Source organism: Oncorhynchus kisutch, linkage group LG28 (genome assembly GCF_002021735.2).
Source record: "Oncorhynchus kisutch isolate 150728-3 linkage group LG28, Okis_V2, whole genome shotgun sequence".
In the NCBI taxonomy this organism is placed as follows: Eukaryota; Metazoa; Chordata; class Actinopteri; order Salmoniformes; family Salmonidae; genus Oncorhynchus; species Oncorhynchus kisutch.
The window spans coordinates 26,117,691-26,257,209 of record NC_034201.2 but is presented as its reverse complement, the minus strand read 5'-3'; the positions used below and the strand labels follow the sequence as shown (position 1 = coordinate 26,257,209).

Genomic DNA, 139,519 nt, shown 5'->3' with positions numbered 1-139,519 from the left:
ATACTTTTGTATATATAGTGTATACTCAACCTTCACATAAGTTCAGTAGGGGAAAAAAGTAAGTTATCCTATTCAGGTCAAACACTTACTGTAGGACTTGATACAGAGATTAAACGGTTTAGGATGTTTTTTTCAAATCAGGACAAAACCTGATTCCTCATCTATGTAAAACTGTAGAGATAGGTCACTGGAGGACCCTTGACAATAGCCACCGAACCGGTCTGGCAGGTGTGAAAAGTGAGTAACTGGGTGATAGTCCTTGGCAACCAACAATACACATATTTGAGGAAGGAAAATAAAGCATTACACCAATCTTGTTGTACAATGGAACCGCCAATAGCCGATTTGCAAGTCAAGGTCAAGAGGTATGCCATACCAGCAAACTAGTTCAACACTCATTCCATTAAAGACTACAAATACTAGTACTAGACTACTCTTGTTACAAATACTAGACCAATTCTATTATCCTTCCCCAAATTAATTTCACATGGAGAGTGGAATGAGTGGAGTGACCCCTATGAGTATTATGTCCTGCTCAGCATTGTGGAAATAGCTTGAAAGTGCTACCTAAAGTAATTGTATATCTAGTGAAATTGGGTTATCATTTAGTAATACATCCCAGAAGATTCTATTGGGGTAAAATACAGCAAATACAGGCCCAATTCTTCCCAGATGTTTATGAAAATATATACACAAGCATAGTATAAAATAAAATGTGAGAAATGACGCTACCACACAAGTTTCAAAGTAGAGACATGCATGAAATTAACACCTTGATAATCATATTCATCAGGGCACACTGTAGCAAAAGGTTTTTGCAACGAAAAACAAAAACGAGCAAGTCTTATTTCAAGTTCAGGTAGTCCCTCCCTGTTACAGACCATTTGGTGCCTAATGAATACAACCCAGCTTTGTCATCCTCAATTCAAAGAATCTAACTACAACCACAAGTTGGGAAGAACAGCAGTTACCTAACAGAGGCTTATCTCCCTTGGTTCGCTCAGATAATGTCTCAAATCCATGACATTGATCAAAGCTAGGCTGTGTTGCTTGGCCGTGTTGACTTCTGAACTGGTATTAGATGTTGTCCCACCGTTCAATTTCGTCTTGGAGCATGTCTCATGACCCGGAGCCATGCATTCATCTCTTCCCCATGACGAAACTGGGCGCCTCTGCATCATCCTCAGCCTCCCTCTCCTGGTCGTCCTCTTCACTGCTGGAGGAGGACTTCTCAGAATCTAAAGAGGGGACACCAAAAATAGTCAAAATCAGTCTCTTCTGCCATAACTTTTTACCATGACCATTTTCCACTAAGAAACTGTACTGGAAACGTTAACATCTCTGATCGTTTTCCCAAAACCATCGTTAATAACATTGCACTTGTAATCTAACAAATGCATCAGACCACTCGTAGAACAGCCAAGTGTGTCATTACATTATATTTTGCATTCCCAAGTCACTTGACAACATGAGGTAGAAAGTGGACTCTAGATGGCTGGAACTCCTTTTAGCATAGAGATTGCCATTGATGGCTTCCGCCATTTAAATAGTAGTCAAGAGGGTGGTGATTTCTCTGGGTTGGGAGCGATCAGGCAATGATCGGCACTAGGGCTGGCATTTCAGTAGTGTAAATTGATAATGGTTTTGCTCCCTGAATGCATTTATATCAAACTGTCTCCATCTCCTCCCAACGCACACACTGTCCTTCAAAATGCCTCCATTATCTGTACTACAGTGAGCATAACTCTGCACGTTCTCTGGTTTGTAAAGATGGTAAAATACACCCTTAAAAATCACCACTATGCTGAAATGAGTTACCAAATATCATCTTGGTGAGTGTGGACATTTATAAGCTAAAGTCATCAATGACGTTATAAAAACCAAGTCGAGAGCCATGCTAGGCTAGCAAACATCATGTGAGCAACGTGTATAAAAAATAAAAATAAACTTTAACTAGGCAAATCAGTTAAGAACAAATTCTTATTTTGAATGACGGCCAGGAACAGTGGGTTAACTGCCTTGTTCAGTTGCAGAACGACAGATTTGTTCCTTGCAAGTTCAAATCCCTGAGCTGACAACCTTTCAGTTACTAATCCAACACTCTAACCACTAGGCTACGCTGCCGCCCCGTAGTGGGAGAGTAGACTCCAAAAATAAATACAATTTGCCTAGGCAGCTAGGCTGACGTAGGCTACCAATTAGCCTTGTATATTTAGGTTAGTATACATTGTCAGACGGCTCCATATGCATTCATAATCAATCACCCAGTTAATTAGTGTATGCGCACATCTGACATTGCAGCTGTAGCACTTGTGCTAATTTGTCCGTTTTGTCAAATCAGTCAGAGCAGGAGCCGGAGTCATTCACCACTACCTGCTAGTGGAGAGTCGACTCCAAAATAATTGATTCCTCGACTCCTTGCCCTTTGACTCCCGGTGTCGACTCCCATTTCTGGGTGTAAAGCTTAGATTTCACTAAGAATCGACTCCTAGTCAGCATTTTTGCAACGGAGGAGACCGAATAGTGTCCGTAGGCTACTTCAAACAGAAACTCTTGCATCTTGCACGAGCGAAAGCGAGAGGCAGAGTCAGGCATAGGCAGGTCGGCAACCAGACACTGCACTTGACACATTTATGAAATTGCTTATCCCAGTTACTAATAAGCATGCACCCATTAAGAAAAATACTGTAAAAACTTAAATCCACATTTTAATTGAAAATTTGTTTGTCTGAGCGGGATGAGGAAAAAGGAATAGCAAATAAGTGTCTGCACAACTGATTGGAAACTGCAATTTGAGAAATCATGTGATTAAACCAAATAAAAATAAATCTACACTATGAAATAAAGATAAATGGCAAATGATAGTAAAAAGCTTTGGAGCACCTTAAAATGACATTTTGGGCAAAAAGCTCCATCATTCATTGAATTAGCTGGCTCGTTCATCACAAACCCCACTGATATTACCAACTACTTTAAATTGTTTTTTTCCATTGGTAAGATTAGCAACTTAGGCATCACATGCCAGCAACTACAGGGCTCTATTCAATAGAGCACACCACAGCAAAATGCTCTGCAACAAATTGGGTGGGTGTTTGTTATTGGACAATTTTTTACTGTATCTAATTGGTAGTTAGTCTTTTCCCATCGCTGCAACTCCTGTACGGACTCAGAAGAGGCGAAGTTTGAGAGCCATGTGACCTCCGAAACACAACCCTGCCAAGCCAACCGAAAGGATGCAAGTTCGAATCCCCGAGCTGACAAGGTACAAATCTGTCGTTCTGCCCCTGAACAGGCAGTTAACCCACTGTTCCTAGGCAGTCATTGAAAATAAGAATTTGTTCTTAACTGTCTTGCCTAGTTAAATAAAGGTTGAATTTTTTTTTTTTTACCCGAAAGCCAGCCTCACCAATGCGTCGGCGGAAACACCGTACAACTGGCGACCGAAGTCAGCATGCATGCGCCCGGCCGCCAGGGTTGCTAGAGCGCGATCGGACAAGGACATCGCGGCCGGCCAAACCCTCCGCTAAGCCGGACGATGCTGGGCCAATTGTGCGCTGCCTCATGGGTCTCTCGGTCGCGGCCGGCTGTGACACAGCCTGGGATCGAACCCAGGTCTGTAGTGACGCCTCTAGCACTGCGATGCAGCGCCTTAGACCGCAACGACACTCGGGAGGCCCAGTCCCTCCATGTTTTAGTTTGTTTTTACCCCGGTTGGTGCCTAATGAATACAACCCATGTTCATAGGGCAGGTCTCTCACCTTTAACATTTGCTACTGGGGCTACTGTTTAATTAATAAATACCTTATTATCACTTTAATGTTAGCTCCCTACTTTGTTTTTCACGTATCTCCAGAAACAGTCAACACGTTTGGCTTTTTCTCCTTGGTTTTGTGTACGATTAAAAGTGTAGTTGGCTGTACAGGCTTCGCCGAAGGACTTTGTCTCAATATCATGGTTTAAATGACATTAAGCCATCCCTTTTTAATGTTTGTTCAAATAGGTAAACTGTCATGGTCAAAACATATTGATACAACAGTAGCTACGATGGGGAGAAGTCTGTCCATAATAAAGCATTGCTCTGCATTCTTAACAGCACTATCAACAAGGCAGGTCCTACAGGCCCTAGTTATGTTTCCCCTGGACTACTGTTCAGTCGTGTGGTCAGGTGCCACAAAGAGGGAATTAGGATAATTGCAATTTGCCCAGAACAGGGCAGCACAGCTGGCCCTTGGATATACATAGAGAGTTAACATTAATAATATGCATGTCAATCTGTAAATATGCAGTGGTGGAAATTATGAAATGTAGTGCGATGTAGTATTTTAAACTGTATGTAACTGTCTTATGTTGCTGGACACCAGAAAAAAAAAATGGGGATGCATAATAAATACAACCGAAGAAAATGTACTGCTTTAAAATTGAGATGGCCTCAATGGTGCTATCCATGCTGTCACAGATACCATAATGGCAGATACAAAGAGGAGTTCACTTTCTATATAGCTTTACACACAAGATCTCAGCCAAACACAGATCAAATTGTGTATCTGTCTCTTTGTGACCGTCGATAACGTCATAGTTTAATACAAATATGAAGATGGCAATGTTATAAACAAGCGAATCAAGGTCAAAATAAATAAGGATCTAATGAAAACCAATGACTGCATTAATGTTACAAGATAATTAGGAACACTTATTTCCATGACAGACTGACCAGGTGAACGCTATGATTCCTTATTGATTACACCTGTTAAATTCACTTCAATCAGGGTAGATGAAGGGGAAGAGACAGGTTAAAGAAGGATTTTTAAGCTTTGAGACATGGATTGTATATGGGTGCCATTCAGAGGGTGAACAGAAAGACAATAGATTTAAGCACCTTTGAACGGGGCATGGTAGGTGCCAGTCGCACCAGTTTGAGTGTCAAGAACTGCAACGCTGCTGGGTTTATCATGCTCAACAGTTTTAAGGGCAAAAGGGGATGCAGTGCAACTCAATATTAGGAAGGTGTTCCTAATGTTTTGTTCACTCTGTATACAACAACACACTTAAACCTTGTTCACACTGCAGGCCTTAATGCTCAAAACAGTTTTGTTTTTCAAATCCCTTTTGGAATACTGACTGTCCGAACAGAAAAGACATTGGATTTGTGTGTTCAGACAGTAGTCATTTGCGGACATTGCTACGCTAGTTGTCATGGTAACAGCAGGTATGTATGCAGTGGCATAGGGTAATTGGTGGTGGTGCTTCCTCTCACTCAAAAGTTGTGTGGTAAGCTAAGATGTCATTGCCTGCCATTGGAAGTATCCCAGTTGCTTTGAACATTCAAAAAAATCAGTGTAAGAACACTTTTAGAGCCTCAAAGAATAAGATGTTTTGAATCAAGTCCTTTTTGGCTTACCACAACAGTCAACTAGCTAGCTAGCTGGTTGGTTAGCTTGCTAGCACATCAAATCAAATGTTATTGGTCACATACACATGGTTAGCAGATGTTAATGCGAGTGTAGCAAAATGCTTGTGCTTCTAGTTCCGACAGTGCAGTAATATTAACAAGTAATCTAACAATTGCCCAACAACTACCTTTTACACACAAATCTAAAGGGATGGAGGAGAATATGTACATGTAAGTATATAGATGAGTGTTGGCCGGGCAGCATAGGCAAGGTGCAATAGATGGTATAAAATATGATATGAGTAATGTAAGACATGTAAACATTATTAAAGTGGCATTGTTTAAAGTGACTAGTGATCCATTCATTAAAAAGTGTCCAGTGATTGGGTCTCAATGTAGGCAGCAGCATCTCTGAGTTAGTGATTCCTGTTTAGCAGATTGATGGCCTTGAGATAGAAGCTGTTTCAGTCTCTCGGTCCAAGCTTTGATGCACCTGTACTAACCTCGCTTTCTGGATGGTAGCTGTGTGAACAGGCGGTGGTTGTTGTCCTTGGTGATCTTTTTGGCATTCCTGTGACAATGGGTGCTGTAGGGGTCATGGAGGGCAGGTAGTTTGCCCCCAGTGATACGTTGTGCAGACCTCACTACCCTCTGGAGAGCCTTGCGGTTGAGGGCAGTGCAGTTGCCGTACCAAGCTGTGATACAGCCCGACAGGATGCTCTCGATTGTGCATCTAAAAGTTTGTCAGACTTTTGGGTGATAAGCCAGATTTCTTTAGCCTCCTGAGGTTGAAGAGGCGCTGTTAAGCTTTCTTCACCACACTGTGTGGGTGGACCATTTCAGTTTGTCCGTGGTGTGTATCTCCAATGCACTTCTTTATAAAACTCACTCACTGAGTCAGCGTATAGATCAATGTTATCTGAGGCTGACCGGAACATATCGCGGTCCACGTGATCAAAATAATCTTGAAGCGTGGATTCCAATTGGTCAGACCAGCGTTGAATGGTGCTAGTCACTGGTACATCATATTTGAGTTTCTGCCTATAAGACAGTAGGAGCAAGATGGAGTCGTGTTCGGATTTGCCGAAGGGAGGGCGGGGGAGGGCTTTGTATGCATCGCGGAAGTTAGAGTAGCAATGAATAAGTGTATTACACCCAAGCATAGTGCAATCAATATGCTGATAGAATTTAGGTAGCCTTGTCCTCAAATTTGTTAAAATCCCCAGCTACAAAATCCCCAGCTACAATGAATGCAGCCTCAGGATATATGGTTTCCAGTTTACATCGAGTCCAGTGAAGTTCCTTGAGGGCCGTCTTGGTGTCTGCTTGAGGGGGAATGTACACAGCTGTGACGATAACTGACGAGAAATCACTCATTTGTTTGTAAAGTTTTAACAACCTAGTTGACTGTTCAGAAGACTTGCATGGCCAGGAATCAGATTTATTTATGAGTGGTTTGAAATTTGGCTGGAAATATCTGATTCCAAGTGCTCTTTGGCTATTCAGACTATAGGAAAAAAGATCAGATTTAAATGTGCAAAAATAGAATTTGAGTCACTTCAAACTGCCAGTGTGAACAAGGCTTTAGTGAGCATTCTCTACGTGCTAGCCTAGCAGTTAAGAGCATTGGGCCAGTAACCAAAAGGCCGACACATCTGTCAATGCGCCCTTGAGCAAGGCACTTAACCCTAATTGCTCCTGTAAGTCACTCTGGATAAGAGCTTCTGCTAAATTACTAAAATGAAAATATGTTTTGGGAAACGCATGTTACATTTGTCTGTTAAAAAAAAACTATGCATTATTAAAACACTCATAGGCTTAAGTTCCATGCTATTGGGAAACCTAGCCCTGTTCTGTAGCACAATATGCAAGTACAATTTGGCTCTTGCACTGCCCTTATGAAAAATATTGCAGTCAGAGTGTAGTATAACTGCAGTGCAGTATGCTGCAAATACCGCATCCAAAATACGTTTTTTACTACCGTGATTCTGCAATTACTGTGTCCAAAATACCACAGTCGACAGCAGTTACTGCACTTTTACAGTAGTTTCAAAACTATTATCTTTTTTTGTATGTGTGGCCATAGCAACACGAGTTGTGGACTTGCTCTTTGTCACACTTCTGAACATCTGAGGGGAACATGTTTCAATAAAATCCATCACTTAAATGTCATTTTTTCCTTTTACCTTCACCTTTGTTGGCATCCTGCTTGGCTTTTTTTGCCATAAGCTTCTTCTGCTTCAGCTTTTCCCTGAAATACACATACATATGTGTAACATAAACCATCATCAAGTATACAAATTACAGCAGAGATTCAAAGAATAAAGGCCATGTATGCTCTATACATTTTTATTTTATTTAGCGGGTCCATGATTACTGCACCAACCTTTTCTTCCTGCGTTTGGCTGTTCTTACATCAGCTGCCTGTTGGTTATCTGACACCTTGTCAAGATAGTCCAAATCCATCTTTTGCTGCAAGAACATTTTATTATTATTAAAATCTTATTGGTTACCCCCACCGCTTGAAAGAAATTGGTTCCCATGAGAAACAATGTAGTCGGGCGTCCTTGGGGAGCCCGTAATAAAAAATGCCCACCTTCTCAGTCATCTTGTCCAGGAAGTCCTGTCTCTGATACTCTCGCCTGCGAAGGTGTCTGTACACATGGAATTCTCCACTGCCAGCTCCTGCACTGGAGCCTGGAGAAGATTCATTACATATCTCATCAGTGGGTTTAAAACATATTGCTTAGGCTTTAGTGTTTTTGAAAAATGCGTCCATACGCCTCTCTTGCAAGGGCTCGCTCTACTCTTGGACAGCAAAACAAGGGAATCGTACATGCCCTTGCCGCTACCTGAGAATTCGCAAATTCATCCGCCAAATTGCAGGCTTACCCATCACATCCCGCACAAACTCCGGAGGAGCCCGGGGGTTCCATTCTTTCGGTCGGTCTGGGATAGGAGCAGGTTTATCCTGCAAACATACGTGAGTATTCAGAGATTTTTACGATAAATTAACTAAATACTTGCTATAGTCACACACTGTTCTATCTACCGTAACGTTAAGCACATATTCGCTAGTGCTAACGTCGTTAGTTAGCCTGGCTAGCTGTGGAGATAAACATGTGCCATTTGAAAATATCCTCAAAGGCCCGAACCTCCCCAGCCACTTACAGGGTTTCTCATCAATCTCTCCAATTTCAGGCGTTGCTCCTCTGCTGGAGTTTTGGCTATAATCAAAGGCTGAGATTCCTTTCCTGGCTGTTTCCCTGGTCTCCCATCTTTTTCCTTGATCACCGCCATCTTTCGAATATGATGTTTGTCTTCTTCTACATTGATTTGTAAGTACAAGGTTTAGCACCGCCTAGCGTACTGGTGGGTGCATTCCTGGAAACGATACATTAGTATTGTGCTAAATTGGTTATTATTTTACTGGTATATTAGGCAGGCACTCATAGAAAAACACAATGAACGATGTTCTTTCAAAGTAAGGTAGTTGATTTACCTTGCAGCATGTTATTCTAAAGTAGCACCTCCTTGAGAAAGTTGTAATTCAGAAGTCTTGATAGGCCAACAGGGGGCACTCCTCCCCCTAGTTCAGGGATCATCAAATACATTCATGTGGGCCGATTTTTTTTATTGAGCGGATGGTCAAGGGGCCGGAACATAATTACAAATAATTTGTAGACTGCAAATTGACCGCATGAAGCCCAAACAGATAGAACGTTTGATTAAAACATAGTAATTTCAGACGTTGCTTATATTTGTATACAATCACATATTTTTATTTAACCTATGCAAGTCAATTAGTGCCTGCCTAATATACCAACAGGAACAGTGGGTTAGCTGCCTGTTCAGGGGCAGAACGAGAGATTTGTATCTTGTCAGCTCAGGGATTCGAACTTGCAACCTTTGGGTTACTAGTCCAACACTTTAACCACTGGACGACCCCGTTGCCCCATATATCTCTTGATTATGCATGTGAATACTTTGGAACAGATTTCCAAAATTAAAATCACTTGGAGCTGGTGTTTTTAGAGTATTTTATGTCCAACAATTTACAAAAATGTAATTAAAAATAAATGTCAGCTCAGAAAACTTGGGGACCAAGTAAAATGACCCACAGACCAAATTAGGCACGCGGGCCGCCAGTTGGGGAACCCTGCCCTAGTTTAATCGGCCAATCTTCAGTTTCTACTACCATTTGTGGACGTAAATTAATGATATGTACCCACTGATTTTTGAAGAATATCTAGTTGCGGCCATATATATTGGCACCCTTGCACTTAAAAAAAAAAAAAGATTTATTCTAAAATAAATTGAAATTGATTATTGGATTTTCTTGTTATTGGATTTTTAACATTACAGAAATAAATATATTTTTGTAAAACATTTATTGAAATTCTCAAACAATCAAACATGGGGAGTTTTGATAATGTTGTGGGGTTGCTTTGCTGCCTCTGGTACTGGGGAACTTAAACATGCGTGCGCAAGGCATCATGAAGTCAGCAGATTATCTACGGTGAGATATTAAAACAGCAGTTGATGGAGAGCACCCCTCAAACATTGAAGAATTAAAACAGTTTGCTGGTAAAAAAAAAAGGGGGCCAAATCACAAAGGTGTAGCAAGCTCATTGATGGCTACAATAAGTGTTTGTTTGCAGTTATCATGGGAAAAGGCTGTGTAATCAAGTACTAGCTCCGGGGTGCCAATAATTATAATTTTGTCCATGTCATTTGTCTCCATTATAACTTAAGTTTACAAAAAATCCAATTTGTTCTGCAATGTAGAAACTCTAATAACAAGGTGTTATTCATTATTATTTCAACTCATTTTTTTTAGAAGAAATTGGGAATTATTTAAGAAAGGTGCAAGGATGGCAATTTATTTCACATCAATTTTAACTTATAAATGCCTCATGAGCTTTAGTTCAACAGTCATACCCAATCAGAACCCAAAATATAGCCTAAGCTTGTTTTATTCCAATGTTTGTGAACAAAATAAATGTAAACAGATTCTGTATAGACTCAAAACAAGCTTAAAACTATAATTTTGATATAATGGTCAGTACTTACATCCATAGCTCTGTCTATGAATTTGAGTGGTTGCATTACTCCAGCCCCATCCCTCAGCTTTTTACGGAAACAGTGGTGGGGGAAACACTTTGTTATTGTTTCAACAGTGGTTTTGCCCCTTTAATTAAAGGCAAAAGCTAGGGATACTTGGCTTGATCCTGCCTTGAAAAACATATTCCACAACCCTTTCACCTTAAAAATGACATCCCATTTATTGTGACAATGTAACCAACTCCCCTACTTGACGCATGATTTCTTTGTTGGCCATTGCTCAACAACTAATGCTTGTTGGGCATGTTGGCATAAGATGATGCATTAGCATCACCCAGGATAGGAGCGAGTGTAAGGTTAGCCTTAAAAAAATAACTCCATTCCTTTCCATAATAGCAATATTTTCTTATATTTAGTGTAGTTTTCCTAGTCAGACTTTGAATATCAACATCATGCACGTTGTTCAGTACAGAGCACCCTAACCTCACCTATCGATACCAAAGCCAACAAACAATCGATGGTCTCTGTTATGACAATAAGCATATAACAACTCTTATGCAACATACTCTGAATGGTCAAAGCCACAGTGTTACAGAGTTTCAATTAGACTTACTTTCAGTCCCTCCGAGAGCGGCAATTACGCAAGACAAATATGATACACACTCAAAATGCATCAACTCGTTGCATCTGAATTAATTAGACTGGTTACATCCTAAACAGAGAGCAATAGGGATATTTCCCCCCTTTACACATCAACCGTAGGGATAATGTTTATGTCGAGTCAACCAGGCAGATATAAACACAATTGAACTCCCAATAGGCACACATACACCATACACACTTACTGTGTGTGTGTTTGTTCATTCCTGCGTTTGTGCATACAAGTATGCTTAACAGGTTGAGGGAGGTCCGGAAGCAACAGGGATGGTTTCTCCCAGTAAACTCTGTCTGAGCTGGTTTGTGAATGCACTCGAAGACTCCCTCAATTAATGTCAGCCCATATTTTAATAGGCTGTGGCAGCTCTCACAACAGCTCCCTGACTAAAGTGGACACTGTACTCACCCCTTGCTTGGTTACCCCTCAGTCCCCCCAACCTCCCATAGAGTTTCTCTCTAGGGTACAGGACTTGTTTATGCCACTCGCTCTGCGTGGCATTCTCTGGAGGCGTTGTGTGGGCTCTAGTCAAAATGATTTCATTTTCCCTATTACGCCCACAGCATCTTAATGTCAGCAGGGATGTGCCAGCTACGTAACATGTAGCACACTCACGATGGGATGTTTAAAACATGCAGATGGGTGCCAAATTGGGGATTAGCAACCAAGAGAACATCAGCCAGAGAAAGGGAGACTGAGTGAGATGGACTATATGCTGTGCTACAGCCCCCTGTCTTTGGGGCACAGGGGCTTATGTTAATTTGATACGGCTCTCGTGAATTTGACATTGATCGGCCCTGCCCCTGCCCCTTCCTCTCCTTAAATTCAGTTCTAACTCAAACCACTCACCAGATAGACCCTGCTAAAATATCAAAGGCGGATAACTGTCTGGACAGAACATCACAGCTTCTCCCTGTGTTGCCTGTCAACTGGCCCTGTCTTTCGTTGGGCCTTCACTTGACTGAACTCCCCTCCCCCAACAACCCCTACAGGGGCATTTGATAGGGCTAATAAGCAGCATAAACAATCACACGCGAACACATTGTTTTCACCTGATCCCATACTGTGAATAGTTGAAGGGAAAATAAATATTTCTGCCTTCATTAAACATCAAACATTCACCAGACTTAAATCTCTATACTGTACATAGGAAAAAGGCAAATCTGCTTTCATAGATAAAATGTATCATTCAACTATGAAATATAGCTGATGATTTTTATGGTGTGTATGCAAAGGATTGGAGCTGGAGATAAGCTTCAAGGAAATTGAAGGCCCACCTAATCACTGTGCCAAAACATTTAATTTGCATTGACTGGGTTACTATGGTGAAAATGGTAATTATTCCACACATGACCACATTTTATAAGATCACATCAATGTTAGGGTGTGGTAGGTTAAGACTAGAGCAAAATGCTGCATTCATTGTGCTCTAATGTAAGTGAATACCTCAAACCTGAAGTATTTGCTGTTCCTGATCAGTCCATATTTCTAACATTATCAATGCTGCTTTCATGAATTCAAAAATACTATTTCTTCCTAATAAACTTAGCAAAAAAATTAAAAATCCCTTTTTCAGGACCCTGTCTTTCAAAGATAATTTGTAAAAATCCAAATAACTTCACAGATATTCATTGTAAAGGGTTTGAACACTGTTTCCCATGCTTGTTCAATGAACCATAAACAATTAATGAACATGGACCTGTGACGGTCGTTAAGACACTAACAGCTTACAGACGGTAGGCAATTAAGGTCACAGTTATGAAAACTTAGGACACAAAAGCCTTTCTACTGACTCTGAAAAACACCAAAAGAAAGATGCCCAGGGTCCCTGCTCATCTGCGTGGACGTGCTTTAGGCATGCTGCAAGGAGGCATGCGGACTGCAGATGTAGCCAGTGCAATAAATTGCAATGTCTGTACTGTGAGACGCCTAAGACAGTGCTACAGGGAGACAGGACGGACAGCTGATCGTCCTCGCAGTGGCAGACCACTTGTAACAACACCTGCACAGGATCGGTACATCTGAAAATCACTATGATCACTTGGCTACATAGCTGATGCCTGCTGGACTGTTCATTTAATCACGGTACTCCATTTAGTTTATTTTATATATCTGTCGGCCCCAGCCTCGAACTCAGGCCCTGTGTGTAGTTAACTGACCCTCTCTGCCCATTCATTGCCATTTTACCTGTTGTTGTTGTCTTAGCTGATTAGCTGTTGTTGTCTTACCCGTTGTCTTAGTTAGCTCTGCCAATCAACATCTGTGATTGCTTTATGCCTCGCTTTATGTCTCTCTAATGTCAATATGCCTTGTATACTGTTATTTAGGGTAGTTATCATTGTTTCGTTTTACTGCGGAGCCCCAAGTCCCACTCAACATGCCTCGGATACCTCTTTTGTCCTATCTCCCACACATACGGTGACCTCATTTAGCATAACTAGTGCCTCCAGAGATGCAACCTCTCAATGTCACTCAATGCCTAGGTTTACCTCCACTGTACCCGCACCCTACCATACCCCTGTCTGTACATTATGCTTTGAATCTATACTACCACGCCCAGAAATCTGCTCCTTTTATTCTCTATCCATATTGCACTAGACAACCAGTTTTAATAGCCTTTAGGTGTACCCTCATCCTACTCCTCCTTTGTTCCTCGGGTGATGTAATGGCTAACCCAGGCCCTGTGTCCCCCCAGGCGCTCTCATTTGTTGACTTCTGTAACCATAAACGCCTTGGTTTCATACATGTTAACATCAGAAGCCTCCTGCCTAAGTTTGTTTTACTCACTGCTTTAGTGCACTCCGCCAACCCGGATGTCCTTGCCGTGTCTGAATCCTGGCTTAGGAAGGCCACCAAAAATTCTGAGATTTCCATCCCCAACTACAACATTTTCTGTCAAGATAGAACTGCCAAAGGAGGAGGAGTTAGCCTGAAAAGTTCTGTCATACTTTCCAGGTCTATGCCCAAACAGTTCGAGCTTCTAATTTAAAAAATGAATCTCTCCAGAAATAAGTCTCTCACTGTTGCCGCCTGTTATAGACCCCCCTCAGCTCCCAGCTGTGCCCTGGACACCATATGTTAATTGATTTCCCCCAATCTTTCTTCAGAGATCATTCTGTTAGGTGACCTAAACTGGGATATGCTTAACCGTCCTACAATCTAAGCTAGATTCCCTCAATTTCACACAAATCATCAAGGAACCCACCAGGTACAACCCTAAATCCGTAAACATGGGCACCCTCATAGATATTATACTGACCAACTTACCCTCCAAATACATCTCTGCTGTTTTCAATCAGGATCTCAGCGATCACTGCCTCATTGTCTGCATCCGTTATGGGTCCGCGGTCAAACGACCACCCCTCATCACTGTCAAACGCTCCCTAAAACACTTTTGCGAGCAGGCTTTTCTAATCGACCTGGCCCAGGTATCCTGGAAGGATATTGACCTCATCCCATCAGTAGAGGATGCCTGGTTGTTCCATAAAAGTAATTTCCTCACCATCTTAAATAAGCATGCCCCATTCAAAAAATGTAGAACTAAGAACAGATATAGCCCTTGGTTCACGCCAGACCTGACTGCCCTCGACCAGCACAAAAGCATCCTGTGGCGTACTGCACTAGCATCCAATAGTCCCCACGATATGCAACTTTTCAGGGAAGTCAGGAACCAATACACACAGTCAGTTAGGAAAGCTAAGGCTAGCTTTTTCAAACAGAAATTGGCATCCTGTAGCACTAATTCCAAAAATTTAAGTCCATGGAGAATAAGAGCACCTCCTCCCAGCTGGCCACTGCACTGAGGCTACGAAACTGTGTCACCACCGATAAATCCACTACAGCTGGCCATGCTTTCCTCCTGGCTACCCCAAACCCGGCCAACAGCTATGCAACCCCCGCAGCTACTTGCCCAAGCCTCCCCAGCTTCTCCTTCACCCAAATCCAGATAGCAGGTGTTCTGAAAGAGCTAAAAAACCTGGACCCGTACAAATCAGCTGGGCTACACAATCTTGACCCTCTCTTTCTGGAATTATCTGCCGCCATTGTTGCAATCCCTATCACTAGTCTGTACAACCTTTCTTTCATATCGTCCGATATTCCTAAATATGGGAATGCTGCCGTGGTCATCCCCCTCTTCAAAGGGGGTGACACTCTAGACCCAAACTGTTAAAGACCTACAGTTGAAGTCGGAAGTTTACATATGCCTTAGCCAAATACATTTAAACTCAGTTTTTCACAACATTTAATCCTAGTAAAAATTCCCTGTTTTAGGTCGATCAGCACTTTTATTTTAAGAATGTGAAATCTCAGAATAATAGTAGAGCTAATGATTTATTTCAGCTTTAATGTCTTTCATCACATTCCCAGTGGGTCAGAGGTTTACATACACTCAATTAGTATTTGATAGCATTGCCTCTAAATTGTTTAACTTGAGTCAAACATTTCGGGTAGGCTTCCACAAGCTTCCCACAATAAGTTGGGTGAATTTTGGCCCATTCCTCCTGACAGAGCTGGTGTAACTGAGTCAGATTTGTAGGCCTCCTTGCTCGCACATGCCTTTTCAGTTCTGCCGACACATTTTCTATAGGATTGAGGTCAGGGCTTTGTGATGGCCTCTCTAATACCTTGATTTTGTTGTCCTTAAGCCATTTTGCTTTGGAAGCATGTTGGGGTCATTGTCCGTTTGGAAGACCCATTTGCGAAGCAAGCTTTAACTTCCTGACTGATGTCTTGAGATGTTGCTTCAATATATCCACGTAATTTTCCTACCTCATGATGCCATCTATTTTGTGAAGTGCACCAGTCCCTCATGCAGCAAAGCACCACCACAACATGATGCTGCCACCACAACATGATGCTGCCACCCCGGTGCTTCACGATTGGGATGGTGTTCTTCGGCTTGCAAGTGTCCCTCCTTGTCCTCCAAACGTAACAATGGTCATTATGGCCAAACAGTTATATTTCTCCAAAAAGTATTATCTTTGTCCCCATGTGCAGTTGCAAACCGTAGTCTGGCTTTTTTATGACAGTTTTGGAGCAGTGGCTTCTTCCTTGCTGAGCGGGCTTTCAGGTTATGTCGATATAGGACTCATTTACTGTGAATATAGATACTTTTGTACCAACTTGCCAAAACTATAGTTTGTTAACAAGAAATTTGTGGAGTGGTTGAAAAACGAGTTTTACTGACTCCAGCCTGTGTATATAAACTTCCGACTTCAACTGTATATCCATCCTGACCTGCCTTTCTTAAATGTCTTCAAAAGCCAATTTAACAAACAGATCACTGACCATTTCGAATCCCACCTTCTCCGCTGTGCAATCCGGTTTCTGAGCTGGTCATGGGTTTACCTCAGCCACGCTCAAGGTACTAAACGATATCATAACCACCATCGATAAAAGACAGTACTGTGCAGCCGTCTTCATCGACCTAGCCAAGGCTTTCAACTCTGTCAATCACAGTATTCTTTTCGGCAGACTTGGTTTCTCAAGTGACTGCCTCGCCTGGTTCACCAACTATTTCTCAGAGTTCAGTGTGCCAAATTGGAGGGTCTGTTGTCCGGACCTCTGGCAGTCTCTATGGGGGTACCACAGGGTTAAATTCTCAGGCAGACTCTTTGCTCTGTATATATCAATGATGTTGCTCTTGCTGCGGGTGATTCCTTGATCCACCTCTACGCAGACGACACCATTCTGTATACATCTGGCCCTTCTTTGGACACTGTGTTAACAAACCTCCAAACGAGCTTAAATGCAATTACAACACTCCTTCCGTGGCCTCCAACTGCTCTTTAACGCTAGTAAAACTAAATGCATGCTCTTCAACTGATCGCTGCCAGCACCCGCCTGCACGACTTACAATATGTGGACAACTATAAATACCTAGGTGTCTGGCTAGACTGCAAACTCTCCTTCCAGACTCATATTAAGCATCTCCAATCCAAAAATAAATATAGAATCGGCATCCTATTTCGCAACAATGCGTCCTTCACTCACGCTGCCAAACGTACTCTTGTAAAACTGACTATCCTACCGATCCTCGACTTCAGCGATGTCATTTACAGAATAGCCTCCAACACTCTACTCAGCAATTTGGATGCAGTCTATCACAGTGCCATCCGTTTTGTCACCAAAGCCCCATATACCACCCACCACTGCGACATGTATGCTCTCATTAGCTGGCCCTCACTACATATTCGTCACCAGACCCACTGGCTCCAGGTCATCTACAAGTCTTTGCTAGATAAAGCTCTTTCTTATCTCAGCTCACTGGTCACTATAACAACACCCACCCGTAGCACGCGCTCCAGCAGGTATATCTCACTGGTCATCCCCAAAGCCAACACCCCCTTTGGCTGCATTTCCGTCCAATGCTCTGCTGCCAATGACTGGAACGAATTGAAAAAATCACTGAAGCTGGAAACTTATCTCCCTCACTAACTTTAAGTATCAGCTATCTGAGCAGCTTACCGATCGCTTCAGCTGTACAAAGGACAACCGGTAAATAGCCCATCCAACTACCTACCTTGTTGTTGCTCTTTTGCACACCAGTATTTCTACTTGCCCATCATCATCTGCACATCTATCACTCCAGTGTTAATTTGCTGAATTGTAAATACTTCGCACTATGGCCTATTTATTACCTTACCTCCTTACTCCATTTGCACACATTGTATATAGATTTTTCTATTGTGTTATTGACTGTACGCTTGTTTATCCCACTTGTGTTGTTTATTGTCGCACTGCTTTGCTTTATCTTGGCCAGGTCGCAGTTGTAAATGAGAACTTGTACTCAACTGGCCTACCTGGTTAAATAAATGTGAAATAAAATGTAAAAAATCTGCGGGACCGGTACAGGATGGCAACAACTGCCCAAGTTACACCAGGAATGCACAATCCCTCCATCAGTGCTCAGACTGTCCACAATATGCTGAGAGAGGCTGGACTGAGGGCTTGTTGGCCTGTTGTAAGGCAGGTCCTCACCAGACATCACCAGCAACAACGTCGCCTATGGGCACAAACCCACAGTCGCTGGACCAGACAGTACTGGCAGAAAGTGCTCTTCACTGACGAGTCGCGGTTTTGTCTCACCAGGGGAGATGGTCAGATTCTCTTTTATCGTCGAAGGACTGACCGTTACACCGAGGCCTGTACTCTGGAGCGGGATTGATTTGGAGGTGGAGGGTCCGTCATCGTCTGGGGCGGTGTGTCACAGCATCGTCGGCCTGAGCTTGTTGTCATTGCAGGCAATCTCAATGCTGTGCATTACAGGGAAGACATCCTCCTCCCTCAAGTGCTACCCTTCCTGCAGGCTCATCTTGGCATTACCCTCCAGCATGACAATGCCAAACTGCTCGTTCTGTGCATGATTTCCTGCAAGACCGGAATCTCACTGTTCTGCCATGGCCAGCGATGAGCCCGGATCTCAATCCCATTGAGCACCTCTGGGACCTGTTGGCTCGGAGGGTGAGGGCTAGGGCCATTCCCCCCAGAAATGTCAGGGAACTTACCCTTGATGGAAGAGTGGTGTAACAGTAACAGTAAAACTGGCAAATCTGGTGCAGTCCATGAGGAGATGCACTGCAGTAGCCACACCAGATACTGACTATTACTTTTGATATTGACATGTCTGTGGAACTTGTTCAGTTTATGTCTTAGTTGTTGAATCCTGTTATGTTCATACAAATATTTTCACGTTATGTTTGCTGAAAATAAACGCAGTTGACAGTGAGAGGACGTTTCTTTTTTTGCTGAGTTTAGATGAAATTGGCAGGGACAAAAAACACTGGGAGAAAGTGAGCATGGGTACTTATTTTTTTTAATGTTATTATTTTTACCCCGTTTTCTCCTCTAGTGGTAGTTACAGTCTTGTCCCATCGCTGCAACTCCTGTACAGACTTGGGAGAGGCAAATGTTGCGTCCCGCCAAGCCGCAGTGCTTCTTGACACACTGCTCTTTTAACACAGAAGCTAGCCACACCATTGTGTCAGAGGAAACACCGTACAGCTGCCAACCAATGTCAGCGTGCATGCGCCCTGCTGCCACAAGGAGTCGCTAGAGCACGATGGTACAAGGACATCTTAGCCGGCCAAACCCTCCCCTAACCCGGACAATGCTGGCCCAATTGAGCGCCGATTCTCCCGGTCGTGACCCATCCTGGGATTGCACACGGATCTGTAGTGACGTCCCTAGCACTGCGATGCCTTAGACTGCTGTGCCACTCAGGACGCCCAGCGCATGGGTACTTCTAAAATAAAACTCCTTGCCCAAAGACATAGAGCTAAAGGTTAGAAATGAGCTATTGACAGAGGGCAATTCCGTCAGATAAACCACCAGTGACAAAAGCTGTTCTTGACATAAAATGTTGCTGAAGAGCGCAGGAAACATTCCTTTTTTTGACAAGGCCTGTGGTTCTACTACCCATTGTCAAGCCTTGCCCACTCTGTCCAGCCACTGTGTTGCCCCTGGGGCCTGTTAGAGAGAGCACAGGAGGCTGATGAGACTCCAGATGACCCATGGGGGGGATGAGTCAACCGAAAGATGGCCAGGCTTTCTGCGTGTCGCCTGCAGGGAATACAAGTAAGGCCAACGTCTTTAATTTACGATATACTGTAGGCTTAGCATTGTGTGTATTTCTACTTTGTGTTAAAATTGTATCATGTTGAATGATGTAGGCCAAGCTTAAATAATGAGATCAAGTGATGTAAGTATTGTAACGAATCATTGTTGTCTCTCATTTAGTTTGCTTTGCCACACAGAGCGCCGACTCTGTTTTTTTCTCCTCACGCAATCAGGTCACTGGCAGTTCAGTGTCCAGACATCCATACAAGTAGACATTTACCTACTGAGACGCCATAATCTTATTCGGAGCGGCCTGCCCCACTCATATTTTCATACGCCACACGCATTCATACTGAGACATTGTAGTGAAATACACAACAGGCAGAAAGGAGAAATTGACTTGACTTGAGTGTTATATAGTGCTCATTTTCAATGGAATACACACGGATACATTTTGACATACACTGGGTATTTTGTAGAAGTGCTTGCCACCACAATCCACTGATATGAAAAGCTGTAGGCTGTTCATGTCAATAGTATTGTTTTTGGCTAGTGAATAACCACCACATTCAATTTGATGTACTGTAATTCACATTCCCATCCATTTTCAGGAAAGATGCATGAGTATTCAGTTACCTTGGAGGGAAGAGAAGGATACTATACTGGACAAAATGCTAAAAGCTTTAGTTGTGATCCTGAAACAGAATGGAAACCCCACATTGATATGTACACCATTCCCTTTCACAAAGACTTTCTGTGATAGCTTCTGTTTATTATCATTAGGCCTATCTGGGTTAGAATTCAAATCCACACTGTCACAAGTGTTAAAACACGAGTAACTTCAGTACTCCCAACATGAGCTGAAAGGCCTGGTAAACAATTAATGTGGGCTAAATAAAGTCCTCTAATTCTAGGCCCTTAAGTCACTTATGAGCTCCGTACAATCGTATTGCCATAATAACATATTGAGGACATAGGGGAAGACTTGTTCGTGACCACAGTGAAGACATGGTGGTTTCGCTCTGGCTTGCCCTGGCAGGCTTCTCCTATGAGAGGGCACAAGATCTGAGCTATAAAGTTCACCCTCACCTTGGAGCCTTAAGCAATAAGACCCGATGGGGTGTGGTATATGGCCAATATACCACGGCTAAGGGCTGTATCCAGGCACTCAGCGTTGTGTCGTGAATAAGAACAGCCCTTAGCCGTGGTATATTGGCCATACACCCTCCCTCATCTGGCCTTATTGCTTAATTATCCTATTTTCCCCAAAGTGCACTTACAGTATATGCTGGACTGGTAGTAAGGAAATAAATTGTTTCATATTAAATCATAACAGTATGTGCTGTCTAAGATCAGCCTGCAGAAGGTTGGCTTTCTCACTGAGATAAAATGTACATGCTCTCCTACTCAGTTGGGAGGAGAAAAAAACATCCTGAATGATCCTGTGTGGCTCAGTTGGTAGAGCATGGTGCTTACAACACCAGGGTTGTGGGTTCAATTCCCATGGAAAAAGTACAAAAAAATGTCTGTACACACTCTGGATAAAAACATCTGCTAAATTACTAAAATGTAAATGCAGTTTCTCATTTATCCGAATAAATAAACAGCCTTTGTTGCTGGTCATTTCAAATAGTAAATCATTTGCCGATGTGAATGCTTCAACACTGTTTGTGAAATAACACAGAGTTTGGTGCTCTTCAATGTTTATTTGTGACGGTAATCAACTTCGGCTGAGAATCTTGGTGACCTTTTAGAAAATGTAGCCTTATTTGGGAGCCGGGCCAAAGATAACAATGACTGTGTTTCCCCATATCCACTCCACTCTAATAATAAAAAATCCATGTGACAACACCATTTTTTGAAGACCATCTACACTAAATGTGCATTTGAAAAGGGAAGCTGCATAAACACTGCCACATATCGTGTTCATGGTTAAGCTTTGTGTTGCAATTTCAGAAAGATGGCTTGGAAATGGTTCCAAAGATGCATAAATATGACTGTATATTGCTTGGATCGCACTATAAAACAAGTAACAACAACGATTTAGGTTAATAATAAAAAACATGATTTGGACTTTATTGATCATCAGCAAAACGACACCAGGCCATTTCATAGAAGCCTTGCAATTCTCAGTCGGATGGATGGACAATGGGGTCCTTTATGACAAGATGGAGACACTAGTCCATTTGTGACATTTCCTTATCATAGCTGTGCTTTACAACCGTGATGCCCTGGAAGTGTAGCATTCAAATAAAAATGAAAAACATGCCCTGTTTCTCCTTCATTTACTCCCTTGCTTTCAACTAAACTTATTCCGTGCTTTATGGCTTCTAGTTATATCCCATTTTAGGTATGTTTACGTTTTGTGTCATGGATGGCGAACATATGTTTCAGATCAATTCCACAAAAGCTTCAAAAGCCATCTTTGCGTGCATGAGTCTGGTAGCCACTGTTTGGTTCCATGTCTAGAGACCTCTAGGGCCCATGCCTCAGTTATCGGTATGGAGGCTCAGGCTGGTGAGGGGCGGGCCTATAGAGCTGCTGTAACCGCATCGGTCTGGTTGACCAACCTCCGGGTAACTGTCCAATGACCCGTAGGTTCACAGGATGCCCATGTCCAGAGAGCGGGGCACTGGGGCTCAGGATTTGGGTCTGGCCCGGCTGGGAGTCCAGCGGAGGTAGACTGGTGTGGGTCAGGGCAGATGGGGGGGTGGTGGAGGAGGATGGCAGGGGGAAGTGGGGAAGCAGGATGGCGGGAGTGAGGCCGTAGCGGAGCTGGAAGACCCGGGGCGGGCCCTGGGCCATGAAGCCGTTGGTCCGCTGGGGTTCCGGCTTCTCGTCCCGCATCTTGTCCTCTGGCTTTTTGGGTTTGCTGGAATTCCGTTTGGCTCGGTTGAGCTCCTGGATTTTCTCGGCCTGAGCACGGCGAATGTGGTAGCTCTTCCTGGAGCTTTGGAAGGAGTCCAGAAACCCCTCCAGGGGCACGTTCCCCTCCATGAACTTCTCCAGGAGGTCCTGCAAAGCAGAGGCCCACAAATAAATGGGTATCAGGAGACAGGAATTCAAAACAAAAGGATTCCCAACCCCTGGGAACAGTTCAAACACAGCCCCACATGTAAAAGTAGATTTCACATTAACTTATGTTTTTCCATTAATACAGTGTCCACCACACTTCCACTGGCACAGCCCTAGAATGATTGTAATCAGTCTGTAATCAGTCTGACTGGCAACTGTGCCCCCAGTCATGGGGAGCAGATGGAAGACCTGTCTAGCCCAGTATGGGGGGAGTGAATAATTCATGACAGTCTAGTCTGCACAGCCCACCTCCCCAAACACCTCTGTCTGAGCACAGCCAATGGAAATTACTAAATTAACAGGCTACGAACTACGCACACAAAAAAGGCTTGGGTCATTACTGTGTCTCTTCCATATCGGAGCAGCGCAAATGGTCCCCACAGTACCCCCATAATTGCCCTGGACACTGTTTCTTTCTTCACATTTGCCAGCTGTAGAGGGCTTGACATAATCAACACTATGATATTACCTTCAGCCTCTGGGGCTGAAATCTGGCGTCTTCAACAGGGAGCCGCTAAAGATAGTGTGGCGATACATAAAACCAAATGGTGTCAGAAGGCTGGAACACACAAAAGGACCCACCCTTAATGACATACGTTAGAGAAATAGATTGTGTGAAATCCATCTAATAAACAAATGGCCTGAGGGTCGTCTATTTTTGAGAGACCCATGTTTTTTCAGTGCTGGCTAAGAGCCATCACTCAACACAGTCCTATTATGATGAGGGTCACCCAATCAATCAGGCTGACTGCTGACCTAACAACTTTTAGTAATGGAGCCATCAATCGGGGTTGTGTGAGGTGGAGGAAGCACAGTTTATTTAAGTCTTTGTGCTGGACGGCCTTGCATGGATAAATCAAAACCTGAAGGAAGGATTGTGTGTGGGGGGTAGTCTCTGGAAGTAAGCCTTTCTCTTGATGGGAACGTGCTGTATAGGACTGTAGTCTGTTCACAGTTATGCATTCGGTCACCTACTTAAAGGGTTTGTGAAATGAAGGATTATAAGGACCACTTGCTAATGGATCAAGCTCAATAAATGTGTTGCGCCATGTGTTCTTCGCCAAATAAACATGTTTTATCACCTAGGACAGTGTCGAGGTTGCACAAATTGTCTGGTAAAAAATAACCTCTCTCACAAGGGTAAAAACATACCGATATGTGCCCAGGAAACTTGACCCCATGACTCTATTTCCATTGGCCCTGTGTGGTTGGCAAGGTGTGCACAGGCTAGCCCACACCAAGCCCAATATGGGCTAGCCCACACCAAGCCTAGCTACTTCATAATATAGAGGCAGAGGCTCATTAGAATATTTTGGGGTGTGGTTTGCACACAGTTCTTTTTGTGCAGCCATTACTGAGAGTGTTCTGTTGTGTGACCCCAAAAATATTTGATCTTGTACACTGTCAACATTGAAGTCTTTCCCCCTACTGGAATCCGCAGTAGGGGGAAATTGTGTCACTGGCCGCCCCACCTCCGTAATTGTTTTTTTGTTGTTGTCAAGCTGAGGAGCGTCATGCAGCATGGTAAAAAAAAATACAGCACATATTGTGCTCTTCTAGCACACGTGCAATGATGTCCGAGGTGGAGAAAGTGTTGTTTGCAGTAACTTTCTTTGTTGTTGTAATATCGCAAATGGATGTGGCAGTTTCACCATTTAAGGATTCCAGCTTTAAGTACATGTGACATATTAGACTTAACATTTTCTCTAATAAAATGTATGAATGAAAGCAACAACTTAGTCATCTTTGCTAAATACCTTAAAGCTGGAAACATTAATGGATGGGCTAGCCACATCTGTGTGATATTACAACAACAAATAAGTTACTGAAAACAACATTGGCCATATCTGAATACCCATACTAGCGTACTACATACTTAAACTGCATAATATGTACTCATTTTCGCATACTATTTAGCACGTACCATTTAGTAAAAAGTATGCAGTATGCCACGGCTGCAGCCAACGCAGTAGTGGCTCCTGACTGGCTGAGTAGGTGTGTGGCGGAGTGCGGGTGGATTTGTCAGAATTCCAGACGTGCATCGCATTAACCAGCCTGATAATAGCTAATTTTCAATTCAATTAATTTATCTAAACTCTGAATAGAATAGGAATGTAGTTATAGGCCCTACTCAGGCTGGTTATAGGCAGACTATCACATTCAACATAAACCGTAGCCCATCTATCCTATTTAAAATGGACTGACGACAGAAACAGAATTTGGTTCAATTTCAATATTTATTAGTGAAACCATAGTTCTGTAACATACAGTACCAGTCAAATGTTTGGACACCAACTCATTCCAAGGTTTTTCTTTATGTTTTACTATATTCTAGTGGACATCAAAACTATGAAATAACACATATGGAATCATGTAATGAGAAAAATGATTTTAGATTCTTCAAAGTAGCCACCCTTTGTCTTGATGACAGCTTTGCACACTCTTGTCTTTATCTCAATAGTAAAAAAAATAAAGAAAACCCCTGGAATGAGTAGGTGTCCAAACTTTTGACTGGTACTGTATATAAATTAAATCAAATATCCTAGTACACATAAAACATTTTAATGTTAAAATCGAAAGGCTATTGCACAGAAAAACGTAGACAGTCGGCTGCATCGCAAATTCAGAAACGCCAGACAGCAACATAAAACTTTGTCCCCCTACACCAAACGCGATCACGACACACAGGTTAAAATATCAAAACAAACTCTGAACCAATTACATTCATTTGGGGACAGGTCGAAAAGCATTAAACATGTATGGCAATTTAGCTAGTTAGCTTGCACTTGCTAGCTAATTTGTCCTATTTAACTAGCTTGCTGTTGCTAGCTAATTTGTCCTGGGATATAAACATTGAGTTATTTTACCTGAAATGCACAAGGTCCTCTACTCCGACAATTAATCCACACATAAAACGGCCAACCGAATCGTTTCTAGTCATCTCTCCTCCTTCCAGGCATTTTCATCTTTGAACTTATATGGTGATCGCATCTAAACTTTCATAGTTTAGATGCGACCACTGGCAACACAGGTTCGTCTTTCAATCACCCACGTGGTTATAACCATTGAGGAGATGGTACCTGCTTCAATAAACCAATTAGGAGATGGGAGAGGCAGGACCTTCAGCTCGATCTGCATCAGAAATAGAAAGGAGTTCTATCTTAACCCTTGGCATCGCAGATGCTCGTTGGCACGCGCAAGCAGTGTGGGTGCAATAATTGAATAACATGGATTTCTACATTCATTTTGCGGCGCCTGCGCACCCGACGTGTCCGGTCTGGTCAGCATGTAAAGCACTGATAATTGGGAACGAGATCAGACTGACTGCTGAAGCTTGATCCATTCTTAAATAATTAAATAGGTAGCCTAGCCTACAAAACTAAAACAAACAATATCAAAATCATGGTGTATGTTATATTTTTATATTGATTAACATCAATAACGCAGCCACACCCCGAGTCCCCGCTGCTGACACATTCAGAAATCAAAAGATGGTTGATTATTTAGTTTTAAAGCTCTGACAAAGGCCAAGCTAACAAGAAACACTTTTCAATGAGAAAACAAAAAACATACGATGCAATCATCCTGTTAATTTGAAGGAGAACAAAAACTAATTGGCCTACCATTTAAGTAGCCCAGTTGTATTGTTTGGCTACTTGGCTATTGTTTGGCTACTTGAAGAGAACTAGGGACTATTACTCGCAGCCCACCTCTTCCAATGGGGATATGCCAGATGAAGAGCGGAAATTAGCATTAACATCCTGGCATTTAAGCATACTCGTTTTTAGAAAATTCACATACTATGCAACATTTTTTTTTTCGCATACTGAAAATACGTCATGCACGATGGCGTTGTTTCCTGCTATTCGTTCATTTCGGTACCGCATCCCCATATCTAATTGATCAGCTGTTATCAAAGCCAAAAGTATTATGACATCCGTGCATTTTAAAGTATACTAGATTTTCGAAATGTCACCCACAATTAAACTTTATTTTCCCACATACTCAAACGGCCTCCTATTTAGGATGCAAATATGGGTATTCAGACATTGCCATCGTTTTTCCCCTTGGACATCATTGCAATGCACGCGCATTGGAGCCAATGTGGAACCGATAAGCAAATTTGCCTCAGCCAAATGTAGCCAGCCTATACATTTCAGACCGCATTGGGCCCACATCCTGCCAATGTGGGCATGTTTGCTGGGTAGTGTATAGGTTGTAGTATCGAGCTGAAAGTACACTGAACAAAAATATAAACGCAACATGCAACAATTAAAAATATTTTACTGAGTTACAGTCATATAAGGAAATCAGTCAATTGAAATCAATTCATTCATCTATGGCCTGGGCAGGGTCGCAGCCATGGGTGGGCATAGGCCCCTACACTTGAGAGACAGATCCACCCATTCATTAGTCCCTAATCTATGGATTTCACATGAATGGGAATACAGATATGCATCTATTGGTCACAGCTACCTTCTTTTTTTTTAAAGGTAGAGGCGTGGATCAGAAAACCAGTTAGTATCTGGTGTGACCACCATTTGCCTCATGCAGCGTGACACATCTCCTTCACATAGACTTGATCAGGCTGTTGATTGTGTCCTGTGGAATGTTGTCTGACTCCTCTTTCAATGGCTGTGCGAAGTTGCTGGATATTGTTGGAAACTGGAACATGGTGTCATACACGTTGATCCAGAGCATCCCAAACATGTGACATGTCTGGTGAATATGCAGGCCATGGAAGAACAGGGACATTTTCAGCTTCCAGGAATTGTGTACAGATCCTTCCGACATGGGGCCATGCATTATCATGCTGAAACACAAGGTGATGGCGGCAGATGAATGGTATGACAATGGGCCTCAGGATCTCATAACGGTATCTCTGTGCATTCAAATTGCCATCTATAAATTGTGTTCCTTGTCCGTAGCTTATGCCTGGCCATACCATAACCCCACCTCCACCATGGGGCATTCTGTTCACAACCTTGATCAGCAAACCGCTCACCCACATGATGCCATACACGCTACTCTGTCTGAGAGACTCTATCGGAGTCGCTGCAGCCAGCTGGTTTCTTCACGCATCGCGCCAACAGAAACAACCATCTTTCTGGTAAGAAGAGGGGTAAAGAAGGGGTAAGAAAAGGGGCGGTGGGTGTATGCCTTATGATTAACTAGACGTGGTGTGATCATAACAACATACAGGAACTCAAGTCCTTCTGTTCACCTGAATTCCTCACAATCAAATGTCGACCGCATTATCTACCAAGGGAATTCTCTTCGATTATAATCACAGCAGTATATATTCCCCCCCAAGCAGATACATCGATGGCCCTGAACAAACTTTATTTGACTCTATGCAAACTGGAAACCACATATCCTGAGGCTGCATTCATTGCAGCAGGGGATTTTAACAAGGCTAATCTGAAAACAAGACCCCCTAAATTGTATCAGCATATTGATTGCGCAACCAGGGCTGGTAAAACCCTAGATCATTGTTATTCTAACTTCCGTGACGCAGATAAGGCCCTCCCCATCCCTCCTTTCGGAAAAGCTGACCACGACTCCATTTTGTTGCTCCCAGCCTACAGACAGAAACTAAAACAAGAAGCTCCCGTGCTCAGGTCTGTTCAACGCTGGTCCGACCAATCTGATTCCACGCTTCAAGACTGCTTCGATCACGTGGATTGGGATATGTCCCGCTTTGCGCCCAACAACAACATTGACGAATACGCTGATTCGGTGAGCGAGTTCATTAGAAAGTGCATTGACGATGTCGTACCCATAGCAACGATTAAAACATTCCCAAACCAGAAACCGTGGATTGATGGCAGCATTCGCGTGAAACTGAAAGAGCGAACCACTGCTTTTAACCAGGGCAAGGTGACCGGAAACATGACCGAATACAAACAGTGTAGCTATTCCCTCCGCAGGGCAATCAAACAAGCTAAGTGTCAGTATAGAGACAAAGTAGAGTCGCAATTCAACGGCTCAGACACAAGAGGTATGTGGCAGGGTCTACAGTCAATCACGGATTACAAAAAGAAAACCAGTCCCGTCGGGGACCAGGATGTCTTTCTCCCAGACAGACTCAATTATTTTTTGCCCGCTTTGAGGACAATACAGTGCCACTGACACGGCCCGCAACCAAAACCTGCGGACTCTCCTTCATTGCAGCCGACGTGAGTAAAACATTTAAACGTGTTAACCCTCGCAAGTCTGCAGGCCCAGACAGCATCCCCAGCCGCGTCCTCAGAGCATGCGCAGACCAGCTGGCTGGTGTGTTTACGGACATATTCAATCAAGCCTTATCCCAGTCTGCTGTTCCCACATGCTTCAAGAGGGCCACCATTGTCCCTGTTCCCAAGAAAGCTAAGGTAACTGAGATAAACGACTACCGCCCCGTAGCACTCACTTCCGTCATCATGAAGTGCTTTGAGAGAGTAGTCAAGGACCATATCACCTCCACCCTACCTGACACCCTAGACCCACTCCAATTTGCTTACTGCCCAAATAGGTCCACAGACGACGCAATCGCAACCACACTGCACACTGCCCTAACCCATCTGGACAAGAGGAATACCTATGCAAGAATATTGTTCATCGACTACAGCTCAGCATTTAACACCATAGTACCCTCCAAACTCGTCACCAAGCTCGAGACCCTGGGTCTCGACCCTGCCCTGTGCAACTGGGTACTGGACTTCCTGACGGGCCGCCCTCAGGTGGTGAGGGTAGGTAACAACATCTCCACCCCGCTGATCCTCAACACTGGGGCCCCTCAAGGGTGCATTCTGAGCCCTCTCCTGTACTCCCTGTTCACCCACGATTGCGTGGTCATCCAACTCAATCATCAAGTTTGCGGACGACACTACAGTGGTAGGCTTGATTACCAACAACGACGAGACGGCCTACAGGGAGGAGGAGAGGGCCCTCGGAGTGTGGTGTCAACAAAACAAAGGAGATGATTGTGGACTTCAGGAAACAGCTGAGGGAGCATCCCCCCTATCCACATCGACGGGACAGTAGTGGAGAGCGTAGTAAGTTTTAAGTTCCTCGGCGTACACATCACAGACAAACTGAATTGGTCCACCCACACAGACAGTGTCATGAAGAAGGCGCCGCAGCGCCTCTTCAACCTCAGGAGGCTGAAGAAATTTGGCTTGTCACCAAAAGCACTCACAAACTTCTACAGATGCACAATCGAGAGCATCCTGTCGGGCTGTATCACCGCCTGATACGGCAACTGCTCTGCCCACAACCGTAAGGCTCTCCAGAGGGTAGTGAGGTCTGCACAACGCATCACCGGGGGCAAACTACCTGCCCTCCAGGACACCTACACCACCCGATGTCACAGGAAGGCCATAAAGATCATCAAGGACAACAACCACCCGAGCCACTGCCTGTTCACCCCGCTATCATCCAGAAGGCGATGTCGGTACAGGTGCATCAAAGCAGGGACCGAGAGACTGAAAAACAGCTTCTATCTCAAGGCCATCAGACTGTTAAACAGCCACCACTCCAGCCACTTTAATAATGGAAATTGATGGAAAAATTATATCACTAGCCACTTTAAACAATGCTACTTAATATTATGTTTACATACCCTACATTACTCATCTCATATGTATATGTATGTACTGTACTCATCTACTGCATCTTTATGTAATACATGTATCACTAGCCACTTTAAACTATGCCACTTTGTTTACATACCCTACATTACTCATCTCAGATGTATATACTATACTCGATACCATCTACTGCATCTTGCCTATGCCGTTCTGTACCATCACTCATTCATATATCTTTATGTACATATTCTTTAACTAAAAGCACAAGCATTTTGCTACACTCGCATTAACATCTGCTAACCATGTGGATGTGTGTCACGTTCTGACCATAGTTCTTTTGTGTTTTCCTTGTTTTAGTGTTGGTCAGGACGTAAGCTGGGTGGGCATTCTATGTTTTGTGTGTCTAGGTTGTTTTTCTGTGTTCGGCCTAGTATGGTTCTCAATCAGAGGCAGGTGTCGTTAGTTGTCTCTGATTGAGAATCGTACTTAGGTAGCCTGTGTTTCACTGTGTGTTTGTGGGTGGTTGTTTCCGTGTCTGTGTTTTACACCACACGGTACTGTTTTCGGTTTTCACATTTGTTGTTTTTGAAAATTGAAGTGTTCAGTTTGGATTTATTATTAAATAAGATGAACACTAACCACGCTGCGCTTTGGTCCTCTCCTTCAACGGAAGAAAACTGTTACAATGTGACAAATCAAACATTTGATTTGATTTGATGACAATGGGCCACAGGATCTCATCACGGTATCTCTGTGCATTCAAATTGCCATCTATAAATTGTGTTCGTTGTCCGTAGCTTATGCCTGGCCATACCATAACCCCACCTCCACAGTGGGGCATTCTGTTCACAACCTTGACATCAGCAAACCGCTCACCCACATGATGCCATACACGCTACGCTGTCTGCCATCTGCCCGGTACAGTTGAATCTGGGTTTAATCTGGGAAGAGCACCTTTCTCAAGTGTGCCAGGGGCCATCGAAGGTGGGCATTTGCCCACTGAAGTTGGTTACGACGCCGAACTGCAGTCAGGTCAAGGCCCTGGTGAGGACGACAAGCACGCAGATGAGCTTCCCTGAGACGGTTTATGGACTTGATCTGCGGTTGTGAGGCCGGTTGGACGTACTGCCAAATTCTCTAAAACGACATTGGAGGTGGTTTATGGTAGAGAAATTAACATTCAATTCTCTGGCAAGTTCTGGTGAATGTTCCAGCAGTCAGCATGCCAATTGCACGCTCCCTTAAAACTTGAGACATCTGTGGCACTGTGTTGTGTGACAAAACCGCACATGTTAGAGTAGTGCTTTATTGTCCCCAGCACAAGGTGCATCTATGTAATGATCATGCTGTTTAATCAGATTCTTGATATGCCACACCTGTCAAGTGAATGGATTATCTTGGTAAAGGAGAAAAGCTCTCTAACAGGGATGTAAACAACTTAGTGCACAAAATTTGAGAGAAATAAGCTTTTAGTGAATATTTCTGGGGTCTGTTATTTTAGCTTGTGAAACATGGGACCAACACTTTACATATTGCATTTATATTTTTGTTAAGTGTAGTTATATTAAATTGAAGCTTTAGGTTACTGAGGTATTTACATTTTTCAGTAAACCGTGACGGTTAACCTGCAGTACGTATTAAAAATTAGCTGAATATACATATACACATCTATGTAAATGTAGGCACATGCTATAATTCATCAAAGGTAGGCCTATATCTGTAAATCCACTCAACCATGTCAGTGTTTGAGTGTTACATTTCCCAGCACTGCAAACATGATCAATATTCCGTGTCTTGCTTCACGCACAGGTATTTGCGGAATATCACACGTACTAAGATGAAGTGTTAGGGGGGGGGGGTTCTGTGCTATGGCTCATGGTAAAGACCCTTGAGCAGGCTGTGTGGAATACAGAGTGCTATTAATGAAATGTGATGTGGACATACAGTATAGGCTAGGCTATGGGGGTTGGGGGAGGCCTTTCATTCTGGAGAGAGACAACTGAGGGCTGTCACATGACTCCTTCTCCATTGTGGCTACCCGGTTTCTCTTGGGATGCATGGGCTGTCGATTGATTTGAACAGTGATTACACTATTGCGCAGTCTAGGTGGACATTTTTGGAAATGGAGCGTATGGATTTCTGTTAACTGTCTGGTTGTCAATAACATTGTGTGTTTAATGCGCAAATTAACATTTGAAAGAACCTGTTCTTTTGAAATATAAAGATCTAGGCAAATGCTCTCTTTCAAACTGTAGACATTTCTATTGAAATCGTGACCAGATAGATGTAGTATAGTGCACAGAAAACACTTCTTTTTTAAAAATCGCACTTGAAAAAGGCAACCAGTACAGTGTGGATCATAACTCCTGCATTCTTGAATACTCAAGTGTGCATGAGTTTCATGGACTATTCCTAGAACAAGCAGTAATCTGTCCGTCTTTACCGGAGTGCAGAATGAACAAAAGTGGCCTGGCTGTTGACTGGCATGGAGGCTTTTCAATTATACTACACTAGTGCTGACAATGCAAAGAACACACTCAGTGGTTTATGCTAAGACTAAACATTAGAGTTCAGGCTTTGGATTTACCTCGGACTGTTCCTCAGCACGCACCACATCTTCCTGGAGAAGATTCTGTGCTGTCTGGAGGCTGTGCTTCTGTATGTCGGCCTCTGCAAGGACAAAGAAACATAATTTATTCACAGGGAATGACAGTGACAGAGGGAACAGTTAAGAAAAAGAGCCTACCAAAAGAGTGACTTATGACTAGCTCAAGACTGAGGGTGGTTTAGTCACTGAGAAACCAGGAGAGATTAAATCATTTAAAAACAAATAACCTTTCAGGGAATGAATATTATTTCAAAATCGGACCTCTGAAATGAAAATGATTGGCCATGTCTTCAGCAAAATATATTTGACCTAAACCCTCTCTGAATGCTTGAAAAAACAAACAAGTGACCCTCCTTTTATACCCCAAAATAATAATGAAAACAAAAGGGATTGCAGAGAACATGTCTACCGTTTACCCTCACTTGTTGGACAGACCAGAGCCTTAAATATGCAGTTTTAGAAACTGTACTTCGTACTGTAAGCATTATATGGCAACGCAGGAATTCTGATACACAGGGCTGCAGGCCAGAAGGTTGTGGCTCATGGTAAAGATCCTTGAGCAGGCTGTGTGGAATATAAAGCGTTATTAATGAAATGTGATGTGGACATACAGTATAGCCTAGGCTATGGGGTGTTGGGGGAGGCCTTTCATTCTGGAGAGAGACAACTGAGGGCTGTCACATGACTCCTGCTCTATTGTGGCTCCCCGGTTTTTTACGAGATGCATGGGCTGTCGATTGATTAAATCTGAGACATCATTAGGAATCTGGGAATGGTACTTTGAAAAGTTAGGCCTACCTTAACCCAATGAGAGAAGGTCAAAAGTGATTCCCTAAAAGCTATCTGGGTTTAAACCTCTTCTATTGTACAGAAAGTCAATCAATCACATTTACAGTGGGGCAAAAAAGTATTTAGTCAGACACCAATTGTGCAAGTTCTCCCACTTAAAAAGATGAGAGAGGCCTGTAATTTTCATCATAGGTACACTTCAACTATGACAGACAAAATGAGAGAAAAAAATCCAGAAAATCACATTGTAGGATTTTTTATGAATTTATTTGCAAATTATGGTGGAAAATACGTATTTGGTCAATAACAAAAGTTTATCTCAATACTTTGTTATATACCCTTTGTTGGTAATGACAGAGGTCAAACGTTTTCTGTAAGTCTTCACAAGGTTTTCACACACTGTTGCTGGTATTTTGGCCCATTCCTCCATGCAGATCTCCTCTAGAGCAGTGATGTTTTGGGACTGTTGCTGGGCAACACGGACTTTCAACTCCCTCCAAAGATTTTCGGCCAAGAAAGCTAAGGTAACTGAGCTAAATGACTACCGCTCCGTAGCACTCACTTCCATCATCATGAAGTTATTTGAGAGACTAGTCAAGGATCATATCACCTCCACCCTACCTGACACCCTAGACCCACTCCAATTTGCTAACCACCCCAATAGGTTCACAGACGACGCAATCGCAATCACACTACACACTGCCCTAACCCATCTGGACAAGAGGAAAACCTATGTAAGGATGCTGTTCATCAATTACAGCTCAGCATTTAACACCATAGTACCCTCCAAACTCGTCATCAAGCTCGAGACCACAGGTCTCGACCCCGCCCTGTGCAACTGGGTCCTGGACTTTCTGACGGGCCGCCCTCAGGTGGTGAGGGTAGGTAACAACATCTCCACCCCGCTGATCCTCAACACTGGGGCCCCACAAGGGTGCGTTGTCAGCCCTCTCTTGTACTCCCTGTTCACCCATCACTGCTTGGCCATGAACGCCTCCAACTCAATCATCAAGTTTGCAGACGACAGCGGTAGGTTTGACATGATCGTGGACTTCAGGAAACAGCAGAGGGAGCACCCCCCTATCCACATTGACAGGACAGTAGTGGAGAAGGTGTACATTTTTAAGTTCCTCGGTGTACACATCACGGACAAACTGAAATGGTCCACCCACACAGACAGCGTGGTGAAGAAGGCACAACAGCGCCTCATCAACCTCAGGAGGCTAAAGAAATTTGTCTTGTCACCAAAAACACACAAACTTTTACAGATGCACAATCAAGAGCATCCTGTCGGGCTGTATCACCGCCTGGTACACAACCACAACTGTAAAGCTCTCCAGAGAGTAGTGAGGTCTGCACAACGCATCACCGAGGGCAAACTACCTGCCCTCCAGGACACCTACACCACCCGAAGTCACAGGAAGGCCAAAAAGATCATCAAGGACAACAACCACCCAAGCCACTGCCTGTTCACCCTGCTATCATCCAGAAGGTGAGTTCAGTACAAGTGAATCAAAGCTTGGACCGAGAAACTGAAAAACAGCTTCTATCTCAAGGCCATCAGACTGTTAAACAGCCATCACTATCATTGAGTGGCTGCTGCCACCATACGGACTCAAATCTCTAGCCACTTTAATAATTAAAATCGGATGTAATAAATGTATCACTAGTCACTTTAAACAATGCCACTTTATATAATGTTTACATACCCTACATTACTCATCACAAATTTCTTGTTAACAAATTATAGTTTTGGCAAGTCAGTTAGGGCATCTACTTTGTGCATGACACAAGTCATTTTTCCAACAATAGTTTACAGACAGATTTATTTCACTTATAATTCACTGTACCACAATTCTAGTGGGTCAGAAGTTTACATACACTAAGTTGACTGTGCCTTCAAACAGGTTAGAAAAGTCCAGAAAATGATGTCATGGCTTTAGAAGCTTCTGATAGGCTAATTGACATAATTTGAGTCAATTGGAGGTGTACATGTGGATGTATTTCAAGGCTTACTTTCTAACTCAGTGCCTTTTTGCTTGACATCATGGGAAAATCAAAAGAAATCAGCCAAGAACTCAGAAAAAAATTGTAGACCTCCACAAGTATGGTTCATCCTTGGGAGCAATTTCCAACTGCCTGAAGGTACTACGTTCATCTGTACAAACAATAGTACGCAAGTATAAACACCATAGGACCACGCAGCCGTCATACCGGTCAGGAAGGAGACGCGTTCTGTCTCCTAGCAAGTATAAACACCATAGGACCACGCAGCCGTCATACCGGTCAGGAAGGAGACACATTCTGTCTCCTAGAGATGAACGTACTTCTATGCAGAAGTGCAAATAAATCCCAGAACAACAGCCAAGGACATTGTGAAGATGCTGGAGGAAACAGGCACAAAAGTATCTATATCCACAGTAAACAAGTCCTATATCGACATAACCTGAAAGCCTGATCAGTAAAGAAGAAGCCACTGCTCCAAAACTGCCATAAAAAAGACAGACTGGTTTGCAACTGCACACGGAGACAAAGATAGTACATTTCTCCAAAAAGTACGCTGGTCTGATGAAACAAAAATAGAACAGTTTCGCCATAGTGACCATCCTAATGTTTGGAGGAAAAAGGGGGAGGCTTGCAAGCCGAAGAACACCATCCCAACCGTGATGCATGGGGGTGGTAGTATCATGTTGTGGTGGTGCTTTGCTGCAGGAGGGACTGGTGCACTTCACAAAATAGATGGCTTCATGAGGTAGGAAACTTATGTAGATATATTGAAGCAACATCTCAAGACATCAATCAGGAAACAAAAGCTTGGTTGCAAATGGGTCTTCCAAATGGATAATGACCCCAAGCATACTTCCAAAGTTGTGGCAAAATGCCTTAAGGACAACAAAGTCAAGGTACTGGAGTGGCCATCACAAAGCCCTGACCTCAATCCCATAGAAAATTTGTGGGCAGAAAAGAAAAAGCGTGTGCGAGCAAGAAGGCCTACAAACCTGACTCAGTTACACCAGCTCTGTCAGGAGGAATGGGCCAAAATTCACCCAACTTATTGTGGGAAGCTTGTGGAAGGCTACCTGAAACGTTTGACCCAACTGAAACAATTTAAAGGCAATGCTACCAAATACTAATTGAGTGTATGTAAACTTCTGACCCACTGGGAATGTGATGAAATAAATAAAAGCTGAAATATCATTCTCTCTACTATTTTTCTGACATTTCACATTCTTAAAATAAAGTGTTGATACTAACTGACCTAAGACAGGGTATTTTTACTAGGATTAAATGTCAGGAATTGTAAAAAACGGAGTTTAAATGTATTTGGCTAACATGCTGACCAGACCGGACACGTCGCGTGCGCGAGTGTCGGAAAATAAATTGAGAAATACATGTTATTCAATTATTGCGCGCGTCAACGAGCAAACAGGAGACGTTGATCAGGAATAGACGACATCCATTGTACCATGACATCATAGACGGCCTTTGCTGGACTCTGTCGCTGTTTCTGTAACTCCTGGTGCAGTTTCTTTAAGTCATCCACCCACTGCATAATGTCAGTGTCCAAAGGATCCTCAGCTGTCTTTCTCGGGGAGATGGGTCGGGGAGATGGGGTGGAGGTTGATGGAGTCGCATGGCAGAGGGCACAGATGCACCTGGACAGTGGGTTGGGTGTTGGTGAGAAGGGCCTAGGTGTTGGAGAGAGGTGCCGGACAGGTGATGAACCAGGCTGGGGGGGATGATGAATCAAGGGGCGATGAACCACCTGTAGATGGGCCCTCATCTCCATCTCTGGACTGTCCAAAACATCACCGCCATCCAACAAGTACAAGCACAAGGCGAATACATTAGAATACAATGCAAGCAATCTTAAAATATCTCTATGGGCTCCATGTAGTTAAAATGGATTTCATAAAATGGATTTCTCCTGACCCCTCCTGTCTCAGCCTCCAGTATTTATGCTGCAGTAGTTTATGTGTTGGGGGGCTAGGGTCAGTTTGTTATATCTGGAGTACTTCTCCTGTCCTATCCGGTGTCCTGTGTGAATTTAAGTATGCTCTCTCTAATTCTCTCTTTCTTTCTCTCTCTTGGAGGACCTGAGCCCTAGGACCATGCCTCAGGACTACCTGGCATGATGACTCCTTGCTGTCCCCAGTCCACCTGGACGTGCTGCTGCTCCAGTTTCAACTGTTCTGCCTGTGATTATTATTATTTGACCATGCTGGTCATTTATGAACATTTGAACATCTTGGCCATGTTCTGTTATAATCTCCACCCGGCACAGTCAGAAGAGGACTGGCCACCCCACATAGCCTGGTTCCTCTCTAGGTTTCTTCCTAGGTTTTGGCCTTTCTAGGGAGTTTTTCCTAGCCACTGTGCTTCTACACCTGCAATGCTTGCTGTTTGGGGTTTTAGGCTGAGTTTCTGTACAGCTCTTTGAGATATCAGCTGAAGGGCTATATAAATCAATTTGATTTGATTTGATTTGATAAACATCTCAATCTAATTAACACACACAACACACCGTCTGTTTTCTGATGTTTGAACTTGCCATCATTATTATAACACAAGCATTGAATATATCCCACTCACAGTTTCCCCCATCCAGAAAAGAGCTGATGTCATATGTTCTAACTAGGTCTGCTAAACATAAGATCAGAAACACCCACACTCATAATGTACAAAAGGACTCGCAGCATAACGACTACATACTGTATCTGGCATATCGGTGTCTGTCTGACGATGTTTCACGTGAACACAATCTAGTTGTCTGAGAATCGGTGGGACATACACCACCAGTAGCCCCACTCCTCTTGCCAAATTCACTTTTCAGACTGTGAACATACCAGTTCCGAATCTTCTACATGTTTCTTTGATATCAGTATCGGTGTTCAAATTCCGTGATATCTCCCTCCAGCTGTTGACTTTTGCTGGCTTGTCCGAATATAACCGCATCGAAGGGTTGTAAAGGTTCTCGTATTGCCTCATCGACTCGCACAGACGCTCCTCCAAACTGGACATAGACAAAATTGCACTTAGCAAATCTCAAATTAAAAAGCATAAAAAAGGAAGCTTGCAAGTAGTAGAAGTGAAGTAGCAGACCATCTCTTCTGTGTTTACACCAGAAGGGATACCGGAAAATATATGACGTAGACAGAGGGACGGGACTTACATTGCAAAACTAACTTAATACTGCCCCTCAGTATTCGCAAGGAATGATACGTCGGGTCTCAATTTCCAGGTATTACAAGGAACTGCCTCTTTTGTGGTGAAAAACGACACTGCAACACTGCACTACGTCCCGTTGTCCCGTTTTTAAACATTTAAAAACATTGAGGTTTGCTCAAATGAAGAAAAACCTCTAGCTTTTCTCTCTCAGCCTGTCAACACAAGAAAGAGGCATCCTCATACAGCAAGGCTCCACTTCCATTGAATAATGTTTGCAGTGTCATCGGCTGGGCCCCGGGGCAGGGGAATAAGGCAAACACAATCTATTAGCTCAACCCAGCTGATGAAAAATGGGGGCTTGTCCCTTGAAGTGTAGCTTTGCTGTTACTATGGAAACGTGTCATCATATTAACGTGCCCTCATTTGTTTACGGCCGCAGGGTAGTAAGTCGCCCAGGCAAGTTGGCCAGCGTAACCGTGGAGCAAAGAAAGGTCACGGTGATGACACTATCTTTCTGCACCACGGAGAGAAGCCCCCACCCTTGTATCTGGACAGATGGAGCTAAAAATGCAGGATATGCAAAGACCAGCCCAACAGCTGTGGTGGCAAACAGGCCTACTATTATTCAACAAATGCATAATAGCTAATTGTACACAGATCTCCTTGTTTGTCCAGCCAATTAGTGGTGTTTTCAGCATAGTTTTAGTTGAACATGTCTCCACAAGATGTTCCCTTTAACATGTCACTTCAGTTGACCTATCATAATGGATTTAGCATGCTAATGATTTATACAGAGCACCACAGGCAGTGTTCACACAAAAACAACAAACCATAGTAAACATTCCAATAACAAGCCCATGACAACTCTGCACCTACGCCTCCGTTCATGTCTCCATTGCCTGAACATGAATAATCCAAACCAACATTAAAGCCTCTTCTGGCAAGAGCTGTGTGAACATGTACCTTCAAATACGTGAGAACCATGCATGTGGGAAATGGTGATGAGTGTCACGTGCATGACCTGTGCTACAGATGTTGGGGTGTAATGGGAGGAGACAGACATCCAAACACTACAGGAGCAGCTGCATGTGACCTACATTGAGGGCAGAAATAATTCAGCAGGCCTGAAGGCTAACTGGCTAACACAATAGCACTAGCGGTAGCGGGTCCACCTCTGGGGGAAATGGGGGGGGGGGGCAACACCACCCCATCCTCTGGGAGTGGCGGTTGGCGTGCTGACACCCACAGCAGAGGATTTAGGATTTTGCACATTTGAAAAATAGTATGTAGTACATTCCAAACACTTCCTTGGACTCCTTCAGTAAAACATACAGTATAAAGGTCTGTTCTCCAAGCAAGCCAACAGAAAGAAGACCGATTTTATGATTGAACTGCAGCTGACATTGTCTCTTGTCAATGGCTATTAGATAGCATTACTGCTGACTGGTATGCCTGCAACACTGCATATAGACACCAATGCAAGGACCAGGCTGTATCACATTTGGCTGTAATTGGGAGTCCCATAGTGCGGTGCACAATTTGCCCAGCGTCGTCCTGGTTTGGCCGGGGTAGGCCGTCATTGTAAATAAGAATGTGTTCTTGCCTAGTTAAATAAAAATAAAAGAACATGTGTCCACAGGAATTAACTTTTTCCAATGGTAGTGTCCTATCAAATTAATATGGGAATTCATATTAAGACGTCTAACGTGGAAGTTCATACTGTTGTATACTGATGCTATGCAAATAGGTCATAGTATCACAGATGGGGTGTCGCAGGGCTTGGTGTATTAGAGCCCTCAAATTAGCCAGTGGGTCAGCAGTAAATTATAACTCTGCAGGACCCTGGCCTGGTTTAGATGCCTACATAGCACAACATATCTTCTCTCTCAAATTAGGTCAGGATGAAAAAGACAAAGCACGCAAGCTCCTAGACCATTTTATTCAGCGAAATGAAAGCCCTCTCCCCCAGACACACGCACACACTCTTCCTGTCATAACAGTGGGTGTTCTCTTTGGTATGTGGAGATACTGTAAATACTGCGGTCTGCTGCTGCTCCTCTTGAATGGGGATGATAAAATGAGCTTGATGGGCTTCACACAAAGATACACACAGTGATGTTTCCTGAATGTGTCACTCTGTCTCTTTGCAATGTTTCAAGCTTTTTATAACATAAAGGCACTGTGCTGACATCTGCTATGCCTCCCTCTGACAAGTTTGGTAGAGTTCCCAGAAATCTTTTAGGATGTAGATGAGGCGGATAAAATGCATACCTGGGGCCTCATTTATAAACAGTACGTACAGTTGAAGTCAGAAGTTTACATACACCTTAGCCAAATACAAGTGAACTCAGTTTTTCACAATTCCTGACATTTAATCCTAGTAAAAATTCCCTGTCTTAGGTCAGTTAGAATCACCACTTAATTTTAAGAATGTAAAAAAAGAGTGATTTATTTCAGCTTTTATTTCTTTCATCACATTCCCAGTGTGACGATCGTCTGAAGAAGTAGACCAAGGTGCAGCTTGGTAAGTGTTCATGATCTTTAATACTCAGAACACCAAACAAAAACAACAAAAGGAATAACGAACGTCACGTTCTGCCGGCTTCACAGAGCTAACAAAAAACAAGATCCCACCAACAGGCTACCTCAGTATGATTCCCAATCAGAGACAACGATAGACAGCTGCCTCTGATTGGGAACCACACATTGCCAAAACCAAAGAAATACAAAACATAGAATGCCCACCCCACATCACACCCTGACCTCATCAAATAGAGAAATGAAACGGCTCTCTAAGGTCAGGGTGTGACAGTACCCCCCCCCCCCCCCCAAAGGTGCGGACTCCCGGCCGCAAACCTGAATCTATAGGGGAAGTTCCGGGAGGGCATCTATCCTTGGCGGCGGCTCCGGTTCGGGGCGAGGGTCCCCTGTCCTGCTCCGGTTCCCCCCACCTTGGTGGCACCTCTGATGTGGGGACCCTCGTCGCCGGCCCCGGACTGGGGACCCTTGCCGCAGGCCCTGGACTGGGGACCGTCGCTGCAGGCTCCGGACTGGAGACCGTCGCTGGAGGCTTCGGACTGGGGACCGTCGCTGGAGGCTCTGGACTGGGGACCGTCGCTGGCGGCTCCGGACTGGAGATCATCGCTGGAGGCTTCGTGCCATGGATCATCACTGGAGGCTTCGTGCCATGGATCATCACTGGAGGATTCCGTACTGGAGTTCTGGAGCATAGAGCTGGTTCCAAAGAGTACAATCTTTGTACCCATGTGCAGTTGCAAACCGTATTCTAGCTTTTTTATGCCGGTTTTGGAGCTGTGGCTTCTTCCTTGCTGAGTGGCCTTTCAGGTTATGTCGATATAGGACTTGTTTTACTGTGGATATAGATACTTTTGGGCCTGTTTCCTCCAGCATCTTCACAAGGTCCTTTGCTGATGTTCTGGAATTTATTTGCACTTTTCGCACCAAAGTACGTTCATCTCTAGGGGACAGAACGCGTCTCCTTCCTGAGCGGTATGGCGGCTGTGTGGTCCCATGGTGTTTATTCTTGTGTACTATTATTTGTACAGATGAACGTGGTACCTTCAGGTGTTTGGAAAATGCTCCCAAGAATGAACCATACTTGTGGAGGTCTACAATTATTTTCTGAGGTCTTGGCTGATTTCTTTTGATTTTCCCATGATGTCAAGCAAAGAGGCACGGAGTTTGAAGGTAGGCCTTGAAATACATCCACAGGTACACCTCCACTTGACTCAAATGATGTCAATTAGCCTATCAGAAGCTTCTAAAGCCATGACATAACATTGTTGGATTCAAACGTTCTGCTGACAGGTTTGCTATTGTTTTCTCTTTCATTAACTGTCACATAACTTTGCCAAATACAGCATCAATTACTGCAAAAAAATGACACAATTCTGACAACACAGTGAATAGACCAGTAGCTTATGCAAAATAGTTGACAGTATGCCTATGGGTGGGCTACAGTATTGTTGTGTGATAGGAGCGCAAAATCATCAACTTTATCTCAGAGCCTATACCAAAGCAGGATATAGAAACACAACAATCTACAATCTATTGATGAACAAAATATTGAACAACAATTTGTCCTCTTGCATAGAAGTGTGGGCTGTAGCCTACTTTTAAATTGTTTCCAATATGCAATCAATCTTTCAGAATGCATGGACAGGCACTCACTATAGGCAGCATGCATGTTTAGTTGGAAAAGTTCACAGTAAAATATCTAAATGTTCACCCAAACCTCTGCAGAAATGTGATCAAATATGCCACTGCTCTTTCTTTTACAAACTGCAGTGGTCCAATTCCAATAGTGCCAAATTATACAGAAAATAGAGGGTGTTATTGTCACCATAAAATGTGAATGGAGGGTGTTTTCCAGGCAAAGTTTTAATGCTTGTTCACATGTAACAGATGTCCAGCAAAGACAAGAAGACAGGTCTCGGCACCAGTGTAACTCTTGCATTATGTTTTTAAAGAAAGGATTGTCCAGCCAGTGATCCCAGTTGATTGGTGTTTATTCTGACAATGGACACAAGGAAGCACTTTAGATGTGCAGGAGAACAGTATGTTGATGGCTGTAGATTCTTGATTTGGCAGGTAGCCTAGCGGTTAAGGGTGTTGGGCCAAAAACCGAAAGTTTGTTGGTTCAAATCCCAGAGCAGACTGTGCCCTTGAGCAAGGCAAACGCTAATTGCACCTGTAAGTCGCTGTGGATAAGAGCGTCTGTTAAATGACTATATATGAAATGTAGTGTGAAAAGCATTGTGAATTAGCAGGGAGTTATGCGGCCATTTACAATTAGAGCATGCAAGCTAAATATTCAGTCATGTCAAAGTGGAAGAAAAATTCGAACATTTATTTACATTTTTTATTTATTTGTTATATCTTGATTAGATTAACCCCCTGAGTGAATACATGTTAGAATCACCATTGGCAGAGATTACAGCTGTGAGTCTTTCTGGGTAACTCCCTAAGAGCTTTCCACACCTGGATTGCGCAACATTTGCCCATTTTATAATTTTTCATGCTCTGTCAATTTGCTTGTTGATCATTGCTAAACAACTATTTTCCGGTCTTGCCATAGATTTTCAATCAGATTTAAGTCAAAACGTTAACTCAGTCACTCAGTTGGTAACCAACTCCAGTGTAGATTTGGCCTTGTGTTTTAGGTTATTGTCCTGCTGAAAGGTGAATTTATCTCCCAGTGAAAAGCAAACTGAACCAGGTTTTCCAGCCATTAAACTCTGTATCTGTTTTAGTCACCATTGGCCTCATGGTGAAATCCCTGAGCGGTTTCCTTCCTCTCCGATAACTGAGTTAGGAGGGACGCCTGTATCTTTGCAGTGACTGGGTGTAGTGATACACCATCCAAAGTGTAATTTCACCATGCTCAAAGGGATATGCAATGTCTGCTTTTTTTTATTTTACCCATCGACTAATAGGTGCCCTTCTTTGCAAGGGATTGGAAAACCTCCCTGGTCTTTGTGGTTGAATCTGTGTTTGAAATTCACTGCTCGACTGAGGAACCTTACAGATAATTGTATGTGTGGGGTACAGAGATGAGGTAGTCATTCAAAAAGCATGTTAAAAACTATTATTTAACACATAGTCCATGCAACTTATTATGTGAATTGTTAAGCAAATGTTTTACTCCTGAACGTGTTTAGGCTTACCATAACAAATGAGTTGACTACTTATTGACTCAAGACATTTCAGCTTTTCATTTCGAATTAATTTGTACAAATTATGGGGTATTGTGTGTAGGCCAGTGACAAAAAAAATCAAAATCAGTGGAGGCTCCTGTCACGACTCCCGCCGAAGTCGGTCCCTCTCCTTGTTCGGGTGGCGTTCTGATTTACATCCCCTCATTACTCTAAGTGTATATTATCCGTCCTCGGATAATGCGCCAAGTTTATAAATCTCAATATTTTTAGATGTACGTATTCTTTTCAGAAATGGCACACGCAGATATTTAGTGTGAAACTTACGAAACGGTTATAAATGAGGCCCCAGCATCTTGTGTAATGAGATTTGTACAGAATGGTTTCTCAGCTCTCCTCAAATCCAAGAAGACTGTGTGTGTGCAGAGGAGGTTAGAGCAGTGCTAGCACTCCGGATTGGAGCCGAGTGGCTTCATCTTTACTTTACCACAGTCTGACAATAGCAACACCGTTAGCATCTTCTAGTGCCTTCAGCAGCTAACGATAACTGTTTCTCTACATCAGCAAAAAATAACATGAGAATTCAAAACAGAAATCCAGCAAGATTGATTACAACTTCAGGCGAGTTGAAAGGTGAAGGATTTTGTCTCTAGATATCTTCCAACAATGTGTGCTTTCACAGCTCACCACTATATCACATTTGTTGGGCATTTTTATTTTCTCCTTACAGCTCCCCAAAAAATTTGACATTTCGCAATCTCTTTATGACAACTTGGCAGTATACAGCAGGCCTACACTGTGTGAGGTAATGGAGGTAAAGCTCCTTACATAGGCCAATGCTAACATGTTTAATTAGGCCAATGCTAACATGTTTAATTAGGCCAATGCTAACATATTTAATTAGGCCAATTCTAACATGTTTAATTAGGCCAATGCTAACATGTTTAATTAAGCCAATGCTAACATGTTTAATTTGCCCCCCCCCCCCCCCCCCCACCACCACCGTCAGATTTAACAGATCTCGAAAAGGTCAAGGTCATGGGAAGAATTTAGTTAAATATGGGTGCGGGCAAAAAAAAATCCTTGTTCACACCACTGAAGGTCTCCTCATGCTGCAGAGATTACTCTCTCTCTTGTACAAAGCTGTGTGTGTGTGTGTGTGAAACTATGGGTACACAATTCCCATTGGAATGTGCAATGTTGAGAAAAACTGTTTTCCATTTGTTACATAACTACTTTATGTATCATTTGTTACACATAAGTGAGGGCTGTCTTTGTCTATCTGGCAGTTGTGGTTTGATTCCCAGGGGGATTGAGTACAAAAGCCTGCAAAGGGCCCCATTCTCCCCCCATGTGGTAAGGTCTGTGTAAGGGGAGTTCAGTAGCCTTAATCCAACTTTGATAACTACCCCCACCAACACACATACCGAAATGAAACTGACTTAATTACTGACTCCCACCAGTCACAGTGCAATCTCACACCCTAGCACTAAAGTGGCTGGCTTCCAATCAGTCTGAAGCCGTGGGAGTGTAAGCGGCCAATAAAATCCTTGCGCTTCATGGTCACTCAGAGAAGTGGGCTTTGTTTGTCTTGGTGCTTCTTTTCACGTTTGCATGTATAATGACCTGATTTATTGTAATAGTTTCAGATATATCTCAAGTCACACTGAAAGATATCTGTGGGTGGGAAGAGCCCACGTTGTAGATAGATCAGGGGGGCATACTTTTCTGCAGCAGTCCCATTCTGTGTACATTCAATGTGGGCGGAAGCATCGACCACAGGTTTCTTTCTGTGTGTTCTGAAGAGAGGAGGTGACGTCGGAAACACATGCCGTCTATAGAGAAAAATAAGATACTCTAAATACATAGATCAGATTTGTTGCCTACTTTCTGTCAGAAGTTAGAGCCCAAACGTGTGCAAACAAAATTCACAACTCAAAGGAAAAACAGCTCTGAATTCACCTTCTGGGTATTTTGAATCCCACAAATAAGCCTAAACCTCAATGCTGACAGTAATTTGAAACGAGCGGGAGAAATATATCTAAACTTGGAAGTCAATACTACTGTTACCCTCTCACCAAGCTCGAATTTGACTCTCACGGCATTACTTATCTGAACAGCATGGGACATTAGGTGAGAAGGACATCTCCAATAAGAATCCCTACTGTAAACTCGCTAGGGTTGTAACGATGTGCGATGACAGTCAGGAAGCAAGTTCAGGAGGTGTGTGTTTTAATAAAACAAACAGAATATAATACAAAACAAGAAACACTAACAGCACACAGACATGACACTGGAACAGAAACAATAACACCTGGGGAAGGAACCAAAGGGAGTGACATATATATACAGTGCCTTGCGAAAGTATTCGGCCCCCTTGAACTTTGCGACCTTTTGCCACATTTCAGGCTTCAAACATAAAGATATAAAACTGTATTTTTTTGTGAAGAATCAACAACAAGTGGGACACAATCATGAAGTGGAACGACATTTATTGGATATTTCAAACTTTTTTAACAAATCAAAAACTGAAAAATTGGGCGTGCAAAATTGTTCAGCCCCTTTACTTTCAGTGCAGCAAACTCTCTCCAGAAGTTCAGTGAGGATCTCTGAATGATCCAATGTTGACCTAAATGACTAATGATGATAAATACAATCCACCTGTGTGTAATCAAGTCTCCGTATAAATGCACCTGCACTGTGATAGTCTCAGAGGTCTGTTAAAAGCGCAGAGAGCATCATGAAGAACAAAGAACACACCAGGCAGGTCCGAGATACTGTTGTGAAGAAGTTTAAAGCCGGATTTGGATGCAAAAAGATTTCCCAAGCTTTAAACATCCCAAGGAGCACTGTGCAAGCGGTAATATTGAAATGGAAGGAGTATCAGACCACTGCAAATCTACCAAGACCTGGCCGTCCCTCTAAACTTTCAGCTCATACAAGGAGAAGACTGATCAGAGATGCAGCCAAGAGGCCCATGATCACTCTGGATGAACTGCAGAGATCTACAGCTGAGGTGGGAGACTCTGTCCATAGGACAACAATCAGTCGTATATTGCACAAATCTGGCCTTTATGGAAGAGTGGCAAGAAGAAAGCCATTTCTTAAAGATATCCATAAAAAGTGTCGTTTAAAGTTTGCCAAACGCCACCTGGGAGACACACCAAACATGTGGAAGAAGGTGCTCTGGTCAGATGAAACCAAAATGGAACTTTTTGGCAACAATGCAAAACGTTATGTTTGGCGTAAAAGCAACACAGCTCATCACCCTGAACACACCATCCCCACTGTCAAACATGGTGGTGGCAGCATCATGGTTTGGGCCTGCTTTTCTTCAGCAGGGACAGGGAAGATGGTTAAAATTGATGGGAAGATGGATGGAGCCAAGTACAGGACCATTCTGGAAGAAAACCTGATGGAGTCTGCAAAAGACCTGAGACTAGGACGGAGATTTGTCTTCCAACAAGACAATGATCCAAAACATAAAGCAAAATCTACAATGGAATGGTTCAAAAATAAACATATCCAGGTGTTAGAATGGCCAAGTCAAAGTCCAGACCTGAATCCAATCGAGAATCTGTGGAAAGAACTGAAAACTGCTGTTCACAAATGCTCTCCATCCAACCTCACTGAGCTCGAGCTGTTTTGCAAGGAGGAATGGGAAAAAATGTCAGTCTCTCGATGTGCAAAACTGATAGAGACATACCCCAAGCGACTTACAGCTGTAATCGCAGCAAAAGGTGGCGCTACAAAGTATTAACTTAAGGGGGCTGAATAATTTTGCACGCCCAATTTTTCAGTTTTTGATTTGTTAAAAAAGTTTAAAATATCCAATAAATGTCGTTCCACTTCATGATTGTGTCCCACTTGTTGTTGATTCTTCACAAAAAAATACAGTTTTATATCTTTATGTTTGAAGCCTGAAATGTGGCAAAAGGTCGCAAAGTTCAAGGGGGCCGAATACTTTCGCAAGGCACTGTATATATATAAGGACGGTAATCAGGGAGGTGATGGAGTCTAGGTAAGTCTGATGTCGCGCAGGTGCGAGTAACGATGGTGACAGGTATGCACCATAACGAGCAGCCTGGTGACCTAGAGGCCGGAGAGGGAGCTCACGTGACAAGGGTGATGACAATTAGGGTATTAACTTCAGATAGACTGATTATAGATTTATGTTATTATATAAGGATATGCTTTCCCATGCATTAAATGACACTGAAACAGTAAATGACTCCACCGATGCAACAGATATAAGGTTCAAGATGTATATTACCACCTTTTCAATGTACCACATCAACATAAATACAAATAATGAACCCAAATGAGTTGTGCACAACCCATGTCCAAATGACTTGCAAGCTTGGTTAAACCCGTTGGAGCGTGTTGGAGCTATAAAAAAAATGACTGCACACAAAGTCCCGAAGCACCCCACCGTTGTGGTTACTCACTACTTGTAGACATTTCCTCAGTGAAGTAACTTATAGCAGTTCCATGCAGGTGTCACAAGATCCACAGCAAGCACAGCTATCAATGCAGACAGTACTCCTTAGCAGCAACAGATATCCCATAGAAACATGAACTCGTTAATCTTCCACAAGCAATTCTCTCCAAGTCTCGCACGTTGCTAGGCTAACCTCGAGCTGTCAAATACCTCCGCGATGAGACGGCACATCGGTAGCTTCAGTCTCTACTAAGTCTTTCTTAACAAAATAATAACTCTATTATAAAATCATATCAGTATTTCCCTTCAAAACTCAGTAGATGTGGGTTTTGTTATACTTTTATCATCATCTTTTGTAGTTTTTCTTCACCAACACTGATGTCTCTTTCCCCCAGGCCTCCTGTTAACGAGGTCAACTCTCCCATTGGCCACAGCTTAACAATCTACCTTATTGGTCAAAATGTTAACTTAAAAGTAAACCAACCTATTCACTTGTACATTAAATAAATATTTATTCAGAAGAAATGCATTAACAAAATTACAATTCAGGAGCAATTCGATCACTTTTTAAATCTAATACCAATTAATTATAACAAATAAACTCTATACCTGGTTTTAACAAGTTTATTACATTACTAATTATCAATTGTGGGAACAAGCTGAAAAGAATAGAATGTGAGCTGGTGGTGGGAAGTTGATGTGACAAGTGACAGACAAACAGACAAAGGCTGCAGGTCCACCTGTGACCACAGCAACCTTGACCACATTCCGCACTTGATGTCTTCCATCTCTAAGCAAGCTGCATTACGCAATACACACAATACGTTGAGCCAGAACACAGTGTAACTCTTCTGCGATTTCTTGCCTCGGGAATTCTTCCTTTTTTTCACCTTTTTCCCTCTCCTCTGGCTAAATGAGAATCAGATGTTTTGTGGAGGAAGGACGGACTCCCAACCATCCTGCTTTGTTGGTGCAGCTGGAGTGTTGGTACAGTATGTGTGTGTGGTGACAAGAAGGTGAACATTCCACCCTCCTTCCATCATTGGACAGCTGCTAAGGCTGTAGATGGGGATAAAAGGGGAGGAACGATTGGCTTCAAAACATGCCTGTTGTACATGAGGGTTCATTTAAATCGGGTGCTTTTGAGATTTCCTCTGTAAATAATATGGATAAATTCGTCAAAACATCAAAATAGGTGTTCGGCAATTTAACTGATTTAAACATTTGTGGATCTGAGCAGCACCTGCTTTATCCCCAATTGAGGAAAAAGTAACATATTTCTGAGTTTCACCCATTAGGCTCAAGAAGAGGGGTTTTACGGCTTCCTCTACCGAGCGGCTGCTGCTCTGCTAAAGCATTTAAGAGCTCTAACATACCCCACTGGTGCAGCTCTACTGTCGCCCTGTCAACATCATGCCTCTGCTAAGCAAAGACAAGGCCCCTTTCCACCCCCAAATCCCCTGACAACTGCTCAGTTTCCTGCTGGCATTGATGCGCCTAATCTTTCCCATGACCATTAGCTGGTGAGTTTGCACACAGTTACAGCAGCAGAAACCCAGCCTGAGGGGTGGGCCGTCTGTCTTAAGAGGCTTTTCGAAGCAACTATCTACACAGTCATGTGTCATTGTCTTTGAACTACCAGCTAGAGCAGCAGACAAAAGCCTTTCATATACACTACCGGTCAAAAGTTTTTGTTGTTGTTTTTTAAAACTATTTTCTACATTGTAGACTAATAGTGAAGATGTCAAAACTATGAAATGACACATGGAATCATGTAGTAACCAAAAAAGATTGCTGGATCGAATCCCCAAGCTGACAAGTTCAAATCTGTCATTCTGCCCCTGAACAAGGCAGTTAACCCACTGTTCCCTGGTAGGCTGTCATTGTAAATAAGAATTTGACATAAAATAACACATTTCAAAGTTTTGATGTCTTCACTAGTATTCTACAATGTAGAAAATAATAAAAATAAAGAAAAACCCTTGAATGAGTAGGTATTCTAAAACTGACCTGTAGTGTAGATTTTCAGCACCAGCAGCACCACTTGGACTGTACAACAGTTGGGGGGGGGGGTGTTAAAGTCAACAAATAATTAATATCTCCTTGTTTGATTTGAATGCTAGAACACTGGCTGAGGCTATAGGGAAATGCAGGTTGGGAGTGGGATTGAATGGAAGTAGTGTTAGAAGGTGTTGCAATCTCATTCCTATGCTTGTCCTCATATCTACTGCATGACTTGGTGCACCTGGGAGACTTATAGCTAATCTAGACTTTGTTTTGTGATCCCCTAAATTTCCATAATGTAAATAATTCATTCGCAATGCGCTGAGCACGGGTTGTTGAGTGGAGTTCAAACAAAGATGACCGTTTAACCCTTTACACTCGTGGGAATTGGTCTATATAGGTGCAACATAAGACAAAAACATTACACGGGTTTGAATGAGAGGACGAACTGGTGTCTCCAATTGCGCACAGTTCCTAAGCAATGTCAATTCACTTTTATGACTCAAAGAATAATCTTTTTTTTTGCTCTCCTAGCTTTGCCATTGAGGAACTAGAGCAAGCACACTTTTAGTCATTTCATTTGGAACACAACCCACCATCACACATTTACTGTTGTTCACACAATCCCAAAAACGGTCCATTATAAATGGCAATCTGGGACAGGTAGGCATGATTTGAAAGCTTGTTCTATTGCCAACATAACTAGCTATGTTATACAATATGATCTTACAGTGTTAGGTTTCACAAGGCAAATCAGAGAAACAGATCGTAATTTTGGTGTGCATAGAAAGGAGGCATGAGAAATGTTCCCTCTAAACTGTGTGCGGGCACGCAGCTCCCCGGGACTGCTATGCAGAATAAATATAAACCCGCACAGAGAAACACGAGATTGAACTTCACTCAACTTTCTAGAGTTTTCCCGTTAGTTAACACTATCAACTTTTCCCTTTACTATGGGAATTGTGATCAAATTAACACAATATTAGCCGCTTTCAATGCAACATACCGAAACAAAATGAACTATGCAAGACTTAGTATACAAAACTAACTATGCAAGAGATTTTGTTGTTGGGAGAAATGCATCTGAGTAGGATTGTATTGCATTGACAGGCATGACTCAGGCCCATACTCTACACAGACCGGTACGCCATAACCAATCAGAGCTACAGCAGGCCTATATACAAATAGACGATTGCCATATATGGATCTGTGCCATTCACGTTGAGCTGGACTGTGTTTACAGCATGAGCGGTCCTGAGTGGATGTGCTTGTTTTGAGATCAAAGTCAGAGCTACATGTAGTGAAGTATGCACAGTTGTGCATTTGTTCATATCCTTTGCTAGTTACTGAGTTATTAACCCAGTTACAGATAAGTTGTAGTCAGCAATGGTGAGTGATTGCTTCCTACAAAACGTGTGCATTTCATCTTTCAAAAGCAAGTCAGGTAAAGAGCTTTTAAGGCTCGGGACAATACTGCCCCCTTTGGAAGAATTGCGTGCCCATAGTAAACTGAAAGAAAATCTGTCCAAAATTGCTAATATATGCATATAATAAATATGAATAGAAAACACTCTAAAGCTTCTAAAACCGTTTGAATTATGTCTGTAAGTATAGCAGAACTCACAGGGCAGGCAATCTCCCAAACTATTTTTGGGTGCCTGAAATTTGGGGCAACTTTGACGTCATCGCCCCCACCATTCCCAACCAGCTATGGATCTGGAGACACTTTCTATGTCTTCCACTAGATGTCCTCATTCAGTACAGCGTTTAATTGTGCAAATCACGCAAGTTTTGAGCCTTTGGTAGGCAAAAGACTGAGTGTCGCGAGAAAATACAAGGTTACGAGAGCGCGCTTTTGGGAGACACGTCCTTTTGTTCCAGATCGCCTGCAACGAAGCACGTTCGTCCGAGAGATTAGATAATTGTTTTGTACGTTTAGAACATCCAAAAGCTTGATTCTGCACTTAGTTTGACCAGTTTAGTCGACATATAATATGTAATTTTGAAGTTTTGATGCGCAACTGTTCGGGGCCAGAAGTAATTTAGGAAGCATTTCAGCTGGAACTCGTAGCATATGCTAATACAAAGACACACGAATTGAAACCAAACGATGTATTGGGTAAGTATGACTACTTCCACTACATTCTGATCGAAGACCATCAAAGGTAAGGGAATATTTATGTTGTAATTTTGTGTTTCTGTTGACTCCAACATAGCGGAGAAATATTGCTTATGTCTGAGCGCCGTCTCAGATTATTGAAAAATTAACCATTTCTGTAACGTTAAAAAGAAATGTGACAAAGCGATTGCATTAAGAAGCAGTGTATCTTTCTAACTATATGTAGAACATGTATATTTAGTCAAAGTTTATGATGTGTATTGGCGTTATCTGGCGGAGTTTTCTATAATTTCTCCGGACATTTTTTTGCATTTTCTCAGCATGGCGTCAATGTAAACGGTGATTTATGGATATAAATAGCATATTATTGAAAAAAACATAAATGTACTGTGTAACGTCCTATTACTGTCATCTGATGAAGATTTTCAAAAGGTTAGTGAATTATTTTTATTTTAATCCTGCGTTTGTGATTGCATCTTTTGTTCAACAAAGTGGCTGTATATCGGCTGTGTCTTTGGTGGTGGTTTGACATAAATATGTGCTATGTTTTCGCCGTAAAACATTTTAGAAATCTGACACGCTGGCTAGATGAACAAGGTGTTTATCTTTCATTTGAGCTATTGGACTTGTTAATGTGTGGAGGTTAAATATTTCTACGAATATTTTTGCATTCTGTGCGCCACTGTTTCAGTTGAGCGGGGGGGGGGGGGTACCCCTAGGGGAACCTGTACCGTTAACAAGTTAAAGGTGCAGTGTTGTATTTTGAGACTTGAATAAGCTTGAATAAGCTAAGTAGCCAATTGGCAGAGGGTAGCATGATTTGCCTTATTCTCTGTAATAACGGCATGGGAATAATGATGCATTTTATTTTGCAAAGTGGTTTCTTGCATCAAACAACACAACATTTTCAGTCACCTCCTTGTCTGAAGGTCAAGTGGTTATAAACAAGTTAACGTCAAGCGCTGCATGTTTTTTTTCAAAGGTCTCATAGAATGTAGAGCTACAATGAACACACATTGGCTGCTACTGTAGGCTGAAGATTGAACAGCTATTTCCATGTTAAAATGATATGGGATGCATTTTGTCCATTGTTTTTGATTGTGGCCCACTCTGATAGTCCTACATTATGATCAAATAGCCATAGTAGCCTACTTAAAACTGTTACTTAAAGCGGGTACAGCCTGTGTCCACAGTAAACGTGTCCCGGAAGTTTTCACAGCGTTCATGTTTGCGCTCAGCAGACCTGAAATTTGCTCAGTGATATTTTTTTTTGAGGGAACATAGGTCATGAATGCATTCAGGTGAAGTGTGACGCGGCAGATTTTATTCACAATAAACAAACATAGGCTCATTCTGTTCAGAACAACCCAGGGTATGAAGCTATGTCATCTTGTAGCTGTACATCAAACATAGTGATCATAAACTTTGACACTGTATATGACATGAGTTTTGGAAATGTGAAGTGTACATTTGGACTCACGGGTGTTTGGCTTCCTTTTATGACATCCAAGTGGTATTTTTTATAATCCTCAATGTCTTGTCTTTCCAAAACTTAATTTACAGCATTTCCCTCACTCAGCCAACCCAAAACATTTCTAAATTTCTCCAATTACTGGGAGGGATGGGGCCAACTTCTTGTCGGACGCAGTTCTGTCAGTCAAAACCCATACAGTGCTGTGAAGTGCAGAGCCAGAACTCTGGCGTCATGTATAGCATGTACAGCCACTATGTTTCAATTGAAGCACTTACAGTATTAGTGCCCAAATCTGCCATTTTCAACTGAGTGTAAAGGGCTACGATAAGACAGCGAGACTGAAGTTCTCTCTCAAGTCTCGGAAGGACTGCCCCAAAAAGGGGCCCCTTTGTCTCTTAGAAAACACGAGGTAAGGCAATGAGGGCCACCGCAGACTAAACCATGCAATTACTCAGCCCGAGGAGGTTAGCGTGATGGCGCTCCTTTGGGTACTGAGGTTTCTGCCTAGTTTACTTTGGCCTTATGGGTAGCTCAGCAAGTTGCATGAACAGTACCATAAGAAAAAATATGTTATTCTGTTTATTTGTTTGTCTGTTTAAATAACATGTTCTTTGATTCAGCGAGTCAAAGATGACCCTGAGATGTGCGAGTCTGTCTGACCGTGAGAATACACTCAGCTTCTTACACTGCCAAGAAGGAAACCAGGAGAAACACAATATTCAGTCATTTTGGCCAAATAGAATAAACATTTTAAAAAACAGCTCCCTTAGCAAAGGAGCGCCCCTGTTAACTGTTTGGGAAATGAAACAGGCTCATGTGGAGCAGGAGTCCTATTTCATACATGCTCCAGTGGTTACTCTTGGCTAGTGTTGAAAGAGAGGTGGAACAGCCAGGTGGGAACCCCTTTGCCTGAGCTCACCCATGGGGACACGATAGTTCTGCAAGACCCCACCTCCACCCCTCACACCCATGAGCGGGACTGGAGGGGAGGGGCATGGACCAGGTCCAGAGTTTGGATCCCAACAGTGCCAGCAGATTTCACCCACCAACCTGTCAAATGTAATAACAATCCACACAAGAGGTCGCGACACTGATCAGTGCGGGCCTCATAAATTAAACAGCCGACATTAGGGCGTTGTTATGGAACAGTGTTTCTCTGTGATGTGTTTCCACAGACACAAAGGCACACACCCTGGGGTTGTTTAGATGTTATTAATAAACCATTGTAGATTTTGCAGCTACAACAGCTCATCAAAATCTCGTTCCCTGGTCTATGATCACTCCGCACACAGACATTATATTTCCATAAATTCTTATCCAGCTGTATTTTTATATTCTTAATCCTGACTCATGGCTGACAGCAATATTCCATGTACACCCAGAAACAGAGACAATCTTCCTTTCTCCTCTGCCTCTCTTGGTCACATGTAGACTCACCGAGCCGACTCTGTTTTTCCCAGCAGGCGGTTGCCAGATTGGTCAGATCCCTATATTTCTCAGCCAGCTGGAGTTTGCCGTTGTTGAGGAGGGGTCGCCTGGCGAGGCTCTCCTCGGCCAAGCTCCGGTTGGAGGTCAGCAGAATCTCTCTGTCCACCTGCAGCTCCTGAAACTGGAGACAGGCATGGAGTCAGAACCCTGAGAATGTACAGCTCAGCACACACAAAGAAAAGGTAAATGGATTAACTGAATCAATAGCAGACTGTGATGGTAGGGTGCCATGTTTAAAATAGTATTCCAGTAATACAGGTGTATGTGTATCAAACTACTTATAGCATCTTGATGAATAGGAGTTTAAAGTTGGCATAACAGTTGGAAAATGTACATATTTATTTAGCTATTTAAAGATTGATGTTTACAAATCTGCTCAACTGAGCCTTCACAGAATTCATAGTTAAATAAAAAATGTGTCAAGCTACAATAGATCTTCAAGGTTAACCTCACTCTGCAGGAAATGCTCTACACACTGAGTTTGAAATGTATTGAGCTGGAAAATGTTTTCTCAAAGGGTTTGAGCAGAGAAAGCAACAGCAAAGGGCTTAGTCAATGTGGAAAGTATGAAACTGTGAGAAACAGCAGGGTCATTGAGGGCCAGAAACACAGGAAGGAACAAGGGTGTACTGTGTATACATGAATGTTTGATGGTGAGTTACTTAAGAACAAAAACTTGTTCCAAGGTGTGAACTTCAACCAGTAGGTCTATACTAAATATTGAATATATCAAATGACTTTCCCAGTCAGGGTTAATAAAACTGAGGGCATTTGATACTTAATTTCATGTGAAGGTTAAGTCAAGATATGTTAAACAAGATCAATAAAAATTGATGTTAAAAAAACAACTTACAGGCCACATTCCCAAACCAATGTGACTTTCCACCTCTGGCAAATAGCGGACTTTGAATTCCTAGTCAAGAGCCTCACTCATGTTACACATGGACCGCATGATACGCTTGTGGCTTTGGCATACACACTGGGAGGATTCAGTTGATGACTTTGCACTAGCGAAGTAACATTTTACTTACTTCACATATCAGCCCTTTAAAGTTGTTCAAAAACCAAACTCAAGACTAAAGTCAGGCTATTGCTTACACTTTCAAGAATCTTCATACCACAGCAAGAAAATGTATACATGTAGAGTCATTAATAGTGACAGTTCCACAGACTAACGCCTCGATCAGACCGACAGCATCATTGCATCAATACTGCGTAATAAATTCTTCAGTCAAACTTTTCCATGATCTAATCCAAAATTTTTGTGGATATGTTGTACCAGTCAAAAGTTTTGACACACCTACTCATTCAAGGGTTTTTCTTAATTTTCACTATTTTCTACACTGTAGAATAGTAGTGAAGACATCAAAACTATGAAATAACACATATGGAGTCATGTAGTAATCTAAAAAGTGTTAAACAAATTAAAATATATTCTATATTTGAGATTCTTCAAAGTAGCCACCCTTTGCCTTGATGACAGCTTTGCACACTATTTGCATTCTCTCAACCAGCTTCATGAGGTAGTCACCTGGAATGTATTTCATGCTTTTCCAACAGTCTTGAAGGAGTTCCCACATATGCTGAGCACTTGTTGGCTGCTTTTCCTTCACTCTGCAGTCCATCAACCCAAACCATCTCATTTATGTTGAGGTCGGGTGATTGTGGAGTTCAGGTCATCTGATGCTTGGCAAAATAGCCCTTACACAGCCTGTAGGTGTCATTGTCCTGTTGAAAAACAAATGATAATTCCACTAAGTGCAAACCAGATGGGATGGCGTATCGCTGCAGAATGCTGTGGTAGCCATGCTGGTTAAGTGTACCTTGAATTCTAAATACATCACAGACAGTGTCACCAGCAAAGCACCATCACACCTCCTCATCCATGTTTCACGGTGGGAACCACACATGCAGAGATCCTCCGTTTCCCTACTCTGTCTCACCAGGACAAGCCAGTTGGAACCAAAAAACTCAAATTTGGACTCATCAGACCAAAGGACAGATTTCCACCGGTCTAGTGTCCATTGCTTGTGGCTCAGGCAAGTCTCTTCTTATTATTGGTGTCCTTTAGTAGTGGTTTCTTTGCAGCAATTCGACCATGAAGGCCTGATTCCCGTTGTCTCCTCTGAACAGTTGATGTTGAGATGTGTCTGTGACTTGAACTCTGTGAAGCATTTATTTGGGCTGCAACCTGAGGTGCAGTTAACTCTAATGAACTTATCCTCTGCAGCAGAGGTAACTCTGGGTCTTCCTTTTCTGTGGTGGTCCTCATGAGAGCCAGTTTCATCATAGCGCTGGATGGTTTTTGCTCCTCTCCTTGTTCAGACGGCGTTCGGTGGTCGATGTCACCGGCTTTCTAGCATCGCCGCTCCATTTTTCATGTATCCATTTGTTTTTTTGTCTTGATCCCTGCACACCTGGTTTTCATTCCCCAATCAACCTACATGTATTTATTCCTCTGTTCCCCATCATGTCTTTGTGTAAGATTGTTTGTGTTACGTGTGTATTGTTGACGCGCCAGACTGGCTTGTTTTTTCCATGTTATTTTTTCACAAAGATGTTTATTGCGAAACATAATTCTTGTGACTGTTTTGCGCGTTTTGCACTTTTGCCTAAATAAAGTGTGCGCCTGTTCACAAATCTCTGCTCTCCTGCACCTGACTTCGCTACCAGTACGCACACATCTGACACTCTTTGCTTATTTGAGTTGTTCTTGCCATAATATGGACTTGGTATTTTACCAAATAGGCCTATCTTCTGTATACCCACCCTACCTTGTCACAACACAACTGATTGTCTCAAACGCATGAATTAACTTTTAACAAGGCACAACTGTTAATTGAAATACATCCCAGGTGACCACCTCATGAAGCTGGTTGAGAGAATGCCAATCATGTGAAAAACTGTCATCAAGGCAAAGGGTGGCTACTTTGAAGAATATAAAATATAAAATATATTTTGATTTGTTTAACACTTTTTTGGTTACTATATGTTTCCATATGTGCTATTTCATCATTTTGATGTCTTCATTATTATTCTACAATGTAGAAAATAGTCAAAACAAAGAAAAACCCTGGAATGAGTAGGTGAGTCCAAACATTTGACTGTGCAACAAAAGTTCAACATTTACCTTTTGCTTCTATTTCTGTCAAGTCTACGCATACAATTTGATGCATAAGTTGGATAAATAGTGGTTGTGTTTGCCTGCAATGCAATGGTGCAAGGCAAATGCAACATTCCATTGGAAATGTATGTACTTCTGGTGAACCAAAACACAATGGCGCTGTCGGTTTGATCGAGGTGAAAGGTTTCAATTAAACAAAAATGTATTTTGCATTTAAGTAAGTGTCAATATATGGGAATAATCCCCAAACTAAAGGACAATTAGAAAATGTATTGCAAAGTATTCCAGCGGTCAGGACTAATGGTGAGTCCAGTGGCATTTTATGCATCGCTTTAGACCCAATGAGAAAAACACAGTTGCATGATGAAGGGATTCTTTGGCTTGTCATCTGTAGCTCCGTCCATCTTGTTCCTAAAACGACATTGGCATAGCACAGACAGGATGGCAAACCACAAACCCCACTGTTAACTCAAATTATCTGAAGTCAAAAGAGCGTGGAGGCTTTTATTGAGATTTGCTATTCTGCCTGAAGTAAAATTATGAATTCTTTAGCTGCCAATTGCACTGTTTAAAACCTCAGGGATATTGTTAACTCTGGCTGAGCTCACCAAAGTATACCGAGGATAAATGGTTTATTTTGTTAAATGATAATGAGATTTTTGCCTCACTTAATACTCTGCTCATGCCCAAAAACAGTTTGGCTCCCCTCATGGGGCATGCCTCCACTTGAAATTAATTTGCTTACAGGAATGTGAGAATTTATGTTCATTGCATCATGAACAAACACACAACAAAGTGGGTCAGTTGAAAGTGCTTTAGACTGAAAAAGAGCCAAGGAGGAAGAGCTTCTCAGTGACATCAGAAAGTGGAGTTAAGTGAGGTAAAATTAATGAGACTGAGAGGGCGTACTGTTGCAGAGTGGCCAAAAGGAATTAGGTGGGAGGATTATTATCTACAGCTTGTATTGGCATGTTTCCCAAGTTACTGAGTCACAATCACTGATAGTAATCTTTGTTATTGATGCAGCTGGGTAGCACTGACTTTCCTTGCAGCAGTTTTGAAATGCTCAGTCAATGGCTCCTCAACAGTGGTTTCTTTCGACTTCAGAGTTTACGTATAACCCTCACTTCTCGACTGAAACCACATGAGTTTCTTGCAACAGGAAACCAAAGCGAATGCCACCCCCCAGCCAGAGAAAGTCAGAAACCACTGATCCAATCATAGTGGTCTCCAAGCAAAGGCACATTGTATGCCTCATACCTCCCAAAATGGAGGGAATATAGTCTTCTTCTGATTAAATATTTCCATTCCTGCAAGCTGAAACTGCAGAGCAAGATGCTAGATAAGACTTCTTCTTTAATTGGAGCAAATTCTATGTACAGGGAACGAGAGAACATTTCAAATTGCCCACCTTATCTGAGAAGAGGGTTGAGTTCAAGACTTCTGGCTCAGGGTGATAATCAATTGCTAATTAAAAGCTTCACTTGGCAGTCAGCCTGAAGAAGGCTGTTTCTAACTTTGGCCAACTACAAAACTATGTCATCGCTCCCAGGAATCCAGTTCAGTGGAATGTGTCTGGCTGGACATATCAGGCTTTTTACAAACCTTGCACTGTAATAATCAAAGAAGCTTTGCGGGTCCAAAATACATTTATTTCCCCTTCGATACTTAAACCCCTAATCGTCTCAGACTTCGAGGTTGAAGAATCACTTTGAAAAAAGTATTTAATTTAGCTATGATAGGCTGAAATGAGAGGGGAGTGTGCAATGTATAAGCAAGGCTTTAATCTGTGTTTTTTTTAATGATTAATCAAATCGAGGAAAATAACAAAAAGTCTTAGGGACTTTTTTATCAAGGGCTCCCATTCTCAAATGAATGAAGGGGCCTTCTCAGAACTGCTTAGGGCCCAGCCTTCTCACTCAGCATCATCAGGAGGATTGGGTATGTAAGGACATACAAATGTTTCAGACCACTAACTGACTGACTGTATACACAAATGAGAAGTATGTCTGTGTGTTACAATTACTAAAAATACGCTGTGGGGGATGTACTGTACAGCATGATAAATGCATAATCTAATGAAGTAGTGATGGCTTGAAATATGATTTCCACTGATCTCAGTCACAACCACCTGGGCATAGATGTCAGTTAAATGTCTAGTTTTGATTTACATTTGGGTGAGTTGTCAACTAATGTGAATTCAATGTGAAATCAACAAACAAATTCACCATGTTATTGAATTTAGGTTTAAAGTTGGGTGAACAAAACACAATTGCCCTTATGTTGATGACGTTTTGCAAATCCAATCAGTTTTCCACATTGATTTAATGTCATCACATTGAAAAGACGTGGAAACAACGTTGATTCAACCAGTTTTTGCCCACTAGGAAGCCACAGGGAATAAAAGACTGTGGCTTCAATTGGATCATGGCTCTGGACATCACAGCATATGTGATCTCGTTTTAGACAGCTCTCTGGGATTACCTTGACCATCTGATGCTGAGAGGTTAGAATTCAACCCCGAGAAACATCTCATCTGCTGTTTTACTGCCGGTCAGGTGACAATTTTCAAAGCAACCATTGACGGTGAAAGTCATCAGGAAAATGTGTGACTTATTCCACAGATGTTACCCAAGATACTGTGCCAACACTTTTCCCTGGAACTGTTTCTTGACCAATTTTTCTTTGTCAGGTCAAGATTTACTTTATGTGGATTATCTAGTGGAGTGATAAATGATTTCAATACCTTTTCATTGACAACCTAATCTGAACAAGTATATGCCCAACAGGCTACATTTTTTGGGATTACTTGTTGATTGATTTTAAGAATATTGTAACTTTAAAATGTGTTCAAATTAAAATATGTAAGCATGAAAAAGATTTTTAAACACATTTTTACTTGTGTGTGTGTTTGCTTTGAGGTTGGATTTCCTTTCTGTGTTACGAATCCTCCAAATGTGGGGTATTTGCTTCTTGCATTCCACTTCTGTATTCATTTTAATTGAGAATTAAATATTTAAAACACTCATTCCATGTAGTAAAATAATCAGAATGTTAACATTTAGTCTAGTTATTCATTGTAGGTTTATGGAGTATATTTTCCATTCCCAAATGCATTCGAACTTTCTAAACTGAGCCCCTCTAGTTATTGTATCTGGGCCAATATCCTGTCTCTTATGCTTGTCACACCTCTTTGTGCATACTTAATTATTGTCATCGGAACAGCTTGAAATATCTGCATTGTCACATCACAGCAGGCAAGATGGCAAAGTCTACAGGGTATTAAAACTACTTCTATGCCGCCACACTGTGTGGGCCCGCATGCAATTTAGAGAAACCACACATTTTTGCAGCCCATTTGAAAGTGCTCTAAAGATTCTAGCAGTGTCTAACAGTTCCTGTGATTTTGCTAAAGTGTCATTTAGCTCCAAGTGTTTTTCAAAAGTCTCCCTCAACACTGGGCTACTTCAGTCCCTTCACAAGTGTCTTACTGTTCATTTCTCTCACACTTGTGGTTTGTATAATGATCATTTGCAAGGCAATCAGAGCCCCATGTTCTGTAGAATCTGGAGCATTTGGCCCAGAGTCAAAATAAGCACGGTGTACACAAAGACACTGCAGCTCCACTGTTCTCCCTTGAATTTCCTGTGACTACAAAGACAATGCAGCTCCACTGTTCTCCCTTGAATTTCCTGTGACTACAAGGACACTGTACAGCTTATTTCACTCCAAATCCCTGTCATCCATGGTTATTCATAATCACCAGCGTTTTTCCCTAAACAGGAATAGCATCAGACCTTCCATTTCCTACCCCTGTTTAGCAAGCGGGAGGTTCAGGAGCCCCTGGGACTGTGGTTGTGATGATGCACTGGTTGTAAAGCAAACCACCAGACAGTATTCACCGGCACTGACAAAAAACACTTGAAGGGCACTTCAGATTTGGAAAGAAGTACAATGTTGTGTGAACTTCTCGAGCTGAAAATATACTGATGTGGAATTTTCTGTGAAGACACAAAAACTGGATATACAATAAAAATATATGTGAACCAAGTATAAAATATTATTGTTTGACATTTGATATTGGGAAATATATTATACAAACATGATGAATGTGTTATGATTTAATATGCCAGCGTGAGGATACTGGCTCCTTTTCCATCAAGTCTGTACAATCTGCAAGAATTTACCAGCTAGATTTATCTTGGGGGAAAAGGGCTTGAGTGTTGCTCTGCTCCTTCACTCATTTGTGGTAAGCTGAGGTGCTCAGCGTCTGAGTGTCTTCAAATGGAGCAGTTACAGTGTCCAGATGACTGTAATTTAATTTTCCCATTTAGTGCTTATTACCCATGTCAAATCCCATGGAGCTAGTAGAGGATAGCAATTATGCCAGTCAGGAGGCTGAGAACATTCTCTAGAGGGAGCTAGCCAGTAGCTAGTGAGAGGTGGGCTATATACACAAGCGTCCATCTTATTGTGTCATTAATGATGCTTTCAGAGCGGTTGCCCTTGGATACCCCAAAGTGTTAATGAATTGGAGCGCTGCTCACCAGTGGATCGTGGAGCCAGCCCCTACAATAAGTTCAACTACCACTACCACATGCTCACATGTCAGCCAACCATGCATATGTGGGCTTTATTAAACTAACAATGGCAACTGCAAGAAAAACAATGGGAGGGGGGCATACCCAGACACCCTATTGATGTTTAGTTACACAAACTGTAAATGAGAATTGTGTGTGAATGTCTCAACTAACCTACAGTATCATATTGCCTAGCTTATTACTGGCATGTAACACTTGCATGTAAATGTATGTTCAATCAAATGTCTTGGTCAAGTCAAATGCAGCTGCTACTACAACCATTACTGAAATCCCTAACATGCCTCTAGCTAAGTCATTCTTATCCAGTCCCTTGGGAGCATTCCATGGCCTCTCTCAGTGAGATGCAACCACTTTGGAAACATCTCTCTAATTCATTCGCTGCAGCAGTGAAGCAGGTTTCAAATGTCATGTCTTGATCTGAATTGGACACATGCGCATCCAGTCCCAAATGAATAACGATTTTCTCTCTGTCCAAGAATGAATGCCACACCTGATGAGTTCAAGCAGAGGGCTATGTACCATGAATCACTTTTTTTTTAACTGTGCAAGACAAATAGAACAAGAACAAACTGCCCTCGTAATTTAACATTATATTTAGGAATAGATGTTCTAGTGGGGAATAAGACAGAAAGACAGAATGAGGTGCATTTGCATTTGCATTTAAATGTGCATGTGTGTGGGACAGAGAGACTGATTATATGTTTTCAAATGAACATTTTAGTGCTTTTATAGCATTTTGAATAGGTTGATTCTGCTGCTCACTGAACATGTCCTGTATGGCAAGCAGGAATTCCCTGTTCAGGTCGATTGGTATGGAAAAACATTCTGTAAAAAACGAATGGAATGTGAACAATGTCAATTGTACATACTATTTACATTCACGTAAACTCTATCGGATTGAAGGAGAACGTGGGGGGAAACATTAAAGGCTTTACCCATTGGAAGCCACGCACAATAATATAGTTATGAGGCATCAAAGCAATTATTTCGCGCTCTATAGAAATCAGCAGAGAGCATAATGTTGAGACCTATTTGAGTTTTAATGTAGCCTAATAGTCTGGAAAATGTCATATCAACCACATGTAACTGACAGATACATTTAGCAAAACTGTGGTTTTATTCGATAGTTATCACACTGTAGAACCAAATACCTTCTCATTGAGTCGGACGATCTGGTCCATTTTTTCTTCATCTTGTAAAAGCTCCTGCAATTCACTGGTGTTTAGAGCCCTGTACCCATCTGGGATAGAGTTCGTGTCCTTAAAATTGGACATTGTATTCATTCACAAGCAGTTCAGACGACTTCGTTTGTAAGCCCATTTGGTTCCATGTCGTTCGCAGTGAATAGCACAGCCGCACGCGCGTGTTGTGTTGAAGCAGACCGTGTAGCGAGAACGGAACGTTTCTGTTGGCAGAGACAATACAAGATGCAGGGACACATACTTAACACGTCTGCAGCTAATGTAATGCCACTGACAACCACAGGAAGGCATTGTCGTTTATAAGCAAATGTTATAAACAGTAATAAACCTCTACCACAATTTTGTTTGGCAGTATTTTATAATTGCCTACTGAAGTCCTGTATTTCCCAAATACCCAAAAATGTGTAGTAATAATAATTATAAAAATGCATTGTGTACCTTACATTTGAAAGCATTTTCAATGTATGTCGGCAAGTGTGCAGTTATGCTGTGTGAGTCTGGCAAATGGAATATTGCAACCATTTTAACTTCCTTGACTGTTGTTACATAGCATCATTTTGTAGCAACTATGCTGTTACTATGTATCAACTCTTGAGCTAACTTTCGGTTCAATATCAGTGGTTGTAAAAACTCAAATTCCCATTTGTTTTACATATTCAGCTTGCCTCTGGATCTGATTGGATTATTGAGTTGAATGAATCCTGAAGTTTTCGTTGGTTTTCATTGGTAGGATTCCAAAATCGTAATATTCAGACGACAGGAAAAATGGCTGCGTTTGCTGGAGAGCGATGGCGAAGCGAGCTACCAAGTCATGATATTTTTTTATAAATTACGAGAGGAACTCGATTTGGAACCCAAAGCGAATTGCAGAAGAACTGCAAAGAGTCTTACATTTTACCTCAATGGCGACTTATTCTTGTCGGATGACGCAGACAGTGTTTTTTACACGACAAACCTTAGGCAGCTCAATTCAGAGGACAGCTTTGAGACTGATATACCAGGTGAGTAACGTTAAATTACTAGATAACGTGTTTAAAGGTTGGTTGTTCATCTAGCTAGCTACTTTCTGACAAGTGTTTTTAAACGAATTATATTAGATAGAATAGTCTTTGCAGTGTAATTACAGTCAGTTGCCACTCCCATTAATTCCTGGCACAATATGCAATCACTTTCACGTTGGCCTTGTCTGAACCCAATATTTCCTATATATTTTTTCCAGCAGCGGTGGCAAAGTTAGCAGAATGCGTTTAGAGTTGCAATTCTACACATTTTGTCATAGAGCTGAGAATGATTTTTAAAGTAACTGTCCAGTGAAAATCTAACTTTTGAAAGTTCATGTTCCGTTAACTCCTACCCAAATAATGCTGTTGACTCGTCCTGTACTCGTATTTGTGGCCAAGTCATAAATAGGGAAAAACTACTTAAACTCCTCCTCAAACTATAAAATACTTACCATTTATTCATAAAGTATTATGCCCTACTCCCGTGGAGGATGAGCTGGCCAATGAGCAGTCCAAAAGAGGATTGTTTTATTGTTTTATTTCACCTTTATTCAACCAGGTAGGCTAGTTGAGAACAAGTTCTCATTTACAACTGCGACCTGGCCAAGATGAAGCAAAGCAGTGTGACACAGACAACAACACAGAGTTACACATGGAGTAAACAATAAACAAGCCAATAACACAAACTAGTCAATGACACAGTAGAAAAAATAAAGTCTATATACAGTGTGTGCAAAAGACATGAGGAGGTAGGCAATAAATAAGGCCATGGGACTCAGATCCCTTGACTATTTCCACATTTTGTTACATTAAAGCCGTATTCTGAAATGGATAAAATTATTAACTTTTTTACCCTCATCAATCTACACAATACCCCATAATACCAAAGCAAAAACTGGTTAAGAATTTTGTGACATTTACACAAGTATTCAGACCCTTTACTCAGTACTTTGTTAAAGCTCCTTTGGCAGTGATTACAGTCTCGAGTCTTGGGTAACACTCTACAAGCCTGGCACACCTATATTTGGGGAGTTTCTCCCATTATTCTCTGCAGATCCTCTCAAGCGCTGTCAGGTTGGATGGGGAGCGTTGCTGCACATCTATTTGCAGGTCTTCGATAGGGTTCAAGACCGGGCTCTGGCTGGGCCACTCAAGGACCTCCTGCTTTGTCTTGGCTGTGTGCTTAGGATTGTTGTCCTGTTGGAAGGTAAACTTTCACCTCAGTCTGAGGTCCTGAGCACTCTGGAGCAGGTTTTCATCAAGGATCTCTCTGTACTTTGCACCGTTCTTTTCCTCAATCATGACTGGTCTCCCAGTCCCTGGCGTTTGGAAAAACATCCGCACAGCATGATGCTGCCACCACAGTGCTTCACCGTAGGGATGGTGCCAGGTTTCCTCCAGATGTGACACTTGTCATTCAAATAGTTCCATCTTGGTTTCATCAGACCAGAGTGTCTTGTTTCTCATGGTCTGAGAGTCCTTTAGGTACCTTTTGGCAAACTCCAAGCGGGCTGTCATGTGCCTTTTACTGGGGAGTGGCATCCGTCTGGTCACTCTACCATAAAGGCCTGATTGGAGTGCTACAGAGAAGGTTGTCCTTCTGGATGGTTCTCCCATTTCCACAGAGGAACTCTGGAGCTCTCTCAGAGTGAACATTGGGTTCTTGGTCACCTCCCTGACCTAAGCCCTGCTCCCCCCAAGGCCCTTCTCCCCCAAGCTCTAGGAAGAGTCTTGGTGGTTCCAAACTTCTTCCATTTAAAAATGATGGAGGCTGTGTTCTTCGGGACCTTCAATGATGCAGACTTTTTTTGGTACCCTTCCCCAGATCTGTGCCTCGACACAATCCTGTCTTGGAGCTCTACGGACAATTCCTTTGACATTATGGCTTGGTTTTTGTTCTGTGGGACCTTATTTAGACAGGTGAGTGCCTTTCCAAATAATTTCCATTCAATTGAATTGACCACAGGTGGACTCCAATCAAGTTGTAGCAACATCAAGGATGATCAATGGAAACAGGATGCACCTGAGCTCAATTTCGAGTCTCATAGCAAAGGGTCTGCATACTTATGTAAATAAGCTATTTCAGTTTGCAAAAATGTATAAACCTGTTTTCACTTTGTTGTTATTGGGTATTGTGTATAAGTTGATAAAAAATGATAATGTTTAATCGGTTTTAGAGTAAGGCTGTAAAGTAACAAAATGTCCAACTTTCCGAATGCACTGTATGTATGGAGATATGCATGTTTTAACATTTCGAACAATCAATTGGTGGAAAGAACAGATGACTCGGTCGACCAAGATTTGTATGAGGCTGGGAAAGCCAGAGTCGGCTTCCAGTTAGTTGTGTTGTCTGGTTTGGTCTGATTGAATTCCAATTAATAAAACACGGTGAGGCTTATTCAGTCGACATTATAAATATATACTGAACAAAAATATAAACACAACATGCAACAATTTCAACGATTTTACTGAATTACAGTTCATATATGGAAATCAGTCCATTTAAATAAATGAATTAGGCTCTATTCTATGGATTTCAACATGACTGGGCAGGGGCGCAGCCATGGTTGGGCCTGGGAGGGCTTAGGCCCACCCACATGGGAGCCAGGCTCAGCCAATCAGAATTAGTTTTTCCTCACAAAAGGGCTTTATTACAGACATAAATACTCCTCAGTTTCATCAGCTGTCCAGGTGGCTGTTCCCAGATGATCTGGCAGGTGAAGAAGCCGGATGTGGAGTCCTGGGCTGGCGTGGTTACACGTGGTCTGCGGTTGTGAGGCCGTTTGGACGTACTGCCAAATTCTCTAAAACGAAGTTGGAGGTGGCTTATGGTAGAGAAATTCACATTCAATTCTCTGGCAACAGCTCTGGTGGACATTCTTGCAGTGAGCATGCCAATTGTACGCTTCCTCAACTTGAGACATCTGTGGCATTGTGTTGTGACAAAACTGCACATTTTAGTGGCATTTTATTGTCCCCAGCACAAGGTGCAACTGTGTACTTATCATGCTGTTTAATCTGTTTCTTGATATGCCACACCTGTCAGGTGGAGGGATTATTAAGGAGAAATGCTCACTAACAGGGATGTAAACAAATTTGTGCACATTTGAGAGAAATACGCCTGTGGATGGGAGATTTTATATGTTGCATTTATATTTTTGTTCAGTATATTATGCTACTGTTTGAGGAAAATGTAATAAAATATCATCCATAATAGGAATCTCATTCCTAGACCCTATTTTTCTGTCTTTCAGTTCAGGTAGCCTCAGTAAGCCCAGTGGGCCCTTACCCATGTACCCCGCGGCAGAGGATAACTGTGCCGTGCTCTGCATGCCCTGCGTGCCCAACATCCTGGTCATCGCCACGGAAACGGGCACACTGTATCACTGCGGGGTGCTGGAAGCAGAGGAGGAAGAGACAGGAGTAAGTACTGTACAGACAGTACAACGTTACAGAATATTTAGATAGAAATGTTCTGTGATAAACAGATATGATTGTCTATCCAGTAGAACAGGGAATCGTGTTGGCTCTATTCGTTACATATATCTGTACAATTCTGAACATTTCACCTCACGCTATGTCCATGGAGGAATTTTCTTCTCTGTGTGTGATTGACAGGCAGTGGAGAGGTGGATGCGGGCTGGGAGGTGGTGCCCTCTCTCTATGTGTTTGAGTGTGTGGAGCTGGAGCTCACCCTCAAACTGGCCGCTGGGGATGATGAGGCGCCTGTGGAGTCTGACTTCACCTGCCCAATCAGACTGCACAGTGGTGAGTGAGTCATGCTGATTGGATGATATAGTTGAATTCTATAATGGGATCCATTGATGCTTCTCACCAGGTCTCGATGTATCAAAGTCCACACCCCATCATCATGTTTGTCAAATGTACTTTGAATGTGATCTTTTTTCTTCTGTGGTGTTCTTTATGTTTCATTGAAACTTGCTTCATGCCCTATTGCAGACCCCCTGTGCCAGCACAGATACCACTGCAGGCATGAGACAGGAGTGCACAGTGTAGGCCTCACTTGGTTCAACAAACTGCACAAGTTCCTCCAGTCTTCATGTCCAGATGGGGTGTCAATTCAATTGCGTTGTTTACCACATAAATCGGAGGTGGTTAGTGCATGTTAGTGCATTAATTTGCCTGATGTGCCATAATGCTCTCTCCACAGATGAGGAGGACAAGGATAGTCTTCAGGAGCTGGCTGCTGAACACTGCTGCGTCGTAGAGCACATCCTCTGTACCAGGCCTCTTAGTAGAAGGTAGCACTACAACTATCAAGGCACCAGATATTAATATGACGTCATTGACTAGATTGAGATTCTGCTTGGCACTCCTTAGTCATAAGTACCAACTTGGGACTGTTGTCATAGATTGTCAACGTGGCAGTAAATGTTGTTTTGTCAAAATGTAAAAAACATATCTCTCTCGCTCTTTGGCCACAGTTTGTCAGCTCCAGTACGGGGCTTCTGGATTGTGTCTGACCTGTCTTTGGGTGCTGCATAATCTGCATTATGAGTGTCTACTTCTGCCTCTCCTGTACGGTTCAAAATACTATTATTTTTTATTTCATTAGGGTCGGGAACCTTCCGCTAAATTTCCGGAAGTTTTCCATGGGAAGTTAAGCCTGGAATTTTTGCTTAAATTCATCACTCAAAACCACTCAAGAACCTCCAGAAGCTAACCAGCTAACTAGCTACAAGCTATTTAGTCATTGTTAGTTTTTTTTAACCTGGATAACACTCGCCAGGCCAGCTTCCCTGCCCCATCCACCGCTGCCCCCTGGACACTGATCTCTTGGCTACATAGCTGATGCACGCTGGACTGTCCATTAATCACGGTACTCCATTCTGCTTGTTTGTTCTATCTGTTGGCCCCGTTGCCTAGTCTACGCCATTTTACCTGCTGTTGTTGTGCTAGCTGATTAGCTGTTGTCTCACCTACTGTTTTAGCTAGCTTTCCCAATTCAACACCTGTGATTACTGTATGCCTCGCTGTATGTCTCTCTCAAATGTCAATATGCCTTGTATACTGTTGTTCAGGTTAGTTATCATTGTTTTAGTTCACAATGGAGCCCCTAGTTCCACTCTTCACGCCCCTGATAACTCCTTTGTCCCACCTCCCACACATGCGGTGACCTCACCCATTACTACCAGCATGTCCAGAGATACAACCTCCCTCATCATCACCCAGTGCCTGGGCTTACCTCCGCTGTACCCGCACCCCACCATACCCCTGTCTGCGCATTATGCCCTGAATATATTCTACCATGCCCAGAAACCTGCTCCTCTTATTCTCTGTCCCCAACGCTCTAGGCGACCAGTTTTGATAGCCTTTAGCCGCACCCTCATACTACTCCTTCTCTGTTCCGCGGGTGATGTGGAGGTAAACCCAGGCCCTGCATGTCCCCAGGCACCCTCATTTGTTGACTTCTGTGATCGAAAAAGCCTTGGTTTCATGCATGTCAACATCAGAAGCCTCCTCCCTAAGTTTGTTTTACTCACTGCTTTAGCACACTCTGCTAACCCTGATGTCCTTGCTGTGTCTGAATCCTGGCTCAGGAAGGCCACCAACAATTCAGAGATTTCCATACCCAACTATAACATCTTCCGTCAAGATAGAACTGCCAAAGGGGGCGGAGTTGCAGTTTACTGCAGAGATAGCCTGCAAAGTAATGTCATACTTTCCAGGTCCATACCCAAACAGTTCGAACTACTAATTTTGAAAATTACTCTCTCCAGAAATAAGTCTCTCACGGTTGCCGCCTGCTACCGACCCCCCTCAGCTCCCAGCTGTGCCCTGGACACCATTTGTGAATTGATCGCCCCCCATCTAGCTTCAGAGTTTGTTCTGTTAGGTGACCTAAACTGGGATATGCTTAACACCTCGCCAGTCCTACAATCTAAGCTAGATGCCCTCAATCTCACACAAATCATCAAGGAACCCACCAGGTACAACCCTAACTCTGTAAACAAGGGCACCCTCATAGACGTCATCCTGACCAACTGGCCCTCCAAATACACCTCCGCTGTCTTCAACCAGGATCTCAGCGATCACTGCCTCATTGCCTGTATCCGCTACGGAGCCGCAGTCAAACGACCACCCCTCATCACTGTCAAACGCTCCCTAAAACACTTCTGTGAGCAGGCCTTTCTAATCGGCCTGGCCCGGGTATCCTGGAAGGACATCGACCTCATCCCGTCAGTTGAGGATGCCTGGTCATTCTTTAAAAGTAACTTCCTCACCATTTTAGATAAGCATGCTCCGTTCAAAAAATGCAGAACTAAGAACAGATACAGCCCTTGGTTCACCCCAGACCTGACTGCCCTCGACCAGCACAAAAACATCCTGTGGCGGACTGCAATAGCATCGAATAGTCCCCGTGATATGCAACTGTTCAGGGAAGTCCGGAACCAATACACGCAGTCAGTCAGGAAAGCTAAGGCCAGCTTCTTCAGGCAGAAGTTTGCATCCTGTAGCTCCAACTCCAAAAAGTTCTGGGACACCGTGAAGTCCATGGAGAACAAGAGCACCTCCTCCCAGCTGCCCACTGCACTGAGGCTAGGTAACACGGTCACCACTGATAAATCCATGATTATCGAAAACTTCAATAAGCATTTCTCAACGGCTGGCCATGCCTTCCGCCTGGCTACTTCAACCTCGGCCAACAGCTCCGCCCCCCCCCGCAGCTCCTCGCCCAAGCCTCTCCAGGTTCTCCTTTAACCAAATCCAGATAGCAGATGTTCTGAAAGAGCTGCAAAACCTGGACCCGTACAAATCAGCTGGGCTTGACAATCTGGACCCTCTATTTCTGAAACTATCTGCCACCATTGTCGCAACCCCTATTACCAGCCTGTTCAACCTCTCTTTCATATCGTCTGAGATCCCCAAGGATTGGAAAGCTGCCGCAGTCATCCCCCTCTTCAAAGGGGGAGACACCCTGGACCCAAACTGTTACAGACCTATATCCATCCTGCCCTGCCTATCTAAGGTCTTCGAAAGCCAAGTCAACAAACAGGTCACTGACCATCTCGAATCCCACCGCACCTTCTCCGCTGTGCAATCTGGTTTCCGAGCCGGTCACGGGTGCACCTCAGCCACACTCAAGGTACTCAACGATATCATAACCGCCATCGATAAAAGACAGTACTGTGCAGCCGTCTTCATCGACCTTGCCAAGGCTTTCGACTCTGTCAATCACCATATTCTTATCGGCAGACTCAGGAGCCTCGGTTTTTCGGATGACTGCCTTGCCTGGTTCACCAATTACTTTGCAGACAGAGTTCAGTGCGTCAAATCGGAGGGCATGCTGTCTGGTCCTCTGGCAGTCTCTATGGGGGTGCCACAGTGTTCAATTCTCGGGCCGACTCTTTTCTCTGTGTATATCAATGATGTTGCTCTTGCTGCGGGCGATTCCCTGATCCACCTCTACGCAGACGACACCATTCTATATACCTTCGGCCCGTCTTTGGACACTGTGCTATCTAACCTCCAAACAAGCTTCAATGCCATACAACACTCCTTCCGTGGCCTCCAACTGCTCTTAAACGCTAGTAAAACCAAATGCATGCTTTTCAACCGGTCGCTGCCTGCACCCGCATGCCCGACTAGCATCACCACCCTGGATGGTTCCGACCTAGAATATGTGGACGTCTATAAGTACCTAGGTGTCTGGCTAGACTGCAAACTCTCCTTCCAGACTCATATCAAACATCTCCAATCGAAAATCAAATCAAGAGTCGGCTTTCTATTCCGCAACAAAGCCTCCTTCACTCACGCCGCCAAGCTTACCCTAGTAAAACTGACTATCCTACCGATCCTCGACTTCGGCGATGTCATCTACAAAATGGCTTCCAACACTCTACTCAGCAAACTGGATGCAGTCTATCACAGTGCCATCCGTTTCGTCACTAAAGCACCTTATACCACCCACCACTGCGACTTGTATGCTCTAGTCGGCTGGCCCCCGCTACATATTCGTCGCCAGACCCACTGGCTCCAGGTCATCTACAAGTCCATGCTAGGTAAAGCTCCGCCTTATCTCAGCTCACTGGTCACGATGGCAACACCCATCCGTAGCACGCGCTCCAGCAGGTGTATCTCACTGATCATCCCTAAAGCCAACACCTCATTTGGCCGCCTTTCATTCCAGTACTCTGCTGCCTGTGACTGGAACGAATTGCAAAAATCGCTGAAGTTGGAGACTTTTATCTCCCTCACCAACTTCAAACATCAGCTATCTGAGCGGCTAACCGATCGCTGCAGCTGTACATAGTCTATTGGTAAATAGCCCACCCTTTCTCACCTACCTCATCCCCATACTGTTTTTATTTATTTACTTTTCTGCTCTTTTGCACACCAATATCTCTACCTGTACATGACCATCTGATCATTCAACACTCCAGTGTTAATCTGCAAAATTTTAATTATTTGCCTACCTCCTCATGCCTTTTGCACACATTGTATATAGACTCCCCCTTTGGTTTCTACTGTGTTATTGACTTGTTAATTGTTTACTCCATGTGTAACTCTTTGTTGTCTGCTCACACTGCTATGCTTTATCTTGGCCAGGTCGCAGTTGCAAATGAGAACTTGTTCTCAACTAGCCTACCTGGTTAAATAAAGGTGGAAAAAACAAAAAATATAAAATAAAATAAAATAAAATAAAAAAGTTTGCTTATAACAGTGAACCTTTTTTGGGGGATACACATAAGGCAATTCTAGGTCTTGTGGCATATTTTGGTTAAACTATCCCCAATTCAATGGAATTACAACCCTCTGCATGTACAGTGCATTCTTCCATCACATGTGCAGTGCACTCTTCCATCACATGTACAGCTGATTCTCAAGATCTTGCACACTAATGAGATGCTATTGAGCCCACACTACTACACTGTCTGAGCCAAGGACTACATGCTTTCTGGGAAGTTTTGATTACAATACTGGGTGGGGTGAATATATTTTATATGACATACATTATTTTTTGTTAACTAGTAAATCCTAGTAGCCTACAGCAAAGTGTGTTTAATCATTTCTAACTTGTTAACACTTTCTGCTAGTTAGTTTTGCTACCAAGTGGGTTTTAGCTTGCCTGAGCCTGCTAACTGAGGAGTGTTAATTCACCTGTTTCCATACATGTTTCATTTAAAAACATTTATCTTACAAAAGAGTTGTTTAATCTAACTGCTTAACTATCTATCTGTACATGGAATTGAATTTGTTGTTTTTTTTACTCATTTTTTCCTAATCTTTACAGGAAAATGCCACAGGCACTATGATGTGTGGAGACATTTCAGTGCAGCTAATGTAGAAGGAAAAGCTGTGTACATTTGCAAATACTGTGCCAAATCATATGTGAAGAATGCAACAAAGATGCAGAATCATCTGGCCAAGTGCTTAACGTTTCTTCAGTGCTCACAACAAGCAACCTCTGACAAAAGTCCCTCTACTTTTATTCAAGGTGAAAATGATGAATCGGACACCTTATCGATAGCAACAGCCCATGGTCCTCCTGGAATCAGAAGTGTTTTTGACTCAATGGAGGAACGTAGTCAGATAAATACGGATGAATGTCTTGCTCGAGCTGTGTATGCAGCTGGTTCACCTCTGATGTTCACAGGCAATGTGTATTGGAAGAGATTTCTGAATGTTCTTTACCCAGCATACACCCCTCCAACCAGCATGTTTTATCTACTCATTTGCTGGATGCAGAGTTCAAGTGAAGGTCAAGCAATTCATAGAGAAAGCAGACTGTATTGCAAGCATCTCTGATGAGTGGTCGAATGTTTGTGGGCAAGGAATAATTAACTACATCATCTCCACCCCTCAACCAGTATTCTACAAGAGCACAGACACACCGGTCTCTACATTGCAGATGAGCTGAAGGCAGTCATCAATGACCTTGGACCACAGAAGGTATTTGCACTGGTGACAGACAATGCTGCGAACATGAAGGCTGCTTGATCTAAAGTGGGGGAGTCCTACCCTCACATCACACCCATTGGCTGTGCTGCTCATGCATTGAATCTGCTCCTCAAGGACATCATGGCACTGAAAACAATGGACATACTCTACAAGAGAGCCAAGGAAATGGATATGTATGTGAAGGGTCATCAAGGTATAGCAGCAATCTAAATTACCATATCACAGTCTGCCGATATGGACAGCTCCATCAAGAGGATCCTCCTGGATGATGTATTTTGGGAGAGAGTGGTAAGCAGCCTGAAACTCCTGAAACCTATAGCAGTAGCCATTGCACAGATTGAGGGAGACAATGCCATCCAGGAAACTGCAGTTCTGAAATGCATCAAAAAAGCGTGAAGACTTCTGCCTGAAGCCCATACATGCCGCAACGTACGTGTTGGACCCCAAGTATGCTGGCAAGAGCATCCTGTCTAGTGCAGAGATCAACAAGGCCTATGGTGTTATCACTACCATGTCTCGCCACCTTGGCCTGGATGAATGAATGGTTCTTGGCAGTCTGGCGAAGTACACTTCCAAGCAAGGGCTTTGGGATGGAGATGCAATATGGCCACATCAGAGGCTGATGTTGGAGGGATTTTGAGGATGATGGAGGCAACAGGGGAAAGAGCCTCAGATCCACAAAGTCCCTTCCACCAGGTGGCTGATGAGATATGTTGGCACGACTGCCATATTGCATCTTGTCCTTGTTTGGGAGCACACTCACAAAAGCATGCAACAGGCTGACCAAGGGTTGAAAAATTGGTGGCCATCTGGGCAAATTTGAGGCTTTTTGAGCCTGACAATGAGCCATCCTCAACCAGGTTGGAAAGTGACAGTGAAGATGAGGCCTCAGAGTCTGATGTTCAAGGGGTGGACATTGAGGATGTCCAGGGATAAGACATTGAAGCCTGAGAGGAAGATAACCAAAGCTTTTGTTTCTAGACTATAATTTTACTGATGTAGGTTAAAAATGTTTTTGGGAGATGCGATGGATCATTCAATATTCCCTTTTGTTGTTCAGTGAAATCATCCCATGTGAAGAGTCAACTCATTTAATTCAAGTTCAATTCATAACTAAATTAAAAAATATATATATATATTGGAAGGATTTAATCATTTGCAATTATGTCTACTTATGATAAGGTAAAAGGTTTGTTTCTGTCCATATGATATGGTAAATATATCCAATGCAAAAAACATCTATGTTTAAATGGTATTCATGTTAATTTGCATATATTCACGTTAATTCCCACAGAAAGTTTCCACCTCTGAATATTCCCCAAAATGTGCAACCCTATATAGGGAGCATTATCAGTCCAAACATTTAAAAAAATATATGGATAGGAAAGTGTGTCACAGGCTGATGGTGCATGTTTATGTGTGTCCTAGGAGTTCCATCCGGCCTTCCTCTCCTCTCCTGCTGTGTTCCTACCCAGGGGTAGGCTCAGCTAGCACTCCTCTGTGTGGATTGCACAACGACTACTTTGAGCAGCACATTTGAAACATCCTAGCCAAAAGCTCCACAAATCCTCTCATGCTGAGGTAACACATTCACCACAGTACATTGAAAACACCCCTGTAGGATGATCTTGGATTTGTACAGATGCTTATTTAGACTCCATAGGAACATGCTTTGGCATCATGCTGAGCCATTTTGACATTTAGTATCCTCCCTTGTGGCTGTTTTTGGAATGACAATTTATTCTCAATGAACTGGCTTGATAATGGTTAGAACACATTTTACAGAATGCCCAGCTTCCACGATAAACAAAAATACCACTATTATGCTTAGTTTATTGTGTGGACTCAGTCGTGTTGTCCTGTGCTTTTAGAGCAGGGGACAAGGACACATCGTCCCCTCCTCCAGAGTGTCTCCAGCTGCTGAGCAGAGCCACTCATGTGTTCAGAGAGGAGTACATCCTCAAACAGGATATGGCCCACGAGGAGATGCAGAGAAGGTCAATGTCACTCATTAACAGATAAATACACACACATTTAATCAACAACACACATGATCACTTGTAGTTGTAGTTCTGATACACACACACACACACAGGCCGTGTACAAAATCTTTCTTGCTTACTTTTTACTAAAACTCAATACTGTGTACTAATATTATTACATACTATTTATAACGTACTTTGTGTAAAAACATATGCAGTAAGCAACACATATCAACATACTTCTCATCCATACTGAGAAGGCGTCATCTAAATTTCAATCGTGTTAGTTCCCCGCCAATCGTACATTTCAGTGTCAAACACTATCAGCTGTGTCAAACACGTGAATGTGAAAAGACTATTCTCTTCCTCAATGTTCAGTGAATTCTACTTGATGAAAAGTATGCTGAGTATGACATCCTGTCATTTAAAGCATACAAAACTTTCAAAATGTCACATACTATTAAACATTTCAGGCATACCCAAAAAGCGTACTATTTAGAACTCAAGTATGGGTAATTGGACACGGCCATGGACACGGCCATGTCAGGAAGCATGTTGTTGATGGGTTTTTCTTCTTCAGGGTGAAATTGCTGACAGGACAGAGGAACAAGCAGCTTGAGGACCTGGCCTTGTGCAGAGAGGAGAGGTAAATAGAGTTTCCCAATAAACTTAGTGCTTGATGGCCATAGCTATGCACTCCCAAGGCTTACAGCAACTCAGAATTGTGCTATAACAATGAAAGCACTAATAATAATCAATAATAATGAAACATTGTAATACTAATGCATTTTTACTTATGCTATGCTTTTTCTATTTACAGGATGAGGTAAAGACAGGGACATGTATTGCATGAAGAATAGGTAGTGGTAGCTGCAGATTTGGAAAAGGCTTCTTACAGTGCGTCTTACAGTGCATCAGATATCAGCATTGGTAGAAATGTACTCATGTGTATTTGTTATCCTGTTTGCTCCCAGTGTACATATAATATGATTATTCAATGAGGTCACATTCATATGTAATTGAATGTGATGTGACTGATTTGGTTTGACCGGCAGTCTGGGGTTGATAATGCAATTAGAGGCCAAACATAACTCTTTGAATTACAGTGATGGAAGTACTGTGGCTTCATGAGCTTTACCATGCATTTCATATACTTTGGAGCTATTCTTCATCTTGGGTTTATTTTTCTATCAATAGGAAAAGACTGCAAGAGTCTGCAGAGCGTCTGGCTGGTAAGTACGGGGTTGCCAAGTATCGCCGGGTGTATCTAGCTACCATGAACAGGTAGCTAGATACACCCGTCACTCTACGCTCCTCTATCAAATCTAATCTAATCTTCATGGCTTGTTTCAGAAGTCTACATTTGTTTATACATTTTGTTTTTAAAGTCTTCAAAACAGTCAGACACCCAAGCAACATAAGAACTGATTAACTCTCTCTCAAAAAAAGCTATCTGCTTCAGAGCTTCTATTACATCAACTATTCCGGGGTGAAGCAGGTTCTGGGCAGTCTGTTTCTGAGACCATTAAGGGAGCCATCCTTCATATACAGCTATCCCACTGCTTTCCAAACAACCAAAATAATAATGAAGCGCTATTGTGAATACTTAGTCAACGCTTGCTAAAATAGTCTGTCTCATGACATGCCAACTCTGACTCATAAGGCATTGTCAGCCATAATGTCAGATTTTTGGAACCAGTCATTGAAATGGGAAAATGTTGTATACATGAGTCTTCATAAGGTTTTATACAGACAAATATACATGAATGGTATCTGGAGAATAAAAGTAATGCATGTACAGTACACTACCTATTTTTCAAATGTGTTCATTTGAACTCCGCCTGAACAGTTAGCCCCACATACTTGTCTGGGTGGAGATCTTTTCTTCAGCTTCGCCGATTTACAGGGCTGTCACCTTGGAGGGGAGTTGGTCTCATGGTTCAAGTGTGACAGCAGTTATTAATCTCCATACATTCTATGATGCATTGAGTTTACATCAACTGTAGCAAACTCTACTCATGATCCTTTAAAACTGGGGGTACACAATTAACATATTTTGGTATTTTTGCAACAATACCATTGTGGATATCATTGTCTCTGCATTCAGTATGAAGAAAGTTTGAGGTAGTTTCACGAGCCAATGCTAATTAACGTTAGCGCAATGACATTGACAGGAGGTTAGCATGCCAGCTGTTCCTGTTCAGACTGGGGAAGTAGGCAAATGGCTTCTTTGCCAAAATCGGGGAAATTAGTTATTGGAGCTGTTTTTTTTCTGGTAGTGGTAATTTTCAGGTTGGAAAAAAGTGCTTCGGTGTCGACTTCAACAAAAACCAGAAAGCATGCTGAAAATATTTAATCCCATCTGAGAAATAACTAAATAAAATCTTGACAGTCAGGGACCTGGGCAATAAAAGTTGGGAAATGTTTATAAAAAAGGTCATTTCATTTATTGCAAGTAATAGTTTTCCATAGCAAACATCTTCAATCCTCGGTTAGAAGAGCTTTCTGAACAAGATGCATTTCCCATTTTAGTCACTAAGTATCTGGAATTCACAGGCTGTGCTGTCCAGTGTTTTTTATGGGTTCTACTAAGAGCCTTTTACAGGATTGCCCTCCAATGGTCCATTGTGTTTGAGAGACAGTCACACATTCTATAAAGTACAATTTGGTTTATTAGGTATATACAGAAATGTACACAGTACTGTATATACACATTTGCAAGAGGCCCTAGCAGAAGAATCAAAGCATGCAAAAATAACTTTTTTGCAAAGATTCCTCCCACCATTATCAGAATGACTGTTCTGCAGGAAACATTACGCCACAGTGAAATCCTAAATTAAAACGTCTTAACTGAAAGCCACTGTCATTTTTCATTGGAATTTCAGTAACTGTAGGAGCACAATAAATTTGTTTATGCAAAGCCCAAATAAAGGGGTTGTTTGAGGAGCTTAAGACAATTACACACAGCAGCACTATTCAAGGGAAGGGTAGACAACTTATTCCATAGAAATGATAGAACCAAAAAGCCTTGTTAATGCTGACTGTTACGAATTCAATTTGAAATAGACAGATATTCAACTCCTTCGAAATGAATGGGGTACTGTGAACATGTTGTAGTGACTAGTGATTATCACTATAATGATAGCGCTTTGATACTTAAAATACACATGTATTTGAACCCAGGTCTAAACCGAATTCACAATATTACACAATCAATCATTTTACAAGCCATAAACATTCATTTCTTTCAGCGCAAGTTCATCTGACTTCCTTACTCATATCCTCTCAAAACATAGCAAGATTCTGATAAACTCAAGACATTTACAGATGTATCCAATTGATACAGATGTAGTACATGCAAGTCAAAGATTAAATGATCTCAATGTATCCTTAAAAATCACATTGTCGAATTATGTTCAGTGTTAAGGAAACATTTCCTATAAGGATGATTGTTTTACAACAGTTAAAAGCAATAAATCATGCGGTCATGTCTAAACATTTTCCATAGAGCAACCCTAAGTGCTGTAAGCACCGCAGTCACCTCAGCTAATGAATGAAAACGCATTTTACCCACCACACACACAATTAAATCCACAAACTGTTAAGTCCATCACTACCACCATTTAAAATCCTTGCCTAGAGGTTCATTCCTTTAGAGAAATTAAAATGCAAATACTTCACGGTGCATTACGTGTTTCTTAAAGGCTGTATTAAGTAGATTATTCAAATGTGGAAAGTTTCTCCCCAAAGCCAACCATTCTCGTGTGAACTGCCTGATGGGATTGCTTGAGTGACAAACCATATTGAAAATGTGTGTTATTATATTGGTGAACTTTTCTGATGCTAGAGACCTCTATTTTGTACAGCTCTTGCTATTAGTAATGATCATAGCCTTCATTGCCAAAACCATATTCATTCTTATTCAATAATTCCATCTCCTAGTGCCCACTAAGGGTTTAGAGATTATCTGTCAGGATGATTTGACAGTTCTGTCCAAGAAAAAAGGGACATGAAACCAACATGGATCTAATTTAACAGGAAGAGTACTCAACCAGTTCCATGGAAACCTAGTAAAACTTGACCATGAGTCAGATTTCACATTATTCATCATTTCCAATGAGACATGACACCTACACTTAAGGCTCAAATGAAACATTTTTATATTAATATCAAATAATTTCTGGGTAACAATAAGGTACCTTACTATAATAGATTTCCATTCAAATTGGTAAAAATGACTTTTTAGGAAAAACTCCAGCAAAAATGTTGTTAGGACTGTCTGGCAGTGGTCTGAGTGGAGAGGGGAAAACTGAATACCAGCTGTAATTGACAGAGGTTTGCAACTCTTTATTGGTCTATCTACAGAAAGCCAAAACCCCCGCCCATGCAAACCTGCTGATTAGAAGGTCCTGTGTAGATTGTATTTTCAACCAGCAACTATCAGGAAATAACACTTTTCACAGTGCTAGTTTCATCAGCTGTTGTACAATATGACATAAAAAACAGGGTAGAAATCACATTTGACAGCACTGGGCCTTTAAGCAACTTCAGAATGTACTCAAGAAGTTGTGCCAGAAACTCCATGACACTAGGGACAGTGCTGATGAATCAGGTAGTGTTCATTGTGGACATACTTTACAAATGACATATCCTGGTCAAAGCCCCCTCATTTCAAAAAAGAGTATTTGTGGTGCAGCCAGAAACAAAACTATACGAGTGAAATATGAAATACATAGGAAAAAGTAGAGACAAGTGTGCATTTTCTCAGCAAGAGAGGGTCAAAAGTCAGAGAAACTTTTCATCAATGAGTTACCATTAACATTCAGGCATGACACTGAAAATGTAATCAAAGGAACATTGTCAATGGTGATCCCAGACCATGAAAAATCCACCCTTCAGAAGAATTAGTCAATTAGTTAGTTCTATGGATTATCCATTCCATTGAGATAGTCACCTGGAATGCCTTTCAATTAACAGGTGTGCCTTCAGATGTACAACTGACTAGGTATCACCCTTTCCCTTGTTAAAAGTTCATTTGTAGAATTTCTTTCTTTCCTTAATGTGTTTGAGCCAATCAGTTGTGTTGTGACAAGGTAGGGGTGGTATACAGAAGATAGCCCTATTTGGAAAAAGACCAAGTCCATATTATGGCAAGAACAGCTCAAATAAGCAAAGAGAAATGACAGTCCATCTTTACTTTAAGACATGAAGGTCAGTCAATCGGAAAATTGAAGTCTTCACTATTATTCTACAATGTAGAAAAATAGTAAAAATACAGAAAAACCCTTGCATGGAGAGAGAAAAGGAGATTAACAGTAAACATAAGGGGGCAAGACTAAGTAAGAAACTAAGTGGGAGCGAGAACATTTTTATTACACTTGCAGAAATTGTATGGATCCATTTGTTCCCTTTACCTGAAAGAGAAGTTGTAGATGAAAGTGACTTAGAAGACTACAAACTCCTCCTTTGGTTGGGCTAATATGGCCAGTCCAATGTCTACAGTAGAACCACAGGAAAGATACAAGAATTGCCACTCTGCAGGAAACAGTCATTTAGTTATTTACAACCTCTTAGTAGTAGTGTTCACCTTCACTCCTGCCTTGTGTGCTTCAAACCCTATACAGAAAAGGCCCTTTCTCCTGTAATGATAGATATCCTCCATCTTGGATTTAGACTTCATTTAAAAACACCCACACCCCTCTTATCCCTCCGGATCCCTTCCATTGGGTGGTAGCAGTGGGGGAGTGGCCTGGAAAGGTAGGAGAATGTCATTAGGCCAGTGAGATAGAGGGAAATTAGGGGCAGGAGGGATAATTTAGTTTCAGCCAAGGGTATCATGTCTCTGGGAGCTGGCTGATGTCAGTCAAGTTGGTGTTGTTGAGGATGGCTCGGATACGGTCTAAAGAGTCAGCCTGTCTGATCCGCTCCAACTGGACCTGAGGGGGAAGAGTGAATTATTTACATTGAATTTACTAGAAATACACATACAGCCATGTAGATGACGCACATCAGATACACTATTTGATAGTGACTTATTTTACTGTAATGAGCACTGATGAGGTGCTGTATATGTTTTCCATGGTAAGAGGTATACTATAAGAGTTGGAGTAATGTTGCCACAGTAACACCACTATCATGCGGACTCACCTATCAAGTGTAAGGTCAGACTATAGAAATAGAATGAATTCACTCTATTTCTATGGGTCAGACAAGGTACAGATCCATTTGTCAAAGAGAAAGGTATGGCTAAGATCCACATCACAAATGTTGATTGAATACTATTATGCATTTTACAAGCAAGTGTTCCTCCAATTCTAGGGGAAGGCATGCATTGCCTACCAATAGACAGAGGCACAGTCATACATAACCTAGGACACATATTTTGGAGGCGCATTTTCTATGAATGTTAAACACCCCAAGCTGACGAGTAACCACTGTTTGTGATCTCAGAGAGCCTAGTGGCCATGGTAACCCAGCAGCAGTACTGTCCATACCTGGAGTGTCTGGGAGAGCTTGACAAAGTCCCTCTGCACCTGCTCACTAACATCCAGCTCCGTCTGCAACCGCAGGGCTTTGTCCTTCTCATCCAATGCCTGAGCCTCCAGGGCCGTCTGTCACCACACACAGCACACTGAGTATCACTACTCCCACTCGATGCTGAGACTTATCACAGATAGTTGAGAAAGAAACAGCAGCAGTGGCCAGTTGTAACATACAGGCCAGTGGAGTCTGCTGTGGGGAGGATGACTAATAATTGCTGGAACAGAGCAAATGGAATGGCATCAAACACACGGAAACGTGTTTGTGTATTTAATACCATTCCACCTATTCCACTCCAGCCATTACCACAAGCCCGTCCTCCCCAATTAAAGTGCCACCAACCTCCTGTGATATGTCTGAGCAGTGAATGACCTCTGACCTTGGTTGTGGTGAGCTCTCTGAGCTGCTCCTCCAGACTGCTCTTCAGACCCTGGACACTCGCTAATGTCTTCCTCTTTTCTGCCAGGCTGCTCTCCAGCTGGGAAACGAGCACATCACAGTTATTATCAACTACTGGCATAAACAGTCTACTATCAAAGTCCTGATTTCAGTCTGGGGAGGCTGTTTGATGTTGTTGGGACGATGTGTTGATAATGAAGGGGGCTGTGCCTTACTGGTAGGTTGTCCTCTGTGTCTTTCTCACTCAAACACCCACACACAGAGTGTCACCTCCTTCCATTACAACTGTTTGGTTTACAAATCCAAACGAGAGGTCTCAAACCCCCATGGGGGAAAAAAAACAATCAATGTGTCAGCTCTTGATAAGAGTGGAATATGGAATTATAACAGCCTCCTGCCCAGACCAGTGGGACTCAGCTCTCGCTGTTTCACGTGATCTGTGCGTCAGCTAGGCAACAGACAGACTACAATGCAGAGCAAAACAATTAGGTTAAGCCAATGGTCTCCTACCCTGGTCCTGATAGAAAGTTAGATGCACAGGCCTTTGTTCCAGCTCAGTACTCAAACACCCAATTCAAGTAATCAACTAAACATCAAGACCTTGGTTAATTCAGGTGTGTACGTGCGAAGCTTGAGCAATAGCCTGCACCCCCTGTAGCTCTCCGGAACAATGGTTGGTGAAAACTGATAACCTCATTAATTTACAACAGCTTTCACATAACACATTGGTGATGGTAAATAAATCATTCACACCTACATTTATACATATTGTTCCATACATTTCAAACAGCAACTACTAATCTAACAAGCCAGTGGTTTTAGGCCTTAGCTGGGATTACATTATTGAAGGCAGCCACTCAAGACAATCTGACTTCACATTCAGAGGCGTGACTCATGCAGTCTCCCTACAGTTCATGTACCGGTTCTTTCTCAGCTTTCACTCGCTCCAGCTCAGTTTTCAGACTGGATAACGACGCTGGGGAAAAGAAAAAAACAGATACATAAAGTGTCATTATGATGGTAATCAGAACATCAACCCAAGACATGCGTTCTTGAATTCTAATGCAGGTCCTGGAAAATGAGTTGTCAATTCATGAATAATGCATTAGTGCTGTGTGGCTAGTCTTAAAGGGGGCGAATCTCCTCTGCCAATGAGAGTGGTGCGTGAGGTGTGTGTGTTACTAAGCAAGCAAACAAAATACTCCTCCATGCTATTAGACTGACACACAGAGCAATCAAGTGTTCATAACTTGGGCCAGAATTCAACAACCTTTCCGCACTTTAAGCAGTGTGTTTGATTAACATTTCTGAAGACAAAGAAACAAAAAAGAAAGCTATGCCATATTAATGGTATTACATGGTTAGTCATAACCATGCTAACTGAAGTGAATGGCTATGACTGGACTATGCTAGCATATAACAGGTGCTATGTCCATAATCCTCTCCTTCCCATACCAATCTGGCATGCCACATTTTCAAAAACATTACTGCAGTGAGTGAGTTTCCGTGTCATACGGTCATTAATCCAACATGTACAGCATTAACACACATACAGCCTAAAGAAGATTCGTCAGTGTGTTTCGTAATTTCCAAGATGTCTGAACAACAGTCACCAACCAAGAAAAAAGGAAAGGAGAAAAATGTTTGAGAGGGTACAGGGGAAATCTTCAGAGAACGAGGGTATTGGATGAAATTCAAAGGAAAAGACAGGCAATTTCATGGTGGAGAAGCTGAGTTCAGTTGCACTGATGGGTTCAGTATGTGACCGTGAAGCTGAACACTTGCTCAGCAGATGTTTTATCCCTTAACTCTACTGTAATTTGTACCGCTGTTTGAGCTGACGGCTAAGTTTGAGCTGACGGCTAAGCATCATATTTAGCATCTCTGGCTCTTATTAAATGCAACTCAAGATTCTTTATTGCTCATATCCACTCTGCACCAGCAGTTCATCAACAGGTATCCAGATGGCTCTGAGTTGAGCTATAGATAAACATCTACACCTGCCCAGGACATACAGATGAAATGTAAACTTTCGGTAAATCTGGTACATTAATCAATAGATATCTTGATTAATGAGCATGAGGATTATAGCACAACAAAGTGACAGTGTCTCACACAGTGGGTGTGAGACACTGTAGCTTGTAGGGCTCTCCAGGTCTCGTGAAATTTTGTGGAGGATTGGTGATGATCTGGGGGTGCTTCAGCAAGGCTGGAATCAGGCAGATTTGTCTTTGAAGGATGCATGAATCAAGCCACGTATAAGATTATCCTGAAAGAAAACCTGCTTCCTTCTGCTCTGACAATGTTCCCCAACTCTGAGGATTGTTTTTTCGAGCAGGACAATGCTCCATGCCACACAGCCAAAACAATCTAGGTGTGGATGGAAGACCACCAGATCAAGACCCTGTCATGGCCAGCCCAATCTCCAGACCTGAACCCCATTGAAAACCTCTGGAATGTGATCAAGAGGAAGATGGATGGTCACGAGCCATCAAACAAATGTTTTTTTGTGCCAGGGGTGGCATAAAGTCAGCCAACATCAATGTGAAAGACTGGTGGAGATTGTGCCAAGACGCATGAAAACCGTGATTGGAATAACCCAGAGTTTTGCCAAATATTGATTTCTGAACACTTAAAACATTAGTATTGATGTTTAAAAATGAATATGAACTTTATTTTCTTTGCATTATTCGAGGTCTGACAACACTGCATCTTCATTATTTTGACCAGTTGTCATTTTTTGCAAATAAATGCTCTAAATAACAATATTTTTATTTAGAATTTGGGAGAAATGTCAGTAGATTATAGAATAAAACTATAATTAACATTTTTACCCAAACACATACCATAAATTGTAAAACCAGAAAAACAAATAATTTAGCAGTGGTCTCTTAATCTTTCCCAGAGCTGTATGTCAAATATACATCTATGGTTCTTCTCTATCTATCCTTATGTTTCAAGCCTAAGGAATGAGAAGGTGAGCCTCACCTATCTCCTCCTTGCAGCCATCTATCTCCAGCTGTAGTGTGTCCTCCAGGTTCTCTTTGAGGCACTGCTCTGCCTGGAGCTGCTCCTTCAGGAACAGGATCTCCGCCTTCAGCTTCTCTTCCAGGTGGTCTGCAGCCGTGCGCACCACAACTATGTCCTCCCGCAACTGCAGCACCAGGGATTGTAGTTCCTAGAGGGGAGCAGAAATAGTTGCACGTACCAATTTAAGTGAGTCACAATTGGTATATGAATGGTGAAAGAAGTACCTGATGAACATGTAAATAGCTCGATGGTGTGAACCAGACGGCCGTCTGCTTCTGGGGACCGTGCACTTGGAGATGTGTATGGTGACTTACTCATACATTTCAGACCAAGTTGTTCCATCCCTTTCATACTTGTTACTATCAGTTCTTCCAAGATTTAATTGTTTTCTTCATTTACTCCAACGTATTCCTATTTCAATCCCTCATTAAAAAAAAAAAATGTAATTGAATACTGAGATATGAGTTTATATGGAAGGAAAAGACGCCAATAACCATTATGGTGGTTACGAGAGTTAAGATACTGCATTTATCAAGTTTTGGTTTCACTCTAAAGACTTGTTCATGTTAAAGCAGTCAACAAGTACACTATAGAATCCTTAACACCCTGAAGGGCCCTAGTATGTTCTCCCTGACAGTTCATTAACCAGTCAGTGAAATAGTACGTGGTCAGTCAAGGTGATGGTTTCAGTTCTGAATGACAGATTCTGTGCAGGTTTGCTAACATTACTAGATCTTTACAATTCCAGGTGTTTTGTTTTTTTACAACATGACATAACACTCCTATCATTTGTGCAGAATCTATATATTTGGAACACAAAGTCTTAGAAAATGACTTGACTAGATCTAGGAATAAAATGCATATCACATTATCCCCCTTGGATTTAAATGTGGAATATTACTGATGTTTTCATCTTTGTCAATGCCATGTAAGCACAGGGGGAAAAAATGAAGAGCCTGGATGGTCCTTGCAATGAACTCTTGTTTATTATTCAGATGTCAAGAGACATTCTTCTGTAAATCTATGAATTAGTGTGAAAAAAAGAAGAGGGCTCTCCTTTAGACTATTGAGATGCGCCTGAGAGCAATTCTCAAAATGGTGGCTGTGAATGATTGTCTCGTACTTGCACCATGGTGGGTAGTTTGAAGTCCTCCTGCTGCTGGAGAGATAAGTGGAGTCGGTGTTTGCCTGTTAGGCTGTCGTTGTCCCTCTGCAGTCTGCTCAGTTCCTCCGCAACCTGCTCCCTGGACTGCATCAGCACAGCCTGATTATGGCAAAAACAGCACTCAGTCAAATCATGTGGCATCATCCTGTTTCCTCCTGGTGTTTCAATGTACTGTCAAATGGAACTGCGGGACACAGACTGAAGGACAGAGACCACAAGTGTGATTAGAGGTCAAACATCTATCAGGCAGAACATTCCATCACATTTCCACTAGCTCTCTCTTCAGCAAGATAAACATCCTTCTTAATTACAGTAAGAAGCTGGTTGAATCACCAAATCAAAAAAGGCACACGCAGCGATGGCATGTTCAAATGATTTTGCTGCTAACTTTATTTACACAGGTCTTCTGGCACAGACTGACACTATTGAGACACCGGAGGCCCAAACAGAGGCTGTATTGAGAGGCTGTAGCAGAAAAGTGCTGCTCACCATCTGTTCCTGTGTGTTCCTCTTGGCCTGACTGAAGGCCTCTTGTAGTGTTTTAAGCAGTGACTCGGACTCCTGGACTCTGTGCATGAGAGCAGCGACCTGGGAAAAAGCAAGAAATCCAGAGGATAACTGAACATACAATCCACAGAAAAAGAATGACGTATCCTGATTTATCCACATTCCAACCGTAAGCATTGTACAGTCGTGGCCAAAAGTTGAGAATGACACAAATATTAATTAAGTCTGCTGCCTCAGTTTGTATGATGGCAATTTGCATATACTCCAGAATGTTATGAAGAGTAATCAGATGAATTGCAATGTCCCTCTTTGCCATGCAAATGAACTGAATCCCCCCCCAAAAAAAATTCCGCTGCATTTCAGCCCTGCCACAAAAGGACCAGCTGACATCATGTCAGTGATTCTCTCGTTAACACAGGTGCGAGTGCTGACGAGGACAAGGCTGGAGAGCACTCTGTCATGCTGATTGAGTTTGAATAACAGACTGAAAGCTTCAAAAGGAGGGTGGTGCTTGGAATCATTGTTCTTCCTCTGTCAAACATGGTTACATGCAAGGAAACACATGCCGTCATAATTGCTTTGCACAAAAAGGGCTTCACAGGCAAATAAATTGCTGCCAGTAAGATTGCACCTAAATCAACCATTTATCAGATCATCAAGAACTTCGAGAACGGTTCAAATTATGTGAAGAAGGCTTCAGGGCACCCAAGAAAGTCCAGCAAGTGCCAGGACTGTCTCCTAAAGTTGATTCAGCTGCGGGATTGGGGCACCACCAGTACAGAGCTTGCTCAGGAATGGCAGCAGGCAGGTGAGGCAAAGACTTTTGGAGGATGGCCTGGTGTCAAGAAGGGCAGCAAAGAAGCCACTTCTCTCCAGGAAAAGTATCAGGGACAGACTGATATTCTGCAAAAGGGACTGGGGTAAAGTAATTTTCTCTGATGAATCCCCTTTCCAATTGTTTGGGGCATCCGGGAAAAAAGCTTGTCTGGAGAAGACAAAGTGTGCGCTACCATCAGTCCTGATGTGCACTACCATCAGTCCGGGGGGACAAAAAAAAAAAAAAAACACAAATTCTGACAAACTCCAAACATTGATTATGCAAGAATGGGCTGCAATCATATGGCCCAGAAGTTAATTTACAGCATGCCAGGGAGGATTGCAGAGGTCTTGAAAAAGAAGGGTCAACACTGGAAATATTGACTCTTTGCATCAACTTCAATAAAAGCCTTTGACACTTCTGAAATGATTGTAATTATACTTCAGTATTCCATAGTAACATCTGACAAAATATCTAAAGACACTGAAGCAGCAAACTTTGTGGAAATTAATATTTGTGTCATTCTCAAAACTTTTGGCCACGACTGTACATTCTTTGAAGATTAGAAATAACTCCTCAAACAACAAAAGAGCTAAGCATAAAGATTACCTGACGCTTTACTATCCTTGACACTTTTTGGATTCTGAAGTTTGTTAATGTGTATATTTTTTTTTTTTACCCCTTTTTCTCCCCAATTTCGTGGTATCCAATTGTTTAGTAGCTACTATCTTGTCTCATCGCTACAACTCCCGTACGGGCTCGTGAGAGACGAAGGTAGAGAGTCATGCGTCCTCCGATACACAACCCAACCAACCCACTGCTTCTTAACACAGCGCCATCCAACCCGGAAGCCAGCCGCACCAATGTATTGGAGGAAACACTGTGCACCTGGCAACCTTGGTTAGCGCGCACTGCGCCCGGCCCGCCACAGGAGTCGCTGGTGCGCGATGAGACAAGGATTTCCCTACCGGCCAAACCCTCCCTAACCCGGGCGACGCTAGGCCAATTATGCGTCGCCCCACAGACCTCCCGGTCGCGGCCGGTTACGACAGAGCCTGGGCGCGAACCCAGAGTCTCTGGTGGCACAGCTGGCGCTGAAGGAGGACAGACCTTTGCAGTGGTTTCCTCGTTGCCCTGTTTCACAGAGTCCTCCAACTCCTGTTTTTCACTCATGGTTCTCTCTAGCTGGTCGTTGGCCTGCCGCAGCATCACCTGGAGCTTCTTTACCTGAGAGACCAAAGAGACGGAGACAAATGAATGAGAAAGATTGGCACCAGCTAACTTGCACTTTTTCTTTCCCCCCATTAATTTAGGTTTCTTGTGGTCAGATTTCTTCTAATGCATGTAGCTTAGTGGGAGCCAAACATATGACATGGAATACAGAAAGACTAAATATCACTAAAGATGACTTTGATCTTGGGAGGAACTTTCCGTTTAAGTATCCTAGACATAGGTGTATACATCACAGAAAGTTAAGCTGTAATAGTGTCACAGGGAATGAGAGAGAGGGCGTTACCTGATCGCGTGTCTCTGCCTCCTGGCCCTGGATGACCTGTAGCTGTTTTTCGTAGTTAGAGCACATGTCACATCGCCGTCCCAACTTCCTTCCTGCGTTCTTCACCTAGTAACAGACAGCCAAGAATGAAGTTAGGAGGAATACCACATGGTAAATACAAAATATTTATATGGAAACCCCAGGCTGTCCATGTGTGCAGACTAAACTTTACACAATTCATAGCAGTGTAAAGAATGTTTACTTTATTGTTTACTTTATTTCAACACCTAGGCTACATTGTATTTTCTTAATAGTAACAAATACAGTACTTAGTACTAAATTATACTTATTGGTGCTTTTGAACAAAAGTGGTTAAGGGATTACAAGCCAACAACGGTTACCATGCAAACAACGTATAGCGGACAATATTGTACTGCAAAACAAAGCCCAACCAAAACATCAAACAATTTAAATGAACCAAAACACTGCATGAAACTGTCTGACCTCTTGCTGAAGCAGGTTCCACTCCTGGTCACTGACCAGGCGGTAGCCTGACGGGGTCAGGAAGGTGGTGTCGTGGGCGTGGGAGATGCTGGACATCAGCGAGGCAGTCTCCTCCTGCTCCGGCGTCATGGCCTTTATAGCCTTCTCCTGGTCCTGGATCATAACAAATCATTATTTAAAACTGCATTTAAAAAGATCAATTGTTTTACAGACACAATACATGAAAGTCTAATAAAAAGTTCATTTAAGACCTTGGTGAGCAGGAAGTGGCCGGCCGTCAGCTGGATGGAGCTGACCGATAGCGTGTCCCCAAAGCCCGCCAGGCCCTCGGGGGCCCCGCAGTCTGCCCCCACCAGGGGTCCGAAGTCGGACTCATCTAGGTGGCTGGCCGACTTGGCCTTATGGTTGTAGCCCCCCAGGCCCTGGAGACCAGGAGAGGAACCCAGGCTGTCTGTGGACTGGACCCTCCGAAGGCCGTCTTTGTAGAGGTCCATAGGGCCCCCTGCCACCAGGTCAGAGTCTAAGGAGTGCATGGAGCCGTGGGCACTGTAGGGCTGGAGGAGATAAGAGGGAGGGATAGAATGGTTGTAATGATCAGAAGTAGATGAGTAGCACTTCAGGCTGCGTTCACAGTCAGCCCATTCAGATCTTTTGCCAATTATTTACATATCCCATTCCCATCGGATCTTTTCCCTACGTGTAAACAGCTAAAAAAAACACATGGAACTTTTATCTTTTGACTTCCCATTTATACCACCTCCACATGTGGATCTGAATCCTGATACAAACCCAATCATCCACATGCGACCTGTCTGATATATATTTTTCACGTCATGACGTTACCATGACAACCAGTGACAGGAAATAAGCATTGCATCAGTGTGAATGTGCAAATCTAATATGGGTCACATGTAAAACAGTGTGGGTCAGAAAATAAAAATTGATATAGAAAGAAAATCAGATTTGGGTTCTTAGGGTGGCTGTATAAACACAGCCTCAGAGACTAAAAGCAAAAGAAAGAAAATGGGTGGGGATGTGCTTTTGTTGTGAGTGCGATGTCAAAACTGGAAATGCGAGGTACATTGTCAGAGAATAGTGCTTTGAACAAAATCACATGCTTTAGACCAATTTCTGGAATACTTATGTTAGTGTCATTAAAGAAATTCTCCAAGATATTTAAGGAGATGGCATTTTAGACCACAATTGACCATGCTTGTCACACATTCAACGAGACCCAAAGTCATTGTAAAGATGTGGAGTTAATGTCCAGATTTTATGGCTATTTCATATTCAATATGAACTGAAGAGATCATTTTTTAAAGGAGAGAAGATCACATGTGTCTGAGGCATGTGCTCTCTGTAAGGTGTTGGTGACATCATATCCATACCTCTTCAATACTGAGCCCAAGGAATGAGTCTTCTAAAGGTTCCGTTTCTGTCCTGTCTTCCTCGTTCTGCTCCTTGGCCTGGCTGATCCTTTCCTTCTCATCCTCCTCCTGAGGGAAACAATGTCAATAAATGGACTACACTTTGACAGGGTATTTACGCCTTTTTAACTGACTGGCATTCCCATAAGAGCACATGCACACACAATATCACGTCAAATTGTCTGTCATTACATTGTCAGTATTTACTCTATTCCTCATATATTGTCTGATTCAATCTTGCACAGCCAGACACACCCCAGGCCACTAACCCCCCCCCCACACCCCTTCTGACTCCAGGTGTGCGTACCTGGTCCCTCTTCTTAATCTCTTCCACCTGCCGGAGCTGCTCAGAAGAGAGCACGTTCTCGATCCTCTGCATGTCCCTCATCAGCAGCCTCTGTGACTCCAGGAACTGGTCGTTGGCCCGCTGCCATGTGTGCTTCAGCTGGTTGTGCTGCTGCCGCTCCAGCTCCAAGAGGTGACACACTGACCATGGAAGAAAAAACATGACAGAGATATATATAGCAAGAGATAGATAGCGGGAAAAAAAGGGACAATACTGTGCTGTACTTCTGTATTGAAATGTCTTACATCTCTTATCCTTATGTTTGACAGTATAAGAAAATTTGAAAGATAAATACACTGCAGAGAGGACAAGAGGTCATTAGAGTACGAGAGACAGAGGATTAAAAGTCAATAGAGTACTAAAGATGAATGGAAATATTGTTTTTTCTGTAATAGGGGATTAATGGGAGGAATTTGTCTATACAGTGAGCCTGAAATAGGATACTTGTATTTGGCCATTGGCCCAGTTTTATTGCAAGGAATTCTATTTGGTCAACCACAGGCTAGGGCTGGGTTATAAAACTACATGCTGTCCCTTTGTTCTGTGGGGAGAATCACTGGAGAGCATCACTGAGGACAGGGGAGAATGACCATCTACTTCCAAACATGATTTGTCCTACTTGAATAAACCTATTTTCCTCCCCTTGATTTGCTTTGGGGTCTGTGTTATTAAAGAATAACATCAACTGCTAACAGCTTGCTTAAAAAAAAAAAAGCTTTACGAGTGTGTCACCTTCGTGGAGCTCTTTTCGTAGTTTCTCTGCGTCCTCCTGAAGGACTGACTTCTGAGTGTTGAGCACCGCCACGTACATCTCCAGGTCTGTGCGGCAGGATTTCTCTGCTTCCAGGACATGATTGAGCTCCTTTACCTACAGAACAAAAACAAGTCATTTATCAGTAACTCAAATGACATATTTAAACTGAAAGCCATTTTTAGGAAGTATTTCTTCCACTGTATCACTTCAGACAGTTTTGCCTAGATTATTTGTCTATAAATGTCATAAATAATGATCCTAAATTCATGGTCCTCTGCAAATGGTCTAAATTAGGGGTCAGCAAAAGGAGGCCTGCGTGCCAAAACCGGCCTGCAAGGGATATTTTGATTATTTTAGTTTTGGGCAAAAAAATAAATAAAAAAATAACCAGGAATTCAGCAAAAAATTTGTTTAATTTAGGAAATCTGTTCCCTAGAGACACATGTGATCGTGTCTCATTGTAATTTTCAAATACAAATCTATTTTTAGGCTTAGTTGTGGTCAATTTGCAGTGTACAAATTATAATTAGGTTCCGGCCCCCTGACCATCCACTCCGTCAAATCGACCCACGGCTGAATCTAGCCTACCGTCGTCTCGATATAACCCATACTGCAATTGACATCTTGGATGGATAAGATTGTTTTGTTAATAAAATAAGCATGGAGATCTTGTCTGTGTTGTAAAAGTCTTTGTTTTCCTTTCCAGACCCTTTTGACTAACCTTCGAGGCTTCCAGCTCCTTCACCCTGTCCTCTGCCACAGTCAGTTTGACTTTCAGAGCTGCTATCTCCTGCTCCATAGGCATTACCACTGACCGTAGCTTCTCTGCATCTTCCTGGGCCTGGGGGAAAACACATTCAAATCGAGTCACATTCCAATTCTCTTCAAGGCTTCTCTATGGAGATTTTCAGTTTTTATTAAATTGATTGAATTGCAATGGAATTGACCCCAACACTGATGAAAGGATTAATGTCCTTTGATGACCCCCCCCCCGGTGTGAAACCAGCCAACCTTCTTCATGTCGTTCTCCAGGTTCTCCTCCTCCTGGCCGCCCTCAGAGAGGCGGTGTCTCAGCTCGCCCATCTCCCTCTCCACCACCTCCCTGTACTGGTTCCATTGGGCACGCTCCTGCTCAAGGCGCTGGTGGAACTGCACCTCATACTCACGCACTGTGTCTGAGGGGGGAGGGGAGATAACACAGTACCAGTCAATGTGCTCATAACTGTTCCTCAGTGTAAAGAGTAGCAGTGGATTTTCAAATCAGGCTCATTACTAGATACCTACTCAACTTTATTTGCTGACAATTTTTTATTCTGTTCATTTCTGCATATCAATCTAAGATGCTACTTCTGTAACAGAAGCATGGCAATGACATGGGATCAAAATGACTGCCTTTCATGCAGGCCTAGTCTAGAGGAAATGTTACATGGGTTATTTACAGCTACTGGAATCCTTCCAACAGAGTCACCAACTAGATACTGAATGGCAAAATTAGGGCCAGAGGAGGCAATGTAGAGTTAGCCTAGCTACAGTACCTTTCATGATGGCCTGTAGGGAGGCCACCTCCTCCTGCCACTGTCCCTTGACCTGGTCAATGGCCTCCTGCTTGGTGCTCTCTGACACAGTGGCCACCGCCTTGATGTTCTCCATGTCAGCTTGGGCCTGTTCCAGCTGGGCCTGTACACGACTCAGCTCCGACTGGGCCCCCTCCAGAGACGCTGCCTGGCACTTCAGTTCCTCTGGGAGGAAAGAGAGGAACGGTGAGGAAAATATAGGAGGTAACCCATGATAAGGTTGGATATGTTCCAGGAGACCAGGGTCCATATTCATGAAGGTAACTAGACAAGTTTACCATTAGCAACATGGCATAATGCGGACAGCAGATTGAACAGTTACCTTCTTTGGACAGGTAGAGCTCTTTGAACTTGGCCCGTTTCTGGTTGAACTCAGACTCCAGTTGCTGTTTGCGCTTGACAAACTCAGCTCTCTCCTGCTCCAGGGCTGCCACTCGCTGCTGGAGCACCGCTAAGGGAAATTACAAAACAAGAACACTAAAGAAACTTCCAGGGGGAAAAAAGGGTATTCGTCTACACACTGCAATACAACCAGCCTGAAATCAGTGATTTCATTTATTTAAAGGGAAAATTCAAAAGGCACTCGCACATCTGAGCTATCTTTGTTGCAGGTGCATGGTAACAGTTGAATAAGATAAGAAAAAAGAACAAACCTGCACTGTTCTTGATAGCATCACTGCTCTTTAATAAGCTTTACGCCTCAAGGCCTTCGTCAGAGCTTTGCGAAGGGCAATCCATAACTACATTTTTGGTATTGCCAAGGCAGGACTCAGTAGGAGGGTCACTTGGTCTTCACTTCAACAATAATCCCTGTTGGTGTTGTTTATAATACAATAAATGGAGGTCTAACTGGTGGACAGATTATTATTTCACCAGGTTGGCCAGTTGAGAAAAAGTTCTCATTTACAACTGCGACCTGGCCAAGATAAACAGAGTTACACATGGAATAAACAAACGTACAGTCAATAACACAATAGAAAAGTCTATATACAGTGTGTGCAAATGAAGTAAGATTAGGGAGGTAAGGCAATAAATAGGCCATAGTGGCAAAATAATTATTATTATAATTTCGCAAATAAACACGAGTGAGAGATGTGCATTAATCTTCTGCACAAGTAGAGATGCAAAGGACCAAAAATATACATTTAAATAAAAATATGGGAATGAGGTAGTTGGATGGGCTATTTACAGATGGGCTATGTACAGGTTCAATGATCTGTAAGCTGCTCTGATAACTGATGCTTAAAGTTAGTGAGGGAGATATGAGTATCTAGCTTCAGTGATTTTTGCAATTCTTTCCAGTCACCGGCAGCAGAGAACTTGAAGGAAAGGCAGCCAAAGGAGGAATTCTCTTTGGGGGGGGACCAGTGAAATGTACAGTTGAAGACAGAAGTTTGCATACACCTTAGCCAAACACATTTAAACTCAATTTTTCACAATTCCTGACATTTAATCCTTGTAAAAAATTCCCTGTTTTAGGTCAGTTAGGATCACCACTTTATTTTAAGAATGTGAAATGTCAGAATAATAGTAGAGCTGAAATAAATCACTATTTTATGTCTTTCATCACATTCCCAGTGGGTCAGAAGTTTACATACACTCAATTAGTATTTGGTAGAGTTGCCTTTAAATTGTTTAACTTGGGTCAAACATACTTTGGTAGCCTTCCACAAGCTTCCCACAATAAGTTGGTGAATTTTGGCCCATTCCTCCTGACAGAGCTGGTGTAACTGAGGCAGGATTGTAGGCCTCCTTGCTCGCACACGCTTTTTCAGTTCTGCCCACAAATGTTCTATAGGATTGAGGTCAGTGCTTTGTGATGGCCACTCCAATACCTTTACTTTGTTGTCCTTAAGCCATTTTGCCACAACTTTGGAAGTATGCTTGGGGTCATTGTCCATTTGGATGACCCATTTGGACCAAGCTTTATCTTCCTGACTGATGTCTTGAGATGTTGCTTCAATATATCCACATCATTTTCCTCCCTCATGATGCCATCTATTTTGTGAAGTGCACCAGTCCCTCCTGCAGCAAAGCACCCCCCAAAACATGATGCTGCCACCCCTGTGTTTCACAGTTGGGATGGTGTTCTTCAACTTGCAGCCTCCCCCTTTTTCCTCCAAACATAACAGTGGTCATTATGGCCAAAAAGTACCGTCTTTGTCCCCATTTGCAAACCGTAGTCTGGCTTTTTTATGGCGGTTTTGGAGCAGTGGCTTCTTCCTTGCTGAGCGGCCTTTCAGGTTATGTCGATACAGGACTCGTTTTACTGTGGATATAGATACTTCTGTACCTGTTTCCTCCAGCATCTTCACAAGGTCCTTTGCTGTTGTTCTGGGATTGATTTCCACTTTTCGCACCAAAGTACGTTCATCTCTAGGAGACAGAACGCATCTCCTTCCTGAGTGGTATGACAGCTGCGTGGTCCCATGGTGTATATACTTGTGTACAATTGTATGTACAGATGAACATGGTACCTTCAGGCGTTTGGAAATTGCTCCCAAGGATTTACACCTCCAATTGACTCAAATTATGTCAATTAGCTTAACAGAAGCTTCTAAAGCCATGACATAATTTAATGGAATTTTTCAAGCTGTTTAAAAGGCACAGTCAACTTACTGTATTTAAACTTCTGACCCAGTAAAATTGTGATACAGTGAATTATAAGTGAAATAATCTGTCTGTAAACAATTGTAGGAAAAATTACTTGTGTCATGCACAAAGTAGGTGTCCTAACAGACGTGCCAAAACTATAGTTTGTTAACAATATATATCTGTGGAGTGGTTTAAAAACTAGTTTTAATGACTCCAACATAAGTGTATGTAAACTTCCAACTTCAACTGTACCTGCTGGAGCGTGTGCTACGGGTGGGTGCCGCTATGGTGACCAGTGAGCTGACATAAGGCGGGGCTTTACCTTATAGATGACCTGGAGCCAGTGGGTTTGGTGACAAATATGAAGCGAGGGCCAGCCAACGAGAGCATACAGGTCGCAATGGTGGGTGGTATATGGGGCTTTGGTGACAAAACGGATGGCACTGTGATAGCCTCCAACACGCTACTCAGCAAATTGGATGCAGTCTATTTTGTAAATGATATCGCCGAAGTCAAGGATCAGTAGGATAGTCAGTTTTACGAGGGTATGTTTGGCAGCATGAGTGAAGGATGCTTTGTTTTGAAATAGAAAGCCGATTCTAGATTTAACTTTGGATTGGAGATGTTTGATGTGAGTCTGGAAGGAGAGTTTACAGTCTAACCAGACACCTAGGTATTTGAAGTTGTCCACATATTCTTAGTCAGAAACGTCCAGAGTAGTGATGCTAGGCGGGCGGGCAGGTGGGGCAGCGATCGGTTGAAGAGCATTTAGCATTACTTGCATTAAAGAGCAGTTGGAGGCCACAGAAGGAGAGTTGTATGGCATTGAAGCTTGTCTGGAGGTTTGTTAACACAGTGTCCAAAGAAGGGCCAGAAGTATACAGAATGGTGTTGTCTGCGTAAAGCTGGATCAGAGAATCACCAGCCGCAAGAGCGACATTATTGATGTACATAGAGAAAAGAGTCGGCCCGAGAATTGAACCCTGTGGCACCCCCATAGAGACTGCCAGAGGTCCGGACAACAGGCCCTCCGATTTGACACACTGAACTAGTAGTTGGTGAACCAGGTGAGGCAGTCATTAGAGAAACCAAGGCTTTTGAGTCTGCCGATAAGAATGCGGTGATTGACAGAGTCGAAAGCCTTGGCCAGGTCGATGAATACGGCTGCACAGTATAGTCTTTTGTCGATGGCAATTATGATATTGTTTAGGACCTTGAGCGTGGCTGAGGTGCACCCATGACCAGCTCAGAAACAAATCAATCTCACTAATTGTAGCCAATCCAAAAGGACAATACCGATGCCGTACAAAATACCAAGCAGCATTCTGGGGCTAGAATCAAATGAGTATTTAATGACTGTATTAGCATAGTGACTGTGTTAGCAAGATGTTTGACCAGAAAGACATGCTCAAATGAACTAAACAAAGACTTTCACGTAGGCCTGATCATCAACAAACTCCAGGGGGTGTCCAAGTTGGTAAAATATTCAACTTCATTACATATAAAACAGCATGAGTTGCCTGATATCCCTTGTGTCCAACATAATGGTTATATAAATGGCACAGTAATATAATTTACTTTTTAGAGTCAATCTCCAGCTCAAAAAGTACACTAGTTGCCCAGTTCCAGTCTTTGATTTGTTTTTTTTGGCCTACTCTGGGAATATCTCTCCACTAGCTTTAGGCTACATACAGTACAGCTTTTCCCATTCAAATAAAAATGTATTTGTCTCATGCACCGAATACAACAGGTGTAGACTTTACATTGAAATTCTTGTTATGAGGCCTTCCCAATGATGCAGAGTTAATAAGACAAATAGAAACACAAGCGGAATAAAATAGACAAGAATGAAGCTATATGCAGGGAGTACCAGTACCATAACAATGTGCTGGGTTATTTGAGGTAGCTATGTACATAATGGCAGGGTCAAGTGACAAGGCATCAGGAGAGATAATAGTAAAATTAAAATAAAGAATAGCGTAGCAGCATAGGATGAGTGTGAATGTGTCTGCATGTGTGTGTGCGTGTGTGTCTGTAAATGTGTATAAACAGAATATAGTCTTGTGAGTGTGCATAGAATCAGTGCAAGATAAGGTCAATGCAGATTGTCCAGGTAATGAACTATTTAGCAGTCTTATGGCTTGGAGTAGAAGCTATCTCGGAGCCTATTGGTTCGAAAGCCGATGCTCCAGTACCGTTTGCCGGACGATAGCAGAGAGAACAGTCTATGGCATGGGTGGCTGAAGTCTTTAGCAATTTTTCAGGCCTTCCTGACACCGCCTGATATAGAGGTCCTGGATGGCAGGGAGCTCTGCCCCAGTGATGTACTGGGCCGTCCGCACAACCCTCTGTAGCGCTTTGCGGTCTATAGAGGCACATTTGCCATACTAAGCGGTAAAATCGTCAGATCAGTGTTGCCTTTTGCAAAGCCTGTCTTTAGTCAATTAAATGTGTTATTGCACTCATTTAGCACCTGGTGAATGGTAGCCTCAATAATAATAGTATTTTATATAGATAGCACTTTTCATTAGAAGTAGAATCTCAAAGTCGCTATAAACACACACAACCAAAAACATTGTGCTAAACTGAGGACGGATATGGAGCACCTCTACTTTGGACAACTCCTAGAAATGGCATACAAGTCAGAGGCCATTAAAATGAACAGAGGTGTGACAATGTCAGCTTGTGCATATTGCAGAGCATGACATATTTCAGAGTGGGATGACATCAGTAACATTACAACCATTGACACAACTCATTATCTCCATTGCAAGATCTGGTGTAGATAGTTCGACAAAATCTGCAAGAATCCTGTAAATTGAATTCAGTCATAGGCTGAATTTATCAATACATTTTGGGCAACGATGTATCTGCGTGGCTACTACTAGCAAACTAGCTAGGGTCTGAAATTCAAAATTGGTCCATGTCCCCTGTTAGCTCTCGAAAACCCTTCTCCATGTACATTCGCCCGCATTTGGCTCCATGTTAACTACAAAATCAGACAAGGTCTTTTAACATGTAGAATAGTCAATACTCAAACCGTTTTTTTAAACAGATGCCCCTTATCTTTCATATCTGCGAGAAATATTTAAAATTGAAAAAATAAAAAACACTTACTGTAGCCGTTTTGCACAGATCAACAAGTTGTGTGTGCCTCCAGTTGATGGAGACACACTTCCTCCCCAGTTTCTTCCATAATCAAACGTTGTTAATTAAAGAAAAATTCCATCCGAAAACTATATTTTGGTATTTGTTTCGTTAGTCTATTGTTGACATAGGAACACTAACCCTAACAAAAAGGTGTGAGGTAATTTAACCTTTTGTGTTTTTTGAAAATTATTTCTCACTGCGTTTCCAAAAACTTACCGCAAGCGATGTGCGTTAATAACGTTTAGAGCAAGCGTCGGGCTCTAAAGAAAACTCCCCCGGGCAATAGGAGCTATAGCACTTAGAATCTATGAATGGGATAGTCCCCTGTTAGTTAGAGTAGACAAAAGCTATGCAGCTAACTACATTTAGCAAACAAGGGGATGGAAAACTAACGTTAGCTAAATGTTACAATATTAATGTTTAAATAAACACTGTTCGAAAACGTTTGATACTTGTACAAATGTGACTGCCAGCATTATCCCTTTCCAGTTTCCACTGCGTCGATGGTCTCGCCTACTGTCAATGGCTTCAAAACAACAATGACAGGTATAGTGGTAGCTAACTAGCTAGTTAGGTAACATCAACACCGTTCGACTAGCTAGCTAACGCCAAGATGGGTGTATTTATTTCCCAACAACGTATGGAAATCTAGTTTTGGGCCTGTGTAGCTCGCTATGTATGAATATATCCAGCAGAGAGAACATTGAAATAATGTCCAGGGAGTGACACGTCGGGTGATGGTGCTTGCTGAGCCCGATTATTCACAGGCCGTTTAATTATCTGTATTAAATCGAGACTATACCACATAAAGACTATCAAAAAGAACAAATCTTTACCGTCATGCTGGGGCTGCCGGGCGGATCCCGAGGCCTGGTCGGCCATGGTTTCCAGGGGATGGAATTGCAATAACCGGAGCGGTGTTGGAGGAAAGCTAGCTAGCTAGGCGTGTCCAAGAAAACAGCCTGCTTGAAAGTGCTTGCTACATGGAAGACAACGTCATTGGGGGAAACAGCACACTACGCATGTGTGAACACTACCACATAAATATCGGGGGTTTCCACTAGTTACCACAGTCACAAATGGATATATCCCAGATGATCCATTATATTGACAATATACTCTAGTGACCGCTCTAACAACGAAAATGCATTTATTAAAAAATGGAAGGCAGTCGGTAGGAGGCAAGATCAAGTGGGATCATGAGGGCAGATACGCGTGTGAACAACACACAGACACACACACACACAATGATTTCCATTAGTTACCATAGCCACAAAATGAACATTTGGCTATAGTAAAAATTCCTGAAAACAAAAATGTACTTTTTTTTTAAATTCAAGATTAGGGTTAGGCATAAGGTTAACCGTGTGGTTAGGTTTAAAATCACATTTTAAGAAGATACAATGTAGAAATAGGCGGGGTTTATGACTTTCTCAATTTTGCTAGGATGTCACGTGTCCTACTCGTATCAGTACACTCTTAACAATCAAAGCCTTACGAAACTTATATTTTATAAAATAAACCATATATTGAAGACCGAATGCATTTGACACCCCTGGCATAGAGCTTCCTATTGGCTGCTTCTGAACATTTCCAAGTGGGGAAACTCTTTTTCCGCATTCATATCATGTCGGAGTGATCGGAGGAACGTCTTGCCTACTTCAGAGGAACGATTTGGGCATTCACATGCTCAGAGCTTGGAAGGAACGCAATAACCATTCTCACCATTGACCACTGTGTTTGTTGCCATTTTCAGTGGTGCATGATGTCAAAGTTCAGCATGTGGGAAAGATCGGGGTCAAGAGATCATTCCCAATTTTCCTAGTCATAATTACAGATTGGAGGGGCGTTCACATGCATTTTTCCCAGTAGGAAGGTCGTATTTACGAGTTGCCAAATTGACGTCAATGCGGCATTTCTACGCACCACCAGTCGAGAGATCACATCCTAGATGTCGTGATGCCATTCAGTATGTGGTGCTTTCACCCAAGACAATATTACTTTGACTCAAACTACTTGTTGAACTATCCATACAAACTAGCTAACAAATTAGACAATATTAACAGCCACATACACACACACACTCACCCCCCCCCCCCACCCTTCTCCCTCACTGCCTCACCCATCCTCACACTCTGCATGGTCTCAACAGCTCAACAGGGTCTATAAAAGTATCTGAACCAGTGGAGCGGAGTGATGGGTGGGGGAAGTAGCTGGGAGTTCCTTAAAATATGATTGAGAGGAAATGAGTCGGCTGCAGATCTCAGAAATGCATTATGCCACCATAAGAGTTTCCCTATCTTCTGTACACAGCTTAGAAGTGAGAATATCATTGACCCACACAACCCTAGTTTTCAGCTGTTTGACTTTCCTTGTAAGGTAAGGCATACATTTTGAGTGTATTCTATTGTCATAAGAACAAGAAAATGCTTCTTTGTATTCAAAATATTTTATTCTAGCGTACTATAAAACTGTGCTGACCATAGAACATTATTGTAAAATAAATACAATAGGTGATATTGTTATTATTTTATTAAAGTGTTGATAAAATAACTGAAATTACATAATAAACTACAGATGCAAGCTGAGGTTTATTTTGTATGATAATTACTGTTGGTGATGGTAGTTTATAATAAGATAATAAATAAAGGACTAATTTATCATGTATGCTGAGATCTACTGTTAAAGTATAATAAATACATACAAATTTAACAATAGCCTACTCTGCAACATCTTTGTATTGTGTATAAAAAATGATATTGTTGAAAATTATTTAGACAACTTGTTCTAGAAAATCATATGCAGCTGTGGAAGGATGTTGTCTGATAAACAGGTAATTTACATCAATCTCTGGTCACAGAGATAAGTGTGAATTAGTACCATTTACCAGCTGTGTCTGTGGCAAACACGGTTAATGAGACATTTTAAAACTTAACATTCATTATAGTTAAAATGTCAATTTGTATTATATGTAAATTATTTGTCAATTATATAATTAAGCATTAAGGCCCGAGGATTGTGTATATGGCCAATATACCACGACTAGGACTGTTCTTAGGCACGACGCAAAAGGGTTTTGTAATGATCATGTAACGCTCCGGGTGTCGTGGGTGTGGAGTCAGACATAGGAAACAGAGATTGCAATACTGTGCTCTTTAATGCACTCACGCAACACAGGGTGTTCCAAAACCAAATGCCCCAAACACGGGGACGAAAACAGTACAACAGAAACACGACCGGGAACAAACACGTTCCTCTAGTACATAACCGAAGGTCACAATAATTAATCCCGCACAAAGAACCAGGCGGGCCGGCTGTCTAATAAAGCCCAACTAATGACTCCCTAACAGGTGCTAACAATAAACATACAAGGAGGGGGAGGAAAAAACAATCAGTGGTAGCTAATAGGCCGGCGACGACGACCGCCGAGCGCCACCCGATCGGGAAAGGGAGCCACCCTCGGTCGGACTCGTGACAGATCAATTAGCCTTTTAAAATGATAACATTTTAAACACACTTGGATTAGCTAACAACGTGCAATTGGAACACAGGAGTGATGGTTGCTGATAATGGGCCTCTGTACGCCTATGTAGATATTCCATGAAAAAAATATGCTTACAATAGTCATTTACAACATTAACAATGTCTACACTGTATTTCAGATCAATTTGTTGTTATTGTAATGGACAAAAAAAAGCTTTTCTTTCAAAAACAAGAAAATTTCTAGGTGACCTCAAACTTTTGAACAGTAGTGTATATGTAAGGGTGCTCAGGGTTGAGCTTGACAGTCAAAAATGCTGAAGAATCAGAGATGTCACAACAATATATTATGTAAAAATCTCATCACTTTTTGCCTTACACCTTTGATGTAGTACAATTGTCTGCTCATTTCCAGTGCAGTCTAAAATAACCACATGACCTGGTCAGCTCAGAAAAGGGGAAGTGACATGCCATGGAGATTCAGAACAAAACTTAAATGTTCAAAGTTCTCATGTTTCCAATAAAGCACTGAAGCACTGAATTGAAAAGTTGAAATGCAGAACAATGTTGATTTACTTTCCTTGCAAAATATTTCAAGTAGCCATTTCTGTGGAATTCATGAGGTCCTCAAATTCATCTGAAGTTCATAATCAGTTACTTACATGTATATTTTGGCACTTTTGTTTGCAGTGGACTAGATCACCAATGGCACTTTTACGAGAGTTCTTGCTGTGGGTGGTTCTTGGAATGATTTTTGTATCCTTGGTAATAGGCCTCATCTTTGTCTTTATCAACAAGTGTATCTCCAAGAAAGGTATGTTTTTTCAATGATGCTATTACACTGAACAAAAATAAAAATGCAACATGTAAAGTGTTGGTCCCATCTTTCATGAGCTGAAATAAAAGATCCCAGAAATGTTCCATACAAACAAAATGTTTATTTCTCTCAAATTTTGTGCACACATTTGTTTACATCCCTGTTTGTGAGCATTTCTCCTTTGCCAAGATAATCCATCCACCTGACAGGTGTGGCATATCAATAAGCTGATTAAACAGCATGCTCATTACCCAGGTGCACCTTGTGCTGTGGGCAATAAAAGGCTACTTTAAAATGTGCAGTTTTGTCACACAACACAATGCCACCACAGATGTCTCAAGTTGAGGGGAGTGCAATTGGCATGCTGATGACAGGAATGTCCACTAGAGCTGTTACCAATAATTTAATGTTAATTTCACTACAATAAGCCTCCTCCAACGTCATTTTAGAAAATGTGTCAGTACGTCCAAACGGCCTCACAACCGCAGACCATGTGTAACCACACCAGCCCAGGACCTCCACACCTGGCTTCTTCACCTGCATGATTGTCTGAGACCAGCCACCCGGACAGCTGATGAAATTGTGGGTTTGCACAATTTTTTTTATAATAATTTTTTTAATTTGACCCCTTTTTCTCCCCAATTTCGTGAGATCCAATTGTTTTAGTAGCTACTATCTTGTCTCATCGCTACAACTCCCGTACGGGCTCGGGAGAGACGAAGGTTGAAAGTCATGCATCCTCCGATACACTGCTTCTTAACACAGCGCGCATCCAACCCGGAAACCAGCCGCACCAATGTGTCGGAGGAAACACCGTGCACCTGGAAACCTTGGTTAGCGCGCACTGCGCCCGGCCCGCCAAAGGAGTCGCTGGTGCGCGATGAGGCAAGGACATCCTTACCGACCAAACTGCTTCTTAACACAGCGCGCATCCAACCCGGAAACCAGCCGCACCAATGTGTCGGAGGAAACACCGTGCACCTGGAAACCTTGGTTAGCGCGCACTGCGCCCGGCCCGCCAAAGGAGTCGCTGGTGCGCGATGAGGCAAGGACATCCTTACCGACCAAGCCCTCCCTAACCCGGATGGCGCTAGGCCAATTGTGCGTCGCCCCACGGACCTCCCGGTCGCGGCCGGTTATGACAGAGCCTGGGCGCGAACCCAAAGTCTCTGATGGCACAGCTGGCGCTGCAGTACAGCGCCCTTAACCACTGCGCCACCCGGGAGGCCAGGTTTGCACAAATTAAGAATTTCTGACTGTCAGACTGTCAGAAACCCTCTCAGGGAAGCTCATCTGCGCGCTTGTCATCCTCTTCAGGGTTTTGACCTGACTGCAGTTCGGTGTTGTAACCAACTACAATGCTCACCTTCAATGGCCATGGATGAATCCCTGTTTCAGCTGTACCAGGCCGATGGCAGACAGCGTGTCTGACATCATGTGGGTGAGGAGTTTGCTGATGTCAACTTTGTGAACAAAGTGCCCCATGGTGGGAGTGGGGTTATGGTATGGGCAGGCATAAGCTACGGACAACGAACACAACTGCATTTTATCGATGACAATTTGAATGCACAGAGATATTGTGATAAGACCCATTGTCATGCCACTCATCCACCGCCATCAACTCATGTTTCAGCATGATAATGCACAGCCCCATGTAGCAAGGATCTGTACACAATTCCTGGAAGCTGAAAATGTCCAAGTTCTTCTATGGACTGCATACTCACTAGACATGTCACTAATTGAGCATGTTTGGGATGCTCTGGATCGACACGCACAACTGCGTGTTCCAGTTTACGCCAATATCCAGCAACTTCGCACATCCATTGAAGAGGAGTGGGACAACATTCCACAGGCCACAATCAACAGCCTGGTCAACTCTATGTGAAGGAGATGTGTCATGCTGCTTGAGGCAAATGGTGGTCACACCAGATACTGACTGGTTGTCTGATCCATGCCGCTACCTTTTCTTTAAGGTATCTGTGACCAACATATGCATACCAGTATTCCCCACCATGTGAAAGCCATAGATTAGGGCCTAATCAATTTATTGCAATCGACTGATTTCCTTACATGAACTGTAACTCATAAAAATCTTGAAATTTTTGCATGTTGGGTTTATATTTTTGTTCAGTGTACATCACTAAAAGCACTATTGTTAGAATTCCAGGTCCATTTTCATCACTACTTATATGAACAGTCTATTTAAAAGTCTGTGCATTGTCTCAACAACTATCATATTTTTTACAGCTGCTGAACAATACAATACAAATAGGCCAAGTCACACAATCCCTGAGTCTTATGCCCAGTAAGTCTCTTTGCACTATTCCGTTTTCAGCTGATGAAAATGTAACCTACATTTTATTGACATTATATAGAGATTGGTTTTGTTGTTCATTAACACAATTAAAACCATACCGTTGGTCCTCAATTCCCCTCAAACCTTTAAATCAATATAGGGTCAGTTGTTTTAGGAATTCTCAGTAGTCCGGGGGAGAGAGAGGGTACTTGTCAAAAGCATTTTCCAAGGTGGACACCTAATTTCTCAGGTTTCTCCCAATGCTTTCTCCCTTATCCAGGAGCAGCAAATATCATCCCAAAGATCTGGAGAATGATTTGCCTCCTTTACCACCCAGGACACAGTTTCTCACATCCTACCCCGGTAAGCATCAGGTTTCATGGGATGAGCATTGAAATGCAATCATAAGCACACAATGAGAGTAATATTACACAAGGATAAAGCTGTTGTGTTATAACATTCACAATAGGAACCTTTAAGCCCACAGTAAGAAAACACCTTTTGGATGTTCAATGTCAGCTTCAATGGTTAATGTGTGTGTCTGCTTTCCAGAGATCGAAAGCTATGAGAACCTTGCAGAGCTACCCTACAATGTGAAAGTAGAAAACGAGGCCCCTCCGCCGTACCATCACACAGAGACAGAGGTGTGTCAGGACGTGTGTCATGACAGCATTTCAGAGGACTATGATGACATCGGAGCAGACTGTCAGAGTGAGGAGGACTATGATGATGTGGGATAAGGCCAGAGGCAACAGAGACTATACTAGACACTGTTGATATGAACTATCTTTTTCAAAGTCTGTGCACATTGTCTCAACAACTATCATCTTTTTTACAGCTGCTGAACAATACAATATAAATTCGCCAAGTCACACAATGCCTGATTATTATGCACAGTAAGTGTCTTGCACTATTCAGTTGATGTAATTTAACATTTCAATGGATATTTATAGAGTGATTTTGTTGACTCATCATTCATTAACACAAAACCACCATTTTGGTCCTGTATTCCCCTCAAACCTTTTAATCAACAATATAGGGCCATTTGTTTCAGGGATTTTCAGTAGTCCGGGGACGTGAGAGGGGGCTTGTCAAAAGCATTTTCCAAGGTGGACACCTAATTTCTTGGGTTTCTCCCTTATCCAGGAGCAGCAAATATCATCCCAAAGATCTGAAGGATGATTTGACTCCTTTACCACCCAGGACACAGTTTCTCACATCTTACCCCGGTAAGCATCAGGTTTCATGGGATGAGCATTGAAATGCAATCATGAGCACACAATGGGAGTAATATTACACAAGGATAAAGCTGTTGTGTATAACATTCACAATAGGAACCCTTTAAGCCCACAGTAAGAATACAAATTTTGGGCAGCTTCAACTGTCAATGTGTCTTTGCTTTCCAGAGATCAAAAACTGTGAGAACCTTGCAGAGCTACCCTACAATGTGAAAGTAGATAACGAGGCCCCTCCTCCGCCGTACCATCACACAGAGACAGAGGTGTGTCAGGACGTGTGTCATGACAGCATCTCAGAGGATTACGATGACATTGGAACAGACTGTCAGAGTGAGGAGGACTATGATGATGTGGGATAAGGCCAGAGGCAACAGAGCCTATTTTAAAGACACTGTGGTGGCACATAATGTATACTCCTGCTAGACCAAAATAGATGTTCTGTACAACTATCCTCATCTGATACAGCTTTAATGTTTACTAATTTATTTGGTAATGCTTTACTTCAGTCCTCTGCCAACTGGTATAGCTGCCTGGTATTTACCAAGAAGATCTTGTTACAATGTGTACTTTCTTACAACCAAGAATTCAACACAATTTAGTTGCGTTTCAGGGTATACTTTGTAATTGAAACTCTTATTGTGCTGTAGTTAGACGGTATAGAAAAAAAGAGAAGCTGTGTAGTTTCAATATGAATATTGACCATAGAGTATAACATGTATACAATCTATATTTTAGGTTCTGACAGTTGAACTATGCTCATGAGGGATTTACAAGTTATATTCTTTAAGAATCAATTAGAATATAAAGTCCAAAATGGGTGTACCAATTGCAGATTGCCCCTTTGAACTAAAGTGTTCTGAAACCTTCCATACACTGCAATGTCTTCTACCAGAGGAGGTTAAGCAATGTATGCAGTTTGATTTGTTTGCAGTTACAGTAATAATTGTTTCTACAGTTGCAATAAACAAAATGTGTGCTTTTATTCAATATGTAAGTTATGCAAGAGTTCACATTGTTGATGCCTAGTGCATCCAAGCACTCTTTTGGGACTGAAATCACATTAATTAAATAAAACAAATATGGAACGCCTTACAAAAAACTGACAAAGAAAATATATCCAGCAATATATGCCAAACGTTAATTATATAGATTTATTGAAGTAAAATGGAAAAAAACTCCAGATCTGAATTAATTCAGATTTTTGCCTCCGTTTCCCATATTGACAATATTCCCCCAGAGATAAAGCCAAACATCAACACAGCCAAAGGTTCCCCATCAAAAGTCCCTTGCTGTTGTTACGTCCTCATGTGGTCTTAAAGTGACAGTCTGGCTTATATAATAGCTTGAGGGAGATGTAAGCCACACACCAATCTCAGAAAAGCTCTGGTTGGATACTGGCGTTCTCCATTCAGAACTAGAGAAATAAGTCAAGAAAAAAAGACCAAGTTTGTCCCTCTGTCTCACTAAGGGAATGTCCATAATAAAGTGATCCTGTGGTGGGGGGCTAGGTTAACCCCCGAGGCGCTGTCCTTCTCCCCATGCGAACCCCCCTGGACGCTCCTCGGGAAGGGGGTTGTAGTTGGCATCTTCTTCTGGAGTGTCAAACAGCATCTTACTGTGGTAGAGACAAAATAACAGAGACAGGTTATATATACACAAACCAAAACGAGGTACAATATGCTTAAGATACTTTTAATAATACAGTACCTTCAGAAAGTATTCACACCCCTGGACTTTTTCCAAATTTTATTGCATAACAAAGTGACATTACAATGGCTTGAATTGTAAACAGCATGGGTGGTGGTATTTGGATTATTATTTTTTGCATGATAGTACTTTAAAAAAGTGTCAATATTTCGAGAAAAGTAAATAATATTTGGTGAATAAAGTGGCAATATTTTGAGAATAAACAAAATACATTGAGAATAAAGTTGTTTATATTTCCAGATTAATGTATGAGATTTAAGTGCATGTCTCCTTGTTGTTGTGCGCACCACTGCTGAAATGCCAAATTAGATGACACTTTACTTTAAAATTGCCTTTAGTTAGATGGAAATCTGGAGACTATCAGGTAGGAGGGGAAGCTTAAGTACTAAAACAGGTGTTGATAACGTGGCAGCGTGGTAAACTAGCACAGCTTGTTCCATGAATTAATCACACAAAAAATGATTAGCTGATAACTACAAAACAAACATTATGGATAATATAGAGAATCTGGAACCATTTATTGATCAGAATTTTGATTTGCTCGAAAAAAGAAAACAGATACATTGAAGCGAACAAGGGAAGACCTTTCCTCGAGTTTTGCGAGCGAAACCGGAAGGAAGCCGCAGTCTAAAATTCTAAATTTAACATTGGAGGGGACGTTTTTATAACGGTCTCCAGAAGATAGAGCATTACTTACAAGCATGAGTGAGCAGTTAAACTGGATCTATTGCCTGGGGTACTGGGGGAGGTTGAGGCCTCAAAAACAGGAATGGATTACAGGAATAAAATGGAGTTGGATAAAGTTGGAAATAAGATATTGAAAACTACCGTGGACTCCCTTAAAGACACTTCAGAGAGGCTACGGTATGATGATAAAACAATGAAAGCTGAATTACTATATCTAACGTGCATAATTATGAAATTTTTTATAAATGGGAATAAAGGAGAACAAAAACGAAAACTATCAGTCAGAGGGAAAAAGTCAAGGTGTTCATGAAACGTAATCTCAAGATGTCAGACGAACATGTGGAAACAATTGATTTTCAAAGAGCTCACCGTTTCGGTGGCAGAGCAGAGGGATGGCCCCGTCCGATCATAGTTATGCTAACCCACTACAAAATGAAAATTGCCTTGTTACAACAGGGTAGGGAATTGAACACCCCATTCTCTATTAATGAACAATTTCCTTATGAAATAGTGGAGAGACGACGTGCCCTGTACCCCACTTTCAAAAGGCTCCGAGCAGAGTAACAGAACGTTTATCTAGTGGTTGATAAATTATATGTAAACAACCAAATGTTCAAGGACTCGAAGATTACAACGTGGCGGTGAGTGATAGCTACCTCCTGTTGAAGTAGTCCCCAATATATTGCTGCTGCATTGCTGACGCCATTCACAACTTGCAGACTTGTTTACATGTTGCTGTGCGTTTTGTTGCCAACCTTACTTTGCTACCTGACAACTTTACGGTTTTTACTTTTTAATTACCGTTTATATTTTTGGTTTTTCCCCTCACCCAACTTTTTTTTCATTCAACTTTTTCACTCCGGACGCTTTATCTGGACATGGTTCGTCAGGACCTCCAACAGCCGAAGCTAAGTAGTAACATTAACATGATGCCTTCTAATTGCAGTCGCTGTACTCACAATATACAGGAGAACGATGGCCTACGGCGAAGATAGCTGTGTTGCAAGCCCAGCTTCAGACGCAATCGTTAGGCAGTGTAGGAAAGGCTGAAACAGCATCTGTGCCACCAGTGAGTACAGATAGTAACATTAGTATAAATCCACTCGCATGGTCCCCGCAGCCAGACAACTTTCTCATGGTTTGTGGAGGGAAATGCTGTAGGAATGCTCAACCGGTGTCGCTCATTCAGCCGACAGAAACTTTCAACCGGTTTTCCCCATTAAGCAGCGAGTCGGAGTCTGAGGCCGAGCCTTCTCTTGTCTCTACTCCTCCCGTTACGGGGTCTGAGACGCCGAAGCTTCCCACCATTAGCTCTGACAAATTGAAAACCCTAGTCATTGGCGACTCCATTACTCACAGTATTAGACTTAAAACGAGTCATCCAGCGAACATACACTGTTTACCAGGGGGCAGGACTACCGACGTCAAGGCTAATCTGAAGATGCCAGTTTTAGCTTTAGCCAGCACCGAGTGTAGAGAGATATTGTTGTCCACGTCGGCACCATCGATGTTAGGATGAAACAGTCAGAGGTCATCAAGCACAACATAGCTTCAGCGTGTAAATCAGCTAGAAAGATGTGTCGGCATCGAGTAATTGTCTCTGGCCCCCTCCCTGTTAGGGGGAGTGATGAGCTCTACAGCAGAGTCTCAACTCAATCGCTGGTTGAAAACCGTTTTCTGCCCCTCCCAAAAGATAGAATTTGTAGATAATTGGCCCTCTTTCTGGGACTCACCCACAAACCGGACCAAGCCTGGCCTTTGAGGAGTGACGGACTCCATCCTAGCTGGAGGGGTGCTCTCATCTTATCTACCAACATAGACAGGGCTCTAACTCCTCGAGCTCCACAATGAAATAGGATGCAGGCCAGGCAGCAGGCTGTTAGCCAGCCTGCCAGCTTAGTGGAGTCTGCCACTAGCACAGTCAGTGTAGTCAGCTCAGCTATCCCCATTGAGACCGTGTCGGTGCCTCGACCTGGGTTGGGCAAAACTAAACATGGCGGTGTTCGCCTTAGCAATCTCACTAGGATAAAGACCTCCTCCATTCCTGTCATTATTGAAAGAGATCGTGATGCCTCACATCTCACAATAGGGCTACTTAATGTTAGATCCCTTACTTCAAAGGCAAATACAGTGCCTTGCGAAAGTATTCGGCCCCCTTGAACTTTGCGACCTTTTGCCACATTTCAGGCTTCAAACATAAAGATATAAAACTGTATTTTTTTGTGAAGAATCAACAACAAGTGGGACACAATCATGAAGTGGAACGACATTTATTGGATATTTCAAAATTGGGCGTATTCAACCCCCTTAAGTTAATACTTTGTAGCGCCACCTTTTGCTGCGATTACAGCTGTAAGTCGCTTGGGGTATGTCTCTATCAGTTTTGCACATCGAGAGACTGAAATTTTTTCCCACCACTGAGCTCGAGCTGTTTTGCATGGGAAAAATGGGAAAAAATTTCAGTCTCTCGATGTGCAAAACTGATAGAGACATACCCCAAGCGACTTACAGCTGTAATCGCAGCAAAAGGTGGCGCTACAAAGTATTAACTTAAGGGGGTTGAATACGCCCAATTTTGAAATATCCAATAAATGTCGTTCCACTTCATGATTGTGTCCCACTTGTTGTTGATTCTTCACAAAAAAATACAGTTTTATATCTTTATGTTTGAAGCCTGAAATGTGGCAAAAGGTCGCAAAGTTCAAGGGGGCCGAATACTTTCGCAAGGCACTGTATAGTCAATTAACTAATCAATGATCATAATCTTGATGTGATTGGCCTGACTGAAACATGGCTTAAGCCTGATGAATTTACTGTGTTAAATGAGGCCTCACCTCCTGGTTACACTAGTGACCATATACCCCCGTGCATCCTGCAAAGGCGGAGGTATTTACGATAGCAAATTTCAATTTACAAAAAAAGAAAGACGTTTTCGTTTTTTGAGCTTCTAGTCAAGAAATCTATGTAGCCTACTCAAATCACTTTTTATAGCTACTGTTTACAGGCCTCCTGGGCCATATACAGCGTTCCTCATTGAGTTCCCTGAATTCCTATCGGACCTTGTAGTCATAGCAGATAATATTCTAATTTTTGGTGACTTTAATATTCACATGGAAAAGTCCACAGACCCACTCCAAAAGCCTTTCGGAGCAATCATCGACTCAGTGGGTTTTGTCCAACATGTCTCTGGACCTACTCACTGTCACACTCTGGACCTAGTTTTGTCCCATGGAATAAATGTTGTGGATCTTAATGTTTTTCCTCATAATCCTGGACACTCGGACCACCATTTTATTAAGTTTGCAATTGCAACAAATAATCTGCTCAGACCCCGACCAAGGAGCATCAAAAGTCGTGCTATAAATTCAGACAAAGATTCCTTGATCCCCTTCCAAACTCCCAATGCCTACCAAAGGACGTCAGAGGACAAAAATCAGTTAACCACCTAACTGAGGAACTCAATTTAACCTTGCGCAATAACCTAGATGCAGTTGCACCCCTAAACACATTTCTCATAAGAAATTAGCTCCCTGGTATACAGAAAACCTGAGCTCTGCAGCAAGCTAAAGAAAATTGGAACGGAAATGGCGCCACACCAAACTGGAAGTCTTCCGACTAGCTTGGAAAGACAGTACCGTGCAGTATCGAAGAGCCCTTACTGCTACTCGATCATCCCATTTTCCAACTTAATTGGAGGAAAATAAGAACAATACGAAATTTATTTTTGATACTGTCGCAAAGCTAACTAAAAAGCAGCATTCCCAAGTGAGGATGGCTTTCACTCCAGCAGTAATAAATTCATTAACTTCTTTGAGGAAAAGACCATGTTTATTAGAAAGCAAATTACGGACTCCTCTTTAAATCTGCGTATTCCATCAAAGCTCAGTTGTCCCGAGTATGCACAACTCTGCCAGGACCTAGGATCAAGAGAGACACTCAAGTGTTTTAGGACTACATCTCTTGACACATTGGTGAAAATAATCATGGCCTCTAAACCTTCAAGCTGCATACTGGACCCTATTCCAACTAAACTACTGAAAGAGCTGCTTCCTGTGCTTAGCCCTCCTATGTTGAACATAATAAACGGCTCTCTATCCACCGGATGTGTACTAAAAGTGGCAGTAATAAAGCCTCTCTTGAAAAAGCCAAACCTTGACACAGAAATTATAAAAAACAATCGGCCTATATCGAATCTTCCATTCCTCTCAATTTTAGAAAAGGCTGTTGCGCAGCAACTCACTGTATTCCTTTAGACAAACAATGTATACGCTAAATGCTTCAGTCTCGTTTTAGACCCCATCATAGCACTGAGACTGCACTTGTGAAGGTGGTAAATTACCTTTTATTGGCATCAGACCAAGGCTCTGCATCTGTCCTCGTGCTCCTAGACCTTAGTGCTGCTTTTGATACCATCGATCACCACATTCTTTTGGAGAGATTGGAAACCCAAATTGGTCTACACGGACAAGTTCTGGCCTGGTTTAGCTCTTATCCGTCGGAAAGATATCGGTTTGCCTCTGTGGATGGTTTGTCCTCTGACAAATCAACTGTAAATTTCGGTGTTCCTCAAGGTTGCGTTTTAGGACCACTATTGTTTTCACTATATATTTTACCTCTTGGGGATGTCATTCAAAAACATAATGTTAACTTTCACTGCTTTGCAGATGACACAGCTGTACATTTCAATGAAACATGGTGAAGCCCCAAAATTGCCCTCGCTAGAAGCCTGTGTTTCAGACATAAGGAAGTGGATGGCTGCAAACGTTCTACTTTTAAACTCAGACAAAACAGAGATGCTTGTTCTAGGTCCCAAGAAACAAAGAGATCTTCTGTTGAATCTGACAATTAATCTTAATCGTTGTACAGTCGTCTCAAATAAAACTGAAGGACCTCGGCGTTACTCTGGACCCTGATCTCTTTTGACGAACATATCAAGACTGTTTCAAGGACCGCTTTTTGCCATCTACGTAACAAAAATCAGAAACTTTGTCCAAAAATGATGCAGAAAAATGAATCCATACTTTTGTCACTTCTAGGTTAGACTACTGCAATGCTTTACTTTCCGGCTACCCGGATAAAGCACTAAATAAACTTCAGTTAGTGCTAAATACGGCGGCTAGAATCCTGACTAGAACCAAAATATTTGATCATATTACTCCAGTGCTAGCCTCCCGACACTGGCTTCCTGTCAAGGCAAGGGCTGATTTCAAGGTTTTACTGCTAACCTACAAAGCATTACATGGGCTTGCTCCTACCTCGCTCTCTGATTTGGTCCTGCGGTACATACCTACATGTACGCTATGGTCACAAGACGCAGGGCTCCTAATTGTCCCTAGAATTGCTGGAGGCAGGGCTTTCTCCTATAGAACTCCATTTTTATGGAATGGTCTGCCTACCCATGTGAGAGACGCAAACTCGGTCTCAACCTTTTAGTCTTTACTAAAGATTAATCTCTTCAGTGGGTCATATGATTGAGTGTAGTCTGGCCCAGGAGTGTGAAGGTGAACGGAAAGGCTCTGGAGCAACGAACCGCCCTTGCTGCCTCTGCCTGGCCGGTTCCCCTATTTCCACTGGGATTCTCTGCCTCTAACCCTATTACAGGGGCTGAGTCACTGGCTTGCTGGTGCTCTTTCATGCCGTCCCTAGGAGGGGTGCGTCACTTGAGTGGGTTGAGTCACTGATGTGATCTTCCTGTTTGGGTTGGCGCCCCCCCTTGTGTTGTGCTGTGGTGGACATCTTTGTGGGCTATACTCGGCCTTGTCTCAGGATGGTAAGTTGGTGGTTGAAGATATCCGTCTAGTGGTGTGGGGGCTGTGCTTTGGCAAAGTGGGTGGGGTAATCCTTCCTGTTTGGCCCTGTCCGGGGGTATCATCGGATGGGGCCACAGTGTCTCCTGACCCCTCCCATCTCAGCCTCCAGTATTTATGCTGCAGTAGTTTGTGTCGGGGGGGGCTAGGGTCAGTTTGTTATATCTGGAGTACTTCTCCTGTCTTATCCGGTGTCCTGTGTGAATTTAAGTATGCCCTCTCTAATTCTCTCTGTCTCGGAGGACCGGAGCATGCTTCAGGACTACCTGGGATGATGACTCCTTGCTGTCCCCATTCCACCTGGCCATGCTGCTGCTCCAGTTTCAACTGTTCTGCCTGTGGCTATGGAATCCTGACCTGTTCACCGGACGTGCTACCTGTCCCAGACCTATTATTTGACCATGCTGGTCATTTATGAACATTTCAACATCTTGGCCATGTTCTGTTATAATATCCACCTGGCACAGCCAGAAGAGGACTGGCCACCCCTCATAGTCTGGTTCCTCTCTAGGTTTCTTCCTAGGTTTTGGCCCTTCTAGGGAGTTTTTCCTAGCCAACGTGCTTCAACACCTGCATTGCTTGCTATTTGGGGTTTCAGTACAGTACTTTGAGATATCAGCTGATGTACGAAGGGCTATATAAATAAATTTGAATATATATATATATATTCCATAAGTCTAACCTCTACCATAAGTCTAACGACATGAATATAAAATGTAAAAGTTGTTAATGCAACAAAGAAAATAAGTACAAAACAATGTTTTTGTAAAAAAAACAAATGGATCCATATTTGTAGTGCGGTGTACACACACACACACACACACACACATATATATATATATGTGTGTGTGTGTGTGTGTGTACACCGCACTACAAATATGGATCCATTTGTTTTTTTACAAAAACATTGTTTTGTACTTATTTTCTTTGTTGCATTAACAACTTTTACATTTTATATTCATGTCGTTAGACTTATGGTAGAGGTTAGACTTATGGTAATGCAGAATGGGTATGATGAACGTATGCTTTTTAGGCAATATGGAACTTTGGACTATATGGACGTAATATCATGTTTTGATTTAGGGGAAGGAGAAGATAGGTCAGCCTTACCTTTTTTCTTTATTTAAATTTGAAGATTGTACATTATAAATACCAAGTTTTTTTTATTTTTATAGTTTAATATGATATAGCCTAATTGTAGAGGTTGGGTATATTATGACTTAAAAGCTGTTAGAGTGCGGCCCTTGTTCGCCGATGTGAATCGGAACGATTACCTTATAAAAAATGTAAAAGGATGATTATTCTTCCGATACACACTGGAAAATGGATGGATTAGGTGTTGTCACAGGGTTGTCTAGTGTGTCCCGGGCTGGTTGACACTGGGAGAAAGTGATTCAAATTTACAGAAGCACTTCTCTAAGCAAGAGAAAGGTATATTATATAAGCTATTTATGCTACCTTTTAAATTCTTGATCCTAATGATATAGGCCTAGGTGTAAAACAGCCGAGGTGATGGCGCAACGACCCTGGAAATGCATGGGTGGAAAGAGAGTTGGTTTGTGTGATCACGCTCTCCGTAGCCGATGTGAGTAAAACACTCCACACTGCCCTTTCCCACCTGGAAAAAAGAAACACCTATGTGAGAGAATGCTGTTCATTGACTACAGCTCAGCATTGAACAACATAGTATCCTCAAAGCTCATCGCTAAGCTAAGGATCCTGGGACTAAACACCTCCCTCTGCAACTGGATCCTGGACTCCGGACGGGCCGCCCCCAGGGGGTAAGGGTAGGCAACAACACATCTGCTACGCTGATCCTCAACACTGGGGCCCCCTCAGGGGTGTGTGCTTAGTCCCGTCCTGTACTCCTTGTTCACCCACGACTGCGTGGCCAAGCACGACTCCAACACCATCATTAAGTTTGCTGACGACAACAGTGGTAGGCCTGATCACCAACAAATTGAGACAGCCTACAGGGAGGTCGTCAGAGACCTGGCAGTGTGGTGCCGGAACAACAACCTCTCCCTCAATGTGAGCAAGACAAAGGGAACTGATCGTGGACTACAGGAAAAGGTGGGCCAAACAGGCCCCCATTAACATCGTCGGAGCTGTAGTGGAGCGGGTTGGGAGTTCAGTTCCTTGGTGTCCACATCACCAAACTATCATGGTACCAAGACAGTCGTGAAGAGGGCACGACAACACCTTTTCCACCCTCAGGAGATTTGGTATGGGTCCCCAGATCCTCAAAAGGTTCTACACCTAGCAGCACCAGCAAGAGCTGGTTGCAGCACCGCCTGGTATGGCAACTGCTCGGCATCTGACCGTAAGGCGCTACAGAGGGTAGTGCGTACAGCCCAGTACATCACTGGGGCCAAGATTCCTACTACCCAGGATAGAGGTCGACTGATTAATCGGAATGGCCGATTAATTAGGGCCGATTTCAACTTTTCATAACAATCGGAAATTTAAATTTTAAACACGTTTATTTAATCTTTATTTAACTAGGCAAATCAGTTAAGAACACATTCTTATTTTCAATGACGGCCTAGGAATGGTGGGTTAACTGCCTTGTCAGCTCGGGGGATTCAATCTTGCAACCTTACAGTTAACTAGTCCAATGCTCTAACCACCTGATTAAATTGCACTCCACGAGGAGACTGCCTGTTATGCGAATGCACTAAGCCAAGGTAAGTTGCTAGCTAGCATTAAACGCATCTTGTAAAAAACAATCAATCATAATCACTAGTTAACTACACATGGTTCATGATATTACAAGTTAATCTAGCATGTCCTGCGTTGGATATAATCGATGCGGTGCGTATCGTTGCTCCAATGTGTACCTAACCATAAACATCATTGCCTTTCTTAAAATCAATACACAGTAGTATATATTTTTAAACCTGCATATTTAGCTAAAAGAAATCCAGGGTAGCAGGCAATATTAACCAGGTGAAATTGTGTCACTTGCGTTCATTGCACGCAGAGTCATTGTACATGCAACAGTTTGGGCCGCCTAATTTGCCAGAATTTTACGTAATTATGACATAACATTGAAGGTTGTGCAACGTAACAGGAATATTTAGACTTATGGATGCCACCTGTTAGATAAAATATGGAACAGTTCCATATTTCACTGAAAGAATAAACGTCTTGTTTTCGAGATGATAGTTTCCAGATTCTACCATATTAATGACCTAAGGCTCGTATTTGTGTGTTATGTTATAATTAAGTCTATGATTTTATAGAGCAATCTGACTGAGCGATGGTAGGCACCAGCATGCTCGTAAGCATTCATTCAAACAGCACTTTCGTGCGTTTGCCAGCAGCTGTTTTTGACTTAAAGCCTATCAACTCCTGAGATTAGGCTCGTGTAACCAATGTGAAATGGCTAGCTAGTTAGCGAGGTGCACACTAATAGCGTTTCAAACGTCACTCGCTCTGAGACTTGGAGTAGTTGTTCCCCTTGCTCTGCATGGGTAACGTTGCTTCGAGGTAGGCTGTTGTTGATGTGTTCCTGGTTCGAGCCCAGGTAGGACCGAGGAGAGGGACGGAATCTATACTGTTACACTGGCAATACTAAAGTGCCTATAAGAACATCCAATAGTCAAAGGTATATGAAATACACGGTATAGAGAGAAATGGTCCTATAATAACTACAACCTAAAACTTCTTACCTTGGAATATTGAAGTCTCATGTTAAAAGGAACCACCAGCTTTCATATGTTCTCAGCAAGGAACTGAAACGTTAGCTTTTTTACATGGCACATATTGCACTTCTACTTTCTTCTCCTACACTTTGTTTTTGCATTATTTAAACCAAATTGCTTTTTTTGTCCTCCAATAAATCGGTATCGGCGTTGAAAAATCATAATCGGTCGACCTCTAATCCAGGACCTATATACTAGGCAGTGTCAGAGGAAGGCCCAAAAGTTGTCAAAGACTCCAGTTTCCCAAGTCATAGGCAGTTCTCTATGCTATCGCATGGCAAGTGGTACCAGAGGGCCAAGTCTAGGACCAAAAGGCTCCTCAACAGCTTCTACCCCCAAGCCATATGACTGCTGAACAATTAATCTAATGGCCACCTGGACTAAGTTTGGGCACCCCTGAGGCTGCATAATAATTTACTCTGTCGTCACAGAAAATGACCAGTGGCATGCCATTCATTTTCTAATAAAAGCTGAGTACTGGGGTATTGTCCAGACAAAGATTTTTAGTGTAGCAATCTTAAGTTGTATGAAATTAAATCAGATGTGAAAAATAGGCTATGCAAAAATGTGGGCACCGTTGTCATTCTGTTGATTTTAATACCTGTAACTACTTAGCACTGATTAATTGGAACACACAATTGGTTTGGTGAGTTCATTAAGCCTTGAACTTCATAGACAAGTGCATCCAATAATGAGAAAAGGTATTTAAGGTGGCCAATTGCAAGTTGTTCTCTTTGACTCTCCTCTGAAAAGTGGCAACATGGGGGCCTCAAAACAACTCTCAAATGACCTGAAAACAAATATTGTCCAACATTATAGTTTAGAGGAAGGCTACAAAAAGCTATCGCAGAGATTTAAGCTGTCAGTGTCCACTGTGAGGAAATGGAAGACCACAGGCACAGTTCTTGATAAGGCCAGAAGTGGCAGGCCAAGTAAAATATCGGAGGCAAAGGTGAAGGATGGTGAGAACGGTCAAACAGCCCACAGACCACCTCCAAAGACCGACAACATCATCTTGCTGCAGATGGTGTCACTGTGCATCGTTCAACAATTCAGCGCACTTTGCACAAGGAGAAGCTGTATGGGAGAGTGATGCGGAAGAAGCCTTTTCTGCACACACGCCACAAACAGTCGCTTGAGGTATGCAAACGCACATTTGGACAAGCCAGCTTCATTTTGGAATAAGGTGCTGTGGACTGATGAAACAAAGATTTAGTTATTTGGTCATAACAAAGGACGTTATGCATGGCGGCAAAATAACACAGCGTTCCAAGAAAAACACTTGCTACCCACAGTAAAATTTGGTGGTGGTTCCATCATGCTGTGGGGCTGTGGCCAGTGCCAGTACTGGGAATCTTGTTAAAGTTGAGGGTCGCATGGATTCCACTCAATATCAGCAGATTCTTGGGAATAATGTTGAAGAATCAGTCACAAAGTTGAAGTTACGCCGGGGCTGGACATTTCAACAAGACAACGACCCAAAACACTGCTCAAAAATCTACCCGTGCATTTATGCAGAGGAACAAGTACAATGTTCTGGAATGGCCATCCCAGTCCCCAGATCTGAATATCATTGAGAATCTGTGGGATGATTTGAAGCGGGCTGTCCATGCTCGGCAACCATCAAACCGAACTCAACTGGAGATGTTTTGTAAGGAGGAATGGTCCAAAATACCTTCATCCAGAATCCAGACACTCAGAGGCTATGGGAAGCGTCTAGAGGCTGTTATTTTAGCAAAAGGAGGCTCTACTAAATATTAATGTGATTTTTCTATTGGGGTGCCCAATTTATGCACCGGTCTAATTTTGTTTTGATGCATATTGCACTTTCTGTTAATCCAATAAACCTCATTTCACTACTGAAATATTACTATGTCCATCAGTTGTTTGATGGATCAAAATGAAATTGCTGATCCAAACACCCAATTATTTATAAAATGGAAATCATGGAAATTGGCAGGGGTGCCCAAACTGTTTCAGTCTTGCCATAACAAAAGGGTTGAATACTTGAGTCAAGAGCTTTTCATTTTTTTATTAATTTGTAAACATTTCTAAAAACACAATGCCACAAAATCTCAATTTCATCCATTTTAAATTCAGGCTGTGACAAAATGTGGGAAAAAATCAAGGGGTCTCCCTTGACTTTTTCCACACAATTTTTTTCTTATTCTAAAATTGATTAAATACACAATTTTACACAAAATACCACAATTATGAAGTTTAGACATGTTTGCTAATTTATCCAAAATAAACAGCTGAAATGTCTTGATTCAATAAATATTCAACCCTTATGGCAAGCCTAAACAGGGGTAAAATGTTGCTTAACAAGTCACATAAGTATTCAGACCCTTTGCTATGAGATTCGAAATTGAGCTGAGGTGCATCCCGTTTCCAATGATCATCCTTGAGATGTTTCTACAACTTGGAGTCCACCTGTGGTAAATTCAATTGATTGGACATGATTTGGAAAGGCACTCACCTGTCCATACAAAAAGATCCCACAGTTGACAGTGCATCTCAGAGCAAAAACCAAGCCATGAGGTCGAAGGAATTGTCCGTAGAGCTCAGACAGGATTGTGTCGAGGCACAGATCTGGGAAAGCACTCCACCAATCAGGCCTTTATGGTAGAGTGGTCTGACAGAAGACATTCTTCAGTAAAAGGCATATGACATCCCATTTGGAGTTTGCCAAAAGGCACCTAAAGGACTCTCAGACCATGAGAAACAAGATTCTCTGGTCTGATGAAGCCAAGCGTCACATCTGCAGGAAATCTGGCACCATCCCTACGGTGAAGCAGTCAGGACAGAGCAAATTACAGTAAAAGCCTTGAAGTCCTGAGCACTCTGGGGCAGGTTCTCAGAATAGGATGAAGGTTCACCTTCCAACTGGACAAGCAGAAGTGGCTTCGGGAGAAGTCTGAACCCGATCGAACATCTCTGGAGACCCGAAAATAGCTGTGCAGAGTCGCTCCACATCCAACCTGAGAGAGCTTGAGAAGATCTGCAGAGAAGAATGGGAGACACTCCACAAATACAGGTGTGCCAAGCTTGTAGTGTCATACCCAAAGCTGTAATCACTGTCAAAGACGCTTCAACAAAGTACTGCGTAAAGGGTCTGAATACTTACGTAAATGTGATATTTCAGTTTCTAAAAACCTGTTTTTGCTTTGTCATTTTAGGGTATTGTGTGTAGATTGATGAGGAAGTAAAACAATTTAATCAATTTCAGAATAAGGCTGTAACATAAAATGTGGAAAACGTCAAGGGGTCTGAATACTTTCCAAATGCACTGTATGTTGCTCATTAGGGCTGGGAATTGCCATGGACCTCACGATATGATATTATCACTTAGCTGCCAATACAATTTGTATCACGATTCTATACTGTGATTTTGTTGTGTTTTGAAATTCCAAACATTTTGCTCACCATGTCTGCTGCAGAGAGAGCATGAGAAATGAGTTTTGATCAGTCATGGAAATAAAAGGGCTGAAAACATGTTGGCTCACTATTTAAAAATGGGATTTATTACAAATCAATACTTGGAGTGAAAGTATCAATACTTCATCGTCCAATCGTCCTAAATAATCATCCAAATAATATTGCGACATGTACCTATCAATTTTTTTCCCCCCATCGCTATTGCTGATCTGATAAATGAAAGGTATATTTCTACTTTTAGCTATTGATGTGCCTTTCCTTTTCTAGAATCATCATACCAATAAACAAACCATTTTTGATGGCCTTTTCCAAGGACAGCTTACCTTAAGACCATGCCAAACTATTGGTTATTATAACATTGTTAATGTTGACAATATCCATATAAGAATAACTATTGCTTACTCTAACATGCCCCCTGTCTCTCCAGCAACATTACCATCTCTCAGCAGACTCATGGCCTAAACACTGCAGTTTCAAACGTAAGACAGTAATACATTCATTCCTGGAATGTACTAGAACCATATCAGACTTATAAATGGCCAAACTTACAGAAAAAAAGGAGTCTTGAGCCATCTGCCACCACCTGGCTGGTTTGGGAATACATCCTCAAGAAAGAAGTAGACATGACCCACAGCGATACCTTAGGGAAGGGAGTACATTGACCAGTTAATTCACTAGGGATGTGACTACATCAGTATCGCGATATTCTTTCCCATTGCAAAAATGAAAAGACAAAGCAAATCAAACTCTTTGGTGCTTTAAAAAACTGCTGTATGTAAAATAGTGTGCTATAGCTTGGGAAATAAATAAATGTGACTCTGGATGACAACATTAGGGCTGTTTTCCTGAAGCAGTTAAATCCACTGTGTTTTTTTCCCTTGCCACGATACTTACGAGTATCGCAATACTGGTATCGTACCGGTCCCACTCCTCAATGGTCAATAAGGCAATGCCCTTTTGGATCTTAAAGCCATTAATAACATTGATGCATTACAGAAATGATTCATGGTGGTTAGGGTGACTGGTACCTAGTAAGTCCACAATGATAGAGTTCCCCAGCAGCAGAGAGAACCCCATGAGCACCCACGGGAGAAAGGGCGCCTGAAAGTTCAGCAGACCAAAGAAGTTCATGCGAACATTGGGATTGCGCCTGCTCCACACGTACACCAGCATGATGGTGAAGGCTTGGCCCAAGAACACCAGACTCACAAAGGTGCCAAATATCTATGTGCTTACTGAGAAAAAAAAAGTTATTGGTGGATTGAATTGGCATACAGTGGGTGTTTTGCAGTCCATAAACAGAATTATTTTTGTTGATTTTCTCTTTACTTAGGTTATGCTGCTATTAACTGCTATTAACTGCAGCCAACCAGTTAATGATAATTATGACAACTAGCCTAAACACAGCTGAAAAGAAATCAGCGGGCAAGGTGTGTGACTGTTTCTCAAGAGCTTCTCATAAGGGCACCTGTAGATATTTAATGTACACACATACAGCATTGTACAACAGTAGGCCCAAGTAAGAGCTCAATCAGAAGCTTGCTAAGAATGTGACAAATAAGTCTGTGGTATTGAACATGTCTTGACTCCTGCAGTATCAACTAAGACCATGACAGTAACAAAACAAGGATACAGTCATCAAAAGGCCACCAAAGAGGAACATAAAGACAAAGTCAGCGGTGCGGCCCCTGAAAGAGCCCTCCTCCAGCATACGACAGTATCGGTACCTGGAAGCCAACAGTTAAGGAAATCTGGCAAGTGCAAAGCAAACACTTAACCTATAATTAGACAGATGCATCATGATTACAAATAGATGAAACATGGCTAGTCTTGTTCAAGACAAGCATTTTATGAGTAGCATAGTGTTTCCAATCAAAGGGGAAGAAAAAAAATATTCAAACATCAATTTCACAAGTAAACTCAGAGCAAGACATGTGCAGCGGAAAAAGGATACAAAAAAATCATATTGAAAAGGAAGTTGAAGCCAACTGGACCGAAAAATAAAAAGTTGGTTATGAGTCTCCATACCTACAAGACAGAACAGAGAAATCAGTCAACCTTGCATCTCATAGTTTTTTTTAAAAACTGCTACATTTACACAAAAGGCCTAAGATTAAAAACTCAAACCAAAAAAATTCATACCTGATACAGTAGCTAAACGGCAGATGATTGCATGTACTCACCTGATAATTCCTTAGTATCAAATCAGGATTGAAGTATAGTTGGAAAGGTGTGATGAGTTCTAATTGCTGAGGGTGGGAGCAAAGAAAACATCAATCAGTAGTTCACCTGGTCTGATTATACACCTCGTCTGAAAATTCAAAGTAAAGTCAACCATGAACCACCAATCTTGGAATTATTGGCATTCCTTTTAATAGCAGTTAATAAACTGCAACTTTATGGTTAGCATGCTGAGGTTAACTAAGGTCAAAAGTAGCTACCAGTTTGTACGCCTGATGTGATAACCATGTTTCCGTACTTGGTGTTACAGGAAAGCCCTATACAAAAACTGCCATAGATTTTTCTACTAACCCGTAGTCGCCGATAAATGTTTTACTGAATCTAGAACTAAGAAAGTATCTTAGAAAAGTCTCAAGTTGCGTGGCTCTACAAAAACTCAAAGATATTCAACCCAGGTTTCAGAGTGAGGAGTTCCCTCGTCATTTTAGCTGCCAGTAGATGACAGCGCACCACACAGTGCGTCCAAAACAAATATCTACACACATTCAAGAGGCATCTCTCAAAACATGGATTTAATATCTCTTGAGTTTTCAGATTTTTGTAGACCCACCTGCACACTGACATTTATAAGACACTTTTTTCGACGAATCGTGAATAAAGAAAGTCAATTGCCAAGAACAAGGTAGTTGAAAAATCTATGGTGGCGTTTTGTATAGTAGGGCCCTATAGAATCTGTTGCAGAGAACTGCTATTGAATTTGGTAGGAAATCAATTACACGTATTGAACTTATTACAAAATGCATTAACGTGCCCAAATTAATTATAAGACAAGAACAAAGTGTCATTGTTTAAGGGCATGTAGTAAGCATTTCACGGTAAGGTATACTCATGTTGAATTCGGCTTGTGACAAATAAAACTTGATTTGATATGCATCAGTGATTCGTATTTTCGGCACAGGAATGCCCTACGTTCAGTGCATTCAGAAATATTCAGAACCCTTCCCCAGTCTATACAAAAAGGTCCCACAGTTGACAGTGCATCTCAGAGCAAAAACCAAGCATTTTGCAGGTTGAAGGAATTGCCCGTAGAGTTCAGACAGGATTGTGTCGAGGCACAGATCTGGGAAAGGGAACCAAAAAATGTCTGCAGCATTGAAGGTCCCCAAGAACACAGTGGCCTCAATCATTCTGAAATGGAAGACGTTTGGAACCACCAAGACTCGTCCTAGAGTTGGCCGCCCGGCCAAACTGAGCAATCGCGGGAGAAGGGCCATGGTCAGGGAGGTGACCAAGAACCCAATGGTCACTCTGAAAGAGCTCAAGAGTTCCTCTGTGGAGATGGGAGAACCTTCCAGAAGGACAATCCTCTCTGCAGCACTCCACCAAATCAGGCCTTTACTGTTGTGTCGTCAAGTTTGCGGACGACACAACAGTGGTAGGCTTGATTACCAACAACGACGAGACGGCCTACAGGGAGGAGGTGAGGGCCCTCGGAGTGTGGTGTCAGGAAATAACCTCACACTCAACGTCAACAAAACTGAGATGATTGTGGACTTCAGGAAACAGCAGAGGGAACACCCCCGTATCCACATCGATGGAACAGTAGTGGAGAGGGTAGTAAGTTAAGTTCCTCGGCGTACACATCACAGACAAACTGAATTGGTCCACCCACACAGACAGCATCGTGAAGAAGGCGCAGCAGCGCCTCTTCAACCTCAGGAGGCTGAAGAAATTCGGCTTGTCACCAAAAGCACTCACAAACTTCTACAGATGCACAATCGAGAGCATCCTGTCGGGCTGTATCACGGCCTGGTACGGCAACTGCTCCGCCCACAACCGTAAGGCTCTCCAGAGGGTAGTGAGGTCTGCACAACGCATGACCAGGGGCAAACTACCTGCCCTCCAGGACACCTACACCACCCGATGTCACAGGAAGGCCATAAAGATCATCAAGGACAACAACCACCCGAGCCACTGCCTGTTCACCCCGCTATCGTCCAGAAGGCGAGGTCAGTACAGGTGCATCAAAGCTGGGACCGAGAGACTGAAAAACAGCTTCTATCTCAAGGCCATCAGACTGTTAAACAGCCACCACTAACATTGAGTGGCTGCTGCCAACACACTGACTCAACTCCAGCCACTTTAATAATGTGAATTTATGTAAAATATATCACTAGCCACTTTAAACAATGCTACTTAATATGTTTACATACCCTACATTATTTCTCATATGTATACGTATATACTGTACTCGATACCATCTACTGCATCTTGCCTATGCCGCTCTGTACCATCACTCATTCATATATCTTTATGTACATATTCTTTATCCCTTTACACTTATGTGTATAAGGTAGTAGTTTTGGAATTGTTAGCTAGATTACTCGTTGGTTATTACTGCATTGTCGGAACTAGAAGCACAAGCATTTCGCTACACTATCATTAACATCTGCTAACCATGTGTATGTGACAAATAAAATGATTGATTGATTGATTTAGAGTGGCCCGACAGAAGCCACTCCTCTGTAAAAAGGCACGACAGCCCTCTTGGAGGACTCTCAGACCAGGAGAATGAATGAAACGGATGAAACCAAGATTGAACAACAACCCTAAGCACACAGCCAAGACAACGCAGGAGTGCCTTCAGGACCAGTCTCTGAATGTTCTTGACTGGCCCAGCCAGAGCTCGGACTTGAACCCGATCTAACATCTCTGGAGAGACCTGAAAACAGCTGTGCAGCGACACTTTCCTTCCAACCTTAAGAGAATCTGCAGAGAAGAGTGGGGGAAACTCCCCAAATACAGGTGTGCCAAGCTTGTAACATCATACTCAAGAAGACTCAAGGCTGATATATATATATATGAGGGAAAACTATTTGATCCCCTGCTGATTTTGTATGTTTGCCCACTGACAAAGAAATCCGTCTATAATTTTATCCGTCTATAATTTTAATGGTAGGTTTATTTGAAGGGGGTCAAATACTTATTTCCCTCATTAAAATGCAAATCAATTTATAACATTTGACATGCTTTTTTGTTATTCTGTCTCACTGTTCAAATAAACCTACCATTAAAATTATAGACTGATAATTTCTTTGTCAGTGGGCAAACGTACAAAATCAGCAGGGGATCAAATACTTTTTTCCCCTCACTGTATGTATATGTATATATGTATATATGTATATATATATATCTATATATCTATATCTATATCTATATCTATATATCTATATCTATATATCTATATCTATATATCTATATATCTATATCTATATATATATATATGGGTAAAAAAATATATTTTTTTAACCATTTTTCGTGGTATCCAATTGGTAGTTAGTCTCGTCCCATCGCTGGCTGCAACTCCCGTATGGACTCGGGAGAGGCAAAGGCCGAGAGCCGCGCATCCGCCGAAACAACCCAGACAAGTCGCACTGCTACTTGACACAATGCCTGCTTAACCCAGAAGCCAGCCGCACCAATGTGTTGGAGGAAACACCGTACACCTGGCGACCATGTCAGCGTGCACTGCACCCGGCCCGCCACAGGAGTCTCTAGTGCGCGATGGGACAAGGACATCCCTGCCGGCCAAACCCTCCCCTAACCCGGACTAGGCTGGGCCAATTGTGCGCCGCCCCATGGGTCTCCCGGTCACGACCGGGACTCGAACCCAGAATCTCTAGTGGCACAGCTAACACTGCGATGCAGTGCCTTTGACCACCGTGCCAATCGGGAGGCCATGTAAATGCAATTTCTGTTTATTTTTAATATGCTTACCTGTTTTTGCTATGTCATTATGAGGTATTGTGTGTAGACTGATGAGAAGAAAACATTTTTTTAACCCATTTTAGAATAAGTAACATACCAAAATGTGGAAAAAGTTAAGGTTCTTAATAGCTCCCGAATGCACTGTAGTGAGGAGAGCCTCATCTTGGTCCAGTCACTTTTTCAGTGTGTTAAATTGTGTCCTTTTTTTTGCAGGTCATCTAATGTATTTTTACTCACATTTCACGATCTGACAATGGTAGGCAACTGTAGGCTTTCAATTAGAATGTACTTTTTTTTCCTTCATGGTTTTAAGTCAATCGGGCTCCCAAGTGGTGCAGCGGTCTAAGGCAGTGCATCTCAGTGCAAGAGGCGTCACTACAGTCCCTGGTTCGAATCCAGACACATCTGGCTGTGACTGGGAGTCCCATAGGGTGGCACACAATTGGCCCAGCGTCGTCCGGGATTGGTCGGGGAAGGCTGTCATTGTAAATAAGAATTTGTTCTTAACTGACTTTCCTAGTTCAGTAAATCTTAGAAGTTGTTATTTTTATTTAACTAAGCCATTTGGGAGCCAAATGAAGGTTTCCTTTATGTGAACAGAGCCAAACGATCCACCTCACAGAAAAGACACGGAATGTTCATCACTAGAAGCAAGTTGTCGGGTCGGGATAACAGTCTGGTGGGTTGACAGAAATACTTTCACAAAAACCTTCAATTGAATGTTAACTGCAAAGTAGGCTTACCTGGCATTAGTCTATGATGAGAAAGTATATCATTTGTATATATTATTTGCAAACTTTGCCATGAAATGAGCAGAAGCAGTACAGTACCATCACTAGACTGGCACATTTGAAAGCAATTAAAGAGTAATTACACTCAAAATGTGCTCATTTTATCACTATGAACAATTCTAATTTTGAGAGTGAAGCCCCCCTCAAAAATCTACAAACAGATCAAATAAAACTAAGATAACAATTTGGGAAAATATAACAGAATGGGGGAAAACAATTACAGATTTTATAGGGCCCCCATTATAGTTGTTTCATTAACCATTATTTTAACAGGTATATTGACAAACAGTGCACTCCTTTCTCTTGTACACTAAAGACATGAAGAGTTGCAGGGGAGTGAAGAGAACAATATGCCTTTTGAAAGATAGAAAATAAATTAGTAGCTCACGACGTGTTTCATTTTTTAAAAGTAGAATTCATGCTAGAAAAAGGTTGGAGACCTGCGCTAGTTACTGACCCTTGCAAATTTGATCAATTCTATCAAGGTCGGTGACAGCCCAACTACAGTCCAAACAAGAACGTTAATTTGGCGACACTAACACAGCTGTCTACAGTAGCTAATTGACGTACACTGTTGGGATGTAATCATTAGTCCAAGCAGGTATCAAACGTTTAATTTCGCAACGAAAACTAAAGTTTCTATTGGACAAATCCAGGTAGGTCCCTCCCCGTTTGGTTCCTAGTGTTTTGCCAACGAGACGGCGTTAGCTACCAGCTAACCTTAGCAGACTGACATCCTCAGCCAAGCCCTTACCCCATCTACATTGCCGACAAGAACGTGTTTCAGATTAAATTAAAATATCTTACCACAGCAGCGGTAGTCAGGACACAGGCAGTTGTGTATGCCCGAGTCACAAAAGGAATCTGTAAATATTCCTGTTGAACAGTCTGATAAGCCATTTTGGCACAACTGAACGCTTCCGGGACTTTCTTGACACGTCATCACAGGGTGTGATAAAGGGGAGTTTCTGTGAGTTTCTGTTATCTGTCATTGGTTTGTTTATTTTGTTTGAGCGAACCACAAACCTGCCAATCATATGGTAGAACAAACAATGGCAATATTTGATTGGGCCGCGTATGTCTCTACAGCGAATAGGATGAAGGAGGAGTGAGATTTTGTATACATGGGACCGCCTTTTCTTTCATGTATTTTTCATCCATCAAGAAGTTCGTTGTTGTCTTTTTCAACACCTTTTCTGTTTCTTTCTCTGTTTCCTTTCGTTATATTTCATCGCCACACCCACAAATTGGGCTTTCACCCTCTCAATATTTTTCCTCACTTCTACCATTCTCTCTCCTGTTTTAGTTCTGAGCGACTCTTTTACTTTGTTCTTATCCAACATCTCTCCATCTTTCTTTCCTCTCCTTTTTCTCCTGCTTTGCCCTGTCTCTCTGGGCACTTCTAGTTTCCATACCTTTACATTGATGGATCATCTGAAAATAATCAGACCCCTTGACTATTCCCACATTTTGTTACGTTACAGCCTTATTCTAAAATTGATTAAATATTTTTCCCCTCTCATCAATCTACACACAATACCCCATAATGACAAAGCAAAAACAGTTCAAATAAATAAATAATAATAATTAAAAAATTTCATTTACGTAAATATTCAGACCCTTTACTCAGTACTCTGTTGAAGCACCTTTGACAGTGATTACCGCCTCAAGTCTTCTTAGATATGACACTACAAGCTTGGCACACCTGTATTTGGAGTGTTTCTCCCATTCTTCTCTGTTGATCCTCTAAAGCTCTGTCAGGTTGGATGTGGAGCATCGCTGCACAGCTATTTTAAAGTTCTCTCCAGAGATGTTTGATCGGGTTCAAGTCTGGCCTCTGGCTGGGCCACTCAAGGACATTCAGAGACTTGTCCCGAAGCAACTCCTGCATTGTCTTGGCTGTGTGCTTAGGGTTGTTGTCCTGTTGGAAGGTGAACCATCGCCCCAGTCTGAGGTCCTGAGCGCTCTGGAGCAGGTTTTCATAAAAGATCTCTCTGTACTTTGCTCCGTTCCTCTTTCCCTCGATCCTGACTAGTCTCCCTGCCGTGAAAAAACATCCCCACAGCATGATGCTGCCACCATCATGCTTCACCGTAGGGATGGTGCCAGGTTTCCTCCAGACGTGACACTTGGCATTCAGGCCAAAGAGTTCCATCTTGGTTTCATCAGACGAGAGAATCTTGTTTCTCATGGTCTGAGAGCCCTTTAGATGCTTTTTGGCAAACTCCAAGCAGGCTGTCATGTGTCTTTTACTGAGGAGTTGCTTCCATGAAGGCTTGATTGGTGGAGTGCTGCAGAGATGGTTGTCCTTCTGGAAGGTTCTCCCATCTCCACAGAGTTACTCTGGAGCTCTGTCAGACTGACCATCGGGTTCTTGGTCACCTGCCTGACCAAGGCCCTTCTCCCTCGATTGCTCAGTTTGGCCGGACAGCCGCCTCTAGGAAGAGTCTTGGTGGTTCCAAACTTCTTCCATTTAAGATTAATGAAGACCACTGTGTTCTTGGGTATCTTCAATGCTGTCGACATTCTTTTTATGTTTTTTATTTTTTTATTTAACCTTTATTTAACCAGGTAGGCTAGTTGAGAACAAGTTCTCATTTACAACTGTGACCTGGCCAAGACAAAGCATAGCAGTGTGAACAGACAACAACACAGAGTTACACATGGAGTAAACAATAAACAAGTCAATAACACAGTAGAAAAAAAGAAAAAGAGTCTAAATACATTGTGTGCAAAAGGCATGAGGAGGTAAGCAAATAATTACAATTTTGCAGATTAACACTGGAGTGATAAATGATCAGATGGTCATGTGCAGGTAGAGATACTGGTGTGCGAAAGAGCAGAAAAGTAAATAAATAAAAACAGTATGAGGATGAGGTAGGTAAATTGGGTGGGCTATTTACCGATGGACTATGTACAGCTGCAGCGATCGGTTAGCTGCTCAGATAGCAGATGTTCAAAGCTGGTGAGGGAGATAAAAGTCTCCAACTTCAGCGATTTTTGCAATTTGTTCCAGTCACAGGCAGCAGAGAACTGGAAGGAAAGGCGGCCAAATGAGGTGTTGGCTTTAGGCTTTAGGGATGATCAGTGAGATACACCTGCTGGAGCACGTGCTACGGGTGGGTGTTGCCATCGTGACCAGTGAACTGAGATAAGGCGGAGCTTTACCTAGCATGGACTTGTAGATGACCTGGAGCCAGTGGGTCTGGCGACGAATATGTAGCGAGGGCCAGCCGACAAGAGCATACAGGTCGCAGTGGTGGGTGGTATAAGGTGCTTTAGTAACAAAACGGATGGCACTGTGATAAACTGCATCCAGTTTGCTGAGTAGAGTATTGGAAGCTATTTTGTAGATGACATCGCCGAAGTCGAGGATCGGTAAGATAGTCAGTTTTACTAGGGTAAGTTTGGCGGCGTGAGTGAAGTAGGCTTTGTTGCGGAATAGAACGCCGACTCTAGATTTGATTTTAGATTGGAGATGTTTGATATGAGTCTGGAAGGAGAGGTTACAGTCTAGCCAGACACCTAGGTACTTATAGATGTCCGGGTGCAGGCAGTGAACGGTTGAAAAGGATGCATTTGGTTTTACTAGCGTTTAAGAGCAGTTGGAAGCCATGGAAGGAGTGTTGTATGGCATTGAAGCTCGTTTGGAGGTTAGATAGCACAGTGTCCAAGGAAGGGCCAGAAGTATACAGAATGGTATCGTCTGCGTAGAGGTGGATCAGGGAATCGCCCGCAGCAAGAGCAACATCATTGATATATACAGAGAAAAGAGTCGGCCCGAGAATTGAACCCTGTGGCACCCCCATAGAGACTACCAAAGGACCGGACAACATGCCCTCCGATTTGACACACTGAACTCTGTCTGCAAAGTAGTTGGTGAACCAGGCAAGGCAGTCATTAGAAAAACCGAGGCTACTGAGTCTGCCGATAAGAATATGGTGATTGACAGAGTCGAAAGCCTTGGCCAGGTCGATGAAGACAGCTGCACAGTCTTTTATCGATGGCGGTTATGATATCGTTTAGTACCTTGAGCGTGGCTGAGGTGCACCCGTGACCGGCTCAGAAACCAGATTGCACAGCGGAGAAGGTACGGTGGGATTCGAGATGGTCAGTGATCTGTTTGTTGACTTGGCTTTCGAAGACCTTAGATAGGCAGGGCAGGATGGATATAGGTCTGTAACAGTTTGGGTCCAGGGTGTCTCCCCCTTTGAAGAGGGGGATGACTGCGGCAGCTTTACAATCCTTGGGGATCTCAGACGATATGAAAGAGAGGTTGAACAGGCTGGTAATAGGGGTTGCGACAATGGTCCCCTTGACCCCAATCTTTACCTCAATACAATCCTGTCTCGGAGCTCTACAGACAATTCCTTCAACCTCATGGCTTGGTTTTTGCGCTAACATGCACTGTCAACTGTGGGACCTTATATTGACAGCTGTGTGCCTTTCCAAATCATGTCCAATCAATTGAATTTACCACACGTGGACTCCAATCAAGTGGTACACTCTAAAAAATTAGGGGTTCATCAAGGGTTCTTTTAATATCCTCAAAGTTCTTCGAAGAACCTTAGGGTTCTTGGCACTGAAAATGAACCCTAAAAGGTTCTTCCAAGAACACTATAGGTTCATCAAGGAACCTCCTTAGTTGGTGGGGGTTCTGGCAGGAACCTAACTGCCCAACTGAAATATTTGGATTTGAATAATGAAAGGAGAGCAGGTGCAGTCACTCCTCAATTTAAGGTAAGGTTTGTCCCTTTAATGATCTAAATTGACATTTTTTTATTATGATACCATCTATCTTTTATTATTTTACAAATCTTTCTAAAATGGACACAATTCAATGGATTTCAATCACCAAAGAGGCTATAAGAATGTGTTGAAGTCTAGCTGTATAGGGTGCAGATGACTGAACTGCTCACATTTGTGTCTGTGTCTGCAGGTATACAGACAAGGAGGCATACAAGAGGTATGTCAATTGGTATTGGCATGTTATGCAGATCACATTTACCATCCTCCTCCCTTACCTCTTCAATGAATATCCCATAGGCCTCTATATTATGGACAAGGTATTATCAAAACTGTTTTTGTGTTTCACATTCACCACAAAAACCAAGGTATGAATACTGTTGTGTGCATGTTTTATTAATCATCAGTATAATTACAATTTTTTGGATTCACAGATTCAGCCACCTCTGATGAATATAACAAGAAACAAATATTCCAAACATAGTCTGAGACAGTTGTGGGATGCGATAGATCTCAAATTAACTAAAACTTTGTTATTCAATGTGGCTGATGCAACAGATCAGAACTTTTAGCTTTGAATGTTGATAAACTATTAGGCTATTTCTTCACACTATAAGCACAGCAATGTGCACATGGCAGTAGGCTATAAGCACAAATGTTCAGTTAGCAGGAAAACACCATTATTAAAAGTGACCGCAAATGTGATTATGCATGTAATGCTTTTATTATAAAAGTGCATTTTTATGATGAAATAATCTTCCCAAACTTGAAACTCACACGCTGCTTATGTATGCCAGTTACGCTCTACACCCCTTGTAAAGTGGATTAATGTGCTAAATTTTAAGAAGTTATTTGGCCACTTTAGTTCTGATACAAACCTTATCAAAACATATATGCCTATGGGCTAGGCTACATGAGGTGTGCCACTATTTGAAAAGTTGCAAAAAAAGTCATTGTTTCTTATGCTGGGCATCATTCACAAATGATAATATATAATTCACAAGTGATAGGCTAATATTGTCACCCATCAGACTATTTTGGATTTAATCTTGTCTTTACATATACTAAATAATATATATGTGACATTTGTTTTGATTTAGAATGAAACATTATCATGCACTCATCTCAAAACAAGGGCAGCGGGAAAAAATACATGTCATCTACGCACTTAAATAGCAAATGGAGGATGCTTTTCCCGTGGTTAATTTTCATGCCAGCCAGGTACACTATACTCCTGTTGTAAAGATAAGCAATGTGCTTAATATTAAGAAAGTTGAGAGAGGGGAGGAACCCACCGAAGTCGTGACAGTACCCCCCCCCCCACCGGCCTCGGGGACTTTTTTTATTTTTATTTTTATTTAACCTTTATTTAACCAGGTAGGCTAGTTGAGAACAAGTTCTCATTTGCAACTGCGACCTGGCCAAGATAAAGCATAGCAGTGTGAGCAGACAACAAAGAGTTACACATGGAGTAAACAATTAACAAGTCAATAACACAGTAGAAAACAAAGGGGGAGTCTATATACAATGTGTGCAAAAGGCATGAGGAGGTAGGCAAATAATTACAATTTTGCAGATTAACACTGGAGTGATGAATGATCAGATGGTCATGTACAGGTGGAGATATTGGTGTGCAAAAGAGCAGAAAAGTAAATAAATAAAAACAGTATGGGGATGAGGTAGGTGAAAAAGGGTGGGCTATTTACCAATAGACTATGTACAGCTGCAGCGATCGGTTAGCTGCTCAGATAGCTGATGTTTGAAGTTGGTGAGGGAGATAAAAGTCTCCAACTTCAGCGATTTTTGCAATTCGTTCCAGTCACAGGCAGCAGAGTACTGGAACGAAAGGCGGCCAAATGAGGTGTTGGCTTTAGGGATGATCAGTGAGATACACCTGCTGGAGCGCGTGCTACGGATGGGTGTTGCCATCGTGACCAGTGAGCTGAGATAAGGCGGAGCTTTACCTAGCATGGACTTGTAGATGACCTGGAGCCAGTGGGTCTGGCGACGAATATGTAGCGAGGGCCAGCCGACTAGAGCATACAAGTCGCAGTGGTGGGTGGTATAAGGTGCTTTAGTGACAAAACGGATGGCACTGTGATAAACTGCATCCAGTTTGCTGAGTAGAGTGTTGGAAGCCATTTTGTAGATGACATCGCCGAAGTCGAGGATCGGTAGGATAGTCAGTTTTACTAGGGTAAGCTTGGCGACGTGAGTGAAGGAGGCTTTGTTGCGGAATAGAAAGCCGACTCTTGATTTGATTTTCGATTGGAGATGTTTGATATGAGTCTGGAAGGAGAGTTTGCAGTCTAGCCAGACACCTAGGTACTTATAGACGTCCACATATTCTAGGTCGGAACCATCCAGGGTGGTGATGCTAGTCGGGCATGCGGGTGCAGGCAGCGACCGGTTGAAAAGCATGCATTTGGTTTTACTAGCGTTTAAGAGCAGTTGGAGGCCACGGAAGGAGTGTTGTATGGCATTGAAGCTTGTTTGGAGGTTAGATAGCACAGTGTCCAAAGTATATAGAATGGTGTCGTCTGCGTAGAGGTGGATCAGGGAATCGCCCGCAGCAAGAGCAACATCATTGATATACACAGAGAAAAGAGTCGGCCTGAGAATTGAACCCTGTGGCACCC

General features: G+C 42.4%; 5 protein-coding genes and 1 long non-coding RNA gene across 15 annotated transcripts; 2 read left to right on the top strand and 4 right to left on the bottom strand.

Moving 5' to 3' along the window:
• Window positions 1-661: 661 nt before the first annotated feature.
• LOC109873458 (PRKR interacting protein 1) lies at window positions 662-8,987 on the bottom strand. 2 transcript variants are annotated; one of them, XM_031807810.1, is made up of 7 exons: window positions 8,892-8,987; window positions 8,561-8,773; window positions 8,282-8,360; window positions 7,986-8,086; window positions 7,776-7,861; window positions 7,582-7,640; window positions 662-1,238 (listed from the first exon to the last, which is right to left on the bottom strand). In XM_031807810.1, exons 2-7 carry the CDS (start codon window positions 8,687-8,689, stop codon window positions 1,141-1,143), a joined length of 552 nt encoding a protein of 183 aa, XP_031663670.1. In that variant the 5' UTR covers window positions 8,690-8,773; window positions 8,892-8,987; the 3' UTR covers window positions 662-1,140. The 2 variants fall into 2 exon arrangements, with proteins under 2 accessions (XP_031663670.1, XP_031663669.1); XM_031807809.1 differs by having other exon boundaries at window positions 7,576-7,640; window positions 8,892-8,980.
• Window positions 8,988-21,715: 12,728 nt separating this feature from the next.
• Window positions 21,716-65,914, bottom strand: LOC109873101 (VPS37D subunit of ESCRT-I). Of its 3 annotated transcripts, none has more exons than XM_020464630.2 (5): window positions 65,451-65,914; window positions 64,957-65,210; window positions 56,030-56,201; window positions 32,901-32,983; window positions 21,716-22,682 (listed from the first exon to the last, which is right to left on the bottom strand). In XM_020464630.2, exons 2-5 carry the CDS (start codon window positions 65,086-65,088, stop codon window positions 22,161-22,163), a joined length of 909 nt encoding a protein of 302 aa, XP_020320219.1. In that variant the 5' UTR covers window positions 65,089-65,210; window positions 65,451-65,914; the 3' UTR covers window positions 21,716-22,160. The 3 variants fall into 3 exon arrangements, with proteins under 3 accessions (XP_020320219.1, XP_020320218.1, XP_020320220.1); XM_020464629.2 differs by having other exon boundaries at window positions 65,446-65,562; XM_020464631.2 differs by lacking the exons at window positions 56,030-56,201; window positions 64,957-65,210; window positions 65,451-65,914 and adding an exon at window positions 38,558-38,831.
• On the top strand, window positions 65,639-95,716 carry LOC116358112 (uncharacterized). Of its 3 annotated transcripts, XR_004205959.1 has the most exons (11): window positions 65,639-66,008; window positions 69,263-69,431; window positions 69,627-69,776; window positions 70,180-70,270; window positions 70,585-70,848; window positions 77,361-77,513; window positions 77,804-77,929; window positions 78,495-78,560; window positions 79,112-79,146; window positions 93,736-93,909; window positions 94,096-94,791. It is a non-coding gene; the product is annotated as an uncharacterized LOC116358112 (long non-coding RNA). The 3 variants fall into 3 exon arrangements; XR_004205961.1 differs by lacking the exons at window positions 93,736-93,909; window positions 94,096-94,791 and adding an exon at window positions 95,605-95,716 and having other exon boundaries at window positions 65,642-66,008; XR_004205960.1 differs by lacking the exon at window positions 70,585-70,848 and having other exon boundaries at window positions 65,739-66,008.
• Window positions 80,569-103,231, bottom strand: LOC109873099 (rab GTPase-binding effector protein 1-like). Of its 2 annotated transcripts, none has more exons than XM_020464627.2 (19): window positions 103,054-103,231; window positions 96,795-96,923; window positions 96,434-96,637; window positions 95,910-96,073; window positions 95,620-95,739; window positions 94,877-95,012; window positions 94,106-94,284; window positions 93,760-93,867; window positions 92,623-92,925; window positions 92,372-92,524; window positions 91,889-91,993; window positions 91,483-91,599; window positions 89,538-89,636; window positions 89,007-89,147; window positions 87,842-88,031; window positions 85,774-85,829; window positions 84,834-84,932; window positions 84,409-84,525; window positions 80,569-83,850 (listed from the first exon to the last, which is right to left on the bottom strand). In XM_020464627.2, the coding sequence occupies exons 1-19, from the start codon at window positions 103,097-103,099 to the stop codon at window positions 83,749-83,751; spliced, it is 2,568 nt and encodes an 855-aa protein (XP_020320216.1). In that variant the 5' UTR covers window positions 103,100-103,231; the 3' UTR covers window positions 80,569-83,748. The 2 variants fall into 2 exon arrangements, with proteins under 2 accessions (XP_020320216.1, XP_031663667.1); XM_031807807.1 differs by lacking the exon at window positions 103,054-103,231 and adding an exon at window positions 97,126-97,277.
• A 1,123-nt stretch (window positions 103,232-104,354) lies between these two features.
• On the top strand, window positions 104,355-111,663 carry LOC109873102 (uncharacterized). 3 transcript variants are annotated; one of them, XM_020464633.2, is made up of 8 exons: window positions 104,355-104,596; window positions 106,388-106,511; window positions 108,762-108,819; window positions 109,091-109,173; window positions 109,363-109,521; window positions 109,649-109,706; window positions 109,957-110,039; window positions 110,217-111,663. In XM_020464633.2, the coding sequence occupies exons 2-8, from the start codon at window positions 106,403-106,405 to the stop codon at window positions 110,405-110,407; spliced, it is 741 nt and encodes a 246-aa protein (XP_020320222.1). In that variant the 5' UTR covers window positions 104,355-104,596; window positions 106,388-106,402; the 3' UTR covers window positions 110,408-111,663. The 3 variants fall into 3 exon arrangements, with proteins under 3 accessions (XP_020320222.1, XP_020320223.1, XP_020320221.1); XM_020464632.2 differs by having other exon boundaries at window positions 104,376-104,596; window positions 109,061-109,173; XM_020464634.2 differs by lacking the exons at window positions 106,388-106,511; window positions 108,762-108,819 and having other exon boundaries at window positions 104,374-104,596; window positions 110,217-111,030.
• Window positions 111,010-133,082, bottom strand: LOC109873103 (derlin-2-like). 2 transcript variants are annotated; one of them, XM_031807808.1, is made up of 8 exons: window positions 132,942-133,082; window positions 127,578-127,643; window positions 127,349-127,422; window positions 127,028-127,121; window positions 126,423-126,618; window positions 125,944-126,034; window positions 119,708-119,867; window positions 111,010-111,663 (listed from the first exon to the last, which is right to left on the bottom strand). In XM_031807808.1, the coding sequence occupies exons 1-7, from the start codon at window positions 133,032-133,034 to the stop codon at window positions 119,711-119,713; spliced, it is 771 nt and encodes a 256-aa protein (XP_031663668.1). In that variant the 5' UTR covers window positions 133,035-133,082; the 3' UTR covers window positions 111,010-111,663; window positions 119,708-119,710. The 2 variants fall into 2 exon arrangements, with proteins under 2 accessions (XP_031663668.1, XP_020320224.1); XM_020464635.2 differs by lacking the exon at window positions 119,708-119,867.
• Between the last annotated feature and the right edge of the window lie 6,437 nt (window positions 133,083-139,519).

Bases quoted from the DNA above. Each gene is read 5' to 3' on its own strand.
- LOC109873102 (XM_020464632.2), top strand. From the start codon at position 106,403: ATGGCACTTTTACGAGAGTTCTTGCTGTGGGTGGTTCTTGGAATGATT. The intron at 108,820-109,060 runs GTAAGTCTCTTT...CTAATTTCTCAG, and splicing joins ATCCCTGAGTCTTATGCCCA to GTTTCTCCCAATGCTTTCTC. The intron at 109,522-109,648 runs GTGAGGAGGACT...TCTTTTTTACAG, and splicing joins CATCGGAGCAGACTGTCAGA to CTGCTGAACAATACAATATA.
- LOC109873101 (XM_020464630.2), bottom strand. From the start codon at position 65,088: ATGAATACAATGTCCAATTTTAAGGACACGAACTCTATCCCAGATGGG. The intron at 56,202-64,956 runs GTATTTGGTTCT...GCCTGTCTCCAG, and splicing joins TCGTCCGACTCAATGAGAAG to TTTCAGGAGCTGCAGGTGGA. The intron at 32,984-56,029 runs GTGAGTCTACAT...TTGTCCTTGCAG, and splicing joins GGAAAAACAGAGTCGGCTCG to AGGCCGACATACAGAAGCAC.
- LOC109873458 (XM_031807809.1), bottom strand. From the start codon at position 8,689: ATGGCGGTGATCAAGGAAAAAGATGGGAGACCAGGGAAACAGCCAGGA. The intron at 7,862-7,985 runs GTGGGCATTTTT...ATGTTCTTGCAG, and splicing joins TGGACAAGATGACTGAGAAG to CAAAAGATGGATTTGGACTA. The intron at 1,239-7,575 runs GTAAAAGGAAAA...TCCCCTCTTTAG, and splicing joins GGATGCCAACAAAGGTGAAG to ATTCTGAGAAGTCCTCCTCC.
- LOC109873099 (XM_020464627.2), bottom strand. From the start codon at position 103,099: ATGGCCGACCAGGCCTCGGGATCCGCCCGGCAGCCCCAGCATGACG. The intron at 95,013-95,619 runs GTTAGTCAAAAG...TTTGTTCTGTAG, and splicing joins AGGAGCTGGAAGCCTCGAAG to GTAAAGGAGCTCAATCATGT. The intron at 93,868-94,105 runs GTACGCACACCT...TGTTTCCCTCAG, and splicing joins AGATTAAGAAGAGGGACCAG to GAGGAGGATGAGAAGGAAAG.
- LOC109873103 (XM_031807808.1), bottom strand. From the start codon at position 133,034: ATGGCTTATCAGACTGTTCAACAGGAATATTTACAGATTCCTTTTGTG. The intron at 126,619-127,027 runs GTATCCTTGTTT...GTAAGCACATAG, and splicing joins TTGGTGGCCTTTTGATGACT to ATATTTGGCACCTTTGTGAG. The intron at 126,035-126,422 runs GTACCAGTCACC...CCCTTCCCTAAG, and splicing joins TATCATTGTGGACTTACTAG to GTATCGCTGTGGGTCATGTC.